Source organism: Macaca nemestrina, chromosome 13, assembly GCF_043159975.1.
Source record: "Macaca nemestrina isolate mMacNem1 chromosome 13, mMacNem.hap1, whole genome shotgun sequence".
Lineage (NCBI taxonomy): Eukaryota > Metazoa > Chordata > Mammalia > Primates > Cercopithecidae > Macaca > Macaca nemestrina.
The window spans coordinates 71,197,722-71,338,036 of record NC_092137.1 but is presented as its reverse complement, the minus strand read 5'-3'; the positions used below and the strand labels follow the sequence as shown (position 1 = coordinate 71,338,036).

Here is a 140,315-nt window from a genome sequence, read left to right as displayed (position 1 = left end):
TGAACAAGCAAGTGACGGAGGTGGGGGTGGGGGACAGAGCAGGAGTCACGGGGAGGGAGCAAGGAGGGGGTCATGCTAACATCTGTTGATCTGGGATGAGGAAGTAGAGAGAGGCTGGAGTTCACTTTCCCACAATGAAAGAGGCAGAGGTGAGGGGCTTCCTTACCGAGGGTGGAGGTGGGACTCTGGGGCTGGCATCTGCAAAGCAAGGGAAAGACAGCCTACGGGACTGCAAGGGACAAGGGGTGCATGGGGTCCCCAGAGCACAGAGGCAGCCATACACAGCTGGTGTAAATGTTCTGTTCTTCAAGTCTCTTCAGCCATGTAAGGGAACTGAAAAAAAAGAGGGATCTTATCTGCCTTGATCTTAAATTGTTCTGAGGGATGTGGGGCCTCAGGCCAGGGCAGCAACTGGAGCAAATCTGGTTAGTTTACTCCTTCTTCTTTTCTGAGCATGTGGGTGTCTATGTGTGAGTTTATATGCATGTCCTGGCTTGTGTCAATCTATGCGTAGGTGTGTATTTTTTTTTTATATTCGAACTTCTCTTTGTATATGTTTCTAAGTGACTGAATGTGTCTACAGATGCATGTAGTTGAGATGACGTCCTCATGTATTTTTCTATATTAATGTGTCTACAGATTTCAAGTTAACGTTTCAGTTCTCAAAGAAACCTAAGCAAGCCTGCATATTTAGGCACCTTTAGGCAGATGCGTAAACGTGCACCTGTAACTTACGCTGGAGCCAGCTCACACAGCTCACAAAAACCCAGTTTCATGTACAACTCTCCATCTTTCATGAGGTATAATTATGTTGGTAGCTTGAAATCACCATGGTGGGAGTATTTACACCACAGAAATCAGTAACTGCTACAACTCAGGTTGTTATTATTTCCAGAAAGCTGACTGTTAACACTTACCAGCACACCACTGGGTATATGCCTGTGAGAAAGCTCATGGTCTGTGTATATCAGTGTATAAGCACACACTGTATATGAAAGTGTGTACCTGTGTAGCGGCTCCAATGTTTTACAGACTGCAAACTCAGGGGTACAAAAAGATAACTTTTTCTACAACTAAACTTGATTTCTGACTCAATCCTCCCCTCTCCCTAAAAGCAGAAAGCGTAATCCAGTTAATCATTTACAGGTAAACTCAAGTCATTTCAGGTTTCAACTGAGGTCCAACACTTGTCCTCCTCCCCTTGGCTCACTGGGGTGACATGTGACAGCCAGGGTTAAACAGCACTGCAGCAGTGCCGAGGAGAGGCATCCACTAGCCTCTGCTGAGATGCGCAGTTTTCCCCCTGGGGCATTTGGTCTCCTGACATCTCCTAAGATTCCCAAGGCACCATGAGCCCTCCAGTTGCCCAGTCTATACTGCCATTTTGGGAATGTGTCTCCTTGTCAGGTGTCAGGGATGTTTATATCTCTTTCGCAGTGCCTAACTATACAACACTCTGTAAGATAAAGTGTATGTCCATTTTATAGTGGCAGAAATGCTCAGAGGTTAGGGACCAGATTGCCACAACGCCCTGTGAATTATGGACACTAGTACATGCTTTTGGTCATGATGGATTAGACATTGGTGCTTGAATAATCAGAATCCCCCATTCCATCACTGGACCCTGCACCAACTGTGACATCTCCTATGCTACGGTATAGCAGGAAACCCAAAAATAAGTGTACATGGAGAGACGGCTGGGAGGTGGAACCAATATGAATTCTGTGGCATGTAAAACCAGTGGAATAAGTTTCACAGACCTCCCCTCCCGAGCCTGTCTGGTTCCTTTATCAGGATTTAGTTATCTGGCTTCTAGATGGAGCCCTGGCACTGAGCTACCAACATTGTGTGTCCCAGAAGAGAGAGGCAAAGAACTCACAGCAGTGGGGTGGATTTTTCCAGAACAGACCTCCTCTGGAAGAGGTCTTGTGAAGTTGCTGCAAGGAAACGGTGGGCAAGGTTTAGAGGGAGGGGGATCTCTTCCAGGCGCCTGCCTTGCCCATTAGCAAATGTGCAGAACTCATAGTTCCCCCTTTTATAAAATTGTATTTTTTTTAAGAGATAGGGTCTCATTCTGTCTCCCAGGCTGGAGTGCTGTGGTGTAATCATAGCTCACTATAGCCTCCAGCTCCTGGGCTCAAGTGATACTCTTGCCTCGGCCTCCAAAAGAGCTAGGACTAGAAGCACGCACCACCATGTGAGGCTAATTTTTAAATTTTTTTTTGTAGAGATGAGGTCTCGCTTTGTTACCCAGGTTGGTCTTGAATTTCTAGCTTCAAGTGATCCTCCTACCTCAGCCTCCCAAAGTGCTAGGATTACAGGGGTGAGCCACTGCACCTGGCTATATTTATTTTTAGAAAAAAATCAATAACTATAATTTTTTGAGCTAACTTTAGATTCACATACAGTTGAAAGAAATACTACAAAGAGATCTCAGTTTCCCCCAGTGGTAACATCTTTCACAACTACAATATCACTACTCAGATATTAACATAGATACAGTCCATCAATCTTTCAGTTTTCTCCTTTTTTTTTTTTTCTGAGATGGAGTTTCACTCTTTCGTCCAGGCTGGAGTGCAATGGCACGATCTCGGCTCACCGCAACCTCCGCCTCCCAGGTTCAAGCGATTCTCCTGCCTCAGCCTCCCTAGTAGCTGGGATTACAGGCATGTGCCACCACGCCCGGCTGATTTTGTATTTTTAGTAGAGACGAGGTTTCTCCATGTTGGTCAGGCTGGTCTCAAACTCCCGACCTCAGGTAATCCGCCTGCCTCGGCCTCCCAAAGTGCTGGGATTATAGGTGTGAGCCACTGCGCCTGGCCCAAATGGTGGGTGAATTGAGCCATTGCAAGGCATATAGGTAGCTGTCAGAATGCTTTTTCTTTTTTCTTTCTTTTTATTATTTTATTTTATTTTGTTTTGAGACAGAGTCTCGCTCTGTTGCCGAGGCTGGAGTACAGTGGCGCGATCTCGGCTCACTGCAAGCTACGCCTACTGGGTTCACACCATTCTCCTGCCTCAGCCTCCCAAGTGGCTGGGACTACAGGCACCTGCCACCACGCCCAGCTAATTTTTTGTATTTTTAGTAGAGACAGGGTTTCACCGTGTTAGCCAGGCTGTTCTCGATCTCCTGATCTCATGATCCACCCGCCTCGGCCTCCCAAAGTGCTGGGATTACAGGCGTGAGCTACCGTGCCCAGCCCCAGATTTCTCCATTTTTTTTTTTTTATTATACCCATTTTTTTGTTTTTGTTTTTGTTTGTTGAGATGGAGTTTCATTCTTGTCGCCCAGGCTGGAGTACAGTGGCACCATCTTGGCTCACTGCAACCTCCACCTCCTGGGTTCAAGCGCTTCTCCTGCCTCAGCCCCCCGAGTAGGTGGGATTACAGGCACGCACCACCACGCCTGGCTAATTGTTGTAGTTTTAGCAGAGATGGGGTTTCACCATGTTGGCCGGGCTGGTCTTGAACTCCTGACCTCAGGTGATCTGCCCACCTCGGCCTCCCAAAGTGCTGGGATTACAGGTATGAGCCATCATGCCCAGCCTGTTGTACCCATTTTTATAAATACATGTGTGTGTTTAGTTCTAGTTTTATCACATGTGTAGGTTCACGTATCCACCACCACAGTTGAGATACTGAACTGGAATCCATCTCTAGCAGTATTCCTCCAGTTCTCCTTGTATACACACTCCCTTTCTGCCTTGAACCCTGGCAGCTAATTTGCTCTCCATTTCCAAACTTTTGTCATTGCAGGAATGTTATATAAATAGAATTGGGTTGGGCACAGTGGCTCATGCCTGCAATCCCAGCACTTTGGGAGGCTGAGGTAGGATGATCACTTGAGGCCAGGAGTTCAAGATCAGCCTAGGCAACATAGCGATCTCCCCATCTCCCCGTATAATTTTAAAATAAAAATGAAAATAATTTTAAAATAGAAATAAATAAAAAGTGCTGTTTTAGTGACACAGTCACACATATAAATCTCTCTATACTCTACATAAAGGTTATAAAGTCATGGCTCCTTATCTGAATCCTTGAACCTCAAGGAAGAATGCAAGACAGAGCCACCTCTGGGGCTTTCTTCTCAGCTCCTGGAGCGGAGCCTGGCTGGAATCCACCTTCCCCATCTGCCTTTGGGCATCTGGGAAGCAGCCCAAGCCTGGGGCTGAGTGTGGGCTTCTGGGAGAGCGCCTGCTGAGACAAGGGACAGTCCCTGGGGGATGGAGGAAAGGTTTGCTGGGGGAAGGAAGAAAGCAGAGGCTGTGAGACTTGCTCCAGGCAACTGTCTCGACTGGCTTTGCCACTCCCTACCAGGTTCCCAGAAGACTCTCCTTCCAGCCAGAGTGCCTTCTCCCAGAATCCTGAGGGTTTTCAACCCCTCTTCAACTTAGCAGTTCCATCCTTCACAGTTACATGTGTACATGAGCGAAAGCCTGCTCCCATCTAACCTGATTCTCTCAGGACGCTTCTAAGGATGCCCCCTCCCCTGTTGCCCAGGCTAGAGTGCAGTGGTGTGATCATGGCTCACTGCAGATTCGAACTTCTGGGCTCAAGTGATCCTCCCACCTCAGCCTCCCCAGTAGCTAGGACTCCAGGAGCACACCATCACATCTGGCTAATTTTTTATAGAGACAAAGTCTCCCTATGTCGCCCAGGCTGGTCTTGAACTCTTGCCTCAAGCAATCTGCCTGCCTCAGCCTCCCAAAATCCTGGGATTACAGGCATGAGTCCCTCTCTGACACTCTCTGAAGCTAGAAAGCGAGAAAGAGGGGCTGTGAGAGTCAACCAGCTGGGAGCATTGGGAGGCTAGAAAAGAAACGGGTTAGAATGGACTGGAGCAGTCAGGTTGGGTTCCTGGAGGCAGTAGTCTTAAAAGACTGGTGAGACATGAATGCATAGAGAGAAGGGGCAGGAAGGGCACTTGGAGTGAAGCAAGGGTGGGGCGGAGGAGGGGTTTGTGCGGGAGATGGGGTCAGAGCTGGAACTCAGAGCGTCATGCTTGGGTGCTTGTGGCTGGTGGGCAGGGCTAGGCAGCTTTTCTTCCCTTCACCTGCCCAGGAGATCTGGACAGTGACCTGCAGGCAAGAGACTGGACAGAAGAAAGAGGACGGGCCAGCCAGTAGCTTAATCAGTGATACCGGTCCCCTTGCATCATGACCTGTAGGTCTCAGAGAGTTCCTGGGGCTGACTGCAGCCAGTCCTGGCTCTTCCAGTACCTGCTAGAGGAGAGTGAGCCCAATAGTCTGGTTTGCTCAGAACTGAGGAGGGCTCCTGGGACATAGGACTTTTCCATTTTTAAAATGGGAGGAGTTGGTCACTCTGAAGAAATCTCTTCCAGAGAGGGGGCCAAGAGCAAGGCTGAGGGAGCGACCCCGGTGATCCATGCTATCGGTAATACGACTTGAGTGTTTTTAGGAGGGGAAATGTTTGGTTTTCAGTTTTATAAAATTGTCTTCCAATAACTTAGGGCAGGATTTATATGTTACTGCAAATAATAAAATGAGGTATTCATAAAATGGATTAAACTGATCCATAGATCGGTTCGGCAGTGTTTCCCAATATTTCCTCAAGATATGTTAATGGGTACCTCCAGAACACAGGATTCTTATGGTCCTTGGGAACACTACGTCTTCCCAAATCCACCTGTCCCACCCTCACCCTGCAGAGACACAATGTACTGCCCATCAGTAGATTGAGGCTCAGAAAGCCCCAAAGGAGAGAAACTTGTTTCATCCTGTTTAATGGCTAAAGAAGCAAGGCTATTTGCACAGATGTAGTCTGGTTTCTCAAGTGGTATTGAGTCCCTAATACATTTTCCCTGCTACACACACCACAGGTTTTCTCTTCCATCGAGTTTGGAAAACTCTGGAAGTGAACATAGATCACAGGGTGCCACCCACCTTATGACCCTGGAATCCCTGTATCAACTCAATAATCCCACAGCCAGGTTTTAAGGATAAATCAGCTAAAAGTGTAATTTCTATTCTTGTTCAATTTTTTTTCTTTAATAATCCACTGGCTGGATTATTACTGGATTAATACTGGATGCTATTCAAAGGCTACAAAACTTCAACTCCCCACATGCCTCATACCAAAGCCCTAGGCCTGGGCTTTGTTTCCCTCAGGTTGGGACAAACAGCAGCTGGGGGTCCATGCCCTGGAGCCAGCTCATCACTTCTGAAGGCCTCAGGAAGATGCAGCAAGCCGAGGCCTGGCAGCATGGGAGAGTGGGGCTGGCCCTCCACTCTTTCTTTCCCTTACCTTCTTTTCTGAGGCAGCCCTGAATATCCCCCAGACACTGTTTCCGAAAGACTTCGGCTGCTCCAGCCTTTTCTGGCCTGTGTGGAGAACAAGTCAGGTGGCTTTCAGTTCTCCAGACCGAGGCCAGGGCCAGATCAGGGCCAGGAGGTGTCACCCAGGACCTCTCATGGGCCCTCCCTAGCATCCTGCCTCTGTCTGCATGATGGACTATATCAAGGGAGGCCATTGGAGTTGTTGACACAATGGATTTTTCTGCAGTCATGAACCCCCAGCTGGAGCATTAGGAGAAGAAAGGCAGGAGAGGTAGGCCTTACCCAAGACCTGCCCTCAGCTCTGCAGTCCCCTGACGGGGCAGATGGAGCAAGGATTAGTCAGAGTGTGCAGGAGCAGGCAAGAGAGGCAGTAGAAAAGGCAGGATTGGAGGATGGCTTGGAGAGTGAGAGGTGTTCTAGGAGGCGATTTGGGCCCCGGTAAAACTGTGAAGTAGTACAAGTTGGGCTCTGGAGGCCTGAGAAGTGGGAGTGGAGTGGGCACCCTTCCACAGGAAGCCAGGTCTTGTGCTTTCTCGTGGCCCAGGCACTGTCCCCTCTCCACCCTCAAACCCCACTGGGAGGAAAGTCAGGTAAACCAGCACCCACTGAGGATCCCAGCCTAGGCTGAGGAAAAGCCACCTCACCTTCCCCAGAGTACCGAGATCCCAGACATGAGCATGACGGCCGGTAAGCTGGGGCTGCCACTTCCACCCCAAAAGCCGTCCACCGAAAAGCCCCGGAAGCGGTGTCAAGGGACATAACAGCATCAAGCTCAGAGACCTGATGGTGGATATGTGCAAGGATCGATTGTGTGTTCCAGTGAGCGGGCCTTCCTCTCCCCACCTTTCAGGACCCCTCCCCAGTTAGGGCTGTGCACTTTAAGAGAAGCCCTGAGGGAGAGCAAGGATTGGCCTGGATGGGTGTTTCTTCTGATGGCACGGGCACTGTGACAGGTTATGCACAGATGCTGGGCTTGGGCCCTTCGTTATACCCTCTTTATTACACTACATCGTGGGCAACCACCCAGCCCAGGGCCAGTCTTATTGCTGAACTGTCTCTGCTCTTTCTCAAGAACAAGCAGGACTGGAGCCACCATCAGAAAGGCTGGCTGGCCCAGTTGGTCCCATGTGGCCAGGCATGTGCGGTTCAGTGGCCTGCTGAGGACTAAGCAGAGGGGACAGCAGCGCCTTTCCTGAGACAAGTGGGAAGAAGGTATCAGCCATGGCTGACCGAGCGGTGACCCATGGCCCAACACAGAGCCAATTAGCAACCACCACAATGGTGGTGGGCTCGCTGCAGCTTCCACAGGAGGTCCCATGTGCAACCGGCGCGTCAGGCCGAGTTAGCACCAGGAGGGCTGAGCGGAGTCCGACTGGAGGCTACCTGAGTGGGAGAGCGTGGGTGATAGCACTTCCCTCGGGCTCTCGGGAGCTGAGCCAAGTGAGACATTCAAATGCCTCTGCTCACAAGTGCGTGCGGGGGTGCGTGCATGTGTGTTGTGTGTCTGCGTTGTGCACATGTTTGTCGTGTGTCAGTTGCATGTGCATGCTTGCTCATGTTCATGGAACGTATTTAGTGCATGCCTGCTTTGTTTGCGCTGGGAATTCTGGGACTAGACAGGCCAAAGTCCCTGCCTTCATGGAGTTTACATTCCTGTGGGAGAGACAGAAGATAAATGCACATCGACTGTATTGTCTTGTAGTGATAAGTGCTATGAGGAAAGTCAAAGTAGGGAATGGGCTGGGGGCTGCTGTTCAGCTAGTGTGATCAGGGAGGCCCCCCTGAGGAGGTGATCTTGGACCGAATAATGAGGAGGCAGCCTGTTGAATATCTGAAAGAGGAGGGCTATAGACAGAGGGCAGAGAGCAGGGCCAGAGTGAGAGAAGCTGCAATTCTACTATGCTGTGTGTAGTGTGGACAGGAGAAGAAGGGAGATACCATATCTGGGGTGGCATCTGGCAGCCCAGATGGGGGCAGCCCTCAGTAAGAACCTACTTGCCCAGCTCAACCCTGAGGGTTGAGCTCCGACTCCCTCCCTAGGCCCAGCTCCCCTGCCTGGCGCACACGGCCCTCCCCTGCTTGTGTAGTCAGTGCCTGGGACTGCCCCTGTGGGTACCCCTGGCTCTGCAGATCCCGCTGTGTCCACATGGTGTCCAGCTCCAAGGGATGTCCAGGAAGAGTGATCAGGGCTCATACAGCCAGGCTTGACCCTGGGACCAGAGCCTGAAGCTGCTCTCGAAGCTGCATTCTGGTGGCCAGAGGCACAGCTGCCCATGGATATTCTGGTATGTAGGACCCGCTGGCAGATGATGGGATGGGCCTGCCCAGAGGCCTGAGGGGACACTGGAGACTCCATACCAGGCTCTCCCAGTCCCCGCTCCCAGACTTTCCCTTGGGGTTCAGAGGCCTGACGCAGTACGCAATTCCAGCAAGTGAAGCAACCAGGGCTGGGCCCTGGGAAAGCTGTGGGGCCTTGCCTGCCCTCACTGCCCCAACCACCTCCCCTCCATGGAAAGGGCAGGCTCCAGTCCCCAGCAGAGGGGTGGAAAGCCAGTTTCCAACTTTGACCTCCATCTCCCAAACCCCACAGCCCTGGGATAGAGAACCTCTTAGGTCCAGGGCAGGGGAAGCTCAGCTGGCCCCGCTTTAGGTGACCTAAAAAAAAATTGGGTAGATGCAAAGAAAGGGAGGTGAGATGGGTATGACAAACTGTTGTCACTGCACCAAACTAGCCAGAGGCTGCCTTTGACTGAGGAAGACTGATTTGGGTGTCTCGGGAGGATGTCAGGTGTGAAGCTGTGTCTGTGGGCCTGCTACCTATGTGGATTTGGTGTCTGGGTTAGTCTGGTACCTTCCTGCTTGCTTGGGTGTCTGTGAGTGAGTCCTCATGTGCCCACAAGTCTACCTGTGCACTCCCTGGGAGCCCTGCACTGCCAGCTGTGGGGGGCCTCTCTTGTGTGTGCCTTTCTGTGTGTGAGATGTTCCGAGGTTTGTGCCTGTCAGCCGCTGAGTCTATAACACTCTGTTCCCCAGCCTTGCCCTGAGGCTCTCTGGGGAGAAGCTGCCTGCTCAGCTCTCACCAACACTGCATATGGGGATGGCAAGGAGGCTCAAGAAGCTCTCGGGAGATGCAGTTCTGCTGCTGTTGGCTGGCAGAGGTTTGCACTTAGCTTTGTCTTCACTGTCATTACACACACCCCCCCACCCACCCACCCACACACACACACACACACACACACACACACACACTGCATACAGCCAGCTAAGCCAGCAGCCCTAAAATTAGTCACGCATTGATTTTGGTCTCTTACTGGTCTCTGGACGTGGTTTCAGACTCACATCACTGCCACTGCCCACTCCCAGCCCTCTCCCCCTGAAGGTGAATGGAGAGTGGTGGTGAGTAAAGACAGGCAGCTTGGGTGGGACAGGCAGTGTGGCTGCCACAGGAAGCTGGTGTGCTGGGCTCAGAGATTTCAGGTTTGGGATGGAATTAAGAGGTAATCTAGCCTCCCCCATCCCTCTACCATCGACCGGTGCTATCAGCCACAGTTGTGTGTCTGTGTGTGTGTGTGTGTGTGAGAGAGAGAGGGCTCCTGCTCCCATCCAACCTGATTCTCCAAGGACCCTTCTAAGTATGGGCCCCTCACTGACACTGTCTGGAGTGGGGAAGTGGGAAAGTGGGGTGGGAGCATCCACCAGTGCATGGACTTCTGAGCATCTCCCTCATGCCCGGCTCAATGTTTGGCCAGGGTGTGGTGAGTAGACAAGGGTCTCACAGACTGGTCAGTGAGGCAAGGTGTTAAAGGCCTGGAAAGTCAGATAAGAAACAGCAGAAGTCACAGGGAATCAGTGAGTATGTCTGATGAGGACCGTGAATGCTGGTTGCAAACAGGAAGCTAGAGAAGAAAGGGTTAGAATGGACTGGAGCAGTCGGGAAGGCTTCCTGGAGGCAGGGATGTTACCTAGGTCTTGAAAGACTGATAGCTGGATAGGCAGAGAGAAGGGGCAGGAAGGGCTCGTGGAGTGATCACGGGTGGGGTGGAGGAGGGGTATGCACAGGAGGCAGGGACACAGGATGGATAGGACTCTTCAGAGTTTCAGAGCTGTGACTCAGAGTGTCATGGCTGACTCTGACCCTGTGCAAGACATGGGGGGAGCTACACCGGGAGGGATGGACATGCTGCCCAGGAAACGCTGGTGAAAAAGGGAGGAGGCTGGCAAAGGGACTGGCACTTGTCTCATATGAAGAATGGCTGTGAAAAGACGTGGTCTGGAAGAAGACTTGGGGGCTGTGTGTGTACCTGCGTGTGTGTGCATGTGAGAAACGTGAAGAGTGGACGTTCCGAGGCAGTGTATTTCAGTGGGTAAGCATGTGGATGCTATTGCCAGGAAGACTGGCGACTGGAGTGACCAACTTGTCCCAGTATGCCAGTGGCTTTCCTGGCTTTAGCACTGAAAGTTCAGTGGCATGAGTATACCAGTATGGTTGGTTGCCCTACCTGGGACTTGCTAGCTGTTACCTAACTTCTCTGTGCCTCAGATTCCTCCTCTGTAAAATGGATCTAATGGATACCTATTTTGGCTGGGTGTGGTGGCTTATGCCTATAATTCAGTGTGTCATGCATGTGAGTGGTGGGTGGGACCAGGACAGCTCCAGGGCTCACCCTTGTTGGGTTGGGTTAGGAGGTAGAGGAGGAAGAGCAGGCTGGGCAGGGCTGGCCTCACTTGCAGGCCCCTCCACTGCTGTCATCTCTACAGCTCTGCATGGGAAAAGGCGGGTGTTGGTGCTCAGGACTCCAGTGGCCGGTGCTCTCCTGTGCTCCTCCTTCCCTAGGGCTGTGTTCCATCCTGGCTGCCCTGTGGAAGCCCTGAGGAAATGGGATGTGGCCCTGTGAAAGCAGGTTGACTTGAAGAGCTGCTGGAGACCGTCCTAGAGAGTCTGATTCAACCTGTCTTAGGTAACTACAATGTACAGCCCCAGCTGAGAGCTACCAGACTGGGAGTTGGGGGACAATGACGGGACATTGGTACGGCTGGCTGTGGGACAGGTAGGGCCCAAACTCTGGGTCAGCATCTGTTGAGCCCTGGGAACCTCCTCCCCTGGAGCAGTTAGGACTCTTTTTTTATTGAGACCGCGTCTCACTCTGTCACCCAGGCTGGAGTGCAGTGGCGTGATCTCGACTCACTGCAAGCTCTGCCTCCCGGGTTCATGCCATTCTTCTGCCTCAGCCTCCCGAGTAGCTGGGACTACAGGCGCCTGCCACCATGCCTGGCTAATTTTTTGTATTTTTAGTAGAGACGGGGTTTCACCGTGTTAGCCAGGATGGTCTCGATCTCCTGACCTCATGATCCGCCCGTCTCAGCCTCCCAAAGTGGTGGGATTACAGGCGTGAGCCACTGCGCCCGGCTAGGACTCTTGAGTTGCAAGAAATAGAAACTCAGGGCTGGGCGCAGTGGCTCAAGCCTGTAATCCCAGCACTTTGGGAGGCCGAGACGGGCGGATCATGAGGTCAGGAGATCGAGACCATCCTGGCTAACACGGTGAAACCCCGTCTCTACTAAAAAAAATAGCAAAAACTAGCCGGGCGAGGTGGTGGGCACCTATAGTCCCAGTTACTCGGGAGGCTGAGGCAGGAGAATGGTGTAAACCCGGGAGGCGGAGCTTGCAGTGAGCTGAGATCCGGCCACTGCACTCCAGCCTGGGTGACAGAGTGAGACTCCGTCTCAAAAAAAAAAAAAAGAAAAAAGAAAAAAAGAAACACAGTAGTGCCTCAAGAACCCAAGCCGGAACAGGAAGGGTCTGTAAGGCCGAGGCCACACCCCACTGACCGTTCCCTCTGTCAGGCCTTCCACAGAAGTGAAAATAGCCTTAACTGATGACATTCCACCATTGTGATTTGTTTCTGTCCCACCCTAACTGATCAATGTACTTTGCAATCTCCCCCAGCCTTAAGAAGGTTCTTTGTAATTCTCCCCACCCTTGAGAATGTACTTTGTGAGATCCACCCCCTGCCCCCAAAACATTGCTCCTAACTCCACCGCCTACCCCAAAATCTATAAGAACTAATGATAATCCCAACACCCTTTGCTGACTCTCTTTTTGGACTCAGCCCGCCTGCACCCAGGTGAAATAAACAGCCTTGTTGCTCACACAAAGCCTGTTTGGTGGTCTCTTCACACGGACACGTGAGACACCCTCCTCGCAAGCATCAGCTAGGGCCTTCTCACCATAGACTGACTTCCTCCGTCATTTCCACATGGCATAAATGGCCACCACAGGGCTCACAAGCTGCCATTGAGATGGTTCAGTGCCACACACTGCACACAGGCCAATCTGGCCTCGCTCAGTTCTGCTCTCCAGTTGTGGGAAAGAGCCCATTTAGCCAGCTTGGGTCAAGGATCTCCACCTCTAATGGAGGGAGGGTGACCTGGCAGAAATATGGCTTCAGGGGCCATCCCCATAGGCAGGATAACTCCTGCCCACCTCACGCCCCTCTTCATGCCAGGCCCTGTGCTGGCTACTGTGGACACAGACATGAGGACACTCCATGGCCTGCTCAGGAACTATTTGAGCTGGGCTTTGAGAAATGAGTGGGCGTTTTTCAGGTGGGCAGGTGGTAATGGGTGAAGGGGGATTCTGTGTCTGAGGCAAGAACTCCCCAGGAAGAGAAGACAGCAACCAGCTCTCTCCCCTCTGTCTGGGTGGAGTGGAGAATGCCAAGGCGTGGAAGGACCCCCAAGGGAGACCATCCTAACATGTTGTTTGGATTTGAGATTCACTGTGCATTTTCCTCCTCCCGCCACCGCCCACTGCCCCAGAATCAGACGTCCTTCCTCCAGTGGTTGGGCTGAGGGTGATATGGACAGTTGTTCTATTTTATGTTTGTCTTTTTAAAAGCAGGGCACACTGCTGCTCTAAACAAAATAGAGGCTCTGCTGGGAAGGAAAAAAGGAAAAGAGGACATTGGACACAAACCCTCAACCTATGAACATGGTCCCCTTGATTGTCAGCATCTGACTCTGCACAAGACGTGGGGGAACTGCACCGGGAGGGATGGACATGCTGCCCAGGAAACACTGGAGAGAGAGGGAGGAGGCTGGCAAAGGGACTGGCACTAGTATCAAATGAAGAATGGCTGTGAAAAGGTGAGACGTGGTCTGGAAGAAGATGGGGGCCGTGTGTGCGTGCCTGCATGCGTGTGCGTGTGAGAAATGTGAAGAGTGGACGTTCCGAGGCAGTGTATTTCAGTGGGTAAGCATGTGGATGCTATTGCCAGGAAGACTGGCGACTGGAGTGTCCAACTTGTCCCAGTATGCCAGTGGTTTTCCTGGCTTTAGCACTAAAAGTCCCGTCGTGTCATGAGTATAGTAGTATGGATTGCCCTACCTGGGACTTGCTAGCTGTTACCTAACTTCTCTGTGCCTCAGATTCCTCCTCTGTAAAATGGATCTAATGGATACCTATTTTGGCTGGGTGGGTGGCTCATGCCTGTAATTCCAGCACTTGGGGAGGCCAATGTAGGCAGATTGCTTGAGCCCCAGGAGTTCAAGACCAGCCTGGGAAACATGGCAAATTCTTGTCTCTACAAAAAAATACAAAAACCAGGCCGGGCGCGGTGGCTCAAGCCTGTAATCCCAGCACTTTGGGAGGCCGAGACGGGCGGATCACGAGGTCAGGAGATCGAGACCATCCTGGTTAACATAGGTGAAACCCCGTCTCTACTAAAAATACAAAAAACTAGCCGGGCGAAGTGGCGGGTGCCTGTAGTCCCAGCTACTCGGGAGGCTGAGGCAGGAGAATGGCGTGAACCCGAGAGGAGGAGCTTGCAGTGAGCTGAGATCCGGCCACTGCACTCCAGCCTGGGTGACAGAGCAAGACTCCGTCTCAAAAAAAAAAAAAAAAAAAAAAAAAAAAAAAAAAAACCAGCCAGGCATGGTGGCATACTCTTGTAGTCCCAGCGTCTCGGGAGGCGGAGGTAGGAGAATCACCTGAACCTGGGAATGTCAACGCTGCAGTGAGCCGTGATCATGCTACTGCACTCCAGCCTGGGCGACAGAGCGAGACTCTGTCTCAATACCACTACTACTACCACTAATAATATCTACTTTATAGAAGTATTGTGGTTTAAACAAGAGAGTGTATAAAGGACCTAACCCAGTGCCTGGCAAAAGACATGTCCAACAAATATCATTTATTTATAATACATTATATTAGATATATAGGCTTTTTCTGGGCAGTCCCAAGTGGGGAAACTGGACCAATCTGTTTAGTGTAAGGAAACATTTCCTCACAGATCATGGGATAGTGAATTGCCATGGTGTTCAAATACAGGCTGATGTAGGGTCTGGTTGTGAAGTGGAATGTAGAGCTAGCATCCACCTGATCCAGAAATTTCTTTTTTCGTTTGTTTGTTTGTTTGAGACATGGTCTTGCTCTGTCGCCCCAGCTGGAGAAGTTGCTCAGGCTGGCAGCATTTCTTAGTTCTCTGATACATTCAATGTCATCTCTTCTCTTTCTTTCTTTCTTTTTTTCTGAGGAGGGGAGCTAGCTTGTCAGAAAGAGCTGCACCTTTTCTTCTCATCAGGAATTCCTGTCATGGGAGGACCCCCTGGAGCTGCTTGGATAAAGACAGAGAGACACTGCAGCGGAGATTCCAGTGATCCGCGTTATGCTAATGACAGGAGTGACCGTGAATGGCTCTCTGCTGTCCTGGCTAATGGGGCTGCCTCAGGATAGGAGCTGCTAGCCCAGGGCGGCTGGACTTCCATCAGCCAGCTGCTCACCTCCCTGCACCCCAGGCTGTGGGACTAGAACAGCCCTGCTCAGGGGCTCTGCTGCATGCGTGTGCATGCATGTGTGTGTGCGTGTGTGTGCGCATGTATGCGTGTGCATGCATATGTGCGGGTGCTTCCCTCCCCACCCTTTCCTTCTTGTCATTCCCCAGCCCCACCCCTTCACCCCCGCCCCACCCCCTGCCCTTTGTCCTCTAGCAGTTTAGCTGAAGACAAAGTTGAGACAATTAACAGTGCCCTTTGAGGACTTGTCACTAGAAAGCTCTTTAACCCAGCCACCTAAGGTCGGGCCCCAGGCACATGACAGGGATGGAGGAGGGGTGCCAGGACCCTGCGGCAGCTGCCAGGGTAAGGCGCCGGCACCGTGTAGAAACCAGGTCGGGAGGCCTAGGTTCCTTGGACATATGGATTATCTGGACATAGCAGGGGTCATTGTTTTTCGTTGTAGTTTTTCTCTCACTAGAATTTTGGTCTTGCTAACCGGCTGCAGAACCAAGATCTTAGAGGTGGGGTGCCAAGCAACACACCTGCCAACTACAGGGGCCATCACAGAAAAAATTTCCCCCGGCATGTGGCACCTTAAAGAGGGGACATCGTGTGGTGGATGGCATGTGTTAGGGTGCAGTGGGGCAGGTGGTAACCTCTCTCCTCAGCTTTTCCTACCCCAACGCTGCGCTCCTGGGAGGCCTGGGGAGTTGGTGGGGAAGGAGTTCAGCTCGACGTAAGAGCTACACAGTGGGAGGAGAGGACTAGGCAGAGGGCGGGCCCTGGGCCTCCAGGCCTGTCTCTGCCATGTCTCACAACCATCGTCTATAGCCAGACCATGCCGGGGCAGCAGGAGCCCCGATGCCGAGGTGGACCCTCTCTACAATTGTGTGTACTGTGTGTGTGTGGCGGGTGGGTGTCTGCTATGTGTACTCTCGAGGCCTGCCCACCTGGCCTTCATGAGCCGGATAGTGGGGTCCCCATTGTCTCTCAAAACTCCTTTCCATAAGCGATGAACCGGTCTTTGGTCCTCGCCAGCTTCTCTGGTCGCCACTAGAGGGCAGCAGCCCACACAGTCCGGCAAGGGGAACTTTGGCGGCCGACTCCTGGCCCTACTGCCTCCTACTTCCACCTGTCTGCACCTTCCCAGCCCCTGGGGATGTGCAGGTCCCCACCGTGTGGGTGGACCACTGGGACCACAGATCCTACTAAGGATATCCTTGGCCTCAGGCATAGTGAATATGTAAGTCTGTTAGAATGAGAAGGGGAGTGGGTGAAGACAGTGGAGGGGACCAAAAGTGACCAGGGGTGGTCAGAGCCAGAACCCTAAGGTGTGTTCATTTGTTCCTGCAAGGATAAAGGCACGGGGAGAAGAGGAAAAGCCCAGGGGACCAGGCAGCCTGCAGGGAGATGAGGCAGGACCCAGCCCACTGGCGAAATGGCACCTGATGACAAGGCAGCCAGAATCACCGTAACTGCAAAGGCAGGTGACTCAACTCAGAAAGACCAGAGAAAACATGTGGACTCCGGAGCCAGCCTGCCCGGGTTTGAGCCCTGGCTGCTTAAAATATTAGTGGTGTGACTTTGGACAAGATATTGAACCTCTAAGTGCCTTGGTTTCTTATCTGTGATGGAGACAGTAATAGTATCGCCTGTGCTAGATGTGTGTATTAAATAGGTTAGTACATACAAATCAGTTAGAACAGGTCTGACACAGAGAAAGAACACTATAAATGCTAGCAATCATTGCTTTCTGCACTTCATCTTAGCCAAAAAGCTGAAAAGCAATTTGGTCTTTGTTTTCCTAAGTAGAGATGCCGATTATGTTGAAATAACTAGTTTCCCCTAGAACCCTCTCATGAAATATATGGAATTGGTCCCCCGCCCTACAAACATTTAATGGTAACATTTGTTTTTTTTTCTTTTCTTTTTTTTTTTTTCTTGAGACGGAGTTTCGCTCTTGTTGCTCCGGCTGTAGTGCAATGGCGCGATCTTGGCTCACTGCAACGTCTGCTTCCTGGGTTCAAGTGATTCTCTTGCCTCAGCCTCCTGAGTACCTGGGATTACAGGCTACCAAGCTCGGCTAATTTTTTGTATTTTTAGTACAGACGGGGGTTTCTCCATGTTGTTCAAGCTGGTCTCGAACTCCTAACCTCAGGTGATCCGCCGGCCTCAGCTTCTCAAAGTGCTGGAATTACAGGCATGAGCCACTGCGCCTGGCCCTCGTGGAGTTTTTTTTGGAGACAAGGTCTCACTCTGTCACTCAGGCTGGAGGGCAGTGGTGCAAACATGGCTCACTGCAGGCTTGACCCCCTGGGTTCAAAGGATCCTCCCAACTGAGCCTCTCAAGTAGCTAGGACCACAAGTGTGTGCCACCATGCCCAGCTAATTTTTTTTTTATTTCTTGTAGAGATGGGGTCCCACTATGTTGCCCAGGCTAGTCTTGAATTCCTGGGCTCAAGCAATCCTCCTGCCTCGGTGCCCAAATTGCTGGAATTACAGATGTGAGCCACCATGCCCAGCCACCTGTCAGTATATAAATCAACAAACTGATCAGTCACCTTTGAACTTCCAAACCCTTTGACTCTTGAAATGAGTCCCTTGAATTGGGTGTGGTGGCCCTGCTATCCTTTCTTCCCTCCTTCAGGAAAGGCCTGGGTTTGCTCCCCTGGTAACTCCTTCCCTAAACACAGCCTGAGGACCCTCCCTGAGCCCCGCCCTGTCCTGTTGGGTCAGGTGGAGCTGACTTCTCACCACTTTCAGGAAATGGTGGCTTCTCTCTTCCTGCTGTTGGAGGAAATTCGAATCCTCAGCCTTACCTCTCTCAGGCTACTTTTGGCTTTAAAACTGTGGGGAAGTGAAAGTGCCCAGCCCTGGAAAAACAAGACTGGTGCGAAGGTAAAAGCACTTAACATTTTGGGGACTCCAGTTTCCCTTATCTACAATTCTGGAGAGGGATGGGGGATATTTTTATAGTTTCCTCCTTCCCTGGGAAGATGTTTAGGGAAAAAAAAAAAAAAAAAAAGACCAATTGAGACTTTACTGGTTGGGTGTGGTGGCTCATGCTTGTAATCCCAGCACTTTGGGAGGCTGAGGCAGGTGGATCACTTGAGGCCAGCCTGGCCATCATGGTGAAACTCCATCTCTACTAAAAATACAAAAATTATCTGGGCGTGGTGGCGAATGCCTGTAATCCCAGCTGCTTGGGAGGCTGAGGCAGGAGAATCGCTTGAACCTAGGAAGCGGAGGTTGCAGTGAGCTGAGATCGTGCCACTGCACTCCAGCCTGGGCAACAGAGCAAGACTCTGTCAAATAAGTAAATAAATAAGAGAGGGGGGGAGAGAGAGAGAGAGAGAGAGAGAGAGAGAGAGACTTTACTGTGCCTCTACTCACTGATGCTTCTGTGTCTCCAATACAAACTCCTCAGTAGAAAAGATCTGGACATGAAGCCCCACTATTGGAACAATTAGGGATGACCAAGTCCCATGACCCAAGGTTAGCAAACTTACCAGTAAGGCACCACTCAGTGGTTTTTCCTCACATAGGCACTGGGTAACAACAGGAAATTGGAGACATCCTAGCAGGTGCATCATATTATGAACATTTTAATTTTAAACTTCATTTATGAATAGGTAACACCTTTCCATATCTTTACATAGTTCAATGTTTTAAGGATATAAAAAGACATACAGTGGGAATGCCGTTTCCTACTCTCAAACCCCACCCCTTCTCTTCCTAGGAAGCAAGCAATATTACTGTTTTCTAATGTATCCTTCCAGAGATATTTTATAGAAAGAAATGTGTAGCCTGGGTGATGTGGCTCATGCCTGTGTTCCCAAAGTACTACTTTGGGAGGCTGTGGCAGGAGCATTGCTTGAGCCCAGGAGTTCAAGACCAGCCTGGACAGCATAGTGAGACCTCATCTGTACAAAAAATAAAAATAAAAACATCAGCCAGGTGTTATGGCATGCACTTGTAGTACCAGCTACTTGAGAGGCTGAGGTGGGAGGATCTCTTGAACCCTGGGGGTTGAGGGTGCAGTGAACTATGATCTTGTCACTGTGCTCCAGCCTGGGTGACAGAGTGAGACCCTGTCCCTCCCTGTAAAAAATGTGTATATAGATTATTTCTCCCCATTCTTTTGCTTTTTTAAAAAAATAGTCCTATATAGGTACATAAAGAACACCCTCATTGGCTTTTAGGGCTTGGTTTTATGATGTACCAAAATATACTTAACCAGTTTCTTGTCAATGAACACTTAGGTTGTTCTCAGTCTCCTACAGTGCTGCAGTGAAAAGCCTTGTAAATAAGCATATGGTGAGGCTGGGTGCAGTGGCTCATACTTGTAATCCCAGCACTTTGGGAGGCCAAGGTGGGTGGATTACTTGAGGTCAGGAGTTCGAGACCAGCCTGGCCAACATGGCGAAATCCCATCTCTACAAAAATACAAAAATTAGCTGGGTGTGGTGGCAAGCACCTGTAATCCCAACTGCTCGGGAGACTGGGGCAGGAGAATCTATTGAACCCAGGAGGCAGAGGTTGCAGTGAGCTGAAATCGTGCCACTGCACTCCAGCCTGGGCAACAGAACAAGACTCCATCTCAAAAAAGAAAAAAAAAAAAAAAAAAGCATATAGCCTTTAAGGTCTCACTCTGTCACCCAGGCTGGAGTGCAGTGGTGTGATCCTGGCTCACTGCAACCTTGAACTCCCAGGCTCAAGCAATCTCCCACCTCAGACTCCCGAGTAGCCAAGACTACAGGCACCATTGCACTTGCATAATTTCTAAATTTTTTGTAGATATGGGGTCTCACTTTGTTGTCTAGGTCAATCTCGAACTCCTAGGCTCAAGTAATCCTCCTGCCTAGGCCTCCCAAAGTGCTAGGATTATAGGTGTGAGCCACCCCACCATACCCCATACACATATCTCTCAGGCATTCTTAACTGGGGGTCCAGGGACCCCTTAGAAGTCAGCAGGTATAGAATTTAGGGAGACAAATTCAAGAAGCCTGAAAACTTGGAAGGAGAGAAGTTTCTATTTTTATCTATAACTCTCTCATATGATTAATGATATCTTGAAATATCATTTATACTAACTCCTACTTTGTCATTGTGATAGGTAGTTATTAGATTTTGTAATAGGTCTGCTTATGTCATATATTAATAAAGAAGCACATAAATTACAGAATACATTTGGTTTTCTAAAAATATTTTAATACTTGCATTTCAATATAATTGGTTTGCTTTGTAATCTTTCTTTTGTTTTGTTTTTGTTTTTTGGTTTTTTTTTTGTTGTTGTTTTTGAGACAGAGTCTCGCTCTGTCTCCCAGGCTGGAGTGCAGTGGCACCATCTCGGCTCACTGCAAGCTCCGCCTCCCGGGTTCACGCCATTCTCCTGCCTCAGCCTCCCGAGTAGCTGGTACTACGGGCGCCCGCCACCATGCCCGGCTAATTTTTTTTTTTTTTTTTTTGTATTTTTTAGTGGAGACAGGGTTTCACCGGGTTAGCCAGGATGGTCTCGATCTCCTGACCTTGTGATCCGCCCACCTCGGCCTCCCAAAGTGCTGGGATTACAGGCGTGAGCCACCACGCCCGGCAACTGTAATTTTTTTTTTTTTTTTTTTTGAGACAGGTTTTCATTCTGTCATCCCAGCTGCAATGCAGTGGCCCAATCATAGCTCACTGCCGTCGCCATCTCCTGGACTCAAGTAATCCTCCTGCCTCAGCCCAGAGTAACTGGGACTACAGGTACACACCACCATGCCTGGCCATTTTAAAATTTTCTGTTGCCCAGGCTGGTCTTGAACTCCTGGCCTCAAGTGATTCTCCGACCTCAGCCTCCCAAAGTGCTAGGATTACAGGCATGAGCCACTGTGCCCAGCCTGCTTTGTAATCTTTTTTTTTTTTTTTTGTCTTGAGACGGAGTCTCGCTCTGTAGCCCAGGCTGGAGTGCAGTGATGCAATCTCGGCTCACTGCAAGCTCCGCCTCCCGGGTTCACGCTATTCTCCTGCCTCAGCTTCCTGAGTAGCTGGGACTACAGGCGCCCCCCCACCACGCCTGACAAATTTTTTGTATTTTTAGTAGAGACGGGGTTTCACCGTGTTAGCCAGGGTGGGCTTTGTAATCTTATGTATTTTTTTTTTTTTTGGAGGCGGGGAGTTATGCATAACATAAAATTTACCATTTTAACCATTTTTTACGTATACAATTCAGTGACATTAAGCACATTCACACTGTTGTGATGCCATCAGCACCAACCATCTCCAGAACTTTTTCATCTTCCCAAACTGAAACCCTGTATCCATTAAAAAGTAACTCCCCGTTCTTTGTCCCCCAGACCCTGGCAAGCACCATTTAACTTTCTGCCTATGATTTTGACTACTCTGGGTACCTCATGAGTGGAATCATACAATGTGTGTCCTTTCCTATTTGGCTTATTTCACTTAGCTTATTTCACTCATGCCTTCAGAGTTCATTGATGTTGTAGCATGTGTCAGAATTTCACTTCATTTTAAGGCTAGATAATATTCCATTGTATGTTTACAGCACTTTTATGTCTATCTTTTTGTTAGCCGATGGACATTTGGGTTGCCTCCCTCTTCTGACCATTGTGAATAATGCTACGAATACTGGTGTACAAATGTCTCTGCTTTCTCAGTTCTTTTGGGTATATACTCAGAAGTAGAATTGCTAAATCATATGGTAATCGTTTTTTTAGAAATATGTATTTTTTTGCATGAAAAATATGATTCTGAAATAAGCCTACTAGACTCTTGCTCTACATACTTTATTTTGCATGCCTGTCTCGGCCACTACAGGGGAGACTTGTTCACAAGAACTAACCGGTTCCAGGTGCCCCTCAGGAACCCTCCCAAAGGTGTAGTAAATGCATCCAGCTCCTAGCGGACGCCCTGCGTGCCCGGCACGGGGTGAGGTGCAGGAGATACAAAGGTGCAGAACGTACCCCAAAAGAACAGCCTAGAGGGGAATTAGGCCTGAGGATGACCGATTAAAATCACTCCAACTCCTGATTGTGCCGCTTCCTAGGTGCATGACCCAGGGCAACTTCCTTTGGTCTTCCCCATCCATAAAATGATTTACGTCATCTGCTCAGATTTCCAACAAGAACACACCTCGCCTTTATCACAGAGCGTGGCATATATTAGGAATTTCAATAATTTTGTCCCTGCCACCTGCGATAGCAAGAGACAGATCTGTCCGCAACCTGCCCAGAGGCAGGTTCTGGGGAGGTTACTGGTGCGCGGTCGGGCTGCCCTGTCCGGCCCAGGACCACCTCCAGGGTGGTGCGGGAGTGCACAAGGAGCGACTGGAGGCTGCACTCCGATCCCCAGTATGGGCGCTTGGTCTCCGCCCCTGGGGACCGTCCCGCCTCCCCTCGGCTGCAGCCGTCTGCATTCGTTCCCGTCAGTGGAGCGGGGGATCCTGGTGGTCGGAGAACGCGGAGAAGCGGCGGTTGGCCCTCCTCTCCGGAGGGCGGCGCTAGCGCGGGCCTGGCCCCGGGCTGCACTCGAGCCGAGCTCCTCTCGGCGGCGGCGCACCGTCGTCCTGCGGTCCGCGGGGCGGGGACGCGGCGGCAGTGGCGGTGGCGGCTCTGTGTCGCCGGAGGCGAAGCGCGCAGGCCCGTCCCGGCGGCCGGGGAGCGGGCGGGTGGGGCGCCATGTGGTTTATGTACCTGCTGAGCTGGCTGTCGCTCTTCATCCAGGTGGCCTTCATCACGCTAGCCGTCGGTGAGACTGCACGACCCCGCCCCGCGCGGGCTCGCGCCCCGGCATCGGTGCTCGTTGGGGGTCGCATCGAGGGGGTTTCGGAGCCACTCGTGGGGCCATTGCCCGGCGCTCCTGGCCTTCGCCGCCCCAATCCCATCCCGCCTGATCCTGCCCCTCCTGTCGAGCCTGGCAGCCCGGCCTGACCGCGGCTCCTTCCAGGTGTCACAAAGTCCGCTCCGGCAGTGCCCGGGAAAGGGTGGCTCGAATGCCCCGCCCGCGCCTGCGGACCACTAACCGCTGCGGCTCCCACTCTTCGCTGGCCTGCGGCGCGGAACTTTTCCCCAACGCCTACCGCCTCCTTTGCGCCTCTGGCCCTTCATACTTGCTGCTCTCTCCACCTTTGACACTTCCCCTCTGACTAGTTCCCATTCGGCCTCAGTTGAGATGTCATCTTCTCCGGGAAGTCCACAGGGGTTGATGGTCCAGCAGTGCGCTGTCCTTTCCCTAAAGTAGTATTTCTCACACTGAACTCGTCTGTCTGTCTCCCCCTACTGTTCCCTTTCCCTTTCCTAAGCTGGGTCGGGGAGGACCTTGTCTGTCTTGTTCAGCTGTATCCTCAGCCCAAGGACCTGGCTCATGCCAAGTGCCCAGCAGGTGTTTATTGTATACGCGAAATTCTGTTTTCTGAACCAGAGGTTAGCATTGTACTGAGGCATCAAATGCAGACTTTCATTGATTTTTATGAGATTTCTCCTTAGTTGCCCTTAGAAAGTTTTACTTCTGCAGACTTGGAAGGGCAACACATGGGATGTTTGGTTTGTTCTTGACCTTCTGGGGTCCATAAAGGGTGGATGGGGACTGGGCTGCAGGGAGAGGGGTGACCAGGATGGTGGGAATGACCCTGACTGATAGTGTCCCTGCCTCCCACCCTGCAGCGGCTGGACTCTATTACCTGGCAGAACTGATAGAAGAATACACAGTGGCCACCAGCAGGATCATAAAATACATGATCTGGGTAAGTGGCATCTTTCTCCAGGAGTCCTCCTCACTTTTTACCCTGCCTCAAAAGCAGGAAGTGGGGAGAATTTGGCATGAATGATGAGGCCTGTGTCTCTGCTGTTTCCTGAGCATACACTCTTACCTCCTTGCCCTGAACGCTGTCTTTTGGGTCTGCACTCCTGGGCCCAGATCTTCCCTGGGCTCCTTCCCCAAGTGGCATTGTTTCACTGCAGGCCTTGTCCTCTGGTCCTTAAGGTGACAGCCAAGTGTACATTCTCTGTTGACAAGACCATGGATTAGACTTTGCTTAGCTGTCTCCTATTGTCTTTAGCCCTTTGCTCTGCTCACAGCATTTAAAACTTAGAGGAGCCATAAGACAGTTTTGAGTATATGTTCATTGCCATCTTTCTAATCGGATCAAGTGATTTGTCCTAAGAGCGGCACAGCTTCGCTGGTCTTGCTCTCCCCTGGTCTCATGGGAGACTTCTCTTACTGAAGACACCGTCGTTGCCACTGATGTCAAAGCCATAGGGGTGACTGCTCGTGGACAGACTTCCTTCAGCTGCAGGAAAGGCTGGGGGTAGGGTGCTGCTGGCGGGAAAGTGTCCACAGCCCCTCAAGTTGCCTGGTGTCAGCAGCCACTTGCACTCTGGGCATGGCCTGAGGTTGGGAGTTCACAGTGGAGACAAGACTATAGCCCTCAGCTCTGGTCCAGAGGCCCAGCTTGTGGGTGTTGGCACAGGAATTAGCCCTTCATGCAGCCAACTGTCATTTGCTAAGCACTGACAACTGTAGGTCCTTATGAGTAGTGTTTTTCATACTGTAGGCGTGATTCATTATTTGGCTGTATAGTTAATTCAGTAGTTCACAATCAGCATTTTTTAAAAAAAGGAACATAAATAGAATTGAAATTTGAGCTTTGATCATATATATGTATATATGTGTTGGGGTCACAGTGTAAAATGTTTTTCTTTTTTTTTTTTTTTTTTGAGAGACGGAGTTTCGCTCTTATTGCCCACGCTGGAGTGCAGTGGCACAATCTTGGCTCACCACAACCTCCGCCTCCTGGGTTCAAGTGATTCTTCTGCCTCAGCCTCCCGAGTACCTGGGATTATAGGCATGTGCCACCACGCCTGACTAATTTTATATTTTTAGTAGAGACGGGGTTTCTCCATGTTGGTCAGGCTGGTCTTGAACTCCCAACTTCAGGTGATCTGCCTGTGCCTTGGCCTCCCAAAGTGCTGGGATTATAGGTGTGAGCCACCGCCCCTGGCAAATGTTTTTCTTACTGTGGGTTGCTGTCAAAAAGTTTGAGAAATGGGCTGAGTGCGGTGGCTCACACCTGTAATCCCAGCACTTTGGGAGGCTGTCAGAAGTTTGAGACCAACCTGGCCAACATGGCGAAACCCAGTCTATACTAAAGACACAAAAATTAGCTGGGCGTGGTGGTGCATGCCTGTAGTCCCAACTACTCAGGAGGCTGAGGCAGGATAATTGCTTGAATCCAGGAGAACGCACCACTGCACTCCAGCCTGGGTGACAGAGTAAGACTCTGTCTCAAAAAAAAAAAAAAGTTGCCTTTTGGGAGCAGAGAATCTAGTTGGGGAGGCCAGACCTGTGAAATGAGGAGATTGAAGCATGAACCTAGTGCTGCCCAGAGCGGGCTGGGGGTTGGTGAGTCCAGGAAAGTTGCCTGGAAGAAGTGCCCTGCATTGTCTGCCTCTGGTTGTTTCAGTTCTCCACTGCTGTACTGATCGGCCTCTACATCTTTGAGCGCTTCCCCACCGGCATGATTGGAGTGGGCCTATTCACCAACCTCGTCTACTTTGGCCTCCTCCAGACCTTCCCCTTCATCATGCTGACCTCGCCTAACTTCATCCTGTCGTGTGGTGAGAGGGGACAGAGTTGGGGAGGCCCCTGAAGGGGTTGGGTGTGCCCATCTCCGTCCTGGGCACTAAAGGGGATACAGAAAAAGGAATCCAATTGTTGAAGTCCTCCAGGAATCCAGGCTAATTGGGAAGATGCAATTCTTACTGCTGAGGACTCTAGAGCCCACCTTGGCTCTAGTGAATAGAATTTGTTGGGGCTGGAGGCTCAGACAGGAGGGCTTTCCCAGAGAGGTAAGTTTGAAGGAGAGTTTGGGAAAAAAGAGGTTGTGGATTGGCTGAGGCAGGGCCCCCAACTAAGCAATTCCAGCCTCAAAAAAACCACTTGGCCAGAAAAAGCTGAAAGCCCTTCCGGTAGGCAAGCAGGCAGCTCTCCGTCCAGTCCTCTGACCCAAAGTCATGGTTAGAACTGGAGCCTCGTGGGGCTGTGAGCGCCCGGCAGACTCTGGCCTGGTGTGAATGCCTCCTGGCGGCTGCAGCTTCTCATCTCATTCTCACTGGTTGCCGCTGCCTCGGGCTTGAGCCTGGATGTGGAGGACCCAGTCTTCTTGGCGTTGCCCTGCCACTGCTTTCTGACCCTGGGGAATCGTTGGCCCTCTCTGGGCCTTAGCTTCTCCATCTGTTCAGAGAGGATGTTTCTGAAAGAACTGTTGGGAGACTCAGTGGACATATAGTAGGTGCATATAGATATTTACAGATATTCCTGGAAAAGGCTCCGGAAAGTATTTTGGTTGCCAAGATTACCATTGCTCCTGTTCATCATTACTGGCTACCCCAGCTTTCAGTCAGGGTATCAGGTGGAGTTAGGGGATTTCTTAGAGTGACTTTTCTATTTCTATGAGAGAGCCTGGAGAGTGAATATTATCCACACAAAGGGCATATTGTTAAAGCCAAAACTGGTTTCTTCCTTGGATGTTGGTGTGATTTCACCAAAGAATTTGTTCAGCAGAGGTTTGTTTAGGGAGCCCGTCCATGGAGACCAGGTGCCTCTGTCCTAGGGAAGAAGTCCTGCCCCCAGCCCCTCAGCAGCAGGCTCCCCTGACTTCATTCCCTTGATCTGCCTTTTGATGTCTAAAAGAGTTTTTCCAAAAGATCTTGTGGGCACCAGGCACTATCCTACCTCCCATTATCTCTTAGCCCTAGAGTGTGGCTAGGCATAGCAGAACTGTAGTCTTTGCCTTAGAATGGGAGAGGCAGGAGAGAAGAAAGGAGACATGGGAATTGCTGTGAGGTGTGTTTGAGGGGACAGTCAGTTTCAGGCGACATGTTCTTTCTGGTGCCTGTCCTTCACCTCACCATGGGAACAGGCAGGGATGACTGTCTCTTGAGCAGCCTGTGTCTAGGATATGCACACGTGCCCTCTTTTATAAACTCAGTTGCACAGCAAGGAGGGGTGGCTGTGTGTGCGTGTGTGTGTGTGTGTGTCTAGAACGTATCAGTTCACGCCGGTATGCCTTACCTGGGGACAGGATGGGGAAAGACCTGCTCCCGCAGAATGCTGAGGAACCTGAAGACTGTACCTCAAAGCATCTAGCAAGTCTTGCCCTTTTATTCCTGAGGAGCGAGAGCCTTTTTATTTGAGCAGGACTTCTCCCTGCTGCCCAGTTTGGAGTAGAGCCTCTTAGGGGCATCTAATCTGCACACCCGTGATTTCTCCCCACCTGTCACTGTGGGAGAGCTTTCTTTAGCACTCACATCCACTAAAAACGAGGTTCATTATCATGATGCTTTGGATTATGTAACATAGAAGTCTCATTTTTATAACATGCAAAGAGCTTTGTTACCTTCTAATTTTACTTGGAATGCCCCGTGCAGTGGGGCAGGTTGAGGCTTATTCTCCCATTGTAGCAGATGGGAAACAGTTCTAGGCAGTAGCCTACTCTGAGTTGAGTGTAAAGTCAGGCCTAAAACTCCGTGGAGGCTCCCAACTTCTGAGGGCCTTGTGAAGTTAAAAGTACAGTTTTCTATTATTCCCCTTAAACTGACTGACTCTTCATTCCCTCAACAGGACTAGTGGTGGTGAATCATTACCTAGCATTTCAGTTTTTTGCAGAAGAATATTATCCCTTCTCAGAGGTAAGAGGTGTCCAGCACATTCAGCTGTTAACAGGGACAGGGCAGTAAAAGGGAACTTGCATGGTTTACTTTGTGAACTTAGCTATGATTTGAAACTGAATCTGTTCAAGGATTACATGTTTGAAAAAAAACAAAACATAGATAGTTTGAGAAAGCAGTGTGGATGGAGACAGAATGTGCCCCTTTGTCTGAGGCGGGGAGGACACTGCTCTTCCTCAGTGAGTCCTTTGGGTCCCCCTGGAGGGGTCATCCTGAGGTCAGGAAGGGGCACTAGGGTGACCTTCTCTGACACAGTCCTTACAGGGCTGGGATGGACTGAGCCCCAGCTTTTCCCAGTGGCTGCCAAAGTTTTCTTCTCTCATGATTTCTCCACACCCTCCTGCTCCAGTTTGAACCTCTGGGAAGAGCAAGGTCACTTCTTTGGGGAGTGTGGGTCAGTCATTCATGGCTTAGGACTTCGTCTGCCTCCTTCAGTCCAGGGGAGTTGCTTGTCCTAGTGACCAAGATGTGGGGCTTGTGGCCACATTCAGTCATCTTCAGCCTCCACCTTTCCCCACAGAAGGATTTCCATGTCTGAGGGTGGCGTTCCCTGCTTCCCAGGCCTGGGCCCCCTTTGGAGATCAGGTGTGGCCCCCTGTGCACTCTTGACCGACACAGTGACCACACCTAGCCTACTCTTGGCACCTCCGGGACACCCTCTTCTCAGTCTCTCTTGTTGCCAGGTCCTGGCCTATTTCACTTTCTGCCTGTGGATAATTCCGTTTGCGTTTTTTGTGTCACTTTCGGCTGGGGAGAATGTCCTGCCCTCTACCATGCAGCCAGGAGGTGAGAAGGGATTTGTAAGGGGCCGAGGTGGGAGCAAGCCAGCAAGCCCTGGGTTGGCAGGGATCCACTGAGGGAACCGGAGTCCAGCCCTGTGTTGGAGACACCTGGGCTCGGGGTTGGGAGAGCCGTATTCACACACACACTCACACACACTTTCTCTCTCTCTGTCTCTCTCTCTCTCTCTCTCTCTCTCTCTCTCTCTCTCTCTCTCTCTCTCATATTCTTGCCTGTGTCTCCACAGATGATGTCGTCTCCAATTATTTCACCAAAGGCAAGCGGGGCAAACGCTTAGGGATCCTGGTTGTCTTCTCCTTCATCAAAGAGGCCATTCTACCCAGTCGTCAGAAGATATACTGACCCCGATGCGGGCAGGATGTGGGGGCAAGATCAGGAGAGTCAGGCCCCTGGGCCTCTATGCCAGGTGGGGACCGGAAGTCGGGAAGGCACCTACCACCTGCCCTGGCTTTTCTCCCCTCAACTCTGAAGCCCCATCCCCACCCTCCTTGGGGGGCTCAGCTTGGCTCAGATCTGATGCTGCAAGAGGCTGTAACCTCAAAGGGCACCAAGGAGGGTGGCAGAGCCTACTTAGCCAGGAGGCTGAGATCCCTCAGCCCTCCCCTGTCCCTTCCAAGGTGGGTCAGGAGGTTCTGGCCCAGCTGGGGCAGGCAGGGCAGGGTCTGTGAAGCTGAAGAGCAGATGGTGACAAGTTCTCTGGGCAGGTGGCCATGGGGAGGGGCCATGGCTTGGCATGTCCAACAGAAATAGTTTTTGCTGTTGAACTGTGATTTCTCTCCAAGTACGGATTTCCGTTTGAATAAAGCTTCTAGGTGGCACTGTTTGCCTTAATACCCTGACAGTTCATCTTCCTTTCTTCCTGCTAACCTTCTGCCCTGGACTGGACTCACTTTTCTGCTCCAGGGATTCCTTTTCTGGGTCTGGGTCTTGCCCTTCCCAAGGGACTGTTCTTGTAGCCCTTAATGGGAAGGGGGCAGGGGTGAGGAACTGAGCCTGCTCAAGGAGTGGGAAGTGGGGCTATAGGCAGCCTCTCTGATGCACTCTCTTCCATCTCTTTCCCCAAGGCTCCGTGACTGTCAAACTGGGAGTAGGAGAGGGGACAATTTAGGACTGGGTTAGATTTTCAGAAGAACATCTACAATATCCTATTTATAGATCTTCCTCTGGGAAAAGGAGTGGTTTCTGGCTGAATACTATCTTAGGCTCAAGGAGAAACGAAATAAAAATTAGCTTCCAGGCAGCCTGTTTTTAAAGAAATGGGACTAATGGGAGAAGCTGTTTGTCACTCTAAGAGCATCCAAGGCCTGGCCCTCTTCTGTGCACTCTTGGCTCCTGGGGAGATATATCTGCCTTCTAAGAAGGCAGGCCAGGTCTTGGGCACAGACCTGCATTTGTTGACCTTATACTCCAACTACAGTGCCTTGCAAGTGCTCAACAGTACATATTGGAATGAAGTCCCCCGTGAGAGCCATTTCTGGCCATGTTCTATACCTCAAAGTGAGGCCGGCAGGTACAGAGACAAACTGTACACATGTGATACCTTTAAGCCACTGGAAAAACCCCCGTGCTTGAAAATATTTCCTCTATATCATGCCTGAAGTTCCATCATAGCCCTTCATTTCCTTGGCTTTAGCATTTACCTTCTCTTAAGAATACCAGCTTTCCCCTTTCCCTGAGAGGAAGAGCACATGTTGGTCTTCTCTCAGTGTGAACGAGATTGCCAGGCCCTTTTCTCCTATGCAGACCAGAATAGACAAGGCAGGGGACACTGGCGGCCTGCGTTATCCTCCCATTGGACTGATAGCTGGCCCTACTCTCCTCCCTCTGCTGCTTGGTTCTTCACCTTGATGATGTGGCTTCGCCCCCTCCGCTCTACTGCCAGTGTTCTCCCAGAGGTTGCTAAATCCAGCAGACCCCTTTCCTATCTTACTAGATCTAGGCAGCATTTGACATGGCTGATCACCCCTTGCTTCTTGGATGACACTTCCCTGGCACCTCTGTGGCTAGTTGTCCTCCTACCTCTCTGGCTGTTCCTTTCAGGCTCCTGTGCAGGCTTCTCCACTTGCCCATGCACAGTAGGGTCTTTCAGGGTTCTGCTGTGGGCTCCCTAGGGAAGCCCATCCATCTGGATGGTTTCAAGGACTGTGAGGAATTTAGTGTTGACCTCCAGCCCCAACATCCTTCCTGATCACCTGAATCACAGTTTTGCTGCCTTCTGTGTGCACAGACAATTCAGGTCCACAGCCCGGATGGTACTTGCTGTCTTCTGTGAACCTGCCCCTTCTGGGTACTTCCCTTGGCCCCGAGATCACTCAGGAGCCAGACAGGAAACTTCTATTCCTGTTTTCTCTTTCTGCCCACCACATCCAGTCTCTCAAAACGGTCAGGTCTACCTGAACATCTTGATTCGAGCCACTCCCACTGTCATCATCTTTCACCTGGATTATCGTGACAGCCTCCTATTGCTTCTCTATTCCGTAGCCAGAGCTGTCTTCCTAAAATGCATTGCATAGTTGATCAAGTCACTCTCTGGCCTAAAACCTTCCATGGCTCCCTGCTGCCCTCAGGATAAAGTCTGGACCCCTCAGCATGGCTTGTGAGACTCATGGTGTCCTGGTCCCTGCTCACCTCTCTAGTTTCATCACTTGTCTTCTTGCATTCTGGGTCCCAGCCTCCTGTATCCAGAGATGCAGTGGCTCTCCGTTGCCACTCTGATTCCTCCTTTCTTTTGGCCACAGAGAAAGGGTACTTTCTCTGTCAAATCTCAACTTAGACTTGACTTCCTCCGAGGAGCTTTGACTATACCCTCTCCTCCTGACCCCCACCCTGGCATACTACACAGATCACTCTGGGCTTACTTGCCTGCCTAATGGTCATCTCCCCACTAGACTGTAAGCTCCTTGAGGGCAAGGATTGTGCTGGAATTTTTGTATTAACAGTGCCTGGCTTGGTGCCTGGCACCTAGAAAGCACTCAATAAATGTTTGTTTAATGAATGAATTGTAGTGATGTGTACAAAGAGATACATGGGAGCCAGTTAACTTCCTGGAGGAAGTACAAGTGCTTTCATAGACTGGGATGGAAACCACACATCCCTCCCCTCCCTGGATGTGCTGCCCATGCCTCCCTGAACTGCTGGGAATAAGAACCTCAGTGGCTGCTGGGAATAAGGATGGCAGCCCATAGTAGCAGGGAAGCCCGTGCCAGGGGGACATATTAGCTGTCCTCTACCCCATTCTGGGTCTCAGCTTAGAGCCTGCAGCAGGAAGGGCTTAATCTGAACAAGAAACAGAATTTCCCAGTGGGTCCTTCCATCCTGGAAGCCTGGGCCCTTTGGGGTGGGAGGGCGGTGGGTGCCAAAATATGACAACTTTTACAATGCCAAGGTGAAGGATAGCGACTCACCCCCTACTCTGAACCTAACTTGGATTTCCTGGGGGTGTGCCAAGAGATTTCTTTGCAGAGAGAAAGGAGGCCTGGGGTCTGGGCTCTTGATTGGGAAGGGGGACTCCTGTTCTCGAACTTGGGAGTGGGAAGCCCATAGGCACCCCTCCCCCTTTCCTGGCCACCCACAATGAAAATCGCCACACGTCAGCCTTCACTGGGCTGCCTCAGGGGGAGAGGTAGCAATGATAACTTTATGGGTTGATTTGTGGGGAGGGCAGGGCAGGGAGTCCTTGATGGGATCGCACAGCTGCCAGGAAGGCTTCATCAAATGTGTCACGCAGGTTCATGGCCAGAGTGTCGGTCCAGAAGGTGTCGTCACCCAGGTGCCGCTTCCTGGGCACTTCCCTCATGCTGATGGGGTAAAAGCCCTGGGGCACCTTCATTCTGTACGGCCGCACATGTGGATACAGCATGCGAAGCAGCACCTCAAAAGGCAGCCGCGGCACTGGCGCCACCCAGTGGCCGTCCACTGTGTGCAGCCACGCACCGCCGTGCCGGTCTGGTCTCACCTCCAGGAAGCTGCTGAAGTCGTGCTCCGGGCTGGGGTCTGGATGCACGCCCAGGCGGATGCCTTGCGAGTGGCTGATCTTGGTGGTGGGGGGTCTGGCAGGGTTGTTGCTAACATTCCACATCGTGGGCCGCTTGATCGTGGACTTCCTGTAGATGGGCTTGGGCATCTCCATGGGCTGTGGAATGCATTGCAGGCGCGCCTCCACAGAGGGGTGGAAGCTGCTGGAACACTGCGATCCCCGTTGCTCTGGGGTCTTGGAGAGGGCGGTGGCCCGGGCTTGCTTGGTATTAGAGACCAGAGAGTGGCCTGGGTGCAGCTTGCCGTGTAGCCACTTTCTGATAGCAGCTTCCCTGAGAATTTTGTGCTCTTTCTGCAACAACAGAGGGTACAAGAGAGTCATGGAGGCCTGCTGCCCTCTGCTTCTGTGCAAGGAGGCCCTGTGGCTGTAGCTTTTGGAAACCACGGTCTGACGGATGAGGGAAACTCTGACTCTGATGGGAGTAACACCTACCTTACGGAAGCCAGCGTTCCGATGGGGGAGACAACTTTTTCCATAAGGGTGCCCCCGGGCTGAGTGGGGAGACAAAGCATCTCTCCCAAAGGGGAGATCTCCAATCTGATGGGAGAGAGATAGCCTCTGCCCTAGGTGAGGCTCCAACTTGACATGGGAGACACAGTCCCTGCCCTAGGGAAAACCTCAAGTCTTACAGAAAGACAAGTCCCCACTTCTCTAAAGGAATCTGCAGTCTGATAGTAGAGACATGTCCTGTCATAAGAGAGTCTCTGGTGTGAAGGGGGAAAAGGCAAATGGGAAGTGCACACTGCATCCTTGACCCTGGAAGGAGAAAGCAGAAAGGACCAGATGGCCTGATGTGGACACACTTCTTGGAAGTGAGAAGTCATGCAGGGAGGATACAATTGGCTGGCTCTCTAGGCCCGGTGGCAGCAGCTCAATCTAGCTCTCTCCTTGCCTCCACTGCAGCCTTCCATATGTTGTCATAGAACCTCCCCCACCGCCATTGTCTCACTATCTCACTCCCAGACTGTTGCTAAGCAGTCAGAGGCTTTGGAGATTGACCCAGCTCCAGACACAGGCTCTGATTAAGCTAAGCCAATCATAATAATTCCATCAGACCTTGCCCCAGACCTAAGTCAGTCAGCATATGGCTTTCCTTTAGTTGTAGCTATAGAAACGAGAATGGACCCTTGATCGAATTGAGGCCATAAGAGATGAGGGGAGATGCAAGGAGCTTCTGGAAAAGGTTAGAGCTACAGAAAACAGATGGGCCTTGCCTCCTCTGGACAGTGTGTGACTCTGAGGACTAGTGACCCCGGCATTAGAGGAGGATAGGGCTGAGAACTGGAGAGAAATGGAGCTGGAACAGACCTGATGTGCTGGAGTCAGCAGCCTCAAAGCCCTCCCCACTTCAGGATTCACTTAAGATTCCCAGTATCTTCTGAGTTTTCTGGGTTTTGCACCCTATGTAATTACACCTGCTTAAAATCCCCTTTCTTACCCAGCCAAGGTCCTTCACTGATGTGGGCCCCTGCCAAATCTTGGCAGCCTCCAACTTACATCTGATCCCCAGCTGCTCTGAGTTTTCAGTTCTCTGCATACATCATGTTCCCAGGTGCCTCTATGCCTTCCCATGCGCTGCTCCTTATGCCTCGTCAGCCCTTCCCTCCTTCTTCATATAGCTAACTGCTGCGCATCCTTCAAGACTCCTCTTAAGCATCATGCCTCCTGACACCCTCCTGGACCCTCTTCTCCTTGATGGGGCTGTAACCTGCCTCCTCTGCTAGACTCTAAGCTCCTTGAGCATGGGGACCACATATTGTTCATCTTTGGACCTGAGGGTCTAGTAGGTTTCTAGCACAGAGTGAATGCCCAGTGCCTGCTGGAAGGAAGGGTGGATTTTTTTAACCAGAATGTGAGCTCCAGTTACCTGCAGGGCCTTGGTCTCATTGAAGGTTCTCATCCTGAAAGAGGCAGTGCACTAAGAGGGGCCCGGAAATACTTGTGAATTTAAGCTTGCTTAAATTGGCTTTCTAACACAGGATAAGACTTTTGACCAAAAGACTGGCTTATTTAAAAGTGGAATTTCAGTCAGAGTACAGGGTGGGAGTACAGGCAAAAGGGTGACTCTTTCAGGGTGGGAGTGCTTCTAGCCACTCTTCCACAGTATGTGGGTCACTGCCCCTCTGCTCACATGCCTGGATAGCAGCTGGCACCCGGCCCCCCGCCCCCCCGCTTCCCCACTTACTTGATACTCAATCAGGTAGTTGTACTCCATGAGGGCCAGCTGGCTCTTGAGTGTCTTCATCTTTCTCATCTCACAGGCAAAGTCCTTCTTGTCCTTTTTCCACATGGCATCCTTCAAGAACCTGGTGCCAAGGTCGGGACAGGGGTGTCATCCCACAGTGACAGAGCTTCCACCTGGGCTGGGAAGACTGGCTGCTGCTGAGGGCTTGGATGGGGATGAGGGGAGTGGCCAGAGGGAGATGAGCAAGATGAGCCATCCCCATTGCCTGGGGCCCTCTGGCTCCCTACTTCTTTAGGTGAAAGAGGAAAGTCCTTGATGACATGGTCACCGCCCTCCTGCTGAGGCTGGTCACCTTTCCTGCCTCAGGGCAGGAAAGGAGGGCAGTGATCAACCCAGAGGGCAGGGGACCTGGGCAGACTTACCCCCCAGCCTAGGTGATGAGGTGATTGCCTCATTCAAAATATCCTGGGCAGTAGACGCTTCCTCCAGCTGTCTGGCATCCCAACCCTCCCCTTAAAGGCTCAGCTATGGTGAGGGCTCTAGGGAAAAGGCTGGGGGAGGGGAAGGGGTGGGCAGGCTCTAGGTGGTTCTCACACTCTCACCGGGCACAGGCACGGTGGTTCCATATTTTGCAGAAGTCAATGGGTTTGTAGCCCATGGCATCTTGGGCGTGGACGTTGGCGCCACTCTGTACCAGGACCTTCACACAGTCCAGCAGGCCCTCACGGACTGCCAGGTGCAGGGGCGTGCAGCCGTTGCATGTCTGACTGTGGAAGGCCCCGCCAATGGGGATGACAGCAGAAACGAAAGACAAAGGGCATCTGCCCATCAGATAGATGGACACACCAGTTTCCAAGCCCTGCTCTACCATCTGTCCACTGGGTGACCCTAGCTATGTCTCTCCCTTTCAGCACCTCAATTTCCTTTACTGTAGAGGGAGGAATTGGACTAAGTGAACAGTAAAAATCTGATTTTAGGAGGTATGTGACAGTTAAGAACTGCTGGAAGGAGGGCTGGCTTGGTTCAGAGACCACTAACCTCATCTACTCTTAAACCAACCAGCCCCCTGCCCTTTCCCCATGTCTCATCAGATTCCCTATGCCCACAAGATCTACATGACCTGGGCCTAACCTCCTTGATTTATCCTTTGACCTTGCCCACTCTTTCCCAACACATGATGTTACCTCTACCTGGAACACTTCCCTGGCTCTTTGCATGTCTGGCTCACTCTGTCTTCAGGTTGCAATTTAATGTCACCTCCTTAGAGGTGATTGCTTCATCCAAAATAGATCCTCCCCCTACCTGCTTTACCACCTACCCCATCACCTTGTTTATTTTTTTCATAACCACTTCCCATGCTCTGTCAAGATTTTCTTCATTTATTTGTTTGCTAATTTACTCTCTGCTCCTGCACTAGAATGTCAGCTTTGTGAGGAGAGGGAGCATTTCTGTGACTCTAGCGTAGTGCTTGGCACATAGTGCATGCTTGATACTTTGAATGAATGCAGTCTCCTGTATGCCATGCACTTTTCAGTGATCACAGTAGTCCCATGTGATAGGCACTGCCATTCTCCCAAGTTTCAGTTGAAGACACTGAGACAGAGGTTCCCAAACTTAGCTGCAAGTTAGAAGCACCTGGGGATCTTTTCTGACTTCCAAAGCCCAGGTCACACCACAGACCCATTAAATTATAACCTTTGGATTGCAACACTGGTGTTTATATTTTTTAATTTTAATTTTTTTTTTTTTTTTTTTTTTTTGAGACTGAGTCTCACTCTGTCGCCTAGGTTGGTGTGCAGCGGCGCAATCTCAGCTCACTGCAAGCTCCGCCTCCCGGGTTCACGCCATTCTCCCGCCTCAGCCTCCCGAGTAGCTGGGACAACAGGCGCTCACCACCACACCTGGCTAACTTTTTTGTATTTTTAGTAGAGACGGGGTTTCACTGTGTTAGCCAGGATGGTCTTGATCTTCTGACCTTGTGATCCACCCGCCTTAGCCTCCAAAAGTGCTGGGATTACAGCCGTGAGCCACCGCGCCCGGCCTAATTTTTTTTATTTTTTATTTTTTGAGACGGGAGTCTTTCTCTATGGCCAGGCTGGAGTGCATTGGTGCAATCTCAGCTCACTGCAACCTCCGCCTCCCGAATTCAAGCGATTCTCCTGCCTCAGCCTCCTGAGTAGCTGGGACTACGCCACCACACCACCCGGCCAGGTGTTCATATTTTTTGAGCTCCCTAGGTAATTCTAATGTACACCTAAGTTTGGGAGCCAAAGCACTGGGGCTTAGAGGTTGAGTGACTTGCCTAAGGTCCCGCTGTCTGCTAGCAAGTTGCAGAGCTGGGATGTAGACTAGGTCTGTTAAAGGCCAATCTCTCTCTCTTTTTTTTTTTTTTTTGAGACAGAGTCTCACTCTTGTTGCCCAGGCTGGAGTGCAATGGTGTGATCTCGGCTCACCGCAACCTCCACCTCCCGGGTTCAAGCAATTACCTGCCTCAGCCTCCCGAGTAGCTGGGATTACAGGCATGTACCTCCATGCCCGGCTAATTTTGTATTTTAGTAGAGACAGGGTTTCTCCATGTTGGTCAGGCTGGTGTCCAACTCCCGACCTCAGGTGATCCGCCCGCTTCAGCCTTCCAAAGTGCTGGGATTACAGGCATGAGCCACCACGCCCGGCTAAAGCCCAGTCTCTTTACTACACCATGTGGATTCCTGACTGCTTTATGTGGGACCCAATCCTTGTCACCTCCAGCAGCCCCTCTGCTTGTCCTGCATGGATTTGCCTGCCTGGAGGTGGGGCTGTGCCTGTGCCTGAAGTATCCCTCCTGAAGCAGGCTGGACTCACGCATTGAGGGCTGCGCCTTTCTCCAGCAGGTAGTAGATGCAGGGGACGGCCACGGTGGTGTTGTCCTTGTGGATGACGAGGTGCAGGGGGGTCTGGCTATTGTTGGTCAGCAGGTTCACGGGAAACTTGTACTCCTCTACCAGGACCTGCAGGCATGCAAGCTTGCCCCGTTGGGCTGCGAAGTGGATGGCAGTGAAGCCCTGTGAGGTCCAGAGCAGGCAGGATGAGGCTGAGTGGGGTTGAGGTCCCAGGGTCCACAATTTATATAAATTTATTGGGGTTACCTTCACTGTCTTTCCTGTGTCCCCAGGAATGCTCACATCCTTTTGTTAATTAACCAGTGTGTGTTCATCAGCCCACCCAACCTCCCTGCCCCCAAAATGGTCCTTCCACAGCCAGAAGATGAGTTAAATTAGGAGGCTTTACCCAGAAAAGGACATCTTCTCCAGGTGACCACTCTGAGCAGGGTAGCGGGAGAGGGACCTCAGTCTTTGCCCCCACACTCAAGACCTCACCTTGTAGTCGGTGGGGATTTCCCTGAGGCTCTGGTTCAGACAGAACCGCAGCCATTCCACGTTGCCCACGGCCGCCGCGAACAGCTGGTAGTAGCTCCGGATCGCCGTCTGGTCGATCGTGGTCTGGTCGGACTCCTCGCTGGGGCTGGGATCAACGTGGGGTGCGGTGAGCGAGGCAGGGCGGTGTGGCAAGGCGAGGGCAGTCGCCTGCGCACGGAGGTGGTCGGCGAGGTAGGGCAGGGGCTGGCTGGTGGGCGGGGCAGTGGGGAAGCGACTCTGGGCCAGGGCCCGGGCACCTCTCGGGAGGCGATCCTTGGCCCCCGCCTGGCTCTCCGGGCTTCTCTGGCCGCAGCCTCCGCCCCCGCCCGCTCCAGGCCCTGCCCACCAGGGAGGCACTGGGCCGGGTTCTCGCGCCTGGCAGCCTGGACACCTTCTCCCGCTACCCACCTGGGCTGCTTGGACTCCGCATCAGTCCAGGTGGCCTTCAAGGAGACTTTGTTCGCCCGCTGCATGGAGCCATGTGGAGTTGGCTGCGGCCGAGCACCTCTCCCTTCTCCCCTTTCTGAGTGCCAGCTTCCCGAGCCTGCCCGCCGAGCGGTGCTGCCCGCGGAGGCCATCGCGGGGCTGGAACTTGAACCCGGGCCAGGCGGGCTGCTCACCCACCCGCTGGCGCCCCGTCCCCGGGGGGCGGCTCCTCGCCCGCTGGCCGCAGTTTCCCTTCCAGGCCGCTAGGGTTCTGCCGCCTCTCTAGCTAGAGGGGCAGAGCCCGGGCGCCTCCGGGGACCCTGCCCGCCTGCCGCTCCCAACCCGCCGCTCTGCTCCCGGACTGAGCCAAAACCCCCACCCAACCTCCCAGTCCTGCTGTCCAGGAAACTCAGCATCAAACACACAAACAACAAAGACACTTAGCTTTTGTTTCCGATTATCAAACTAATAAGTAGAAAACAGAAATGTTCAATGTGGAAATTAAAAATTACCATCCCACCACCCACAGAAATCATGGTTTATTGCAATATATATGCATATCATGACTATTTTTTGTATCTCTTTTCGTTTATTAATAGCATTATATTATGAGCTAGCGCCGATTGTCACTCCACATACTAAATGTACATTATGATGCAACCACAGCCCAGCATCATAATGGATGTGCCATTGTTTCACATGAGCTGCGGGGAACGAAATGGCTCAACTCTGGTTGTTTTCTTAGAATGGATTCCTGGGGGCTGGGCGCGGTGGCTCAAGCCTGTAATCCCAGCACTTTGGGAGGCCGAGACGGGCGGATCACAAAGTCAGGAGATCGAGACCATCCTGGCTAACCCGGTGAAACCCCCTCTCTACTAAAAAATACAAAAAAACTAGCCGGGCCTGGTGGCGGTCGCCTGTAGTCCCAGCTACTCGGGAGGCTGAGGCAGGAGAATGGCGTGAATCCGAAAGGCGGAGCTTGCAGTGAGCTGAGATCAGGCTACTGCACTCCAACCTGGGCGACAGAGAGAGACTCCGTCTCAAAACAGAACAAAACAAAACAAAACAAAAAAAAGAATGGATTCCTGGGAGTCGAATCACTAGGTGAAAGGGAATGAATATTTTTCAGCTGTCAATATGGGATTGCAGACTGCCTCCAGGAAGGTTATATATTCACTTCCACTTTCACCTGCAGTGAAGCCGGTGCGCGTCACATCAGCAGTGTGGCTTTGGGCAAGTTACCTGACTTAGTTTCTACAGCAGCAAAATGGGGATAATAGCACCTAGTTTACAAGGAATGAAGGAATGCAAACAATGAGAACGGTGCTAGCAGAGAAGCACTACCTGTAAATCTGCTATTACCCAAAGAGGAACTATTCAAACCATTGCTAGCATCAGATATTAGGATTTTAAGTAAATGTTCACTAATTTGGTAGTGGCAAATGATGTTCTAATGTGGCTCTTTGATTACCAACAAGGGTTAAACATTTAATTATCAGTGGTTTTGTCTTCTAGGAATTCTTTTACTTACATGGTTCTTTGAGGGCCTTAATGTGTTTCTTATTGATCTGTAAAACTTATTAGCATAGTGACCCTTTATGTATATTTGTTGTCAATATTTTCCTTAGTTTGCCTTTTGACTTTTTAGAATACATAGTAGCCAAGCAATAACTGTTACTTGAATCAGTGTTGTCTTACTGAGCCATCCACATTCTCATCGCTTCTCAACAGGAATGACCCCAAGTTTATCAGAAGGCTCCTGTGGCTCCAGGGTCAACTCTGGGCATATCTGACTATATCACTCCATCCCTACCACAGTCTCTCCTCTGTACCCCAACATTCCATGTATTTCCCCTAAGAAAAGGACAGAAGGTCCCCTAAGACCACGGTGACCTGCAGAGAGGGACAAGAATACAGATTATCCACCCAGAAGCACCTTTCTCCCTTTCCAGGGAACCGTCTTCTGAGAGCCCACTTGTCCCCCAACCCCAGTAGCCAGGACTCAGCACACCTGCCAAACACCTTCAAAACTAGCAAATCATGCTGGCTATCTGTCCCAGGTAGGGCCTTAGCAACTGGCTTCAAGTTGAGATAAAGTGACAATGCTTTTCAGGGATAAAGTTTGAGGATTTCCTGGGCTATTGTTGCTTCTGGGGTGTTAGGATTCTAATAATGACGACAGGACCCTGTATATGTAGTGGGGTTGGAGAGAGCATCTCAGTACCTCTCCAAGTTCATCCTCACTATCTTGACCTGTGGTATCTTACATCTCTGTACCAGTGTTTTGCAACCCTGGCTGTACAAACACCAATGCAGGGGACTTACCCCTAAAGAATTCCGATAAATTCATCTGGTTTGGGGCCTGGGTGATGGTATTTGTAAAGTTCTCCAGGTGATTCTCATGTGTAACCAGGGTTGAGAAGCACTTTGAGGCCTTTCTGCCTCTGTCCTCTTTCTAGGGAAGCAAGAGACTGCAAGTGATTTTGAGGAAGAAGGGACAATAGAGTAAGGGAGGAAGATATAGGAAACTAGGAGAGTCTCTGGGAGGAGAGAATGTGTCATCCTAAAAACCCCTTGGCCACAGCCATGCAGCTGGGCAAACATAACGCCTGGTGGAACAACAGAAGCTGGACCATGAGAAGGGCAGACAGCAGAAAATGCCCAGAGAAAGGTTGGATTTCTTCTTTGGAAGGTGATAGTAAGGGTGTGGCTCCAGAGTAACTGGTTCTACAGCTCCAGGCAAGGGAGATGGAAGACTGAGGGGAGTAGGCCCATCAGGGAGAAGTAGGGGGAACATCTAGAGAGGCGCTGTCTGCACACTTCAGGGCCAGTGCCCAAGGCCAGATGCTTCCCATCTATTCTCTAAACCACCCCAGGATCCTCTTGAAGCTTAAGCTAGTTTTGATTGAGCTTCTGTCACTTTCAACTGAAGCCTGACTAGTAAAACCTCCTGAGGTTAAAGCCTCTATTGGGTAAAAGAATTAGGACCTGTGGGATAGTCCCAGAAAAGAGCTGTGTGGACTAGGGCACTGTGAAGACCCAGGGGACATTGGAACCTGGCCCTGTGCTGTGTTCCAGGAGGAGGAGTGGTATACCCCAGAGAAATGGCCAGGTACATGAAACTAACTAATTATGCTTGGAGTGCTGAGATCCATTTATTTGAGCAGGGACACACCCTAAGACAGGCCTAGGCTGTGGAAGCTGACACTTTTCACTGTGGCCAGTCAGCGTGCTCGCCCATGGATGGGAGTAGAGTGGGGGAACATGGCTGTGAGAATTGGGAGTCCTCCAGTGGTGAGTCTGGGTTCTGGCTGTGGTGGTAATGGGGTAGGAAACAGGACTTTCAGGACAGCACCCTGGAGTATCTATTTGGAAGGAAGTGGATAATGCTTTTGGGGGAGAAAGAAAAATTTGAAAGACAGGTTCTAACAGGTGGGAGAGGGATTCTCTGCCTCTTGGGACCAGATTTGGAGGAAGGCAGGTATCTGGGTGCCCCCTACATTGTAGGGGTGGGGAGGTCTGCTCAGGACAGGAATCCTAAAGAACAAGTCATACCCCTTAAATCAGATTTACATTGAAGGGGAAAAGGACTTCACTACGAAAGCCTATCCAAGTCCCTAAACAAATAAACAAGCAAACAACAAAAAACAAGCCTGAGAGGGGGGAAGGGAAATCAGAATTCAGAGTTACTACAACATATTTCCTAAAAAGTTTAATTTTCAACAAAAAACCATGAGATATACAAATAAACAGAAAAGTATGACCCATACATAGGGAAAAAAAGCAGACAACAGAAACTGCCTATGAAAGAGGCCAGATATCAGATTTAACAGACCAAGACTTCAAAGCAGCCATTATAACTATGTTTAAAGAACTAAAGGAAACTATGTTAAAAAAAAAAAAAAAGTAGAAGAAGTTATGGTGGCAATTTCTGAACAAATAGAGACTATCGATAAGATAAACCATTAAAAATAATCCAATGAATTATGGAATTGCGGAGTATAATAATTGAAATGAAAAATTCACTAGAGAGGAACAATAGTGGATTTGAACTTGCAGAAGAAAGGATCAGCAAACTTGAATATAGGGAGTAGAGATCATGCAATCCAAAGAGCAAAGAGAACAAAGAATGAAGGAAAACAGAGCTTCAGAAAAAGCCGGGGGGCACCATTAGGCATACCAATGTACTCATAATGGGAATTCCAGAAGGAGAGGTGAGAGAAAAGAGCAGAGAAAGTAACTGAAGAAGCAATGACTGAAAATTAGCCAAGTTTGATGAAAAAGATTAATCTACAGATTTAAGAAGCTCAGCAAGCTCCAAGTAAGTTAAACACAAATATACCCACACGTAAGCTCATCATACTAAAAATGCTGAGAGACAAAGTTTTGAAAGCAGCAAGAGAAAAAGAACTAATCACATTCAAGGGAACCTCAATAAGATTAATAGCTGAATTCTCATCAGAAACAATGGAGGCCAAAAGGCAATGGGTAACATATTCAAAATGCTGAACACAAAACAACTCTCAAGAATTTTATATCCAGAAAAGCTATCTTTGAAAATAAACGCAAAATAAAGACATTGCCTGACAAACAAAAACTCAGAAAATTTGTTGCTAGCATCCCTGCCTTACAAGAATTACTAATGGAAGTTCTTCAGACTAGAAGTAAGTGACCCCACACCACAATCTGAATCCTCACAAAATAAACACAAAACAAACAAATCCAAAGAGCACTGGTAAAGATGACTATGTAATTATAAAAACAATATAAATGTGTATTTCTTCTCTTCTTAACTGACTTAAAAATAAGTTGTATAAAACAACATGTATATGATTGTTTTGTTGGGCCTATAATGTATAGAAATGTAATCTATTTGACAATAACAACACAAATGAGGTGGGCGAGAGCAAAGCTGTATTGGAGTAAAGACGTAACAGCAGTTGGTAACTCATATCCATGAGAACAAATAACAAGAACCAGAAATAGTAAGTTAGAAGATTAATATAATACAGTCTATAAATATGTATTTACTATACTTCTCCCTGTCTTTAAATGACATAAAACTATACAAAGCAATAATTATAACAATGTATTATTTGCATATTATATATGCACTATGTATAACAATAGCACAAAAAGTTAGAAAAGGGAATTGAGTAATAGAAGAATAATGTTTCAGTGTCTCACCAGAATTAATTTAGTATAAATCTGAAATAGACTCTGATAAGCTAAAATGAATATAGTAAGCCCTAGAGCAACCACTAAGAAAACAACTGAAAAAAAACAGAATGAAAAATGATTGAAGGAATTAAAATGTTACATTATGAAATATTCACTTAATGCAAAAGAAAGATTAAAGGAGTAACAGGAATGAAAAAGACATGACATATACAGAAAATGAAAAGTAATGGAGTCAGAAATAAATAAAACAAAAGGAAAAGAAAAGAAAAGTAAAATGACAGCTGTATATCCTACCATATCAGTAATAACAGTCAGACTGGATAAAAATCAATATTCAACTATATACTGTCTACAGGAGACACTTTATTTTTTATTTATTTATATTTTTTGTAGCAATAGGGTCTTACTATGTTGCCCAGGCTGGTCTCAAACTGTTAGCTTCAAGTGATTCTCCCACCTTGGCCTCCAAAAGAGTTGAGATTACAGGCGTGAGCCACTGCCCCCAGCCCAGAAGACACTTTAGAATCAAAGATACAAGTAGGTTGAAAAGGAAATAGATATATTATGCAAACAGTAAACATAAGAAAGATAGAGTGGCTACACTAATGTCGGACAAAATAGACTTGAACAGCAAAACAAAACAAAACAAAACCCGCAATCAAACCATGTTACTAGAAACAAAGGAGGACATTTTATAATGAAAACAGGGTCAATCTGTCAGAAAGATATAACAATTATAAACATATATGCACCTAACACCAGAGGCCAAAAATATAGGAAGTAAAAACTGACAGAATTGAAGAAAAAATAGATAATTCAACAATAATAGTTGAAGACATCAATATCCCACTTTTGATAATGGATAGAACAAGTACCCAGAAGTACAATAAGGAAATAGAAGTCTTGAACAATACTATCAACCAACTAAATCTGAAAGACGTCTGTTGTACTCTTCATCCAACAACGGCAGAGTACACATTCCTCTCAAGTGCACATGAAACATCTGTAGAATAGACAATATGCTGGACCATAAAGCAAGACTCAGTAAATTTAAAATAATTGAAATGTTTTCTGACCGCATCGGAATGAAATTAGAAATGAATAAGAAATTAACTTGAGAAATTCACAAATATGTGGAAATTAATTCACTCCTAAATAACAAATGGGTCAAAGAAGAAACCACAAGGAAAATTAGAGACTGCTTTGGGATTGATTAAAACAATAGGGAAAATTAACTAAACTCAAAGTCAGTTTTTATTTTTTATTTATTTATTTTTTTGAGACAGGATCTCACTCTGTCACCCAGGCTGGAGTATAATGGCACAGTCTTGGTTCACTGCAACCTCAACCTCCCAGGCTCAAGTGATCCTCCCACCTCAGCCTCCTGACTAGCTAGGACTACAGGAACGTGCCACCATGCTCAGCTAATTTTGTTTAATTTTTTGTAGAAATGAGGTCTCACTATGTTGCCCAGGCTAGTCTCGAACTCCTGGGCTCAAGTGATCCTCCCACCTTGTCCTCCCAAAGTGATGGGATTACAGACATGAGCCACCATGCCTGGCCTCAAAGTTGGTTTTTAGAAAGGGACACCAAATTTGGCAAACTTGAAGAAATAAGACCTAGTGTTTGATAGATCAGTAGGGTGACTATGGTTTACAACAATCTATTGTACATTTCAAAATAGCCAGGAGAGAATAATTTGAGTGTTTCTAGCATAAAGACAAGACAAGTATTTAAGGTGATGAATGTCCCAAGTACACTGATTTGATCTTTAAAAATTATATGAATGTATTAAATTATCAAATGTACTCTGAAATTATGTACATCTACTATGTATCAGTAAAATAATTGTTTTTTAAAAATTGGTAAATCTTTAGCTAGACTGACCAAAAAAAAAAAAAAAGAGAGAGAAGACTAAATATATTAAAATAAGAGATGAAGGGGGATATTACTATGTACTTTACAGAAATAAAAAGGAGTACAAGGGAATATTATGAACAATTACTTGCCAACAATTTGATGACTTAGATAACAAGGGAAAAAATCCTGTAATAACACAGCCACCAAAATGGATTCAGGAAGAAATGGAAAATCTGAATAGACATATAGTAATTAAAGATAATCAGTTAGTAGTAGTAGAAGTTAGTAGCAAAAACTGCCGAAAAGTCCAAGTCCAGATGTTTGGTGAATTTTACCAAACATTTAAAAAAGAATTAATACCAGTTATTCACAAAGTCTTCCCAAAATATAAATGAAAAATGAACAATTTCAACTCATTTTGTTAGGCTAGTATTACCCTGCTACTAAAATCAGATAAAGACATCACAAGAAAAAAAATTTACAGACCAATATCTCTTGTGAATATAGATGCAAAAATCCTCCATAAAACTCTAGCAAATCATATCCAGTAACATATTAAAAAAGATTGTGCACCATGATGAAGAAAATTTATCCCAAGAATATAGGTTTGGTTTGATATCTGAAAATCAATATAATGCACTATATCAAGGGAATAAAGGATAAAAAACCATGAGCATCTCAATAGCCACAAAAAGAGCATTTGACAAAATTCTACATCTCTTATTACAAAACAATCAACAAACTTGGAATAGATTGAACTTCCTCAACTTGGTAAAGGAAATCTATGAAAATCCACAGTTAACATCATACTTAATGGTGAACAGCTGAATGATTTCCCTTTAAGATCAGGAACAAGACAATGGTGTCCACTCTTACCACCTCTATTCAATACTGTGCTACAAACAAAACTTATTCCCTGAAAATTATAAAACTTAGTTGAAAGAAATTAAAGAAGACTGGAATAAATAGAAAGATATTCCATGTCCATGGATCAAAAGATTTAATATTGCTAAGATGGCAATACTCCCCAAATCAATCTACAGATTTAATGCAGTCCTCCTTGTAATTCAGGCTGGCTTCCTTTTAGAAAATGACAGGTTGATCCTAAAATTCATGTGGAAATTCAAGGGATCCAGAATAGCCAAAACCATCTTGGAAAAGTGGGAGCACATCCACTTCCCAATCAAAACTTATTACAAATCTACAGTAACTAAGAAGGTGTAGTAATAGCATAATAGTAGACATATAGATCAATGGAATAAATTTGGAGTCCAGAAATAACCTGTCACATTAATCGTCAACTGATTTTTGCTAAGACAATTCAATGGGAGAAAGAATAGTCTCTCCAAAACATGGGACACTGGAACATCCATATGCAAAAGAATGAAATTGGAACCCTGGCTCACATCATATAAAATATCACAATGGATGAAATACTTAAATATAACAGTTAAAACTGTAAAACTCGGCCGGGCGCGGTGGCTCACTCCTGTAATCCCAGCACTTTGGGAGGCTGAGGCGGGCGGATCACGAGATCAGGTGATCGAGACCATCCTGGCTAACAAGGTGAAACCCTGTCTCTACTAAAAATACAAAAAATTAGCCAGGCATGGTGGTGGGTGCCTGTAGTCCCAGCTGCTGGGGAGGCTGAGGCAGGAGAATGGTGTGAACCTGGGAGGCGGAGCTTGCAGTGAGCAGAGATCGAGCCACTGCACTCCAGCCTGGGCGACAGAGCAAGACTTCATCTCAAAAAAACAAAACAAAACAAAACAAAAAACCTGTAAAACTCGGCTGGGTGCGGTGGCTCACACCTGTAATCCAGCACTGTGGGAGGCCGAGGAGGGAGGATCACTTGAGGTCAGGAGTTTGAGACCAGCCTGGCCAACATGGCAAAACCCAGTGTCTACTAAAAGTGCAAAAATTAGCCCGGTGTGGTGGTGCTTGCCTGTAGTCCCAGCTACTTGGGTAGCTGAGACAGGAGAATCACTTGAACCCGGGAGCAGTGAGCTGAGATCGTGCCACTGCACTCCAGCCTGGGTGACAAGAGTGAGACTCCATCTCAAAACAAAAACAAAAACAAAAAACTATAAAACTCTTAGAAGAAAACATAGGTGTAAATCATTGTGACTTTGGATTAGGCAATAGGGTCTTAGATATGACATCAAAAGAAAAAATAAACAAGACATCATCAACATTAAATTTTTTTGTGTGTGTGCTTTAAAAGACATCATCAAGAAAGTGAGCAGACAACACACATACAGAATGAGAGAAAATATTTGCAAATCATTGGTAAAGGACTAGAACTGGTATGTCAAATATATGAACAAATCTTACAACTCAATAATAGAATGACAACCCAATTTTAAAATGGGCAAAGGATGTGAATAGATATTTCTCCCAAGAAGATATACAAATGATCAATAATCATTCATTGTTAGGAAAATGAAAATCAAAACCACAATGAGATACCACTTTGTACCCACTAATATGGCTGTAAAAAAAGGACAGATACTAAGGGTTACTGAGGATGTGGACAAATTGGAACCCTCATCCACTGCTGGGGGAAATGGAAAATGGTGCACCCACTTTGGAAAGCAGCTGGCGGTTCTTCAAAACGTTAAACTGAGTTACCATCCGACCCAGCGATTCCACTGCTAGTTGTCTGCCTAAGAGAAATGAAAACATGTCCTCATAACAACTTCCACAGGAATGTTCATAGTAGCATTATGCATAATAGCAAAAAAGTGAAAACATCTCACATGTCCATAAACTGCTGGATAAACAGAAGGTGGTATATCCATTCTGTGAAATGTTATTTGGCAATAAAAAGAAATGAAGTACTGATGCATGCATGGATGAACCCTGAAAATATTTTGCTAAGAAGCCAGACACAAAAGACCACATATTGTATGTTTCCATTTATATGACATAAAACAGACAAATCCATAGAGAGAAAATTGGTTAGTAGTTGCCTGGGGCTGAGGAGTGAATGGATTGTGGGGAGGTGTTGAGAGGTGAAAGCTAAGGGTGTAAGGTTTCTTTTTGTGGTAATGACGACGTTCTAAAATTGTTTGTAGCCATGGATGCACAGCTCTGTGACTATACCAAAAACTTAACTCTTACAATTATAAATTGTATAGTATGGGAATTATATTTCAATAAAGCTGTTATTAAATAAAAACAACTCTTTGCCCAGTGGACACTCAAACCTTTCCCCAAGATGGCTGTAAATTATCTTGGGATGGGAATGGGGAGGGCCTCCTTTGGTGCTACCTCTTGATCCAATAATTCTGACGTCATCTACAAAACGTTTACCTAGAAATGAAACTCAGCTCTTTGCTGAAGTTCTATCCTTCCAAACCACCCTTCTTTCCCTTCCTAGGTAGCATTCATGAATTCACTGTAGATGGGGCAGGGGAGACAGAGGGATTGATATTACAGAAAAGTTGGCAGCTTTGAAAGTAACTTGGGGCAGCCTGATTTATAGAATACTCTTCATCCATTTCTTAACTGGGGATCTTCAGTCTTCTGCACTCATGCCCCCCATGTCCTTCAGGGCCTCTGCCTAGCAACTCTCCTCCCTTCCTGTCTGGAGCAAACCAAATTCTACCTAGCATCTCTCAGCCAGAGCTGTTTAGAGTTACGCACATCTTTTGTGGCCTCCTGAGCTCACGTTCCACATTAAATTTATTAAGATATATGTGTGTTTGTTTGTTATTGAGACAGGGGGCCACCCTGTCTCTCTCTGCCGCCCAGGCTGGAGTGCAGTGGCGCCATCACGGCTCACTGTGGCCTTGACCTCCCAGACTCAAGTAATCCTTCCGCCTCAGCCTCCTGGGTAGCTGGGACTACAAGTGTGTGCCATCAGGCCTAGGTGATTTTTAAAAATTATTTTTCTAGGCACAGGGATCTCACTATGATGCCCAGGCTGGTCTTGAACTCCTGGGCTCAAGCAATCCTGTCTTAGCCTCCCAAAGTGCTGGGATTACAGGCTTGAACTATCACACCCAGCCTATCAAGCTCTCTTTCTTTCTTTCTTTCTTTCTTTCTTTCTTTCTTTCTTTCTTTCTTTCTTTCTTTCTTTCTTTCCTTCTTTCTTTCTCCTTCCTTCCTTCCTTCCTTCCTTCCTTCCTTCCTTCCTTCCTTCCTTCCTTCCTTCCTTCCTTCTTTCTTTCTTTCTTTCTTTCTTTCTTTCTTTCTTTCTTTCTTTCTTTCTTTCTTCTTTCTTTCTTTCTTTCTTTCTTTCTTTCTTTCTTTCTTTCTTTCTTTTTCTTTCTTTCTTTCCTTTTTTTTTCTTTTGAGATGGAGTCTCACTCTTATTGCCCAGGCTGGAGTGCAATGGCACGATCTTGGCACACCACAACCTCTGCCTCCCGGTTTCAAGCGATTCTCCTGCCTCAGCCTCCCATGCAGCTGGGATTACAGGCATGTGCCACCACACCCGGCTCCTTTATTTTTTATTTTTTATTTTTTTTATTTTTAGTAGAGACGCGGTTTCTCTATGTTGGTCAGGCTGGTCTTGAACTCCCGACCTCAGGTGATCCACCCACCTTGGCCTCCCAAAGTGCTGGGATTACAGGTGTGAGCCACCGCTCCCAGCCCAAGCTATTTCTTAAGGAAGATAATTATCTCCCTAAGAAAAATTTTATTGTCAACTGTTAAGACATTAATGTAGCTTTTAAAAATTTTATTTATTTATTTATTTGAGATGGAGTCTCACTCTGTTGCCCAGGCTGGAGTGCAGTGCCGTGATCTCGGCTCGCTGCAACCTCTGCCCCCTCCCACCCCGGGTTCAAGTGATTCTCCTGCCTCAGCCTCCCTAGTAGCTGGGATTACAGGCATGCGATAATATCACACCCAACTAATGTTTTTTCGTATTAGTAGAGACGGGGGTTTCGCCATGTTGGCCACGCTGGTCTCGAACTCCTGACCTCAAGTGACCCCCGCCTTGGCCTCCCAAAGTGCTTGGATTACAGGCATGAGTCTCGCTATGTTGCCCAGGCTGGAGTGCAGTGGCTATTCCCAGGCACGATTCCGCTATTGATCAGCACTGGAGTTATGACCTGTTTGGTTTCAGACCTGGACTTGTTCACCTCTCCTTAGGGAACCTGCTGGCCCCCGTCTCCGGGAGGTCACCATATTGATGCCGAACTTAGTGTGGACACCACATCAGCATAGCTCACAACAGACCAGAACTCCTGAGCTCAAGCGATCCTCCCGTCTCAGCCTCCAGAGTAGCTGGGACAACATCCTCAGGCTCCGCGCTGGGCTTTTTTAATTTTAATTTTAATTTTTATTTTTTAGAGGGAGAATAGTTTAATGAACTCCTTGTACTCATCACCCCAGCCCCCAGCTTCAACAATTATCTTTTCCTTTCATTTTTATCTTTCTTTTGCCAATCTTGTTTTCGACGAAGATAAATTCATCTCAGTTACTTTTTATTTTTATTTTGTGGGCTTTTAACATAAAAATACAGATACTCCCGTCAGAGCAAGGCATCGCAACCTTCTGTTCTTCCACAGCGCCGGGAATCGAGGGGGAGGCATGGAGCGCGGGAAAGCAACCGAGAGAGGCAAAGGGATGGAGCGCGCGGCCCCCCCCCCCCCCGCCAACCTCGGAGCCAGCGGAGAGCGGAGGGCGGAGGGCGGCGCAGAAGCCGCTGGTTGGGGTGGCGAGGGAGGGGAGACCCGGGACCGAGGGCAGGGTCCCTGCCGGTGTTGGGGCGCCACGGCGCGCGGGGTTAGAGCGCAGTGTCGGGCGCGAGGTCCTGCAGCGCCCCCTCGCGGGAGTAGAACTCGTCGATCACGGCCTGCGGAATGCGCTTCAGCATCTCCTTGGGGAAGATGCGCAGCAGCTTCCAGCCCAGGTCTAGCGACTCGAACACCGAGCGGTTCTCGTAGGGGCCTAGGGACAGAGCGGGATTCCCGGGAGTGGTAGAAATGTGTGTGGGGCGGGAGGAGGGTGAAGAGTTTACTGGCTCCACGCCAGCGACGCGCCTTACCCTGGTTGATGAAGTTCTTCTCAAACTTCTGCAGGAATTCCAGGTAGAGCAGGTCCTCAGAGGTGAGCGCCTCCTCCCCAACCACTGCCTTCATGGCCTGCACGTCCTTCCCGATGGCATAGCAGGCGTACTGCGGGAGGGGCAAGGCGTCGGTGTCCGCTGCGAGCTTACCACGGGAGTCCAGTAGCCCCCAACCTGGCTCTGCTGGGACCCCGTTCGGAAAGGAATTTTGACAGGAGAAAAGCTCGTCCTTCAGATGGGGCTCAGACCTTCAGCTTCTGAAACTAGAGGACCCACCAGCCCCGGACCCTCTCCTCCTTACCAGCTGGTTGGAGACATCTCCATGGTCTTTTCTTGTCATGCCCTCCCCAATGGCTGACTTCATCAGCCGCGACAGGGAAGGGAGCACGTTGATGGGGGGGTAGATCTGAGGGAGAAGAAAAAGGAAGTGGTGGAGAGCAGGACTCAAGCTTTGCTCCCCCCGTCCCCAAATTGTTCTCAGGAGAAGCTCCTCATTTATTCTACATTCTGAGGGGTCAACAGGCACACCCACCCTCTCTTATCTCCCACAAAGTCTAGGGCTTGGGCATGCAGCTGTCATATGTGGCCCTAGACAGAACAGTGGAGGGAGTAGATGACATGGCATTAGTTAATAAAAGGCTCAGTATTTCAAAACTTTTGATAATGTGGACAAAAACCTCTTTGAAGCTTAATGGTTAATAGCTGAAAAAAACAAAAACAAAAACCTGCCAAGCAAAGAGAAAAACGTCATAGGGGTCGCCTTTAACCTACACACAGGACAGATGTGTGTCAGCCGTTGTTTTCTCTCCACCAAAGCAAATAACTGGAAAGGGAAGGGAAATAGTATTTACTATCTGCCAGATGCTGTCTATATGCCAACTTATTTTTATCCTCCACAATGCGTCTGGATGATATATTTGATTATTCTCATTTTATGGATGAGGAAACCTAGGATCCAAGAGATGAAATTATCTTCTCAAGATCCCAGAGCCAGGTAAGCCAGATTCTGCTCAGGCCTGTCTTCTGTCTGTGAACCATGCAATCTTCCCTGTGGCTGTCTCCTGTTTGGGGTTCACTTTGACTGGCCCCTCCTAATTCATGCCCGGGGGCAGTGGAACATCTGTTCCTCAGTGTTTCTCTGGGCTGAGAGCAGGAAGTGGGCAGGGACAGGGCAGTACCTGCCTGTTGTGAAGCTGTCTGTCCACGTAGATCTGTCCCTCGGTGATGAAGCCCGTCAAGTCTGGGATGGGGTGGGTGATATCTACAAGAAAACACAGTGGTCTCAGTGTGGGTGGGGCCCAGGTCTCCAACCACTCAGGGCCACCTGGGTTCTGTTTCCCTCATGGGAGTGATAGCGGTGTGTGGGGGACATGGATGGTGGAGGAAAGGGCTGTGTCTATCTCAATGGAGGAAAAGCGGTGGTGCACATCTGTGCAAAGCAATGTTTGGCTTTTTAAGTGTGTGGTCAGAAAAGGGAGGGCAGGGGAGCTCTGGAGGGTAGTGGGCTGTGAGGAGGCTACCGTCATTGGGCATGGTGAGGATGGGGATCTGCGTGATGGATCCGCCCCGACCCTCCACGCGGCCTGCCCGCTCATAGATGGTGGCCAGGTCTGTGTACATATATCCAGGAAAGCCTCGGCGCCCAGGCACCTCCTCTCTAGCAGCAGAGACCTGCAATATCCATGGGCATTGAGGTAAGAAAGGGAGTGAGAGGCTGAAGCTAGGAAGGGTGGGTGGGAGTTCAGTGACCCTGTGAGAAATGGAGTGGGGGGCAGGGGAGGAATGGCCAGGCTGAGACCAAGCCCTGGAACTCATGGGAGTGGGGCAGGCTTGGGTGGGCCAGCTCCCCTCTGTTTGCAGGGTGACCCTCTGGGGTGTCAGGCTTAGGGAGGGGTAGGGAGGAACCTGACACCCCTTGCTAGCCAGCTCACCTCCCGCAAGGCCTCTGCGTAAGAGCTCATGTCCGTCAGTATGACCAGCACATGCTTCTCACACTGGTAGGCAAGGAATTCAGCAGTAGTCAGCGCCAGGCGTGGGGTGATGATCCGCTCGATCCTGGAGGTGTGGCCAGGTGTTGAGAGAGCCTGGAGCCTGGGCTAATGCTCCACATAGCCCGGGGGTTGAGTGCAAGGTGAACTGGGAAGGTGGTGTTGTGCATAGTGGCAGAGGAATGGATAAGATGAGCCCTTGGCCCCATCCCCTAGGCCAGGACCACGGTTCCCGGGAGTAGGCAGACTCCAACACACACCTCGCCTACTGTCCGAGGTAGGAAAGGGGACAGAGGCTGAGGCCAGGAGGCAAGTTGGGTGGGAAAATCCAGGCAGGGCCAGGACTTTGTCTGGTGACGAAGAGAGTGGCTTTTGTCCCCTGTGGGCTGAAGGGGAAGGACTCTGGCATATCACCCTGTAGATGAGTTGGGGGCACCTGCTTTACCTCTGTCTTACCCTAGGGCACCCACACTTGGGTCAGCTGGAGCACTCTCACCCCACATTCTCTGGATGGTTTCGTCCCTCTCACTGCTCCTCTCAATGTCCCTTTCAGTGCTCCAAGCACACCTAATGTCCCTGTCTCTATGCTTGCCAGCCCTACAAACCCTTCCCACGTGGAGCGCTCCTGAGCACCGTACCTTGGCTTCAGACACTCTCAGTTCCCAGCTTTGAGGCTGTGGCTCTTCCCCTTGGGGATGTCACCAACACCTCCAGGATTCTATTATCTGCTTTCTGGAGTACCCTCCAGAAACACCCGGGACAGTTTATTAGAATTGTTTTATCCACCTGGCTGCCAGATTTAAACTCCCATTTTCTACACTTTTAAAATAGCAGTTTTTCTAAACAAATGTTTAGGGAAATGATCTCCTTGGGGTGACTTTGTGGATGTGACACGGAGATAAGGAGCCCTGAGTTGGGATGGTGGCTGGACATGGGTTGTGGGAAGAGCAGAGGGCACAGGCAGCAGGCAGAGTCATGGTCTGGCTCCCTCTGTCTGCGGGTTTTTCCTAGCCCTTCCTAGGAGGCTAGCCTTTCCTAGCCCTTCCCAGGCCTCAGTTTCCCCATCTACACAATGAGGGTTGTTCTCCCAGCTATGGCCCGTGGCTGTAGTTCTGGGATGCCCTGGAGCCCCGGCACTCTAGGTCTTGGAAGGGGACAGGGTCTGCCCACCTGAGGGCAGTTTGGGCCTCAGGGGAGAGCTCACGTGGGGTCGTTGGCCAAGTTCAGGAAGAGGCAGACGTTCCCCATGGTTCCATTCTGCTCAAAGTCAGACTTGAAGAATCTGGCTGTCTCCATGTTCACCTGGATACACAGCAGGGTCGGCTGGAGGTAGGGCCCTGTGGCCTGAGGGCAAGGCCCGGCCCCTCCCAGCTGTCCTCAGGAAAGCCTGTGGACTGACCAGCTACCAGTCGCTAGGCACCATGGCCATGGGGTGGTGACCCTGGGGCTGGAAAGGGCAGGCTCTGGGTTTGCTGCCCCAGTCCTCACAGGGCCTCGTCAGATGCCCCTGGAGAAGCTGAGACTTCTTTAAGTCCAGCTCTGCTCAGTGCCATCCCTGCCCCTCCTGTCACCAGCTGCTGCTCTGCCCACCTCCCTGGGCTCCCAGGCCTCCCCTTCCTGAAGCTATCTTTTCTCCCCAAATCCCCTGGCTTCCCCTCCTTCAGGCCACCCAGGGCCCATCTTACCACTGTGATTGCCTTTGGGACACCCTGAGGGCCACATGGCCCTGGTCACTGCTCCCATCCTCACCCCTCCTGGCTGGCCGGGACACTGATGGCTTCCCCATCAGATCAGGTCATGCCAGGGGCTGAGGGAGACAGGCTGCCTGCTCCCAGCCTCCAGAACGTGCCAGTCTGCTAAGTCCCTCACCCCCATGGCTGCAAAGACGATGGCGAAGTTGTCGTCGTGGTAATCCAGCACAGCCTTGGACTTCTTCACCAGCCCCGCCTGGCGGCAGATCTGAGCGGCAATCTAGGGCAGAGTGGATTGGGCGGGAGTACGTCACAGTCGGAGCCGACGCCCACCCCATTGAGCACCACTGGCTCATGGCCTTTGGTGGGAGGGATCCAAGCCCAGAGAGGTGAAGGGGCTGCCCCAGGTGTACAGTCTTTCTTGGGGTGGAGGGTGGGGGCTATTGTGCAGCTGCTAGTGGGCTGGGGGTGCCTGATACGAGAGGCAGGACAGAGTAACAGTCCCAAAGAGCAGCTGCCTCCGTATGGGTCTGGGCACCTTGGCATAGGGCAGGGCCATACCCTTCCACAGCCTGCTGGGGGGCTATCTGGGCACAGAGTTGCCCTGGGCCTGCAGTATGTGGGCCTCCAAGACACCATGCCCAGAGTCAGGAAGGAAGGGTCACAGTAGGGTGGGGGCACTTATGCCCTCTGATCACTCAGGCCATTTTGAGTGGTCAGGGTGCTGGGTGTCTGGAGGGGCATCTCGAGACCTTGTCACACCAGCTGCTCTGAGAGGAAGCGGCTGTTCACTGTGGTGGTTGAGAGAAGCAGGAACGGGTAGTAAAGATGAGTGCAGGGACAGTGGTGGGGCTGTGAGCTCCCCTGAGCAGGACTTTCTACTCTGGGAGCTCCCCATGGGCTCCCTCGCTTGGGGCAGCCTGAAGATTGGACCTGGAGGAAATCTTGTACAGTCCTGAGTCCCTGAGCTGCCTGGGGACAGCTGCCAGTCTTGATACTGGCGACCCCAGCCCCGACAGCCCCTGCCTGCTTGGCACAGGAGCCATCCTCACTGGCCCAGCAGCCCAGCCACTGCTCTGTCCCTCCCCCAGCTGTGCCTGCTGGCCATGCAGGCCTCACCTCATTGTGGGGGAGCCCGGCTGCTGAGAAGATGGGGATCTTCTGGCCACGGGCAATGCTGTTCATGACGTCAATGGGAGAAATGCCCGTCTGAATCATCTCTTCCGGGTAGATGCGGGAGTGCGGGTTGATGGGCTGGCCTGGGAGAGGGCGATCACAGAGCCATGCTCAGGGGTTCAAACCCTTCCCTGACCTCCTCAACGCTGACCCCAGACTCCAGAGCAGCGCTGTTTGACGGGCCTTCTGGCGATGATAGAAACGCGCTCTGGCCGTGCTGCCTGGTGTAGCCCTAGATACAAATGGCTACAGAGCACATGACATGTGGCTCTGAAATGGGACTTTCTTTCTATTTGAATTAGTTCAAATTTAAATAGCCACAGGCCCAGTGCTACCTTGGACAGCGCTGCCCTCGTGCTTTGGAAGTGGCAGGCAGGAGGAAACTCAGGCTGAGGCTCTAGGGCCCAAGGGGGCAGAGCCCTCATCACCACCTCCAGGTACTAGTGCAGGGTTCAGAGGGCCTGCGGGTGACTCAACCTCCTGTCTGAGCAGATGAGTCTTCTGTGCTTGGCCACTGACTTTCTGTGTGGCCTAGGGCAAGCCATGGGTCCCCACAGGCCTCCAGCATGTCCTCAGTAAACAGATGGGATAGGGTTTGAGGCCTGGGGAAGGTGCCCACTTGAATGGATGAGAGCTGGCAGAGCACCACAGCCCACTCTCAGGATTGTGGACAGGAAGCCAAAGGCAGGGACATGATGGCCTTGGGGCAGGCGTGGAGCACTGCCCAACGATGATGGCATTTTACAGAGGATGGACATGGAGTGCTGATGGCAGTGTTGGGGTTCAGTGGAAGATTTGGGGATAGAGACGCACGCCTTTGCTGCTCTCCCATCACATCTGATCTGCTCGTGAGTCTGGGCAGAACTTCCAAGAGTGGGGAAGGTGGTAGGGCTTGGTCCTGAAGCCATCCAAAGCCTCCAGTCACTCACCGTTGATATCCAGAAAGTCCTCCGCCATGACCACTGGCCCCTTGTCAATGGGCTTGCCGGAGCCATTGAACACCCGACCTGAGTGTGGGCGAGGAGTGTTGGAGGGTGCTCAGGCTAGCCCTGTGTCCATCACTGCTGCCTACCCTCCACACCACCACCAGCTCCCTCCCACTCCCCAAAGGAGTGTCCCGTGTCCCCCTCCCCTGCAGCCCACAGGTAGCCCAGAGAGCCAGCTACAGTGACTGTTGCTGTGAGAGTCTTCCTTCCTCTCCTGGAAACCTTTACAGGCAAGGCCTTGGCCCAGGACAATGACTCTAATGGGGGATTCCAGGACTAGAGAGAGGAGAGGGCCAGGCCAGGTCTTGGGAGAGAATTAGGGGATATTCAAGGTTTAGCAGTCCCTTTCAGCCTGGCTCCAAATAGGTGGCTACCTACTGTGTCTCTAGTCTATTGAACCCACCTTCCTCATTTATTGAACACCTGTATGTCAGACCCTGCGCTGGGGTCAGGAATCAGAGAGAAGACACACCCCAGACCTCAAAGAGCCCACCAGGGAGACAGGCATATAAACAGGGAGCGACAGTGTAGTGTGCTGAGGGCTTGGTCAGAGAAGCTGGGCTGGGAGGGCAGAGGAGCACCTCCATCCCTTCTCCTTCCTGTCCCTCACCCAGCATGTCCTCTGACACCGGAGTCCGTAGGATGTCCCCTGTAAATTCGCAAGTGGTCTTCCTGGCATCGATCCCTGATGTCCCTTCAAACACCTGTGGGAACAAGAGGGAGTTTCTCCACTAAGGGGCCTGCTGGAGGGAACAGGGCTACCCATTCTGGACATGTTTTGTACTCTCAGGGAAATAGACCATTTCCTCCTGCCTTCAGAGTTTGTAAGATAGTGTGGGAACTTTATGGGTTAATTCATTGATTTAACTAGCCAATGTCCCATTGACCCCACTCACCTGAACAATCGCCTTGGTGCCAGCCACCTCAAGCACCTGCCCGCTCCTCTGAGTCCCATCTGGGAGGGTGAAGTGGACGATCTCCGCATACTGGGCAAACTGGCAGGAGGGGAGAGCAGCCATGTGAGACAGTGAGACCAGAGGCAAAGTCCCTTCTCCTCAAAGACTTCTCCGGCCACCCCTGACCCAGTCCCAAGCAGTTCTCTCCCCTCTTGTGCCCAGACACTTGTGGAAATGAACTCGAGGGGCTGGAAAGTGAAAGTCTGAATTCTGTTTGGGAGGCAGTTGCACCCACTTCCGAGTTGCAAGACCAGGTTAGAATTGAAACTCTGAAGCTTAGTAGCTGCCTGACCTTGTGGAAGTTACTTTACAATTTCAGTAACTCATTAAATACGTAAGTCATAAGTAATGAGCTTTAGTTTCCTCATCTTTAAAATGAGGATAATAATAATACTACTTCCCACAGCTGCTATAGGGAAGAAATGAGATAATATATGCAGATCCATTAGCATGGTGCCTGGCACTTTGTAAAAGCTCAATAAAGATGTAGTAATGATGCCGGGCGCAGTGGCTCAAGCCTGTAATCCCAGCACTTTGGGAGGCCGAGACGGGTGGATCACGAGGTCAGGAGATCGAGACCATCCTGGCTAACACGGTGAAACCCCGTCTCTACTAAAAAATACAAAAAACTAGCCGGGCGAGATGGCGGGCGCCTGTAGTCCCAGCTACTCGGGAGGCTGAGGCAGGAGAATGGCGTAAACCCGGGAGGCGGAGCTTGCAGTAAGCTGAGATCTGGTCACTGCACTCCAACCTAGGCGACAGAGTGAGACTCCATCTCAAAAAAAAAAAAAAAAAAAAAAAAAAGATGTAGTAATGATTGGGCTGCCTCGGGTTCTGGACAGCGTATCTGTTTCTGCCCCTGTGGACTAGGGGTCAACACACTGGCAAAGTGCTTGCCTCTGCTGAGGCACCAGGAGAAAGACTCTCTGCTCACAGGCGTCTTTCAGTACCAGTGGCATGGGACTAGAATTGACTTATGTAGTCCTTCCAGGGATCAGGAATTTTAAAAATCAGGCTAATATTCAGAATATGTACAGAACTCTTAGGCTGGGTGTGGTGGCTCATGTCTGTAATCCCAGCACTTTGGGAGGCTGAGGCGGGCAGATCACTTGAGGTCAGGGGTTTGAGACCAGCCTGGGCAACATGGTGAAACCCCATCTCTACTGAAAAAAGAAAAAAAAAAAAATATATATATATATATACGCATATATTGCCAGCTGTGGTGGTGCACACCTTTGGTCCCAGCTACTCGGAAGGATGAGGCTGGAGAATCGCTTGAACCCAGGAGGCAGAGGTTGCAGTGAGCTTACATCGCACCACTGCACTTCAGCCTGGGTGATACAGTGAGACTCCATCAAAAAAAAAAAAAAGAACTTTTAAAATGCAATAATCAAAAGGATTTGATCAAAGGATTTGAAAAAACATTTCTCGGCCGGGCGCGGTGGCTCAAGCCTGTAATCCCAGCACTTTGGGAGGCCGAGACGGGTGGATCACGAGGTCAGGAGATCGAGACCATCCTGGCTAACGCGGTGAAACCCCGTCTCTACTAAAAAATACAAAAAACTAGCCAGGCGATGTGGCGGACGCCTGTAGTCCCAGCTACTCGGGAGGCTGAGGCAGGAGAATGGCGTGAACCTGGGAGGCGGAGCTTGCAGTGAGCTGAGATTCGGCCACTGCACTCCAGCCTGGGCGACAGAGCGAGACTCCATCTCAAAAAAAAAAAAAAAAAAAAAACATTTCTCCAAAGACAACATACAAATGGCCAATAGCCACAAGATAAAATACTCAACATCAGTAGTTATTAGGGAAATGAAAATCAAAACCACAATGAGATAGATGTCACTTCACACACCCTAGGATGGCTATAATAAAAAAGATAGGCAAGGTGAGGTGGTTCATGCCTGTAATCCCAGCACTTTGGGAGGCTGAGGCACATGGATCATATGAGGAGTTTGAGATCAGCTTGGGGAACATGGGGAAACTCTTGTCTCTACAAAAATACAAAAATTAGCCAGGCATGGTGGCAGGCATCTGTAGTCCCAGCTCCTTGGGAGGCTGAAGCAGGAGAATCCCTTGAGCTGGGGGTGGGCAGAGGTTGCAGTGAGCTAAGATCACACAACTGTACTCCAGCCTGGGCAACAGAGCAAGACTCCGTCTCAATACAATACAATACAATACAATACAATACAATAAAAAGATAGATAATAACAAGTGTTGTTGAGGATGTGAAGAAATTTGAATGCTCGTACAGTGCTGGGAGGAATAGAAAACAGTGCAGCCACTTTGGAAAGCAGTCTGGCAATATTCATAATAGCCAAAAGTGAAAATAACTCAATGTCCATCAACTGATGAATGGATAAACAAAATATGGTGTATTCATACAGTAGAATATTATTCAGCATTAAAAAGGAAGAGACTGCCCTGGAACCCATGGGGGCAGGCAGCCAGCTCAAGGGGCGGCCCTGGAATGGGGCTATGGTGGTACATGTGGACCCAGCTATGGTGGCTGTGGGGCTAGTGAAAAACTTCTCAAGATCCTTGGGAAGCAAAGGAGGATTTCATAAGAAAAAAATGGATGGAGGGGAGAAAACCCATGGTGGCTGCGAAGGCCCTGATGCCATGTATGTCAAATCGATATCATCTGATGGTCATGAATGTACTGTAAAAAGAGAACATACATCAGCACCAGGCACTATAAAATCTATGTTGAGTGGCCCAGATCAGTTTGCTGAGAACAAAACCAATGAGGTCAATTTTAGAGAGATCCGTTCACATGTGCTATTAAAAGTATGTTTGTATTTTGCGAACAAGTTTCACTACACTACCAGCTCCGCCAAGATTCCCGAATTCCCGATAGCACCCGTAATTGTGTTAGAACTGCTGCTGGCTGCCACCTTCCTAGACTGTTAAAAAAAACAAATTATAATCAACTGTTAACTCTTTTCAGTAGTTAATACCCAAGCTTCAGTTAGTAATTTTTTCATACATAGTGTGTTGCCTGTATGCAGTTGAATTATATAAAGTTCATTGCAAAGCAGATTTGTTTTTTGCATAGCAATCAGAGTTGAAATTTGTTTGTTACATCAACAAATTAAGGACATTTTCACAAACTGAGAAATAAATATGCCAATTCATTAAAAAAAGGAAGTACTGATAGATGACGCAACATGAATGAACCTTGAAAATATTATGCTAAGTGAAAAAAGCCAGGCACAACAGGCCACATATTACACAGTTCTGTTAATAGAAAATGTCCAGAAAAGGCAACTCCATAAAGACAGAAAGTAGATTAGCTCAGGGCTGGGAGAGGGAGGACTGGAGTGAGAACTAATGGACATGGGGTTTCTTTTTGAGGTGATGACAATGCTTTGGAATTTGATCATGATGATGTTTGCATAACTCTGTGAGTATACTAAAAGCCACCGAATTCACAGTACGCAAATTATATTTCAATTTTTGTAACACATCAGGGTCCCAGATAGTCAGGTGGCTGAGACAGGAGGATCACTTGAGCCCAGGAGGTCAAAGTTGCAATGAGCCATGATTATGCCACTGCATGATCATGTCCCACTTCAGCCTGGGTGACAGAGTGAGACCCTGTCTCAGAAAACCAAACCAAACCAATCCAAACCAACAAACCATCAGGCTGTCCCTCCAGGATCACAGGCAGCACATGGGCAGGTAGAGCTTTGTCCCGGGGAATCCCTAAGCTCTGCTGTCTGTGCCTGCTCTGGGAGCCACCCAGTCCCAGTCTTTACCCACAGCTAGAGGAGACCACAAACTTGGCCAGGGAAGCTGGGCTAGCAGAACACACCATCCCCATTGACACTCATCATCAGCTGTCATAAGCACCAAGAGATCTAAGCCCCGTACCTGCACCTTCTTCCTGGAAAAAGTCCTGGAGCAAACGCATTGCATCCCCTAGGCTCCCTCACCTCACTTCCCAGGTGGCTGATTTACTCCAGGGAGTAAGCTATAATCTTAATCCAACTAAAATTAATGGTTCCAGGCACAGTGGCTCACGCCTGTAATCCCAGCACTTTGGGAGGCTGAGGTGAGAGGATTACTTGAACCTAGGAGGTTGAGATCAGCCCGGGCAACACAGTGAGACTCATCTCTACAAAAAACCAAACCAAACCAAACAAAAACCCAAAACAACAAACAAACAATTGATGGTAAAAAGATAACACTTTCCTCCCAAATTCCTAATATTCTGGGAAATTAAAGCACTCTTCTGAATTACCTTTTGTCATTAGAGACAATCAAGACTGAAATAACAGATTATCTGGAAAAGAATGAGGAGGTCATCCTTTTGTGCCACGATCTATAAAAGATATAAAGCTGTACCATGTTCTCTGACCATAAGAGTAAGTTAGAAATCAATAACGACAGAAAAAAAAAAAAGTAAGAAAAACCTCTTACATTTGGAAGAAAAGCATTCTAAGTATAGAAGCATTTATATCAGAATTAGAAAACATTTAGCTCCCGTAATAGTGAAAAGCTGTATATCAACATATGTGTGAAGCATTTAAAGCTTTAAATGATTATATTAGATAAGAAAAATAGTTGAAGAAGCTAAAAGTATGCAATGTGAGAAGTCAGAAAAAAGAACAGCATTAAAACCCCAAAGAAAGTAGAGGAAATAAGAGTAGAAATTATTAAAACAGAAAACAAATATATAATAGAGAAGACCAACAAAGCCAACTGGTTTTTTGAAAAGCTGACTAAAACAGACAAATTGCTGGCAACACAGATTAAGAAATAAGAAAGGCATCAATAAATAATTGTTGGAATAAAAAAAGTCACAACTAGATAAACTGATAATATTTAAAAGATAATGAAAGGAACTATGAACAATTTTATGCAACACATTTGAGAAATTAGATGAAATGGATAAACATAACTCAAACCAAAGCCAACTGAAAATGAAATTGAAAGCCAGAATAATCCTGAAATCTTGAAGATATTAAATAAGCAAAGAAAACACCAGTCCCAGAGAGTTTTAGCAGTGAGTTCTAACAGTCAAGGAATAAACACTTTGAAACTTAAGCTCTTCAAAGCTGGGAAGAGAAGGTACCGTATTTAACTCATTTTATGAGGCAATTATAGCCTTGATACCAAAATAAAATAATTATGGGAAACTGGTAGGCAATCTCACTCATGAACATGGATGCACAAATCCTAACAAAATATTAACAAATCCAATCTAGCAATGCATAAAAAAGACCAAGTTGTAAGCCAAAATAGTAAAGAAAAGAAATAAAGATAAACATATACACACAAACAGAAATTTAAAAAGACCAAGTTGGGATTATTTTAGGAATGTTAGTCTGGTTTAGTATGAGAATATCTATTCACATAATTCACCTTATTAACAAATTAGAAGATTAAAAACTATGAACATCTAAAAACATTTTGAAAAAAGTTTTTTTAAAAAAGCCATCCGGCCGGGCGCGGTGGCTCACGCCTGTAATCTCAGCACTTTGGGAGGCCGAGGCGGGCGGATCACAAGGTCAGGAGATGGAGACCGTCCTGGCTAACACGGTGAAACCCCGTCTCTACTAAAAATACAAAAAAATTAGCCGGGCGCGGTGGCGGGCGCCTGTAGTCCCAGCTACTCAGAAGGCTGAGGCAGGAGGATGGCATGATCCCGGGAGGCGGAGCTTGCAGTGAGCCGAGATCGCACCACTGCACTCCAGCCAGGGGGACAGAGCGAGACTCCGTCTCAAAAACAAACAAACAAACAAAAAAAAAACCCATCCATGATTAAAACCAAAACCAAAAATAACAAAAGTACTCTTTGAAAACAGGAAATAAAAGGGAAATTTCTTAACCCCAAAAAGAATATCCTCAAAAAACCCTAAATAGGCTGGGTGCATTGGCTCATGCCTGCAATCCCAGCAGTTTGGGAGACTGAGGTGGGCGAATCATTTGAGGTCAGGAGTTTGAGACCAGCCTGGCCAACGTGGTGAAACCTCATCTCTACTAAAAATACAAAATTAGCCAGGTGTGGTAGCGCATGCCTGTAATCCCAGCTATTGGGAAAGCTTAGGCAGGAGAATCGCTTGAACCTGGGAGGCGGAGGTTGCAGTGAGCTGAGATCGCACCACTGCACTGGGTGACACAGCAAGACCCTGTCTCGACAAAAAACAAACAAACCTTACAGAAAATATGATATTCAATGATATGATGCATAAAGCATTCCCTTTAAAATTAGGAGCAAAGCGAGAATCTCTGCTATTTTCATTCTATTCAGCCTTGTACTGGAGGAGCTAGTTAAACTAATAAAATAAAATGAGTAACAATTAGAAGGAAACAACTACCAAATAGAAAGCCCCCCTAACTCCCAAATACATTAAAGATAGTACCAAAAGGAAAACTATAGATCGATTTCTCTTATTAACATAGATGCAGAAATAAATTATTAGTCTAATCAAGCAGTGTATTAAATAAACATGTATGACCAAGTAGGATTTAATCCAAGAATGCAAGACTAGAGCAATCAACATTACGGAATTTGTCAACATTTGATAACAAAAATTATAATAATAGAGAGTTCGTCAACATAGATTAAAAACAAATCCTACAAGATTATGTAAATAGAAGCCAAAAGGCTTTTGATAAAATTCAGCATCTGTTTCACTTGTTTGTTGGTTTTGAGACAGAATCTTACTCTGTCCCCCAGGGTGGAGTGCAATGGTGAGATCTCGGCTCACTGCAACCTCTGCCTCCCGGGTTCAAGCAATTCTCCTTCCTCAGCCTCTCAGGTAGCTAGGATTACAGGCGCGTGCCACCACGCCTGGCTGATTTTTTGTATTTTCGGTAGAGACGGGGTTTCACCATCTTGGCCAGGCTGGTCTCGAACTCCTGACCTCAGGTGATCTGCCAGCCTTGGTCTCCAAAGTGCTGGGATTATAGGGGTGAGCTACTGTGCCTGGCCAAGCATCTGTTTCTAATACAATTCTATATAAAACAGGAATGGAAAGCAACTACTTGAACACTAAACTATTGACCAAAACCAACATCAGCATCCTTGTACATGGTAAAATGTGAAAGTTACTTTCATTTCCAATAAAAATCAGTAACAGACACAGATACCTATATTACAATTGTTACCTAACATTGTTTTGGAAGTTTTTGTTTATACAGTAAGACCAGAAAAAGAAAAGAGAAAATTAAACATAAACAGAAAATGTCCTTTTTTTTTTTTTTTTTTGAAACAGAGTTTCGCTGTTGTTGCCCAGGCTGGAGTGCAATGGCGCGATCTCGGCTCGCTGCAACCTCTGCCTCCTGGGTTCAAATGATTCTCCTACCTCAGCCTCCCGAGTAGCTGCGATTACAGGCATGCGCCACCATGCCCAGCAAATTTTTTGTATTTTTAGTAGAGACGGGGTTTCTCCATGTTGGTCAGGCTGGTCTCGAACCCCTAACCACAGGTGATCTGCCTGCCTCGGCCTCCTAAAGTGCTGGGATTACAGGCGTGAGCCACCACAACTGGCCGAATGTTCTACTTTTTTAAAGATGGTGGTGGGAGGTGACTGTATTCTTCAAAATGTCAAACAAAGGCTGTGGGAGAATGTTCCAGATGATAGGAAGCTAGACAGACATGACAAATGCAATACCTGACCTTAGACTAGATCCTATACTGGAGTGAAGAAAAAAAATGCTATATTCCAATTTATCAGCTTACCTGGGAATTGGAATATGGATGGTAGATTAAAGTATTGTATCAAAATTTCAGAAGTTGATAGCTCTACTGTGGGTATATAAAAGAATATCTTAATTCTTAGGAAATACACACTGAAGTACTTGAGCTTAACATACTCTCAAAAGATTCAGGAAGTCCAGGTGTGGTGGCTCATGCCTGTAATCCCTGCACTCTGGGAGGCTGAGGCGGGTGAATCACCTGAGGTCAGAAGCTCAAGACCAGTCTGGTCAAAATGGTTAAACCCTGTTTCTACTAAAAATACAAAACTTAGCCGGGCGTGGTAGAGGGCACCTGTAATCTCAGCTACTTGGGAGGCTGAGGCAGGAGAATCGCTTGAACGGCCGGTGGAGGTTGCAGTGAGCCAAGATTGTGCCACTGTACTCTAGCCTTGGCAACAAGAGTGAAACTCTGTGTCAAAAAAAAAAAAAAAAAGTGTCAGGAAAAAATGATGCACACACAGCCACACATGGAGAGCAAATGATAGAGCAAGTGAGATAATATGTTAACAGTTGGTGACATGGATGTTCCTACTACTATTTTTATTTTTGAAAATTTTTATAAAATTGAAATTGTCTCAAAATAAAAAGTAAAGTAAAAGTATGCTGATGGAAAAAGAGACATAATTCCCTTTATTTGCAGATTATACTATACTTTAGAAAAACTCAAGAGGCTCTGGTTTAGAAAAAAGTTTTAGAATGAATAAGATAATTTGGCTGTTTATAAGACAAATATATAAAAATCATCCCCCCCTTTTTTTTTTCTACTTTAGTAGTAACCAGTTAGAAGAAGCAATGGAGAAGACTATCCCATCCGCAATAGGGCCAAAACTCATAAAATAGCTATAAATAAACAAGAAAGATACAAGAAAAAAATATTATGGAATAACATTAAACAAGTCCTAAACAATGAAGAACATTATTGTCTTCCAAGACAGAATGACTTACTAGCATAAAAACATGAATCCTTTTAAAAAGTATATAAATGTAATCCAACCCTAATGGATTATCATTTATTTTAAAATTTAATAAAATGATTTTAAAGTTCACATAAATGTCTGAGAATAGCCAAAGTAGTTATGAAAAAGATCAGAGATAGAGGACTTGCCTTATCAGCACAGTGCTGGTGATTATCATCATCATTACTATCGTTTTATCATCTCCTGGCCACAAACTAGTGACCTTAAGGGCTTGAGGGGGAGGAGCGAAGGGCCCAGTTCCCCAGCAAGGTGTGACCAGGGTAGGGGCCACTACGCCAGGAACCCCTGCTGGTCGAACTTGAGACTAGAAGGTTTGCAGCTCTGACAGTCACACGGAAGGAAGCTCTAGCTTAGGTCCCTCCTTGTCCTGTGAAGAGGATGTCAGGAAGGTGATCAGTGGTTCCCCAAACCACCCCTCAGCCTTGCGGAGTGGGGCCTTAGCAGGAGGCCGGCCCAGGAGGAAGGCTCCGAGGTGGGAGGAGGTGCTAAAACCCCGGCGTCTTGGGTTCTCAACCACAAGAGGGAGCCCAGGAGCACGGACAGCGAGTGCCTGGGAAACGCGTGGAACACACGTCCAGGCTCGTTTTCGTCTCCCACTCTGATAACCTGTGTTTCGATACCAAACAGGCCTTGCCTCATTGTTTATCACCTCCCTGGAGGTGACGGAGGGCTGTTTTAACCTCAGGGGAAAAGTTGCTGTACAGAGCACAGGCCAGAGTGTGCCCCAAAGAAATCAGGCGGAGTGATTAAAAGTGATCATTTTCTGTAATCCCAGCTACTCGGGAGGCTGAGGCAGGAAAATCGCTTGAACCCGGGAGGCGAAGGTTGCAGTGAGCCGAGGTCGTGCCACAGCACTCCAGCCTGGCGACAGAGCAAGACTCCGTCTCAATAAATAGATAAATAAATAAATAGTGATGATTTTCATGTGGGCTTATGTGGGTGAGGGAGGGAGGGAGGGTGGAGAGGAGAGGGGTGTGTTCTGTGTCCCTGAAGGATAAAATCAGAGAAAATGAACTTTAAATAGCAAAAATTATGGTCAGATCTGGGGAAGGGCCATCAGGTTTTCACACCCAGGCATGGAGGGTGTAGTGTCTGGAAACTTTAGGAAGAGCCCCAGGCTCTGTGTGCTGGCTCTTCGTCGTTGTTATTGTTGGTGGTGACATCTCATGACCAGTTAGGGCAGTGGGTGCCAGGGAGAATTCCATTGGGGGATAGCGAGTCCATGAGCTTGTATCTTAAGGGGCCCTATTTCCCAACCGCATACTGAGCAGGCCTGATCCCATCGACTCTCACTGTGGGTTACTAAGAGGGCTGCAGGAAGAGGGCATGATGCAGTGCAATGGAACCCTGTGCTGGAGATTCACCTGAGCTCTCAACCAGCAAGTGGCCAGGCACCGGGGAGCTGCTGCGTACACACAGAGGACTGGAAGTTCTTAGCAAGCCTGTCGGGATTTGTGCACAGGAATGCTGCCTCTAAGGTCCCTCCTGCTTACAATGGCCAGGGCAGTGCGGGAGCTCCTCTTTGGAAATTGTCTTCAGAGCTGATGCAGACTCTTTTGAAAGCAGCCAAAGACATTGGGGGTCGAGTCTGGTGGTTAAGGTGAGTACTTACTCCAATTCTCAAACAGGGAGCAATTTGAATCACAGAATACAGGAGTCAGAAAATTCTCTAGAACAGAGGTTCTCCGTGTGGTCCCCATACCAGCAGCATCACCTAGGAATTTGATAGAAATGTACATTCTTGGGCCTCCTACGCCAGACATGCTGCATCAGAGCTCTATGGTGGGGCCCAGCAATCTGCCCGTTAACAAGCCCCCTGCACCCCCGATATTCTGATGCTTGTTCAACTTCTGCAAATCAGTTAGCCTTTTCTGGGTCACAAACATCTGGAAAATCAGATGAAACTGTAGAAACTCCTCCCAGAAAAATGCACAGGCACATTCATGCATACCGTCAGAGGTTTACACACAATTTCAAGGGCCTAATTCCCTAAACTAAGAACCTCTGATCTACACAAAATTCTTCTCTCAAATGTTCTTACATTTGAGGACGGAAGCAGGAAGAGTAATTGCCTGTGTGATTCAATGTGGGCAGAAGGTGGCGCTGTAGAAACGCTGTAGCATTTGCTAAATCCTGGAAGAGGGAAACGGGTAGGGGCAGAGGAGAGGAATGCGGAGAGGTGCCTCCACCACCCAATTATTTTCTCTGCCAAAGCTACAGATGCAAACGATAGTCACAGAACCACAGATCTGGGGACCTAGTTCTGGTTTCCTAGGTCGGCCTCATTTTACAGTGGAGAAGGTGGACACCTGTATAGGTTCCGACTCCATGCCACCCTGGGTCCCATGAATGGCAGGTGTGGTGGAGAGTGTGGTGGAGGTGGAGAGGGGCAGGAGGTGGCACCAACTGTTTAATCAGGCTTATTAGCATTTCTGCATTCCAGGCAGAAATACTGCTGGCTATTCTCAAGGGAGAATAATGCTACATTTGTCTGATGTGACCCTCACAATAACCCTATTATTATTTAATAGATGAGGAAACTGGGACTTGCAATCCTAGATCGATGGTTCTCTAAGCATCAGTTCATCTGGAAGGCTTGTGAGGACAGACTTCTGGGCCCTGCCCCCAGAGTTTCTGATTCTGCCGGTCTGAGGTGGAGCCCAAGAATTTGTGTTTCTGACAAGTTCCTGGGTGGTACTGATGCTGTTGATCTGGGGTTGGCAGGTAGCTAGTAGAAAAGAGTGGGATGGAGCTGGGATTAAAATCCAAACCCAGTGTGCTACACTTAACTACTCAGCCACACTTCCTCCTGGGGCGTCCCTTACACTGGGGGGTCAAACGGTAATGTCCCTATGAACTCAGAATCTGTTTGCTAGCAACGAATGGGTCTGATTTCTGTAATATTGCTGGCTCAGGTTTTGACAGGTCCATAGCTAGTCATGCTAACATTTATTCATTCATTTATCTCATTAATGTACTCACCTTTCCTTTGAGCAAACATACTGAGCACCTACTATAGCCTACGTGTTCAGTAAAAATGCTGTGTTGGGCTTCTGGAGCTAAAGACGAACAAAACACAGTTCATGGCCAATAGCAGGGCACGGTGTGTGTGGGGAAGGGCAGGGAGGAGATATGTGGCCAGATCTTGACCAAATGCCTCAATGGATGCCACTAATAAAACCACAAAAAGTAGAAAAGAGGGAGAGGCATCCAGGAGAAGGTGACCTCTCAACCCTGGGGATGAGTCAGAGGGAGGGAACAGGGGGAAGGGTAGTATAGGAGGCAGAGGGAAAAATCCGTGCACAAAATTACAGCTAGCCAGGAGCAATAAGTTCTAGTGTTCTATACCACAATAGGATGACTGTCCATGACTGTAGTTAACAAATATATATACATATGTCTTCAAATAGCCAGAAAGAGGATACTAATATTCCCAACACAAAGAAAGAATGCTGGAGATGATGGATATGCTAATTGCCCTGACCTGATTACTATGCATTATATAAATCAAAACATCACTGTGTACCCCAGGAATATGTACAATTATTGTGTGTCTATAATAAAATACCCAGACACAAGCCTGCAATCTTTGTCGTTCCTTTCCACATACTCTGTCCTCTTGTCCAACTAATTGTGAGAAGAGTTCTTTGCCTGGAACCTGTCTCAGAGTCTACAGAGAGAACTCAGGGGTTCTGTGATCTTGGATGGGAAAGTTATATTTTTACATTCATTAATGTTTACAGAAATTTAGTGTTTCCTCTAGTTCTGAATGTAAGCAACAAACCACAGTAGAATTAGCAGTTCCACAGTACCTGTGACTTTGTCACCATCAGAAATCACAGATATTTTCATACCAGTTACAGTTGTTGCAGAGATCTCAAAATACTATTTGTGCTCATCACTACTTTAAAATTATAGCAGTGAAACTGGTGGCGAGATCTCATTATTTAATTTGTTAATAAACATACATTACTGATCACATTTTTAAAAAATGATATGCAAGTGCCCAGAGATCTCAAATGGCAGCCCCATGCAGACACTATTTCAGGTGTTAGTTTTTACACAGGGAAGGGAGAGTGATGAGCGTGAGCGGAAAGGCTTGCAGCCACCTTCATAGAAAAGACCTGTAAGTGGCTGGGCGCGGTGGCTCACACCTGTAATCCCAGCACTTTGGGAGGCTGAGGCGGGCGGATCACAAGGTCAGGAGATAGAGACCATCCTGGCTAACACGGTGAAACCCCGTCTCTACTAAAAATCTAAAAAATTAGCCGGGCGTGGTGGTGGGTGCCTGTAGTCCCAGCTACTGGGGAGGCTGAGGCAGGAGAATGGCGTGAACCCGGGAGGCGAAGCTTGCAGTAAGCCGAGATTGCGCCACTGCACTCCAGCCTGGGCGACAGAGTGAGACTCTGTCTCACAAAAAAAAAAAAAAAAAAAAAGAAAAAGAAAAGAAAAGACCTGTAAGCTGAGGGCACTGGGGAGCCCTAGGCGAATTTGATGCAAGGATCAGGTCTGAAAGGCTGGAGGATGGAAAGAGGATAGGAGGGTGCCAGGCTGGGAGCCCAAGGCCATTGCCATAAAAAGGTAGCAGTGGGATGGGAGGGAGCTACAGACATGGGTGCTGGCAGGTGTGGGGGCTGGGACAAGAGGGTTCAAAGGGGCACTGAGACTTCCAGTTTGCTCAGCTAGGTCGTGGGGTAGGAGGCTGAGGGATTGGGGCTGGTTGGTGGAGGAAGGATAAGAGAGTGATCTTGTACCTTTGCAGGGCTCTTTATGGCTCAAGAATTCCCAACCCCAGGACTCAAGATACTGTGAGTGTCTGCCAGTTTCCCAGGGGCTACAAAATAGCCCACAGCCCACTTACCTTTGGTGGGGCCACTTCACTTCCCACCCATGTTGCTGAGACTGAGATATTCCAAAGGCCTTTGGAAGTCATCAAGATCCCTAGAAATTTTAGTTGGCATTGACTCGCCACCTCCTCCTCTTTCCCCTTAAAAGAAGATCCTGTGAGAGCTGCGGGTGGGAGAGTCTAGCCCTCGAGGAGGTTAGGTGCAACCGTGCTACGGTCCAGCCTTCCTCTGAGGTTAGGTACGCCCATGCCACTGATGGGGAAACGGAGGCAGGACAACTCGTTAGGGGTAGAAGCAAGTTTCCCAAGGCCCAGGGCTGGGCCTCCATGGGTTTTTATGGTTTTTACTGAAAAGGCAGGGAGGAGAAAGCTTGGATGGCTGCGGTTACAGCTAGGGTAGGAGAGTGGGAGTGGGTGCCTGGACGGAGAGAATAGAGCAGGCCCTGGGGGCCATGGAGGGAAAGGGTAATTTAAAAGAAATCCTGCAGGGCAAGGGAGAGGCGCCCTGGGATTTGGCCTTAGTGCCAGGGAGGCGGCGGAAGAGTCTTACCTTGACCCGGTCCAGCACCACCAGAGGCCCGTTCACGCTGCACACAGTCCTGTAGGCTGGGGGAGGGGCAGGGGTGAGGAGGGGTCTCACCCCAAACACCTGCTCACACACACAGAGGCATCCTCCGCCTTCCCTTCCTCTCCACACCCCACCTCCTTCCCAGCCTGGGCCGTCAGGGTCATTAGCTGTGACAGGGCCAGCCACCATTGCTGTAAGGGTCATGCCCCTGCCCGCAGGGCCCCCGCTGCTCGGACACCTGCAGGAGGCTGGGGGAGGGCCGGGCAGAGGGCAGAGGCCTCCTCAGAGTCCGCCCCCATCACACAGTGGCCTCTCATCCCTGGGGCTGCTTCCCCTCTGGCTTCCACCCCCACCTCACCCACTCCATCCTCTCTCACTCCAAACATTTTCCAAAAGTTCCCGGCCTCCGGCTGTGGCCGAAAAGTGCCCTCCTCTGCCCTCACCAGGACTGTGTGTGTGTGGTGTGTAGGGGGTGCAGGTGTCAGTGAGAAAAACCAAATGGGGCTTCTGCTCTCATCACAAGGTTTCTGGACTCCCCAGGCTCACTGGGTGCTCAGCATGGGAGGGGAGGGAGTGCAAAGGCAGGGGAAGGAGGGAAATGCCTGCAGATGTGGCAGCTGCAGAGACCCACACATGGGAAATGAGCTCAGCTTGCACAGGGAATTGGGTTAGATGTCAAGAAACACTTCCAAACTCCCATAGAAGAAGCTGTGGACTGGCAGGAGGCAAGCGTAGTTTTGGTTCTGCTAGAGGCTGGCTGAGAGACCTGGGACAATCCCTTGCCCATAGTCCTGGGATACCAGTGCCCTTCTCTGGGGTTCTTGTGATGCACCAATGAGATAAGACACCTGAAATGAAGGCACTTGGCAAGGTGGGCATGGGGCCTGTGAGGCCACTGGGTCAGTCACAGGCTGGCAGGATGCAGAGGGGAGTGGCCCAACCCCTCTTTCACAGGCAAGGAAAATGGGGCCCAGAAGTGTGAGAAGCCTTGGCCAGGGCCACACAGCACATCTGTGGCAGAGCTGGAGCTGGGACCCCGCCTTGTGCTTCTTGCTGGACCACACTGGTTCTCGGCTCACTTACCCTCCTGCTTTGGACAAGCCTGGCCCCAAGCCACCACATGCCAAAGAAAAACCAGAAGTCCCTCCCCTTCCCAATCTGGATATCTGTGGTCAAACTTCTTATTTTTGTTTGATCTAAGCTCTTTTCACCAGGACTTAAACTAGGAAGACCGACTGGGCACAGTGATTCTTGCACAGATCTTTACAAGGATCCTCCAAGTGTAAGAACCATTTGGAAAACTCTGGGCCTCGAGGACAGCCAGAGATGACAAGTTCAACTTGCACTTTGCCATAGCAGGGGAACTCCCTCAGTTCCCTGCCTTCAAACCTACCTTACAGACCTGACTGGCCTGCATCTGAGCCACCCTCTTTTTCCTTCCTATTCCCACCAAGGAGGTGTCCCTGCTTCCTTCATAGCGGGTCCTTCCTCTGCACTGGGAAACAGGCTCTAGAGATGACTCCATGGGGTGAAGGACCAGAGCCTCCTTGCCTCTCTCTCTCTCTTTCCTCTCTTCCCATGAAGCTCTGATGTTTCCAGTCCTAAAGAAACCTCGCTCAGTCCCAGTCCTTCTCCAGCTCCTCCCCTCACAAGCATGGCCCCCACTACTGGCTTTCCTTCCCCACCTTTCACCCTCTCCTTGGCCCTGTCAACTCTGGCTTCAGTGGTCTCTGATGCTATACTCAGAGCCCGGGCACGCTGCCCTCTGGAAGATCTCCTCTGGGGCTGCCCATCAGCCTCCTCTGAAGACTCACACTCACACTCCTCACTGTCAGACCTTTGGGTGCCAGAGGACTTCAAGGCTCGGCCTGGCTCTCCACTTCTCCCTCTCCTTTCCTCTGAGATCTGCTTTCTTCCTTCCCTCCCCGCTTCCTTTCTTCAAGCATATCTACTGCATGGATGCCTTCTATGTACTAAGCGAGGCAAATGAAAGTGACAAATGAAAATATGAAGTGCCTACAGGCTAAAAGGATACAGAGCAAATAACATAATTACAAACTGCAGTGGGTGCTCCTAAGGGAAAGATCAGGATGGGTGAACGAGAGTGGGAGGGAAGACCAGACTGGGTGCGCTTGGAGGAAGCATCTTATGGGAAGAGCTGTTTGAGTTGAGCCTTCAGGGTCAATGGGTCGAGCCTCCCAGGGAGCTAGGGAAAGGGCACTTCTGGCAGAGGTGAGGAAGAACTCATTCAGGGCCTTCGGGGAACAGAAAGAGGGCAGTGGGCTGGCATGCACAGGCTCACTTCAGGTGCAGTAAGACCTGTCACCTCCAAGAGGGCAAGACATCATCTGTGGTGCTCATCGCGGTGTCCCACTTCGTGGAGTAGTGCCGGGAATATGGTACACACTAAAGAAATATTTGGACAGGTACAGTGGCTCACACCTGTAGTCCCAGTGCTTTGGGAGGCTGAGGTGTATGGATTGCTTGAGCCCAGGAGTTTGAGACCAGCAATATGGTGAAGTCCCGTCTCTACAGAAAATTAAAAAATTAGCCGGGCACGGAGGAACATGCCTGTGGTCCTAGCTCTCAGGAGGCTGAGGTGGGAGGATCACCTGAGCCCAGGGAGGTTGAGGCTGCAGTGAGCTCCGATCATGCTATTACTGCACTCCAGCTTGGGTGACAGAGTAAGATCCTGTCAAGAAAGAAAAGAAAGAAAGAAAGAAGGAAAGAAAGAAAGAGAGAAAGAAAGAAAGAAAGAGAGAGAGAGAAAAAGGAAGGAAGGAAGGAAGGAAGGAAGGAAGGAAGGAAGGAAGGAAGGAAGGAAGGAAGGAAGGGAGGGAAGGAAAGAAAGAAAAAGAAATCTTTGCGGCTGGATTATGTTAACTGACCCCATCTGCTCCTTCCCATGCTTCCCACATCAGAACCGTTGTGTGTCCCCTCCTGACCTTCCCAAGCCTCCAAACCAAATGAGAGTTCTATCGTCCAGCCTAAAGGGTTGCACCCGTAGCACCAGTCATACGTCCTGAAAAGGCAGAGAGTAGAAGAGAAAGAGGATGCACTGGGCTAAGGGGTTGTTGGGCGTAGGAAGACTCCTCAATGAGAAAGGGTAGGAAACAGAGGCTTGGACATTACCCTTCCCACCAATAAAAAAAAACCTCTAAACAGCCACAGCACTCCCACACCCACATGGTGTTTGGATCAGACTGTCTGGATCGCTAGTGGATTGTGCAAGCAGGGGAATGCAGGGCAGGCAGGAGAGACCCTCATTTTTATAAGCCCCAGGGAGAGCTGGCATCTGGCATGCCACACTTGCCAAAGGGCTGCGCTGGGGGAAGAAAGCAGTGATGAAAAGATGCAGGGTGGGTGGGCTGGATAGGGAGGTGGGGGTGTGGGAGGGGATGGGGCCCAAGGACCAGAAAAGTCCAGGGAATCATTTCTAATTCCACCGCCTCCGGAGACAAGTCTTTCAACTTCCTCCCTTCCTTCACAGCTGCTCCCCCACTTCACAACCCCTGTCATGTAGAATCCCCATTAACCCTGACATCCAGCAGCTCCACCTGGGAGTGGGGGCAGCAGCAGAGTGGTGATGGGGGACAGAGGATTAGGGGATCCACACAGCCCTTCCCTCTGGAGGAGGGGCTGGGCTGGAAGAGGCCTAGAGGCGGCTGCAAAGTACTTGCCGCAGACCCTCTGGGAGTCAGATGCCTTCCCCGGCCAGGCCACTAGGGTGATCAGGGTGAGATATCAAAGCTCAACATCTTAGCACATCAGCCTCAGCTGTGAGTTGCCTTCCTGGGCTTCTCGCAGCTTCCAGGCCTGGCTCTGCGTGAACACATCGCTTCATAGCCTGGACCCTTCATTGCAGATAATCCACTTACGCGGCTGTTTCTGTTCAGCACTGGACTATGTACATCCTTCAAGGCCTTGCCCCTGACTGACTACTGCAGCCCACTGGGTCCTCTCCCGACTGCTGTCCCACAGTACTATAGACAGGGACCCTAGAGGGATGATGTCTCTCCCCTCAGATGTCTTAGAGCTCTGCCCCTCCGCTGTTAGGCCAGCCTGATCTTTTCTTCTAGGCTGTTCGGTTTGGACACAGCCAAAATGGGGGCTGAGCAACAGAGGTGTCCTTGACTGCAAGCCGGTCCTTTTGTTTGTATACTGCAGCCTCCACCTCCATATGTCCCTTGCATGGAGTGGCAAAACGAGGCCCAGAAAGTGGGCTAGTTTCTCGTAGGACGCGCCACAGTTCAGGACGGTATCCTGCAGCGCTCAGCGATTATGGCCACTCTGCAACCCTGGGATGTTCGCCTGGACCCTGGAGAAGGAAGCGGGTGCATTGCCACAGGCAGAGGGGCGCTCCTTCCATGGGCCTTCCAGAGACTTTGCCGACACTCCCTCCAGCTGCCCGGCCCACCCCCTCTCCATTGTCCTAGCTGACACTTTGGGTTGTGCTCCGGCCTTCTGGCTGGTGGAGCGCCTCCCTGCCCCCACCTCCCTACCGCCTTTTCTGTCAAAGGCTCAGCGGGGCTCCCGCGCGGCCCACTAATTAGCGCTGGCCCAGCCACACCTGCAGCGTCCTGGGAGAGGGCTGAGACAGGCGCCCATGCGTGAGGCCAGGGTGGGGGCAAGCCCAGGGCAGCAGGTCCCGCACCTCCTCCCCGATCCCGCTGAAGGGATTAGGGGAGGGAGGGCAGGGGCTGGAAGCTGAGGGCTCTTCAGCCCAAGACCCTGTTTGTTGGGACTCTCTCCGTGTAACTCCTTCCCCTTCCAGTTGAGGAAATCGAGGCGGGGAAGCAAAGCCAGTGGTTTGACACTCAAGCTCCTGGGGGATCTGCGGGGATCTGACCTGGCTTCATCCCTCCAACCAGGCTGCCAGCTTGTCCTTCCTGACCTTTGCTCCTGCTGGGCACCTCCACCTGCCAAGCCCAACATCTTCTGCCCAAACAGATGAAGCTCCAGGATACCTCCTCCCCGGCTGGGAGCCAAGGCCCTTGGGGAACAATTCTAGCTCCTCCACCCTTTCTGGTGTCTCCCCCTTTCTGGCCAGTCCTCTCTCAGCCACTGCAGTGAAATCACCCTTAAAGTCTCAGGCCTCTTTAGCCCACCTGCCCAGGGAAGGCAATGCCTCTTAAGTCGCCTGGACTCATCTCCACCCATGGCTGAGCGAGCCCTGGGGCCTCCTTGCCCTTAGCTCCCCCCTCCCCAGCTTTTCTGCCAGAGTTCTCCTGTCTGGGAGTGCTTACAGACCCAGGGTAGGAGGCCAGGCTGGGGGGGAGACAGGCGGAGAGGGACAGAACAACCCTGCCTCCAGTGTACTGAGGGTGCAGCCCTAAATTTTCAAACCCTTGCCAGCCCTGCGCCTGTCCACAGGCCCCAGGGAGAACCCCCCCACCCCTCCCACCCTCAGAGCCTGAGGAGGAAGCAAGTGGAGTGGGGAGGGGATTGGGAGACACTGCAGATGAAGGGACACACTGAGGAATCTGAGCATGCCCCTGGGGCTGGGAGGGCATCTGGGCTGAGCTGAGGCTGGTCCCGTGCATCCTGTGAAGACACTCGATAGGCAGCAAAAGTAAAGGTGCTGGCAGCGAGCAGAGCCTAGAGGGGCTCCCCTGCACGGACCTTTGCTCTGGGTCCCTGTTGGGTTGTTGGGTGTGAACACATTTTCCTGGGTGGAGGCCATATACAGCCAGCATCGAGGGAGGCATGCAAACATGGGGTCGCGGGGGGGACACTGCCACCCCTGGGTTCCAGCCTGGGTCAGAATCTCCAGGGAATGTTGACTATAAATAAGGGGCTGGGTGGGAAGGAGCTGACAGGAGGTGGCTCCAGGCTTGGGCCATCCTGCCCAGAGGAGTGTGGGGTTAGATGTTATCTATAGGGTCCCTGGGCATCAGGAGGTGGGAGCACATTCCAGGAAGAAGGAAAGCAGAGCATGAAGGTGCAGATCACACACCACGCTCGGCACCCAGCAGCTCCCCAGTGCCCACAGGGAGGAGGGACGGCCTGCGGGGAGTGGGGCTCATCACAACAGACTGGCAAGAGTCACACATCCTAGCTTAGGGCTCCAGGCCTGGGCTCTGGACCCAAGGGGGCCCAGTCACTGCATATTTTTGGGCCTAGGCGACCCTAACTTTGGTCTAGGGAGAATCTGGACCTCCTATCCTCCCCCAACCTCCATGGGGCAGGGCCTACAGGCCTTCCTTGAGAAATCTGACCCACCCCATTCTCACCATTTCTTCTTCGATGGAATGTGCTCCACCCTCAGCACCTGCCTCAGGCCTCAGGAGGTGCCCCACACCCCAGGGCTCTCCTCCCATGCGCCCCTGGGCCCCTTTGCTCTGATTTCACCCCTCAGCTACCCTCTGAGTTCACGCCACCTCCTCTCCTGGCCTGGATAGTAACAGAGGAACGGAGGGAGGTGGGGTGGCTGTGTCAGGCTCACTTCCCCTCACATCACACTCCCTGTTAGGAGCCTCTGGCTCTGCATAGCTGTGGCGGCCACGCTGGTTTACTCCAGTGAGCCTCTGGCTCTGCATAGCTGTGGCGGGCCACGCTGGTTTACTCCAGTGAGCAGGGCGGCCTGAGAATTCACCAGGCCAGGGAGAGTGACCTTGGACAAGGAGATGCAGGGGTTCCTTTTGGTCCTCTGGACCTTGCCCCAGACATCTGGGCCACCCTTGCAGGACAGGCACAGGAGCCACACGTAGGGCCTCCCCTCTGAAATTGACAAGGGTACATCCCAGCGCCTGTGGACACTTCCATGCCTCAAACCTGGATACTCGTTCTTATCCCAGCTGTACACACTCTCACCTTACTCAGATATATGACCCTGCCGGAACACATACACACGTGCTCTCTCCATAAGCGCACATGCACACACATACATCACACCTAAGTGCACACACACACACCTTTGCCCTGAGTGCCTAAGCATGCTGTCACACATTTCCTCACCCCAAGTGAAGGTGGGAGCACCCCCTAGACACATGCTCCTACCTGCTTATGCACACAGGCACCTCCCCAGTCGGGAGCAGAACATGACATGCGCCCATTGATGTGACGCACACAAGGCACCTATTTCCTCAGGCTGAGAGTGCTGACACTCTACACTGCCACACACGCCACTCCAAGTACACTTAATCACACCCCGCCTCACGCTGAGTGCTTGGGTGCACACTCCTCACACAGGCACGTTTACACAAGAGCAGGTGCACAGCACACCCCACTCTCAAGGGCAACTGGAAGCTGTCTCTGGACTTGGGGTGTTACGGCAGGATTGGGCTGATGACAGCTATTCCCCAGCCCCTCTTCTGGGGTAGGCTGGGCTGGGGATCTGCAACCCCTCACCTGCAGAGGTGGCCCCTGGTCCAGGTGGCCCCACGGTGTCACTCTGCTGGACAGAGAGCCCTCCAAGTCTCCCCAGGTCTTGGGTCCTCCTCCTTTTCTGAGGCCAGAAGCAGAGCCAGGGAATCTGGCAGCCCACCCCAGCTCCCCACCCTGACCTCACCCACCATGGTGGAGGGGCTACTCACTGACACGGGGGTGGGTGATGTAGTTTCGGGTGACCGCCTGCATGTGCTCTCGGACTGCGCCTAGGTTGCAGCCACTGCTGGGGAGCCCCCCAGGCCTGCTGTCTATCTCCATGGCCATGGTGCAGTGCCCGGCTGGGAGCCCAGTGCCTGAGCCTGCTGCTGGTGGCAGCTCTGAGACCTCAGGTCCAGCTGGAGCTGGAGAGAGCCGCTCAGCCTTCCCCTGCGGCCACCCCTCCCCTCTCCCCTCCCTTCCCTCTCCTCCTCCTCTAGGTTGACAGTAAACAAGGAAGCCTCGGGCTCTGGCTCCCAAGCTTTCCTCACACTGAGTTGTGCAGGTCTGGGAGGGGCCCCGGTCACCTGGGAGCTGCAGGATGTGGAGGGAGAAGGGCAGAGGGGAGGGCTGGCTTTTTCCTGCTTCTGTGCTAGGCGGTCCCTCCCCGCCAACCCTAAACTGTGTGAATTCAGTTCCTCCCCCTGGACCTTCAGGTGCTGTCAACATTCCCACACTCGTCCCTCAGCACAGCTCTTTCTGGTCTCTCCACACCCAACTTCTGGCAGGCTGTCCTCTCTTCACTGTTCTCGCAACCTGACCTCACCCTGCACTCCTTGCCCTGACTATACCTGGATACTTCTTCCCCGCACAATTCCATCGTCATCTTTTTGAACATCTGTAGAGAATTATTTCCTGGTCAGCCTCAGTTCTGCCTCCTACATGAAGCCTTCTCTGGATTCTCTAGCAGCCAAGATTTACTAAACATCTAGCCTCTTTCCTAAGTCATGCCCTTTAGGAGAGGCCTCTCTTGTCCCTGCCACTGGGCTGTGAGCCCCCAAAAGCTGAGCCTGTGTCTCCACCCACAGACCTGGGTCTCCTGAAGCCTGTCTGTCTCATTTTATTGAGAGATCTTGAGAACGAGGGCTGGTCTCTCTCCATCTGATCGTAGAACCAGGTCTCATCTTCTCACATTCACCTCCAGAGTTCTGTACAGCAGGCCTGCCCTGACCTTTCCAGTCCAGGTCAGAAAGTAAAATAGAGGTCCCTGTATCGTATAACTAAATACCTGGAGTTATAAATCAAGCTATGTGCACAGCCTGGCCTGGGTTCCACCCAAGACCTCACCACTCCTTCCCAAGATCTCTCTTTGTGTCATGAAACTAAGAGTTGTGGTTTCTCCTGGTGAGTGGAGTGTGGTACAGGTCCACTGGGCAAGGCAGGGTGGACCCTGGGTGGTAGCTGGACCTGCCCAACCCAAGGTCTTCCGGTCACCCCCATGCCTCATTCTAGACTCAGGATTTCTGCATTTCTAAGCTCCTCCCCAAACCATACCACTGAGCAGAGGGTAGGGCAGAAGTATGTTTGTCTAGGGATCACTGTCCCCAAGCACCCACTCCAGGTGACTCAGGACAGCCAATTTGAAACCAAAGCAGTGGCTACTATGTTTTTCAGAGCAGACTGGAGGAGACTGTGCTTGTTATTTCTGTTCACAGAGTCAAAATCTGACCCCGCATCCTCCCGCCTGAGGACCCATTTCAGGTCTCTGCTTCCTGTCTCGTAATGCCCATCCTTTCAAAGAACTCTCCTGTGGAGGGCGGGGGTGGGTGTGACCCCCAAGGAGCAGCACGAGGAAGATCTTTGTGGTGATGGAACAGGTCTGCATCTGGATTGCAGTGGTGAGTCCACGAATCTATAAAATGACATGGCACTATGCACACACATGGTACCAATGTCAATTTCCTGGTTTTGATATTGTACGATAGGGAAGATGAAGCTTATCTGTCTCATACGATTGAGTTCCTGCCAATGGAGGGAACTTCTCTGTCCTATCTCTGCAGCTTCCTGTAAATCTACAATTACTACAAAATAAAAAGTTAAATAAAAGGGTCTTGAGCAAGACTCTTATTTAACTTTTAAAAATTTTATATTGTTTGAGCAATATAAAATATATACATTATATATATATATTTTGAGACAGAGTCTCCCTCTGTTGTCAGGCTGGAGTGCAGAGGCATGATTTCAGCTCACTGCAGCCTCCACCTCCTGCGTTCAAGTGATTCTCCTGCCTCAGCCTCTTGAGTGGCTGAGATTGTAGGTGCCTGCCACCACGCCCAGCTAGATTTGTATTTTTTGTGGAGATGGGGTTTCACTGTGTTGGCCAGGCTGTGTGTATATATATTCTAAAGGGTTTCATGTTGCAGTCTGTGATGGGTAGGCCCACTCTGAACACCTGGACTCTTGCTTGCGTTTACCTTTGATGCCCTCTCTCCCTCTCCCTCGACCTGGTCTCACCTTTCATCATTCATCCTCTTCAACGTGACAATGTTTCCCTCTCTCAAGTATTTTTTATGTTTGAAAGAGAGTTTGTAAAGGGCAACATTTAACCAAAGAATTCGTGTTGGTGCCATGGGCCTCTATTGAGTGGGAGTCAGGTGCCTGCTGACCCACACATGTGAGTGCCCTGACCCCCAGAATCCCAGTTTCTGCCCCCTCCCATCTGAGGTCCCTCTGACTCTAAGCCCATTTTCCCTTCCAGTGACAAGAGGGATAAAAGGGATTGAGGGGTAAGTAGTTGTGCTGTGGGCGCTGTTTCCCTTCTTGTCATTGTTTTCCTTTTATTTCAGTGAGAGACACACACACGCACACCACTCACGCACACAAGCTGCGGGACCAAGGCCGTTTGGTCTTGAGTCTCTGAGCTGGGGGGCAGGTGGGGAGGAGTGCGAGGCTGCTGCCCCTCCTCTCCGGGGCCTGCTCAGTGCAGTCCGCTGGGGCACAGGAGGCTGGGAAGGTGCTGTGCTCAGGACTCAGTGTCACAGGGTAGGAGTCTTAAGTGTTAGCTTTCTTGCCGCTGCCGGCGCTGCCCACTTTCCGTTCTAGCCAGCTGTATGGCTCGAAGGCCGAGGAACCCAGTTCGTAGCCAGCAGGCAGGTCCAGCAGTGGGGCTGAGGAAAAGCAGACAGCTGGCAGAGGGGGCGGCAGCGGGGGGGAAGCCGAGGCCGAGGGCAGCGGGTTGAGGCGTGGAGAGGAGTTCCTGGGGTCACCTAAGGAGGTGCCCCTGTGGCTGGCAGGTAGGCCTGGCAGGCTAGGGGTCAGCGCCAGGAGGCTGGGGGCCCTGGGCACAGAGAGCAGCCGGCCCTGCTCCAGCAGCCGCAGAATGTTGGAGGTAGCAAAGGCCTCGGAGGCTGAGGAGGACGCCCGCTTCTCCAGGTCTCTGCTCTGGTCTTTCTTCTGCTTGGTGCGGCGGTTCTGGAACCAGACCTTCACCTTGGGGTGGGGGAGGGGTTGTCAAGGAGGGAGATGGGACAGGCAAAGCAAAGTGGGGGCAGGCGGGAGGAGGAGAGGAGAGGAAGGGCATGGGTAGGGCAGGTGGTGGATGGGGTGGGGCAGGGTGTGAGGGTGGAGCGAAGAAGGGCATGGATGGGGCAGGTGGTGGATGGGGTGGGGCAGGGTGTGAGGGTGGAGAGAGGAAGGGCATGGGTGGGGCAGATGGTGGATGGGGTGGGGCAGGGTGTGGGGGTGGGGCAGGGTGTGAGGGTGGAGCAGGAGGGAAAGAAGAGCAGATTGTTGTTAGGGTCTCCCCACAACCAGCCTGCTCTAGACCAACTGATTAGGGACTCTGGTCCCCCAAATTATGGAGGCCCCTCTACTGCTAAACTGACTCTGGCCTAGGATGGAGGAATGGATTGACAGACAGAGTTTGGGGGTACAACTGATGTTCTCCTCTTGGCCCATATGCCCTTGGCTCAAAGTCAAGTTCATGGCCTCAGCCACCATTTATGTGCTGGTAATTCCAACTCTACCTCAGGCCCAGGAGTCTGAACTGAGATCCAGGCCACGTATCCACCTGCCTGCTAGACATCTCCCCATGGATATCTCAAAAAACACCCCAAACCCCACATGTGCAGCTCTGTCCTCCAAACAGAGGCTTCGCATGTTCCCTCTTCCATCATGGCCGCCTCCACTCACCTATGCAGGAGCCCCTCTCCCCGCTCCCTAGAGCAGACCCTCCTCTCTTCCTTTGTTCTCTCTGACCTGGACCATGGCACTGTCTCTACAGAAGCACCTCTCGACCCTGGCTGCCCATGAGAACCTGGGGAGCTTTAAGACCCTAGTTCACTTCTCACCTTGGACCAATAAACTCAGAACAGGGGAGCCTGGGACCCAGACTCTACTAGTTTTTAAAGCTCACCAGGTGGTTCCAAGGTGAAGAAACTGGTGTTTTAAAGGTGTCTCTGCCCCAGGTCTAAACTGTAACATTTAGAGGGCTTGGGGCAAGAGAAAAAATGGAAGCCTCTGGCTCATGGCCCACCCTGGCTCTGACCCACACGTGTGTGGCTGCCCCAGCCTGTTCACACTCTGCAAATAACCCCGCATTGGCTGCTTCTTGGGCCTGGGGTGCTGAATAATGTCTGTGGTCTGCCCTTGGGAGGACTGACCCTGGAGAGGCCCAGACAGGTGCTGGATGTGGGCTCAGGGCCATTTGGCAGGGAATTCTGAAACTGGACACTTTGGTGGCAGGGATGGGTGGTCTCGAAGGTGGGCACAGGCTTCTGGCAGGCTAGACCCCTTGGCTTTGCAGAGTCCTTATCACGTAGTGGGGGGGCACGGCCAGAGGAGGGGCCAGATTCCTGTCTGAGGACGGTGAGGCCTCTGCCTCCATGCTGGCTGCTGCTGCCTTTGGAGGGAGCTCTTTCTAACCTGATCTGACCGTTGCCCGGTTTGAAGTTTTTAGCAGCACCCTCCCGCCCCATCACCTATAAAGGCCAAGTTTCTCAACGTGACACCAAGTGTGACTGGATGTGGCAGGTTGTTGAGGGGGACTTCTGTTGGCCACATAAAGCTGAGGACACTGTGGTGCCACAGTCTGAAGAGAGTCACCAGCATCATGGAAGAGGTCTTTTTCAGGGCCTCTGAGAGGAGGCAGAACTGGCCCTGCCCCTACCACTCAGCACCCAGTGCTCCAACCCCCTTCCTAGTCTACGTGAGGAAAGGGAACTGGGCAGGAAGCTCAGGCTCAGTCCCCTGGGGGCCACAGAACCTCATGGGAGGAAGGGTGTGCTGCCCCACAGACACAAGTTGGGGGAGGGCCCAAAAGAATCACTTGTAGGCACTAGGAGAGACTGGCATTCATGCCCCAGTCCAGAAACTCATCAGGCCACAGCACCTACAGGCCCATGTCATGGGGGCCACCATGGGAGGACCCAGAGTTGTTTCCCTGGGAACACAGAGGCCAACCCTGCTCCTCACCTGGAGCTGGGGCAGGTGTACCAGGAGGGAGGTTGAGAACCGTGGAGGGGAGGGCCCAATAAGAAAAGGTCAGGAAGACCTTGCTGGTCCCTTCCTGTAAGGAAGGTTTTGAGAAGGTGCCAAGAAATGGGTGGAGGAGGAGGCTGGAGCCAGAGGGTTGCCCAGGTTAAGAAGACAGGCAGAACCAAGGCAGACTAGGCCACCTTGGCCATGCCAGACATCACCACCTCCTAGGAGTGACTGGCCCTCCAGCAAAGGCCTTCAGAAAGTGAGGCCTGGGTGCCTCCCCTCCTCACACCAGATGTCCAGTCTTTTAAAAATATCTCCGCCTCCTTAAAGCCACCCTCTACCCTCTGATCCTGGAGGAGGTGGCTGTTGGGGGAAGAGGGAGCAAGTGACTGAGACAGATCACAATCCCCTCCAGAGGCTGCACTGGGAGGAGGCAGAGTGGGCAGCGGTCCTTTCATAGTTCTTCAGCAGGATGATTGCGTGTTCATGCTCCTATGTGAGATGTGCTTTCCTCAGACCTCAAACCTTGCTGGCAAGCAGTGAGTCAAGGCTGTTCTGAGTGGGGAAGCAGTGTGGGGCTTCAGGAGAAGATGAGATTTAAACTAGATGTGAGCTTGGTGTTTTGAAGGACATTGGATTGAGTTTCTTTCTTTATTTTTGTTTTTAGAGACAAAGTGTTGGTTTTCTGCCCAGGCTGGAGAGCACTGGTGTGATGAGAGCTCACTGCAGCCTCAAAATCCTGGCCTCAAGCGATCCTCTTGCCTCAGCCTCCCAAGTTCTGGGACTATAGGTGCACACCACCGCACCTGGCGGACACAGATTCAATAACCAAAAATGACCAGAAAGTTATGGGATCTACTTGAGGTTGATTGCTTCCTTTATGTGTTCATTCACTCATCAGTTATACGCTGAGGCCCAGGGAATCAGCAGTGAACAAAGCCAAGTGAATCCTTGCCATGTGGAGTGGGCAGTGGAGTTGGGGAGGCAGAGGATGAACAACAAACACAAACAAGCCTATCTGTCAATTGGCAACAAGGACTTTGAGCCGTGTTTCTCAAATTATTTGAGGTGAGGACCATTTATTAAGTGTCCAATTTTGTTGAGGACCAATACTTTAAAAAAATACAATTAAAATGAATTACTGGAAAGATTACTATATACATTTTTTTTTTTTTTTGAGATGGAGTCTCACTCTGTAGCCCAGGCTGGAGTGCAGTGGCACGATCTCGGCTCACTGCAACCTCCACCTCTGGGGTTCAAGTGATTCTCCTGCCTCAGCCTCCTGAGTAGCTGGGATTATAGGCGTGTGCCATCACACCCAGCTAATTTTTGTATTTTTAGTAGAGACAGGGTTTCACCATGTTGGCCAGGCTGGTCTTGAACTCCTGACCTCATGATCTGCCCACCTCAGCCTCCTAAAGTGCTGGTATTACAGGCATGAGCCACTGCACCAGGCCTTTTCTAAATACCTATTGTCTATTTCTGTACTTACCGTGTCATAGACAGGTAACAGTTTATGGGCTGGCAGTGGCCCAAGGGTCATACTCTGGGGGGCACTGCTTTAAAGAAAGGTGGCAGGATAGCGGACAGGAAGGAGCGGGGGTGACTATTTTGTTAATGGAATGACACATGCAGCCTCCCTGAAGAGGGGACATTTGAAGAAGATACCAGTAAGGGATGGTCAAGGGAGATTCAGCCAAACCTAGCTAAAGGCAGTGACTGGAAAGAAGAAAATCCTTTCCTATTTGTCACCTCTGGAATCTGACTGCTGAGGGAAGCAGTCCCACCAGATCCTCAAGGACCATAGTGCTGCACACTGCTGCATTCCCTGTCCCTGCTGGGAAGCTTCCTGACCTCTTAGCCAAGCCAGCACCTCCCCATCCTAGGACATGAAGCCAGGCACCACCTCCAGGAACCCCTGAGCCTCAGTGTCTCATCTTTAACATGGGGACAATAATACTTGGCTATTGCAGAGATGAAAGAAGAAAACCCATTGAGGGGGCTTAGCATCATGCCTGGCCCACGGGAAATGTGGGTAGTTATTTATCGCTTGCTTTCTTTGTTTCTAGCTCTGTTTCTGAACTAGAGGGAGAGGAGACACAGATGTCATGATTCTGGTCCTTGGGAAGCTGAAGGTCTAGTGGGGGAGTGGCACTAACTCATTACCGACAAACAGAGGGCAATTCGTACTCAGGGAGTGGCAGTAACGGGGTGTGACAGATGAATGACCAGGCATTTGCAAGGTGCTATCCCACATATCCCATCTTCCTGCAGCTCTGAGTGTAGCAAGGAGAGGTGGGTGTGAGCTGGTGATGGGTTTGGGCATCTCCTGAGAAGGTGAGCCTGGACTCTAGGAGAGGAGAAGTCAGAGGCAGATGGAGCAGGGGCTGGGAGCAGGGGCTGGGACCAGGGGTGCTTGTTTCTTGGCCACATATGGGCTAGGTCAGGAATTCTCAAACTTGGCCGCACATTGGAATTTTCTGGGACAATGTCCAGGCCTCATTCCACACCCATATTAAATCAGAATCTCTAGGGAATGGGGCTGAGGCCTGAGTATTCTTCTAAAGCTCTGTGGGTGATTCTAATGTGCTTCCCAGCATTGCAAACTTCAAGAGCAGGAGTAAGAAGGCTCAACTCTCTACTTCCCACCATCAATCCCATCAGGCCCATCAGGCCGTAACAGGTAGGTTCATAAGGTCCTGCAAATGTTGTCTCTCTGTCTCTCTGAAGAACAGACAGGCTCAGAACCCTCTGAATGTGTCCCTCCTCCCCCAGGAGGCCTTCATTTCCACCTCCGGGTCATCCTCTTCTCAAGGTTAAATCCAAAGTGATCCGTCCTTTTCCGCTTCTGGGAAACCATTCCTAGCCAACTTCACAGGGCGGCGAGGCCAGCACGCCTCTCCCCTCACCTGCTCAGTGCACCTTCTGGGCTGTCTCCCTCCTCTGTCTTCTCAGGGCCCTGTGTGACCTCCTGGAGGCTGTCATCTTGACTCCCTGGGACTCAGTGAGTGCTTGGTGCCTGCCCTGCCCGCCTCCCGATCTCTTGCTGGGCCACACTGTGACCCATGGCCCCGCCCCGCTCCCTGATGTCTTGCTAGGCCACACTGTGACCCACAGCTGCGCACCAGGGGATGGGCATGGTTTCCACTTGGCTGCCAGGACTACAGAGGAATTTTCCAGGAGATTACCCACCAGCTTCTTTGGGATCATGGTCAGTATTAAATTCCAAGATTCATTGTTGATCTGGAAATGGCATTCTTCTTTTAAAGACTGTTTCCTGTGACCATGGGCCCATACTTAATCTGAGGTGAGCGGTATCTGTGTATCTAGGATGGCCTGGTTTTTGTAATCTGCACTGGAAAGGTACAATCTATTCTGCTGTTCTGGAAGAAGCCATCTGGGGCACAGGCATCAAGCATGAGGCTGAGGACAATGCTGAAGGGCTGGACCAGCTCTTATCCAAGCTAAGTGGGCATCCCGGGGGCATACTGGGACTTGGCAGTTTGTTCTCCGCCTGACTCCTGGGCTCCTGGCCCTAAGAACGTCCTCCAGGCCAGCTGCAGGAGGGGAGTCCTGAGCCAGCCTCTCACCTTCCCTTCCTCTGCAGCCACATCCTCTTATGTCCTGCTCGGACCCTGGTACTCCGGTCATTCATTCAGCAACACAGAAATATCAAGCATTTGATGCAAGCCAGGCATTGCCAGGTGCTGAAAAAACAAAGATAAATAAAACTCCATTTTGACCCTCTTGGCTGTCAGGCACTAGCAGGGTGGGTCATGGGCAAGCAGTAAGTGTTATGGTATGGTAAGTGTTTTGGTTGAAGTAGCAGACAATATAGTGGAGAATCAGAGGTCAGACAGCCCCTAATTCAACTCTGGTTCCCTTACTAGCTAGATGACTTAGGACAAGTTACTTAACTTCTTGGTGCCTCAGTTTCCCCATCAGTAAAACAGGGTTCATAACTCTTCCTCATAGTTTTGTTGTAATGACTCCGTAGGCTAATAATCATGGACTTAGTAAAGTGCCTGGCAGATGATGAAATCTTTTTTTTTTTTTGAGATGGGGTTTACTCTGTCGCCCAGGCTGGAGTGCAGCGGCACAATCTCGGCTCACTGCAAGCTCCGCCTCCCGGGTTCACGCCATTCTCCTGCCTCAGCCTCTCAAGTAGCTGGGACTACAGGCGCCTGCCACCACGCCTGGCTAATTTTTTGTAATTTTAGTAGGATGGGGTTTCACCGTATTAGCCAGGATGGTCTCAGTCTCCTGACCTTGTGATCCGCCTGCCTCGGCCTCGCAAAGTGCTGGGATTGTAGGCGTGAGCCACCGTGCCCAGCCGATGATAAAGTCTTTTAAGCAACATGGTGATCACATCTGGTCAAATTTGCTCACTTTTTCGTAAGCCAGTGATTCTCAGACATCACTGTGCACCTGGAATGAAAAGTATATAGGTTGTGGGGTCTTCCCTAGAAATCTGACTGGGAACCTCTGGGCTGAGGGTGGCACAGGCATCTGTATTTTACCCCAGGGGAGCTGTACGTACAGCTGGTCTCCAGAGCATACCTTGAGAAATGCTGCTTTAATCAAACACCAAACTTTCTTTTTTAAACAAAGCATGGTGACAAGGTGTATCAGAATGTTTCTAAAATTAAGGAGAACTGGACTAAATGGGGCTGTCCCTGTTCTCCAACATGAGAAGAGCTTTGAGTGCATGCTACTGTTGGGCTGATAAAGGTGGGCAGAGGGTTCTTTTGTAGTCTCAAGAGAGAGATTCCTCTGAGGCTGCCCCTGCTCTCCAGGGCAGCCATGCACAGCCTCTATTTCACAGCCATGGAGTCTGGGCAAGGCTGGGACGGAGGTCAGCTGCACTGTGTCTTGCTCACTGTTCCTACTGTGGTGGACTCTTTATCCTGCAGAGCCCTGTGGGTGGTGGGGAGCCAAGGAAAGGGCTTCCCCATTCTGCCTGCCCAATCCTGTAAGTGGGCTTCTGATTTAAATCTGCAGACAACTCAACTGAATTGGGCATGCTAGATTATAAAAAGAGACTAGCCATGGAAATGGGCCCTGAGCAAGCTCTGTGTTTTCTCTGCCTGAATTGGAACCATGCCTGGGTCCTCTGAGTATCCAGGGAAGAAGGTAGAGATGCTGTTTGGCAGAAGGAAGAGAAGAGAAAAAAGAGAGAAGAGAAGAGAGAAGAAGAGAGAAGAGAGGAGAGGAGGAGAGGAGAAACAGAGAGAGAAGCAGGTATTTTGGAGAGCAGTTGGAGCGCATATTCAGCAGAGCACTGGGAGGAAGGTCTGTGAGTAGCTGGTGCTGAATCTGTTGGGCCCAAAAGAACCTTTGGCTTTCAGTCTCTTCCAATTCCTGGCTACACCGTGGTTCCTGTTATTGAATTTCCACAAGGCTATGGCTTCTGTTTTTATCCCTGGGGAGACCACCCATTATCTGAGGGCACCTGAAGGAATTTCTTATCTTTTCCCCCAAAAGAGCTCTGACAGAGACTCTCAGATAACTTAACTTAAATCAGAGAAAAACCAGTCCTCCCCCAAAATCTGACATGCCTTCCTGACATCTCTGCTGGGATCTCAAACTTAACTAATCCAAAACAATATTCTTGATTACGCTCCCACCATCTTGCTTCTCCCCTACTTTCTCAACTCGTTAAATGGTGTCACCATTCTCCCAATTGTTTTACCCAAACCACTTCCTTTCCCTCACCCTGTGCGTGTAATCCATGAGCAAGTCCTAACAGGTTCCAGCGCTAAATTAGAGTACCTCTCACGTCAGTGCGCTTCTCTTCTCCACCACCGCTCTGTTCAAGGTCCATGTCAGTAGTCCCTACTGACCCCTGTGGTCCCTTCCCTGGGTGGCAGCCAGAGCAACTTCTGTAAAATGCCAATCATCTCCTGTCACTTTCTCTTCAATGTGTTATCATGATCTCTAAGCCCCGCATGATCCTCCCCTACCTACTTACTCAATTACCCTGTAGCTCCAGCCACTCTGGCCTTCTGACACTTCTAGAGCATTCTATGCCAGTTCCTGCCCCTCAGGTCTTCATAGTTACCCTCTGCCTTGACATGTCCTGGCTCCTCATCTGGCTGTCTCTTCCTTCTCACTCAGGCCTAAGCTCAATGTCATCTTCTCAAAGAGGCCTTCCCTGAACACCTCAATAAAACACTTCCTTCTAGTCTCTCTCCTATGACCCCATTTGAGCTCCCTCATAACACTTATCACTCTTGGAAATCCAGTTTGTCTTTGTCTCCATGGATCTTAACTGCACAAGGGCAGGTGCCTGGTCTGTTTTGTTCTAAGCTATAGCCCTAGTGCCTAGAAGAGTACCCGCTATATAGTAGATATTCAATAATATTTTTGAACAAAAGTATGGGTGAACATACTGAGAATGCCACAGAATCCTAGCTACAAGTCAGTTAACCTCTCTGAGGCTTAGTTTGCTTAAATGGGGATAATAGGACCCATAAAGCCATCTTCTTCTAAAGGTTAAATGAGCTCATGAATGCGCCTGCTGCAAATCTTGAGCAAGTTATTTATTTAACTTTTCTATGCCTCAGTTTCCTTTTTTTTAAAGTGGAAACCATATACTCTTATTGGCTGGGCATGGTGGCTCACACCTATAATCCCAGCACTTTGGAAGGCGGAGGAGGAAGGATTACTTGAGACCAGGAGTTCCAGGTCAGCCTAGGAAACAAAGCAAGACCCTGTCTCTACAGTAAATAAATGAATGAATGAATAAATAAATAAATAAATAAGACTTACTGTCGTATGCTAATGAGGTGATTCAGGGTGGATCTCTAGGTAGTTTCAGGACTGGGGCTGGTTCTAGAAAGACCATACTTGTGATTAGAGGGTGGAAACTTTCAGCCGACCCCATTTTTTCCTTCTAGGCAGGGGAGGGAAATGGAGATTGGATTATAGTCTTTTTTTGTTTGTTTTTGAGATAGAGTCTTGCTCTGTCACCCAGGCTGGAGTGCAGTGGAGCTAACATGACTCACTGTAGCCTTGACCTCCTGGGCTCAAACAATCCTCTCGCCTCAGCCTCCCAAGTAGCTGGTACTACAGGTGTGTGCCACCACACCCTGCAGTTTACTGTTTAAACTGTAAAAAATGTTTCAAAAAACTGTTTTAGAGATGAGGTCTCCCTGTGCTGCCCAGGTTGGTCTTGAACTCCTGGGATCCTGAGCGATCCTCCCTCCTTGGCCTCCCAAAGTGCTGGGATTACAGGCATGAGCCACTGTGCCAGGCCAGCCTGGATTTAGTCTTGAACAAGGAGACCAGGAGAACTTCTGGTTGGTGAACACGTGGAAGCGGTGGGAACAGGGACACTGGAAACGGTATGGGAGCTCCACGCACCTCCCCCTTACCTTGCCCTTTGCCTCTTCCATCTGGCTGTTCCTCACTTGTGTCATTTATAACAAACCAGCAAGTGTAGGGGAGGTGTTTCCTGAGTTCTGTGCGTCATTCTAGTGAATTGTCAAACCTGAAGAGGGTGATGTGGGAGCCCCCAGTTTTAGGCCAGTCCATTCAGAAGCACAGGTGGCTCCTGGAACTTGAGTCTGCTGTGGCACTGTCTTGTGGGACTGAGCCCTTAACTTGTAGGGTCTGAGCTAGCTCTGGGAATTGCTGTCAGTATTGAACTGTTGAATATACTCAGTGACGCTGGAGAATTGGAGCACTGCCTGCTGGTGGTTGGAACATACCATACGCTTGGTGTTGGAAGAAAAATCTCACATGTATCCCACAAGGTTGTGGTGAGGACTAAACTAGTTAGACTATGTCACACCCTTGGAACAGGACCTGGTGCATGGGAAGTGCTCAATAAGCATCAGCTGTCCATGACTTTTACTATCTGTCAACCCTAGGACTGGGGACAGAGAAAGGAGGGTCATCAGTGGGAACAGTGCGGAGGACTCGCTGAGGGCCTGCTGTGTGAGCAGCTGTGTTCTGGTTTCCTTGCGGAGCGCGACGAGGGGCCGTGGCCTATAAACACATTCTTGCCCTTGGGAAGCAAATACTGGTGGAGATCCAACACCACACACATGTACACATACGCGCACACTCACACACACACGTACACATGCGCGCACACACACACACTCTCTCTCTCTCTGTGTGTCTCTCTCTCCAGGTCAAGCCATGTGGAAAGGTCTCTTGGGAAGAGGGCAAGGCACCTGCAGAAGGCTTCCTGGAAGAGGAGGGGCTTGGGCTTGACCTCCAAGGGCAGCTCCGTGTAGGGAATACGGGCCTCGGTGACTTCCCCAGGAGCTCTGGCCTGGCCCTGCCACTGCAGCCTCCTCTCTGAACACAGGACAGGCTTCCCAGCCCCCTGTTGAGCCCAGCTGGAGAGAGGCCCTGAAGGGTTGTTTGGGAGCTCTGCAGTGGCAGCTGGGGGAAAACAAGTGCAGGTGGAGATGACCCAGCCCTGCAGGACAGCAGCTGCTGTCCTTCCCCAGCCTGCCCCTCCTCCCGGTCTGCCCCTCCTCTGCCTCTCGCCCCTTCTTGCCTCTTCCTCTGTCTTACACTCAGTGTACCCCAGGAGGAGCCTGCTCACCCCTCAAGGGGACCAGGACTTCCACGGGCATCTGACTATCCCCTCCCCAGGGGTGGGCTACACAGCACTCTGTTGGTGGGATTTGAGGGGCTGGAGGAATTACACTGAGGGAAGCAGGGAGAGCTGACCTCACTGAGGCAGGGACACAGGGGAGGACAGCAGCCACACAGCACAGAGGGGAAGCCCTCACTCCAGCACAGCCTCCTGCCTCACTCCAGGAAGGAAACCAGCACACTGCTCCAGACCAGCGCTTCCTCACTCCCCTCCTCCCTTCCTCTCCACTTTCTCAATCCTATTTTAGCCATTGTTTGCAATGCATGTATTGATTGATCTCCCTCAAATATGAAAGCAAACTACTAGAGCTCTGGCTGAAAGAAGGGTCTCTGAGTTATTCTTTGACAAGCTCAAGGAAGGTTGCCCGTTTATAGGCAGCATGAAGACGAGAGACTGCTTGTCCAAAGCCCAGCTCTGGAACGAATTAGTTCTCTGACCTTGGGCATAACTTCCTGTCACCTGTAACATGGGAATGACATCATCTGCTTCTTGGCAGGGATTAGTTACTTAACATAGGCAAAGCACTTAGTGCCTGACACATGTTAAGTACTAAGTATTATTATTATCATTAGTAGTAGTATTCTGTAGCTCTAGTACCAGCTTGAAGGGTCTCCATTCATACAGGGTAGGTGCTTAATTTACAAAAGTTTTTTTCTTTCGAGTTAAGCATACTTCTGTTAAAATGCCAGTCCTACCCAGGTGAAGGGGGTGTGCAGACCCCTCCTTTCCAACAAGAGACTGAGGCACCCTGAGATGAAGGGAAGGTGATGGAGAGTGGGAAAGGGCCAGAAATGGAGAAGCAAGAGGTCCCCAGCCCAATTTTATAATGTTTCATCTTCCCCAGAATCTTTATTTCCAACCAGCCAAGCCCTCACCATCCCTTCTCGTCACTCCTCTTACATGCCAACACCCCCTCAAGCCATTCCCTGCGCCCTGAGGGCTGCTCTCCCCGTTTCTCTGAACCTTTTCCATATTCCATCCAAAAGTGCCTGATGTATCCAGAAGGCCCTCGCTGGCATTTCCTGACTGTCTATGGTCACGGTGTGTTTATTTGCTCTTTCGCTCTCATTTACCTGTAGCTGAAAGTCTTTCCCTCGTGTTTGTCTGAACTCCTCCGAAGTTGGGTCTCCCTGTAGCAGTTCACAGGGCCTCATATCCCCAGGAGTTCCCAGGCTGCCAGGACAAGAGTGGAGTGGCCTGGCCCTGGTCTCTTACCTGGGTCTCGGAGAGGTTTAGCTGGCGGGCCAGCTCAGTGCGCTCACGGCCCACCACGTACTGGCAGCGCTGGAACTCCATCTCCAGGCGGTACAGCTGCTCGGCAGTGAAGGATGTACGTGTCCGCTTGGGCCGGTCCAGGTCCAGGCCCTTAGGCAGGACAATTTCCCGAATTGTCCCCTTGGCATCTGCAGAGACCATGAAAGGAGCCAGGTTAGTTCATTAGCTAGGGAGTTAGATCACCAGAAAGCATCTTAATAAAAGGTGGTGTGATCTATCGCGGAGCTCCTCCGGCCTGGATCTGGTTGCATGACCTGTAACAAGTTGCTCACCCTCTCTGGGCCCAGATTCCTTAACCACCCAATGCAGGATATTGTATCGAATGAGTGGCTAAATGTATGTGAATAGGCCTCAGTACAAATACCATCGTGGTCTGGGGAAGAAAGGACTCACTCTGACCCAGCCAGGATTCTGGGCCTTTGCAGAGTAAGGAACAGATGGGAAAAATATGCTGGATCCTCAAGTACATAGGGAATGATGGGTTAGAATTGAGTGTGATCAATCAGGTAAGGCTTACTGGAGAGGTCAGAGCCGGGTCCTAAGCTGTGTGTGTGTGTATGCGTTGTGTGTGTGTGCATGCATGAAGGAGTGTTATCCACAGACCTGGGGTCCATGAGGAGGCGGCTAGCTGATGAGGGGCAGAGGACAGTCTGGGGAGCTGAGGTCCCCAGGAGGAGCCCAAGGACAACTGCTGTCATATCAGGCTGCTGGGATGCTTTCCAGATGGGGGCTTCTGCCACTCCCCATATACCTAGTCCTGAACAGTAGGGCCACTCCTGGACTCTGACCAATGCCCTCCACGCACAGGGCCTCCAATATTTTGGAGCCCACTGAAGAGAGATTGAAAACCCAGCAGCCCATGTTCCCCATGCACTCCTGATAAAGAACTTAGTAACATTTAACTACAGGGGTGGAGATGATCCATGTTTGACCCACACATACTGATGGCTTGAAATCTAGTTATTAGAACATTTTCTGTTACAAATTAGATTGTGGAAATATGCAGCATCACACCTGTAGGATTTACAAAATCACTACCAACAAATGATGTCCATGATAACGAAGCTAAACTAACAGGAATTTCCATTACTTAACATTGGCAATGGGAAGCTTACCAACTCAAGGACGCCGTGAAGAAACCCAGGGAAGAAAGCAACCCTCCACAGGTGCAGGAATTCCAATACCCTCCAGGGGGCGCACGCAGTCGGAGTTTGCAACGCGACCAGACTGGGCAGTGGCTGTTGACGTTGCAGCCATAACAAAGGGTGACACGTCTGCAGTACTTGCTCTGGGCCAGACACTTAATTTAATTTAATTTTGTTTTGTTTATTTATTTTTTGAGACAGGGTCTCACTCTCTCGCCCAGGCTGGAGTGCAGTGGCGCATCTCAGCTTACTGCGGTCTCGACTTCCTGGGTTCAATCGATCCTCCTACTTCAGCCTCCTGAGTCGCTGGGACTACAGGAGCGCACCACAACGCCCAGCTAATTTTTGTATTTTTTGTAGAGACGGGGGCATAGGGGATTTCACCGTGTTGCCCAGGCTGGTCTGTAACTTCTGGGCTCAAGTGATCCGCCCTCCTCAGCCTCCCAAAGTGGTGGGATTACAGGCGTGAGTCACTGCACCCAGCCTTATGTTATTTTTATTTTTTTCTTTGTTTTTAAAAAATGAGATGGGGTCTCACCCAGGGTGGTTTTGAACTCCTGGGCTCAAGTGATCCTCTTGTCTCAGCCTTCCAAAGTGCTGGGATTGCAGCTGTGAGCCACCACACCCCGCTGTTTTAAGCAATTTAACCTTCCCAATGTCTCCATGAATTTGGAATTATTATGATCCCCGTTTTACAGATGAGGAAATGGAGTAACAAATTTTAAGTAATTTACTCAAGGTCATACTGGCAGTGTCCAAGAAACTCTTGAAACACCGTCAATTTTTTTTTTTTTTTTTTTTTTTTGTGAACACACTCTGTTGCTTAGGCTGGAGTGCAGTGGCACCATCTCAGCTCACGACAACCTCCTCCTCCCAGGTTCAAGTGATTCTCCTGCCTCAGCCTCCCGAGTAACTGGGACTACAAATGCGTGCCACCATGCCCAGCTAATTTTTGTATTTTTAGTAGAGACGGGGTTTCACTATGTTGGCCAGGCTGGTCTCGAACTCCTGGCCTCATTCATGATCCATCCACCTCGACCTCCCAAAGTGCTGGGATTACAGGCATGAGCCACTGCGCCTGGCTCCATCATTTTACTTTATGCCTTCCCTCGGTTCTTTCTTTCTTTCTTTCTTTCTTTCTTTCTTTCTTTCTTTCTTTCTTTCTTTCTTTCTTTCTTTCTTTCTTTCTTTCTTTCTTTTTCTTTCCTTCTTTTTCTTTCCTTTTCCTTCCTTCCTTCTTTCTTTCCTTCCTTCCTTCCTTCTTTTCTTTCTTTCTTTCTTTCTTTCTTTCTTTCTTTCTTTCTTTCTTTCTTTCTTTCTCTCTCTCTCTCTCTCTCTCTCTCTCTCTCTCTCTCTTTTCTTTTCTTTTCTTTCTTTTTGAGATGGAGTCTCACTCTGTTGCCGAGGCTGGAGTGCAGTGGTGCAATCTCAGCTCACTGCAAACTCCATCTCCCGGTCTCACACCATTCTCCTGCCTCAGCCTCCCGAGTAGCTGGGACTACAGGCACCCGCCACCATGCCTGGCTAATTTTTTGTATTTTTAGTGGAGACGAGGTTTCACCATATTAGCCAGGATAGTCTCGATCTCCTGACCTCGCAATCCGCCTGCCTCGGCCACCCAAAGTGCTGGGATTACAGGTGTGAGCCATCATGCCCGGCCCTCAGTTGGTAATTCTTAATAATTCAATTAATAGGTTGAAATGAAGTGGACTTGGTCATGAGTAAAAGATGGAATCTTCTGGATGAGTTCATCACTCCCCTGGAGAACATAATGGAAAGAGCTGTATTTGGGACATGCTATCTACCAGGAGGCTCCTTGTGATCCACAGGGACTGAGGAACCTACCTTGAGAATCCCTGCTCTAGATGGTTACCCTGAGTCCCTCCCTCCAAGTGTGGCACCCCAGGAGACTGACTCTTTCTGGGTCCTGCCAGTGCCAGTTGACGCTCCCTCTCCAGGGTATGATCTGGCTCCTGGCTCAAGAGTCCTGGCTCTGATCTCACAGGTTCTCAAGCACCATCCTGTTCACAGTCAGCCTCAGGGAGAAGGTGAGCCAGGGTGGAGGATGTGTCACTGCTCACTCAGAGGTGGCCTCCCTCCCCATCCCAGGCCAGGTCCTACCAGGCTGCTGGGCAGAGCCTATCAAAATCTGTGTCGTAGAAACTATAGACCTCTTAGGACAACTCAAGCTTCCCAGCTCCAATTCTGTTCACATTCTAAAATGATAGGGTAATATTTGTGACCCCACTGTGACTGGATCAGTCTCCTTTGCTCAGGTTCCATAATTTCCAATTGTGAGAGCAGACTCAGAACTTTGTCACAACACTCCCAAGTGAATCCATCTCAAATGGCACTGATTTTATCAAACATGTTTTGTGGGGTACGAATAGGAGGAACGGTGCTGTTACAGCTGGTGTCATACTCTCCCCTTAATCAGCCTCCTCAAGCCCACCCTGGAGCATCTGAACCTGAGCCCCTAACCATAAGATCAAACCACCCCTCCCTCTTTATACAAGACCTAAAAGGAGGATTGCCACCTCAGGGAGCAGCCAAGTGCAGCTGTCTCCCTCAGGGTCAGGGAGGCACGAACCAGACGAGAAAGGCAACCTCAAACTTGCCACCAAATATCAAAACATGCCATGCGAATAAGTGCATGAAAAATGTTCAACATTGCTGGCCGTCAGTGAAAGGCAATTAAGGTCACAATAAGAAACACCTATCAGAACAGCGAAAAGAAAAAATACCAAGAGTGGAAAAGCTGGTGAGGATACAGAGAAGCTGGATCTCTCCTACATTGCTGATGGGAATGGAAAATGATACAACTAGCTTGGCAGTTTCCTAAAGAGTTAAAAATATACTTATCCTACAACTCAGTGACTGAACTCCTGGGCATTTATTCTAGGGAAATGAAATATTTGTTTTGTTTTATTTATTTATTTAGAGACAGAGTCTCGCTGTATCCCCCAGGCTGGAGTACAGTAGTGTGATCTCAGCTCACTGCAACCTCCACCTCCCAGGTTCAAACGATTCTTATGCCTCAGCCTCCTGAGTAGCTGGGGTTACAGGCACCTGCCAGCATGTACGGCTTTTTTTTTTTTTTTTTTTCTTTGAGATGGAGTTTCACTTTTGTTGCCCAGGCTGGAGTGCAGTGGCGCGATCTCAGCTCACTGCAACCTCCACCTTCCAGTTTCAAGTGATTTTCCTGCCTCAGCCTCCCAATAATACCAAGTAGCTGGGATTACAGGTGCCTGCCACCACACCCAGCTAATTGTATTTTTAGTAGAGATGGAGTTTCACCACATTGGCCAGGCTGGTCTCGAACTCCTGACCTCAGGTGATCCGCCTGCCTCAGCCTCCCAAAATGTTGGGATTACAGGCGCGAGCCACTATGCCCAGCTGAAATCTTATGTTCACACAAGAACCTGTATACAAATGACCATAGCAGCTTTATTTGTAATAGCCCCCTAATGGAAACAAATCAGACGTCCCTCAGTGGGTGAATGGTTAAACAAACTGTGGCATAACTGTACTCTGGGATAACACTCAGGAAAAGAAGGAATAACGATTGATACACACAACAATTTACTCAGGAAATTATACTGAGGGGAAAAAACAGTCCCCAAAAGTTATACACTATATGACTCCATTCATTTAATATAAAAGTAACAAAATTATAGAGGTGGAGACCAGATCAGTGGTTGCCAGGGTTTGGGGATGGAGGAAGGACCTGGCCATCAATGAGTAGTAAGAGGAAGTTCCTTTGTGGTGACACCATAGTACCGTATCATGGCTGTGGGGGTGGTGACATGGATCTATAAATGTAATAAAATGTCATAGAACTATATACAAAACCCCAAAAAACAGTGCAAGGAAAAACAGGTGAAATCTGAGGAGGTCTGTAGTCTAGTTAATTATATTGTACTAGTGTCAATTTTCTGATTTTGATAATGTACTATAGGTTTGTAAAATGCCACCTACAGAGAAGCTAGGTGATGGATACACAGGACCTCTCTGTACTATTTTTGTAACACCTTGTGAGTGTATAATTATTTCAAGATAAAAAGTTGACAACAAAAGCATGCCATAAAGCTAGAGTGATGTGTTGTCACAGAAACTGACTAATCCATTAGTAGAAAGAACACAATAGTGTCCCTGTATTCCATCTGTAAGATGATTTAAAATGGTACACAAATAAACATATGTCATGTCAAAAGTTAGGCATTTATTTTAATGTTTACTATAAAAAATTTAAACCTATAATTTTATAAGCTTAGGGTGAGGCTAAAGTGGAAATTTAATCTTAAAATGCATTAAGCTAAAATATTAAGAAAATAAATGGAATATGAATATAACAAATGAAGATGGGACTCAAATGGCTGCATATGGGGAAACAATAGCATGGAAAGTACAAGATAAGGGGATATTAGCCACATGTATCTATAGTCATAGAGTTTATCATAAAGGGGCATTCGAGATGGGAAAAGAGTGATTTAGTCAATTAGGCAGATTGGTGATCATAAATTGTACGTTTGGAATAAAATTAAGTTAAATTTCTGTCTTGCTCCATAAATAACAACACATTTAAAGTGGATTAAACAGCAAGTCATAGATGATAAAATGATAAGCGCATTACAAGAAAATACAGGAGGATGTTTTTAGAATCCTAGGCTTGGGATGAGATTTCTCAGCAAGCTACAAAACTGGAGGCTGTAGGCCAGGCATGGCGGCTCACGCTTATAATCCCAGCCCTTTGGGAGGCAGAGTCAGGTGGATCACCTGAGGTCAGGAGTTCGAGGCCAGCCTGGCCAACGTGGAGAAACCCCGTCTCTACTAAAAAATACAAAAATTATCTGGGCGTGGCGGCAGGTACCTGTAATCCCAGCTACTTGAGAGGCTGAGGCAGGAGAATCACTTGAACCTGGGAGGGGGAGGTTGCAGTGAGCTGAGATTGTGCCATTGCACTTCAGCCTGAGAGAGAGAGCAAGACTCGGTCTCAGAAAAACAAATAACAAACAAACAAAAAAATACTGGAGGCTGTAAAGGAAACATAAAGGATATATTTGACTACATTAAAGCTAAAAACTTGGGTGACAAAAGCACCAAAATCAAGGTAAAGTAAAAGAAACAGATTTGAAAAAAAAATACATTTAATAGTCAAAGAGGCTGGTTGTGGTAACTCACGCCGGTAATCCCAGCACTTAGGGAGGCCAAGGTGGGCAGATCACTTGAGGTCTGGAGTTGGAGACCAGCCTGGGCAACATGGTGAAACCCCTTCTTTACTAAAACTACAAAAGTTAGCTGGGCATGGTGGCATGCACCCGTAATCGCAGCTACCCGGGAGGCCAAGGCATGAGAATCACTTGAACCTGGGAGGTAGAGGTTGCAGTGAGCCGAGATCACACCATTGCACTCCAGCCCGGTGACACTGTGAGACTTTGTCTCAAAAAAAAAAAAAAAAAAAAAATTAAAGTAAATAGCCTAGTAAAATAAATGGTCAAGTAATTTATCTGGGTCATTCACAGAAAAAGACAGCTAAATGGCCAATAAACCTATGAAAGGGTAAGCATAGCTTTATGGTAATCAATATAATACAACAATGTTTCCAGCAACAATGGAAAGCCCTTTATATCCCATAAGATTGAAAGGACATTAACAGGTGATTAAAAACAATGATGACAATTAATAACAATGATGCACTGTAGGGAAATCTACATTCCTATACGCTATTAGTAGAACCATAAATGAGTCCATCTTTTAAGGCTGCATTTATCAAGATTAAAGATGCACATAACTTTTGCTTCCATTATTTTATTTTATTTTTTTATTTTTTTGAGATAGAGTCTTGCTCTGTCGCCCAGACTGGAGTGCAGTGGTGCGATATCAGCTCACTGCAGCCTCCGCCTCCTACGTTCAAGTGATTCTCCTGTCTCAACTCCCGAGCAGCTGGGATTACAGGTGCCCATCACCACGCCCCCTAATTTTTGTAATTTTTTAGTAGAGACAAGGTTTCACCATGTTGGCCAGGCTGGTCTCAAACTCTTGACAAGTGATCCGCCCACCTCGGCCTCCCAAAATGCTGGGATTACAGGCATAAGCCACCACACCTGGCCTGATTTTTTTTTCGTTGGCATTTGTGCTAGAGAAACACAGGCTCAGGTGCTCCAAAGTATATACAACAATGATGTGTATTGCTGCACTGCTCAAAACACCAAAAATTTGAAAGCATCTTCAATATTTTCCACAAGAGAAATGGCTGAACAAATACTGGTACATTCATATTATAAAACACCATGTAGTAATTGAAAAGAATGAGGCAATAAGCTATATGAACAGACATTAGTGTATGAAAGTAAGTTACAGAATAACATGTATAGTTTAATCTCATTTATGTAGATTAAAACAACTGAATATTTTCAACCATTCAATATGTATTTAATAAGCACTTATGTGTCAAATACTATTCTAGGGCCTGGGGATACAGAAATGGGCAAAAGAGAAAAGTACTTGTTTCCATAAACCTTGTACTAGGGAGGGAGACAGATAATAAATGTAAAGTTATTTATTTATTTATTTATTTATTTATTTATTTATTTTGAGACAGAGTCCCCCTCTGTCACCCAGGCTGGAGTGCAGTGGTGTGATCTCGGCTCACGGCAACCTCTGCCTCTTGAGTTCGAATGAGTCTCCTGCCTCCACCTTCTGAGTAGCTGAGATTACAGGCGCCCACCACCATGCCCACTAATTTTTGTATTTTTATTAGAGGCAGGGTTTCACCATGTTAGTCAAACTGGTCTCAAAATGCTCAAGTGATCTGCCCGCCTCAGCCTCCCAAAGTTTTGAGATTACAGGCGTGAGCCACTGCACCCGGCCTTCAAACAACCTATTTTTAATAAAAAATAAATTTTAAAAATATGTAAGGCAATGATGAGTGCTGGGAAGGCAATAAAACAAGATAAGGGGATACTACTGTCCCTGCCCTAAATAACAAAACCCAATAACCAGAGAGAGTATGTGTGCTGCCACACCCTTTCTACTTTGATGGTCTTGGAAGCAGGAGTGAAGAAGCTTTACCAGCCTGGGTTTCTGAGTACCAAGATGAGCCCCTGTCCACTTGTGATGGACTTATGTGAGTGATAAATGCATTTGTGTTTTGTTGGGCCTCTAAAATTTGGGATTGTCTCTGCAGCAAAATATAGCCTATCTTACTAAAGTAGCCCTCTTTTTTTGAATTGCTCCTTTTCTGGGAGGAGTTTGGGAGGAGCATCAGGAAAGAGGAACAGCTTTCATTCCAGGGCTTCCTTGCAGGTAGGCACTTATTAGGGTGAAATGTACTCATTCCGAGTCCTACATTTTGCTGCCCCTCAAGTTTCCTCAAAGAGGGGTGAGCTCTGGGGGTATGTGGGAGGATGAATTCTGCCCAGAAAGCCTTTGCTTGGGAGAGGTGGTGACCCCTGGCCTAACAGTAGTTAGCTTATGCTTCTGACCTCAGGTGCCCTGCTGGCACCTCTCCAGTAGACACCCCCCGTGATGCCCCGTCCCACCTCCAAAGCCCTATCTCACTTCTTTTCCTACCTAGAACCAGGTAGTCTCTGTGCACAATAAGCTGATAATATGCTGACTTTTTTTTTTTTTTTTTGAAACGGAGTCTCGCTCTGTCAACCAGGCTGGAGTGCAACGGCGTGATCTTGGCTCACTGCAACCTCCGCCTCCCGGGTTCAAGCGATTCTCCTCCCTCGGCCTCCTGAGTAGCTGAGATTACAGGCGCCCACTGCCGCGCCCGGCTAATTTTTGTATTTTTAGTAGAGACGGGGTTTCGCCATGTTGCCCAGGCTGGTTTTGAGTTCCTGACCTCGGGTGATCTGCCCACCTCGGCCTCCCAAAGTGCTGGGATTACAGGCATGAGCCACCATGTCTGGCCGATAATATGCTGACTTTTAAGTGTGCAAGGCCCTTCCTGCCCCTACCTACAAACATAATGTGATTACTATAAAAATTCCTTATGGAAAATTCATTCTCAAGTTTATTGGGAACATTGAAAATGCTAGAATAGTCAACAAGAAAAGTTAAACAATAGGAGTGAATACATGTATTACCACACAGCAAGTATGTTACAAATCTACAGCAACTAAAATGGTATAATGCTGCACAAGGGTTATGAAGCAAATCCATGTGTCTGTGTGGATCTGGTATGTTATGAAGACAGTATTTCGAATTAGTTGGAGGAAAGACAGGGTTATCAGAGATATGACTTTTGGACAATTAGTTCATTATTTGGAATAAAGTTATTTATCTCACACTGTGTGCAAAAATAAACACAAATTTAAATGTAAATAAAGCTCTAAAATTTGAAGAACAAATATAAAATAACTTTCTAAAAAGGAAAATAAATGACATATTTGAGTACCAAAAATAAATGCTTCTGCCGGGTAAGAGACAGTTAAAACACAAATGAAGATTGGGAGAAAATATTCATAATGAATGCTTAAGAGAGTCCTAATGTCTGGTGTACACACAGCCTCTGTAAACCAGTGAGTAAAGTCAAGTAGTCCAGGGAGAAACCAAACAAATTATTCAGAGAAGGAGAAATGCATGTGGTTAATAAATATGAAAAACGACTTGGGCTAGAGGAATCAGAAAAATGAAAGTTTTAACAGCAATGAGATACCTCCTTTTTTTTTTTTTTTTTGAGATGCCATATTTTATCTATCAGACTTGGAAAGTTGTGCTGGCAAGGCTGAGCAGAATTAGGTTCTCTCAAGCTGTGTTAATAAGAACATAAATTGATATAATATATGGTTTTTGAAGAGAAATAATGCCTAACTAAACTTAAAATGCACAGTGCCTTTGTCTCAGAATTTTTATAGAGCTTTCTATCACACAGAAACATTGGCATACTTGATAAATACAGACCCATTGTTTGTAGCATAGTTTGCAAGAGGGAACAAAAGGGAAAAAACTGAATGTTTATCAATAGGAAAATTGTCAATAAAATCATAGTCTAGTAATAACTTTCGCTATATGTAGACATTAACAAGAATGAGACACATAACCTGGATGGATGTTTATTGTATACTACTAAGTGAAATGGCAAGTGTGCATAAACCCATTTTTATATTTTAAAAAAGCAGTAAAAGTAAATCCTCTGTGTGCATGTGTCTGTGTTTTTATAACCACACAGGAACAAATCTGGCAAAATAAGCACCTCACTCTTCTCTTGCCTCTGAGGAGTGGAAACTGATCAGGGAGAAAAGATTCTACGCATTTTTTGTCTTTCTTTATTATTTCTTTTGCTGAAAAAACTAGGTAATAAAATTTTTTTGGTAACAAAAATTTTTAATATGTTTGTGTATGTATATATAATGTTTTAAATGCTGGATGACGATTTTTCTAACTAAGAGCTAGAATCTAGAAGCCCAAAAAGGAATGACCATTAAATGTGATTAGGGTTTAAATGTCAGTTTAGGAAAAAAAAAAAAAAATCCCACGAAGAAAGTTTTTTGTTGTTGTTGTTTTGTCTTTTTTGTTTTTTTAGAAAGTGACCTGGGAGTTGTTTGCAATACATGTCACAGCAAAAGGGCTCCTTTCCTTACTATATAAGTAGCACTGCCAAAGATGAGAAAACGATTAGTGATTCGATGGAGAAATGACTAAATATATGAATAATTCACAGAAGAGAATATTAAATGAAAAATAACTACATAAAAACATGCTTAACCTCACTAGCAATTTAAACTACTAATAAAATGGGATTATTTTGTCACTTGAAAAGATTTCACTCTAAAAAATTAAGTATATCCTGAGTTGGGAGGACGTAGAGAAATGGCACTTTTATACAAGATGGCTAAGAGCATAAATCAGTATTTTTGATATAAAATTTGGAAATACTATCATAACTTTAAATTTATATCCTTGGATTTTAAAAGTTTGCTTCCAGGAATTTATCCTGTAATTATATTCATACCGTGTATATGTAAAATGATTGTTGTTACTTTAAATATTTTATTATGACAAATTTCAAACATTTACAAAATTAGGGGGAGCAGTATAATGAGCTCCAATATACCTGTCACCCAATTTCAACTATTAGAAACTCAGGAATAATCTTATTTCTTCTATTCTGCTGTAATTGTTAGCAAATTCTAGAAGTCATAACATTTCGCTTACGAGTATTTGAACATGTATCTCTAAAAAAGGGGGACTCTTAAGAAAGTCACCTACAATACTATTATCACAATAAAAATTGACAGTTATTCCTTAACATAATAAAATATCCCACCTGGTTTTACATTTTCCAAATTGTCTCATAAATAAGATTAAACAAAACCATTTGTTCAAAGGAGCACTCATTCTATGGTAAAAATGAGATGTTGCCTGATAAAAAGATAGGAATAATTAAATATAAAACAAACCATTTGTTCAAATTAGGATACAAAGATGTTCACTACAGCCTTGTTTGTAATAATGAAAAATTACAACCAACCTAAATATCCATCAATAGAGAACCAGTTAAATAAGTTATATTATATCTACATAATGGAATCCTATGTGGTGGTTAAAAAAAATGAGGGAGTTCTAGAAAGAAAGATTTCCACAAATATTCTTTTACCATACTTGAAGCTAAGACAATTTTTTTAAATTAAAAAAAGCCATTGCCAAAAATCCCATTTTTGTAATATATAACTTACATATTTGTATTTTTCAATTACTAGGTAAAGTTTGGAAGGTAAATCTTAGGAGTGGAAGTGTATTATGTAAGAGAAATGAGAAACTTTTAAATTTTATATGACATAGCAAAATAGTATGGATTGCTTTTGTAATTAAAAAGATATTTTATGAGAGGCCCAGGCAGGAGGGTTGCTTGAGGCCAAGAGTTTTAGACTGGCCTCCTCAATATGGTGAAACCCTCTCTACTAAAAAAAAAAAAAAAAAAAAAAAAAATTAAAGCCAGGTCAGCATTGTGGGGATTGCCTGTAGTCCCAGCTACTCCAGAGGCTGAGGCGAGAGGACTGCTTGAGGCTAGGAGTTCAAGATTATAGTGGGCTATTGTTGGGCCACTGCACTCCAGCCTGGGTGACAGAGTGAGCCCTTGTCTCTAAAAAATAAAATATAATGACATAACAAAAATAAAAAGATACTTTATACTTTTGAAAACAAAAGACCATCCTAAACCGAATCAAAGGATAAATTGTAAACTAAAATGTTGCAACACATATTGAAAGCAATACATAGAGTTTCTGCAAATCAGTGAGGAAACAGTATATTTGCAAATTAAACTGGTCAAAGGAAATGAATCAATAGATAGAGGAAATACAGCTGGCTAATGAATATGAAGATTGACAAAGATGAAATGATACAAAATGTCCAATGTGGGAACAGGGCAAAGGGGTGGGCATAAATTACTAAACTTCTCCTGCAGAATAACTTGGCTATATTTATCAAGATGTAAAATGTGAACTGTGCTGGCAAATTTGGGGAAACAATCACTTTCAGACATCCCTGGTGGCAGTGTAAATTGTTACTATCTTACCGAGGACAATTTGGGATTATCTTGCAAATTTCAAACACAGATACTATTTGACCCAGTAACTTACTTTTAGGAACTTCTCTGACAGATATACTCACACATGTGGAAATGACCAAGAACAAGTTTTTTTATTTCAGGATTACATATAATAGAAACAGATAAGAAAATAACCAAATGTCCACACATAGGGCACTGGTTATATGATATTCATTATGATCCACCTAGTCCATTTAAATTGAATATTATGCATCTATAAAAAAACAAACAAATAGCTATTTACACCCCAAGATATATTGGGAGAAAAAAATTATATAACTGCACTGATTTCCATAGGCATAAACATTATCTGGAAGGACATATTAGAAAGTCCTTGAGCCAGGTGGGAAGTGGGTGATGGGGACAGGGATGGGAGAGGTTTTTCACGGGATACTTTTTAAAAAGTGCTGTGGCTCCCACCTGTAATCCCAGCTATGTGGGCGTTTGAGTCCAGCTTAAACCCAAAATAGTGAGACCCCCATCTCCTGATGTCTGAAAAAAAAAAAAAGATGTTTTGATGAATTATCTATTTTACAATTACCCATTACAGAAAATGAAACATATTTAAATTGCGTGTGTAAACCTTTTGAAGCAGCAATCACACTGCTAGAAACTTATCCCACAGAAACAAAGGTCGAGAAGACCGCTGCCTTCGAAGCTTACTTCAGTGTTTATACTAAGGAAAAACAACCCGGACGCCCCTCCTGTCTTTAGGGAAATTAGGCTCTCCCCAACCACAGGAATACTTAATTCTACAGTCAAGGGACAGCAAGAACTAGTTCAGCAGAAAAGATGATCACTGCAGATTAAATTTTTTGAAATGGTAAATTGCAAATCAGCCTATGAAATATGATCCTGCTTTTATTTATTTGTTCGTATAAGAGCATGGAAAAATCGCCTGGAAGGACTCGCCCAGAATTGAAAACAATGGCTGTTCCTGGGATCCTTCTCTGCCTTTGGTTTTTTAAAAAAATCGAGCTCGTATTACTTTTTGAATTTAAATCCTCTATTTACCTGTCTACATTGTAAGTGTGGCCCTGCCGGAGGCTGTGCTTTGCAGTGTCCTTTGCCCGGCCCTGGCTCCCGCAGCTCCGCGGGAGGACGCCGTGGGCTGCCAAGCAGTGGGGAATAGAAGGCGGGATAGGGGCTCTGAAAGTCAGTGTCTCCAGCAAGACGCTAAGGAAACCGTGGCATCAACTGCGCGGTTATTTTTGGCTCCAGTCGTGGGCTGCAGCCTTGTGAGCTGGCAGGGGAAGGGGCAGGGGCACAGATTTATCTAGTTATTTCTGTCAACCCTCTGGCTGGCTTTGCCCGTGGAACCTCACACCCAGCAGCCGCCAAAAGCCGGGACACTCACCATTGACTTTATGAGCGGCCCAGCGCTTCCCAAGACCTCCGCTCCAGCCTGGGCCGGCCTCTAAGCGGCCGCATATGTGAGGGTTTTCAGTTTTTGTAATTTTGTAGTTTTGTAATTTTGTAGTTTCAGGTTTTGGAATTCAGTGCTTCCCAAAGCTGCGGATTGCACAAACAAAATTCCAAAGCTATGGCGTTGCCAACTTCATGTTTTAACAATTATTCTATGTCCTGCCATGATCACTGTTTCATATAAGAAGGACATTGCAACGTCAAAAAATAAGATAATCTTAGAACACACGTTCTTCCAGGAGAAGGCGTTGGCCGCCTAGTACCTACAGAAATACGCGATGTTGATGAATTCTGTCTCGTTTAAATTATTTGAGAAGTATTTATTGAGTGTCTACTGTACGCTAAAAGCATCCGGGAAGATCGCCTGGATTTGGTGGGCACAGTGACCACCTTCTACGCGGTCTTTGCCTGGCGTCGAGGGAACAGGGCTCGGGGAGCCTGCCCCCTAGACTTCAGCGCGGAAGTCCCTACCCAACTATTCATGGCCTGGCTGTGGGAGCTGGGCAGAAATAGCTCACATCCCTGGGACACTGCATGCCGGCAGCTTCAGCCAGGATCAGTCTGGCACACAGTAGGTACGCATTAATGTTTGTGGAATAAGTTAAAGAACAAGAAATGCGCGGTAGCTCAGTCCTGTAATCCAGCAATTTGGGAGGTCGAGGAGGAAGGATCGCTTGAGCCCAGGGGTTCAAGGTTACAGTGAACTATGATTGCACCCTTGCACTCCAGTCTGGGCGACAGAGCAACCAGTGTATCTAAAAAAAGTAAAAGAAAAAAGGGGAAAAAAAAAAAGAAAGAAAGAATAAAGTATGTTAAGGCTACCGGGGAGACGTTCAAGGAGGGCCCTGAGCCCTTACAAGCCCAAGCCCCTATCAAGACCTTACAGCACACTCCTCCAGTCTGGCACTCACCCTGACTCTCCGGGTGCATTCACCCTGGCTCTGTAGGTCACATCCAAGCCTGGGGCTGCTACCTCTTTCTGCAGTGCTGGATGTCCCCAGTCAGCATCCACCAACAGTGGGAGAACCTAGGGCACTGAAACCCCCAACCACCTTCTGGGATAAGCGCGGTTGGGGGTGTGAGGAGTGAACTAGGCTCCTAGATCTGTCTGGCCCCAGGGATTGGTGGGCAGGCTCATGCAGCCTTGGTGTCCTCTATCAGAGTATCTTGAACTGGGGTACAGAATCTGCAGATGCACAGCCAGGTAACTGGCTGCTGGCTCTCCAAGGGTAGTCAGCATTATTTGTGATTTTATATTAAGCAAAGAGCAAATAGGCAAAATTCACATGCTCCACCTCCCACCATTAAAATAGAAATCAAAGAAATGTAGCCAACAAGAAAGTAGCATGCGGCCAAGAGGTTTAATTGGGGAAATGGCACCCAGGCCAACATGATGTATAGACACCCTGTCTCCTTACAGATGGTGCACAAAAGAGGAGGACTTGAGCCCGGTGGCTTTGACTGACTGCGGGTGCATGCCACTGCCATCTCTTCCCTTTTCTGTAGCCCCAGGTACCCACTCACTGTCTGGACTTCCAAAGAATTTGGCTTCCTTGCCCCTCGGACTCCCCAGAAGCTACCTGGGGGACCGTTCCTGAAGAGGCGGGTGTGTGGGGCGGTGGATGCGGTGGCGGTTCCATGGGTTCCTGGGTCTACCAGACCAGAAGGGGAACAGAAATCGCCTGAGGAGGGAAGGAGCTGTCTAATCTTCCTGAACGGTTCCCTGAAAATGAAAACTGGGCACACAAGACACAACTACAAGATGATTTTTCGGGTTGCTGGTCTGCTTCAGTGTGTGTTTGTGGGGGTGAGGGTTATGGAAGGGGGAAAACAAAAGAAGACCCAAATGAGAGGGCCTGCTGGCATAGACCCACTAAGGGAATGTGGGCCTCCTGCCGAAAACAAGTAAAAGGGAAAAATAACGTAAAGCAACTCCAAGAAAACAAAACAAAAAAAGAAACCCTCTACAAAAGCTAAAACCAAAAAATAAAAACAAGTACAAAAATCTCAAAGTGTAGTTCCTTGCACGAGCCATTTACACTTTTCCACGTCTGCCTGGGGTGCTGGTCCTGGGTTATCAGGTCTATTAACAGACTCAGATATTGAGACGAAAGTCCCATGGTCCTTGCTAAACGCCTGCGCAGCAGGGCTAGGCCTGCGGCCAGGGCCGATCTCCCCAAGCCCAGTGGCTGCTGGAAATCCAAGCAGAAAGCGAGCAGAGGCCGGCCGGCCATGAGCCTGGACCCGGCTGCTGGAGGCGAGGCGTCTGTCCCTGCAGTAACCTGCCAGCCGGAGCCCCGAAGCTGCACCCCCTTGCACGGCTTCTTCAAACGCGCCACTGGGAGATAGGGCCCCAGCGGCTGCACGCCATTGTGCTGTGTGTACGAGTTTGGACTTGCGTGTTTCTGGAGCGTGGGTCCCGGCTGCCCGCAGATTCTCCGAGGGGCTGGACTCCACTAAGGTCAATCCCACCCGTCCCACGGTGGGCATCGCCCAGCCCAAGCAAGAGGCCTGGGCTTCACGAGTCCCCTCACGGCCCCCAGTCATCCGCGCATCCATTCAGCTCCCGGGTGAAAGCGTTTTTGCTGCTGGTGGTGGGGTTGCAGCGAGTGGCTTCTTCAAGGGATCCTGCAGTCATCACGCCCTACCGCTCCCAGACAGAGGGGTTCGGAGGGTTTCGAGTGGGGTTTGAGGACCCACAGTGGTGGCTCTCAGCCCAGAGAGGCCGCTTTGGGTGAGCAGGAACGGACACTACGCATTGTCTGTAAAAGTGGCTGTGTTGGTGGACAGAATTTCCCGGATCTATCAAAATCGGTCGTTAAATTCGCGTCCGGATTAATTTGGGAAACAGGTGCGTTTGAGTGTGCAGGTGCGAGCGTTGATCGTGGGGTCGTAGGGAGTCTGGGGTCAGAGTTGTCCTCCTCTTCTGCCTGCTGGGATCCCAGCTCCACCGAAAAGGCTGGTGCTCGGCCACTGCCCTGTGCTGTTTGAGCCACGACTCAGGCGGCCTGTTCCTTTGGTTGCTTCCTGCCTGCCTTTGGTGTGCGGTTTCCAATATAAAACAAAAGGATTCCTCAGTCCCCGCCCTCACTGGTCTAGGGACTGTGCACGCGGAGGTGTGGAGCGGCCTTCTCGGGCCTTAGGGTCCGAATGGGAGGCTCGCTGTGTCCGCGGTGCGATGTGCGGGGTGCCTGTTGTGCGCCCGGCCTATCATCTCAGCAGCTCCGGTCCGTGCCCTTGTGTGACGGGAAAGAGCCTTCATTTTGATGCACGGGAGGCATCACATTTGGCCTCCCTGGCTCCCTACCCTGCATTGGCAGAGGCTTGAGTCACTGGTCCCAAAAGGTTCCCACCAAGGAGATTGGGGAGGGCCGCACTGTGTGGTCTGCAAGATGGTGCTGATTTTCCTTTACCATCAGTGTGTTCTTGACCCCTAGGTGCTCACCTCCCAGTACAGCCCAGACCCTGGGCCAGAGCCAGAAGGAGGGGGAAAGGGGTGACTTGGGAGAGGCCTCAAACAACAAAGGTCCACTGCCCCACCCATCAAAAGTGGTTAACCTCAGAGCTACACCCTTCCTTCTGTCAACAAATATTTATGGAGATCCTACCGGGTGTTTGCAGTTTTAGACATCACCTCTGATTCTTGGCAAGTCCTTTAAGGTAAGGGCTATGGGTCCCTTTGTAAGATGAGGAGGCAAGCAAAGAGAAACAAAGAAATTGGTTCAGGTTTAAAGGGCTATAAGGTCAGTAATCTAAACCAACTTTGCTTAACTCTGGCGCCCAAGCTCTCCTCCTACTCCCTGTGCCAAAGGACTCCCTCAACAAACCTGCTCCCCTGTGGTAGGCTCTTAGGTGGAGGAGTGCAGAATGAAAGGAGGCAGAAAGGACCCAGAAGGCCTCCCCAAGAAAGGGGAGGTCCTGAGGAGGCCCCAACCCAACATTGACACAGGACAGCAAGTGCAAATGCCTCCCTTTTACCTTTTAGTGGTTTCCTTCCAAAGATTCTTTGGGAGGATGTGTTCTCAGAGGTCAAGGGAAAAGTGTATTGAAGGCCTATGGAAGGGATGTTCATTTAGGGGCCAAGGCAGTTCAGACTTTCCTTCACCAGTCCAGGCCTGTCTCATTGATCAGAGCCCTGAGCCATGGCAGGACTGCCAGTGACTCAGGTGACCCTGGCTAGGAGAGATTAGTGGTAAATCACATCCTGAGCGTTTCAGGCCCATAATAACCTCCCCATCATTAAATGGGGAAGGGCAGAGGGATTTATAAAAGCCACACTTGCCTTTCATTTCTGTTACGTGTGTAAATATATCCTCTATGCTTTATATCTAATATTTTGATTATATTTTACAAACGCAATGGCACCTCTGTGTGTGCACATACATTTATAAAAAGTACACCCCCTGAAGACTCACACAGGCTGTCTTACATCCAGTGCAAGCCCATCTCTGCCTGACTGTGGATTGCTCCAGCTTGGGTGGCCCCACCTCACAGGCTGGAGGGTCACTTTTGAATTCCACTTCCTATTAGTTTACCCCTGAAGGCTATTTAATTGACATCTGTACACAAAACTTATTTGCTCTACATAAAGGGTTAGTAGGGCAGAGAGGGTGTTAGGTGGGCACAGAACTCACAATTGTCCTGGGGGGGAAGAAAATGCCCACCCATAGGTGGGGTTCAAAGTGATGAGTGTCACAGGCAGGGACTTTAGATCTTCCCCTGGGAATGTGTGGGATTGGGGGACTGAGTTCTCTGGCAGTCCTACAGATTTTTTTAAAGGAACCAAAAGGGCTGCTTATGCCTTCACTCAGGACACCCCACAGTCTAAAGAACAAAACCGGATTTAATCCCTGGTGCCCAACAGGTCCATACACCTGCTAGAATTCCTGATGGTATAACTGCCTTGACTTAAGCAGTCAACTATGAGTGGCAGTGAGCACCCACTGTCCCAGTGACATCTGGCACCAGCAATGTTTCCCAGAGCTAGGGCCCCTACCTCTGTATTCAAGGCAGTCATCAGTCACCCTCACACTGGGCTGCCTTCATGCTCTGCACTCCAGTCCTCAGAGCCACCCACACCCAGCAGTCGCAGAGAGGTCGTACCCAACTGGCCCAGGGTGTCCCAGTCAGCTTGAGGGTAGCCGAGCTCAGACCAAACAGAATCCCTTCGCTGGAACGACCCAGGGCCAGCTTCCAGCCTGTTCCCTTTCCCCAGGCGGAGGCCAAAGAAATCAGCTCGGGACAGTGGCCTCCAGAGGCCCAGAGGCTCTCCCGAGCGGCGCGTGTGAAGAGGCTGGAAAGAGGCAGCGGGAGGAAGCCGGGAGGAGGGAGCCCAGGAAGGAGCCTGGGGGAGCCATTACCGCCAGTGGCCTCTTCTGGCGCTGGGTCTCCCGGTCGCAGGGCTTGGGGTGGAGGAGGCAACGGACTTCAGTCTCTGGCCGCGACCTGGGGTCGGGCTGAGGGCAAGACCCTGGAGTCCCCTTTCTCCTCCCATCTCGCCGGGCAAGGCCCAGATCCTGGGAAAGCGGAGCCCTCGGCACTGCGAAAGGCTGGCGCTGGGGGCCTGGGGAGCCTCGGCCTCGCGGCGAGGAGGCCAGGAAGAGCTGGGTAATCGGTCGCAGTCCAGATCGAGGCGCTTGCAGGAAGAAGGTGCCGGGAAGACGCGTTCGGCTGAGAGGAATGGCCGGGAAAGAAGAGAGGAGGACGAAGCCAAGGGAGAAAGGGAAGGACGTGAAGGCCAGGCCGCGGGAAGGCGGCGCCGAGAGCCGGCTGGGCCCAGGCGCCGCGAGGAAGTGGGAAGCGAGAGAGTGAAGCACAGCTGGCGAGCGCCGCGCACGCCACTCTCCGCGTCCCGCGCCATCTCCCCCGGGCAATCCGTGCGGGTCCGGATTGCCGGGGATGGGAAACGCGGCTGAGCAGGACGGGAGGAAGCACCCCGGCCGCCCTGCAGAGCCAGGGCCTTTTCCTCCCGCGGTTGCCGACGCTGCTCTCTCCACGTCCTGTCCCCGCGGAGCGCGCGTGACGCTTTTCTCCGCACTTGCTTGAGGGTCACGGGACAGAGACCAGGCTCTCAGCATCCGGCACTCCATTTCTGCCCCCGCCACAGTAGAGGTCCCGGGTGGGCCTACGACTAGGGGACTGGACCGAGAGGCGGAGAAACGGGGACCGCTTCGGTCCCATTCGCTGCTTTGTCCCCTCACTCAGCTCAATGTCCAGCACACAATAGACGCTCAAAATATTTGCTGAATGAATGACTGGATGACGAATAAATGAATATATGAATTGGGAGATGTCACCTGCAAGAAGGTCGGGGGCCCCAGTATGGGTAGGGTGAGGGTCCAGTGGAGCAGGGCCACGGGCTGTCCCCTTACCTCGCACCAGGATGCGGCGGCAGTGGTCTGCTTCGCCGGGCCCGGGCTGCCCGTCGCTGTCGGCTCCGCTCTCCCTGGAGCCTGCGGGACTGGAGGCTGAGGTCCCGGCCACCTCCGTTGGGCTGTGGCCACCGCCATCAGCTCGCAAGTCCTCCGCTCCGCCGCGGTCCCCGCCGCGCCCACCGCTGCCAGCAGACTCCGCCTGGCGCGCGGGGCCCCGGTCGCGCTCGGCGCCCCCATCGCCCATGCCGACCGCCACTGCCAACCCCACTATCGAGGAGCCAGCCTAGGCTGGTCGTGAGCGCCGCTCCCCGCCCCTCACGCCCCCGCCCGACTCCTCCTCCTCTGGCCCCGCCCCTGGCCGCTGCTCCTCCCCTCGCCGCTGATTGGGCGGGAGTCAGGGTTCCTAGACTCCCAGCTGCGCCGGGGCTCCTCGCCAGGGGGAGAGATGGAGGGGGAGGGGAGCGGTGGTCCCACTCCACCCGTAGTCTAGCCCTGCTCCAAACCGGGCAGAGGGAGAATGGGGCGGCCTTGAGGAATGCCCTACAACCCCTCCTAAAGTTGATCAATCTCTCCTCCCCTCCACCGTTCCCCTAGCTTACTCACCTCCCCACTCCCTTGTTCCCACAGAAGCGCAGCCGCTGCGCTCCGGCCGATTCAGCGGGATCAATAACCAAAGTGCGCAAAGAAGGCGACCTCGGCGAGACCTAGCAGAGAAGAGGAGGTTGGCCTTGCTCGGGGGCTTGGCAGGGTGGGGTCGGTGGGGGTGCTGGAGGCGGGGGCGCAGGCCTGGGCTCAGTGCGCCAACCCCTAGATTTATACCCACACCCACACTCATGAACACAGACCGGAGGACCCCCTCCCCCGGCCCTCATGGAAGATCAAGGGCGTGAGTGGGCGAATGAGGCTGGGAAAGTGAGGCAAGGAGATCGACTCACCCGCGTCCCCGGGGGACACTGAACAGGCGCACAGGCAGACAGCCGGGTGCAGGCGCCCAGAGACTCGAGAGCGAGGCTGACCGTGGTAGGCGGCAAAGTCCTGGTTTCCCCGCAGGTCTGAGGCCGTCACAGGGGACCGCACCACGAGACAGGGATAGAAGGTGGGGATTTCCTTGTTTCCCTCCGCGGAGCTTTCCCCGTGCTCTGTCGCTGTGTCGCTGTCCCGGGTCCCGCCTTCTCCGAGTCTGCGGAGAGGTAAAGGGCGGAGGTGAGCAAGGCTGGAAGTGTAGCAGGGTCAGGCTGTGAGGAGTTGAGCAGCTGGGATCCTGGGGCTCAGTACCCCTCCCCGAGGCGTGCGGATCCCCAGCATTTACTGGAGAGGCCGGCGCTCGCCCGAGCCTAGTGTCTCTCTCAACGCACTGGGAGGGGACTTTCTTTGACTCAGAAGGGGACCTGGACGAAAGATTGAGAACGAAGGTGTGTGTGCAAATGTGTGCATGCGCAACAAGGCCTGTGACCCTTCCCCTAAAGCACTACAATCTCAGACTTTCCTTCGTTTTTTTGACCTGCTGGCGTGAGCAGGGTGCTTCGGTCTGTCCAATAATCTGGTTAAGGGGGTCTATGAGAGCGGGTGTGGATATGACCGTGAAAGTGGCTGTAGCGTGGCTGTAGCATGGCTGCATGTGTCCCTGGTGCAGCCTCCATTATCCCTGTGAGTGGGAAAGCAGTTATATGAGTGTGTGCGTGTGTCAGTACCATAGTGCGTGTACAGTGTTCATGTGAATGGTTGCCTGTTTCTGATGCCAGATATTCCTGGCAGAAGGTGATGTTGCGGGGGGGACACATACCAATTATTTAATTGAATAATTAACAACTACTCCACTTAGGATATGGAACCTAGGGAAAGGGGAGGGTAAAAAGGGCAGGTCGGGAGGTCTTGCTGGTAATAAACAAGGGAGGGAGAAAGGAAGAAAGGAAGAAAAGAAGGAAGGAAGGAAAGAAGGAAGGAAGGAAGGAAGGAAGGAAGGAAGGAAGGAAGGAAGGAAGGAAGGAAGGAAGGGAAATGCAGCCATAAAGTGATTTGGGTGGGTGGCAGGAAAGGTGGGATTGAGCCCAAGGCTTAAGTCAGGGTATTCAGAGGGAGAACAGCCTGGACTACCTGTAGGTGCTGAGAGTTTGTGGGCCTGGGGCACAGGACTGTGGGAATGTGTATGTATGTAGGAGGAAGGAGTGAGAAAGAGGTTTCAGGAGGGTCCTGGGGAAAGTGTGACCCAGTGGAACTGAGCTCGGCTGAAGGAATCCATGTTGCCGGTGGCCATGAGCTCTGCACTGTTCCTCCCGGCCTGGCCCTAGCAGTGGCAGTGAACTCCTTACTGACTGCCATGCAGGTCAGACCCTCTCTCTCTCTCCATCCGCCAAGCTTCCCAAAAGTCTTGCCTCTCACCCAGCCACCACCTCTACTCTGCACTTCAGTTTTTTGCCTCTCTGGCTCTCTCAAGTTTATTTTTATTACTTGAGTAAGATGCATGTAATATACAAAAATTATAAACAGAAATATAAGCAAACACTCGGCTTGCCTGGACACTGCATCCCTACCCCCAGCTCTAGCGGTTCTGCTTGCTGCAGATGAGGCCCCAGTTTCTCTGCAGACAAAAATGGAAAAGCAGCACTTGCTGGACCGTGCCAGGCTTCGTTTGTTGTCATCGTTTTAATTTTTCATTTCACAAATGGCATCTTTCCATGCCAGTAACTCGAGTCTCAGTCCTGGAGTCCTTTTCCAGTGCCCATGGATGAGGTCCTGGGTGTGAGCACACTCCTGGGAGAGGTCGGAGGCCTCTTATAGAGTCCTCCGGAGCCTAGACTCTGGACGTTCTGGCAGCTTTCCCTTCCCTGTCTGCTCCTGGGAACCTTGCAGGGAGCACCGCCCGGCTCCAAGCCAGCTAGGTATGGACTCTTGGGTGTTCCAGTCTTCTCCTTTCTCCTGCACCCTTTATTCTTCCTTTCTCACGTTCTCTCTTGGAGGTATAAGATTCGGCCTCCCTCTGGAATCCTGGGTGTCTCTTGTGGGCAGGCCTGGGCAGTGGGGCCCCAGCCCCAGTGCACGTGCATGTGGGGATGGAGTGAGGAAGTCAGGGCTTCTGTGGGCGGAGGCGCCCGGGTGTGTATGGAGGAGCAGTGGAGAGGAGGACTGGGTGTCCTCACTGAGCCCTTCCCTGACCCAGTCAGACCCCTTTCAGGCCGAGCTGGGAGCCTGGCCGCAGGAACAGAGGTTCTTGAACCCCAGGCCGCCTGGCCCCTAGTGCCTCCCTAATCTTGCTGCCTGGGCGGTCTAATTCCCCACCAAGGAGGCGCTTTGTGCGGGAGCCACTAGGCTCCCACCCGCGTCCTCCCCTTCCTAGAGACAGAGGACATCTTGCTTCGCTAAGTCCCCCGGGTCCTTGGTGAGGAAAGCTGGACCACCTGTGCCCGGGTACAGACACATGGCGAGGGTGTACTGGGGGATGTAGGGGTGCGGTACCGCCCCTTCAGAGTATGTGCGTGGGTTGGGGAACAAAGCGTGCCTACGCTGAGTCCCTGCCTGGCTCTAGAGGAAAGTTCCTGCCCAGTACAAGACCAACGCAGAGCTTGGAGGCGTGGTGAGTCCGCCTGGCGCGAATTCACTGGGATCAGGGATTCCCCATTCGCCACTAGGACCTGAGCGCCGGTGTCCCGGGCCTGCTGCTCTCCTCTTCACCTTCAGTCTCCCCCTGCGGCCTCACTGTGATCTCAACCCGCCAAGACCCCAGGGGCCCAAAGAATTTCTTCCGACTCTTCACTTCCTCTCTTTTTTGGTAAGGCGATTGAGAAACTGAACCTAAGGGAATTGGAAGGGGACTGCCAGACGGTGAGGGGAGGGCAGTAGTGGTTCAGGTCCTTCATTCTCAGTGGGAGAAATGGGAAGACCGTTGGCAGGGAGGGGCACTCCTGCTCCCAGCTCCCCTTAGAGACCCTTTAGAACTGGGATCCCCTGGGGCTTCTCCAAAGCCCGGCTGGAGTCGGGGAGAGAGGCCATCCTCTCTGGATTCAGCCTTGCTCAGCATCCTCTGCCACCCTCCAATTCCTGCCGCCTTTTCGGGGCGCGGGCCTGTTCCGGTCATTCCCTGTGGACCCTCCAGCCCTGCACCACACACCTTCTCGCTTTTTGGCCGCTCAGCAGGAGGGACGGACCTCCCGAGCCTTCGTGGCGCTAAGAACTGGATCCCCGGTGCCTGTGGATAAATACACTCTCCTGCCCCCTACCCCCAACACCACGACCCACAGCAGCCCTCTCTAGGGTCGGCAATGTGAGGCCTGTGCTGGCTGCTAGGGGAGCGAAGGGATGTATGTGGGCGCGTGGAATTCGTAGGCCAGGTTCCCCAGACACTACCCAGTACCTCTCTGCGAAGCCGTTCTGTCCTTTACTGCCAGCGCTCTGCAGTTCTGGAAGAGCCTTCAGTATCCGGCTCAGGTGCTCAGAACCTGTGTCCAGCATTCTGTCTACTTTCGTATCCTTCGGGATGCTCTGGCCAGTGCACCAGGCCGGCTCTCCAGGCCTGCACTCTGTCCTGCTCAGTCTGGCTACTTAGGGTGCGCTTCCCTCTAGCTGAGGCTGGGGCCTGGCCTCTCTCCCGCGGTGCGCAGTCATGCGGTGCCTTCGGGGGCTCCCCCTGTGTCTTTCCTGTCCTCCCCTTTGACCCTCTCTGCCTCTACCACCCCGTTGCCTCTCTCAGCTAGCGCATCCCCCCAGCCATTTCAGGCCCAGAGCCCCAGAGACTCAGGCAGCCTGGGTTCCTCAGCTCTGCTCTGACAACTTTCTTTTTGGGTCTCTTGCCCTCCTCTCTCTTCTCTAGTTTTGGGGCCCACCTTAAGGTCCCTGGGAAATCCTCCGCAGCACTTGCCCTCCTCCCAAAAAATCCAGTCTCCAGGCCTGCCATTCTGCTCAGCCATCATGCAGGAATGGGAGTTCTTTTGCAGCTAAAGAGAGCTGGGAGCTTGGGATGAGCAGAGAGGAATAACCCTCACAGAAACTACTCAGGGAGTAGTTTCTTTGTCTGAGTTGGCAGAAAGCCTCTGCACCCCACTTCCTTCTCCAGCCCCCTGTCTGTGCCCCAACTCTAGTGCCTGGGATCCTGACTTCTGCACCAGCCTGTTTGGGAGGGGCCCACTAACCCACCCACTGCTAGGGAAGGATTGACATTTTAAGATGTGATCGTATTGGATTTTGGTATTTTTACAATGAGCATTGTTATTTTTATAAAACAATAAAAATGTATTTATTTCTGAGAAAAGTAGCAGCGCTGAAAGTGAAGGAGGTAGCTCCAACAGTAAGACCATAGGCAGGTCCTTGGGGTGTCGAGAGAGGTGGGGGAGCTCCTCAAATTTCACTGTGTAGGCGCCTCCTGGATCACTGGCCCCTGCAGGCTCAGTCACTGCTCATTTCAGACAACACAAAATGACTGTGGCATGTCTGTGCTGGATGCCAGTGTTGCCCTCTGGGGTTTATGCAGGAGAAGGACCCTTGGGCTGTAGGGGCACTCTCTATGAGCACAGGTGAGAGGTTACCCCTGAGTGGGGAACAGGGAACCCAAATTTGCTGTGCTGAACCCGCCTGGTTCAGGGTGAGAAGCCAAAGACTCCAGCCACTGCACCACCTCTGGACCCACCACCTGTCCAACCTGGCATTTACCTTCGCTGGCCTAGGCCCACAGGGTCTTCAGTTGGCTTTGTGTGCTCTGGGTTGCAGGACAGTAGCTTTAACTGCTGCTGAATCCTTCCCTCTGCCACCTCAGTGTGGGTTTCTGGGCCTAGTCTCCCCTAAGACACCTCCAGGGCACAGCACAGAGCCTCCTAAGGCAGCACTTACCTGCTTTGCCTCTCTTTGCTCCATCTTCTCTGCCTCAGCAGGGATTCCAGCCAAGCTGTGGGAGCTCTAGAGCCCATCAAGATCTGCTGCCTGTGTGCCAGGCCTGAAGCAAGGTGCTGGCAACTTTCCTGATCTGCTGAGTCCCAGGGCCTAACCAGGAGGGCTTCCCCCAGGGAGGCTGTGGGTCTAGGCCGGGCTGTAAAGAAGGCCACGCTGGAGTGACCATTGCTAACATGTCAGACCTGAGGAGGTCCTCTAGGTACCTAACCAGGCAAATATACATTAGGCAGTACTGCCTTGGCTGTGGCCTTGGCCCAGGGCCAGGAAGGCTTAAAGAAGGAGGCAAACTGGAGTTCTCAACACTTGCCACATATTAAATCACCCAGACAACTTAAAATGGCTGGTGCTCAGCTGAAGACCAAATGGCTCCTTAGTGGTTCCTAGTGGCTATCCGTATATTTAAAAGGCTTCCAGGTGAAGCCTGGTTGGGAACCACCTGAATTTGGAAAAGGGCTGGGGAAGCTGGCACTTTGCTGGAGCAAAGGCCAGTGGTGATCAGCATACTCTGGTTCAGGAAATGAGAAATGGTCAGGACTCTGGGTGGGATCAGGGAGGGGGCAAGCCAGGGGTAGTGGGGTCTGGGAGGTGGGGGAAGTTTTGTGGGAGGAGGTTCATTCGGGGATGGTTGAACAGACCCGGGCAGAACATGACTGGACCCAACCTCCAGGTGTCCAACTTAATCTGAAAAGCCCTGTCCATCCACAGGACTCAGGATTCTCCAGGGCTGCCCAAGAGCAGGGAGAGGATGGCTGGGCCAGAACAGGGAGAGAGGTCCCAGTCGGCAGCCAATGGAGACCAGTGTCCCCAGGTTCTGGAAGGGGGGCTTTCGGACTCCTGACTTGGTAATCTTCTCCAGATTGATCCCAGACTAGTTGGCTTCTTCCTTCTTCTCCCCGGTAGTTCTCTGTGACTCTTCCTCCTCCTCCCCTTTCACCTGATGATTTGGTCACCTCCCCCTCCCTTTGCCTCCGTTTCTCCTTCTTTTCTTTAGCCTTCCTCTTTCCCTTCAGCCACCCCTTCCCTGGGCAGTTCTGTCCTTCCTGTCCCTTGAGTTTTCGAGGCAGTTTCCCTAGTATCCTCCTCACCAACACTCTCTCCTTCCTCCATCTCCCTTTTCCTTGCTTCCTTATTTCCCCTCTTCTCTTCTGCCCTCTCCCTGTAGGGGTAGGAGTGCCCTCTTTCACTTGTCCATTTTAGGCAAATACAATCCCACTAGGTGTGGAGTTGAAATGAACAAAAGAAATGCAAGAGACTTGAGACAATCTTCTAAAACTTTTTCTTCTTTCTTAACAAATTAAATCCCTTCACTCGCACCACTTTGATTTTATCTAGATCACTCCCCAAATTCGCTCGATCCTTCATCTGTTTTCTAACATGGAATATACTGGCTAGTGCTGGAAGTTGTGCTAGACTCATAATTTCATGAAATACTCACAAGACTATTTAGGGTAGGGACTCAGTTGTCTCAATTTGCAGAAGAGGATACTGAGACCAAGGTCACAGAGCTGGTTCATGTGGGACCCCAAGGGCCCTGCCAAGGCAAGCATTTCTTCCCCTCCTTCCAACTTCACTCTGTGAAGGGGGCTGTCTCCCAGTCTAAGAGGTTCTTGGTAGGCTGGATCCAGGCTCCTGGCACAGCACAGAAGGGGCCTTTTGAATTGAGGGGCAGTGTCATTCACTGCAGGGGAGCTGTGGCCTCTACAGAGACTGAAGGAAACTTGGACTGCAAGGACATGGACACTTGCAGGGCAGAGCCTGGATCTACCTTGGCTGGGTGGTGGGCTTATGTTCTCAAACTATGTGTGTATGCTGTATTGATTTTTGTGTTTTGGTAATAGCTTTATTGAGATGTAATTCACATGTCATATAATTCACCCATTTAAAGTGTATAATTCAATGGTTTTCTCGTGTATTTACAGATATGTGCAACCATCACCACTGTCAATTTTAGAACATTTTCATCACCTCAAAAAGAAATCTGGATCTCCCAGCCTTCTATCTCCTCAAACCCCCAGCCCTAAGCAAACACTAATCTACTCTCTGTCTTTATGGATTTCCCTATTCTGGATACTTCATATAAATGGAATCATCACCTGTGGCTTTTGTGCCTGGCGTCTTTTATTAGCATAAAGTTTCAAATTTCATCCATGTTGTAGCGTGTATCAGTACTTCATTTCTTTTTCTGACTGAAGAATATTTCATTGTATGATTAGCTCACTTTTTGTCTATCCATTCATTATTGATGGAAATTTGGATTATTTCTACCTTTTGTGTGAGCATGCCTGTGACTCCCAAACTGGTTTTCAGCCTGCAGGTCAGCAGCTTGACCACAAGAGCGGGGAGGTTTCCTGGGAGCAGCTAGACGAGCCCGGCAAGGCTTGGGAAAGGCCACTGATGGCTATGGGTCCCCAGCTAATCAGTCACCTTCTGGAAATATTCTTTCCGATTTTGTACAATGGGGAAGAGCCACCTGGGCTGCAGCATTGTAGGAATACAGTCTCTGAAGCAATGATTCAGAGTAGTGGCTCCTGGCTAGGTTGGGTTCAAATCCTGGCTCTACCACTTAACTAGTTGCTAACAGGCTGCTGAACCTCTCCATGCTTCAGTGTTCTCATCCATTAAGTGGGAGTAATATTAGTATCAACCTCTGGAACTGTTAAGAGGAGTAAATTAATATATTTAGAGCACTTTACACAGTGCACTTTACCTGGCACTCTGTGGGTGCCGAAGGAAAGATTTAAGCTTGTGTCATTTAAGGCTTAAAGCCAACAATACACTGTAGCCCTAATTGATCCCTCTCCTCCTCCTGCCAGGGTGCATGAAGAAATGAGGAGGTTAGCCATGCCCAACGGAGCAGCGGGAGACTGTCCAGCATGCGGGTTGTGAACCCAGATTCCAGGGCCCTCCACATTGACTACCTTAGTGCCTGTCCCAGATGGTGGGTCCAGGTGAAATGAAACTGGCTGCCAAGGCTGAGGATAGCAATTCTCCTCCCAGTTTGGCTCAACTTTCTGCTTCTCAAAAGTGGTCATTGGGTTCAGAGGACAGTGTGCTGTGAGGCCCGGGCTCGAACCCTGTCTTCCTTTATCCAACTCAGCTCTGGCACAGACACTGGGGAGCATTCTGAGTTTATCATTCCGCTCTCACACCCAAAGCCAGATCCTGCATTCTGCCCAACCTGAGAACCCCAGCCTATCCATCAGCCTTTCCTGAGGCTCAAGGAAGAACAATTCAGGGAAGAAACAACAACTCGAGCCCAAGAAAGATCTGAGTCCTCTGGCACAGAGACAAAGGGAGATTGTAAAGGCTCTGTGTGTGTGTGTGTGTGTGGCGGGGGGTAGGGGGGCACACGGGAGGGGGCAGGCATCATTTCCCAGGCATTTCTCATGAGGTGCTCCTGGAAAGCTCAGGGTGCAGCTGGGATCACTGGGACTGCTCCCTGGGCTGTCTTTGGGGAGGGGCCTGGAGGCCAGCATGGGTGGCCTTTGTTATATCCTTTCATACCTTTTGAATTTGTGGTGTGTTAAAAGTCAAATGAATCCAGTAAAACACAAGTTTAGAATAGGCTTGAAGCATTTTGTTCCTGTGTTTCCATCAAGGGCAGTGGCTCACCTTTCCTTCCTGACTGTGCCTCAGAGAGCTTGCCTACAGTGACTTACCACTTAGGCAGGCCTCCTTTTTGTCTTTGCCACTAGTCACTACAAAGTAGGCAGGTCTCCTTTTCATCTTTTTGTCATTTTTGTCTTTGCCATGCCTTCTGTGCAAGCCAGAACACTGTACATTCAAGGTCACTAACCACCTGTCTCCCATATCCCCAGTGCTGGGAAAACCTCAGATTTGGGGCCCTGTTGCCTCAAGCAATAATCATTTATGATCAGTGATCCATGTCACCTGCAAGCGGGTTCCAGACTGAGCTTGGCAAACAGAAGCCAGGCATCTCTGGCACCTCTTCCTAGGTCACCCTCTCTCTGAAGTTTCCCCTTCACCATGTGAGCCAGAGTCCCTGCTCTCAGGCGCAGGTGGGTCCCAACACAAGCACCCAAGGCCGGTCTGCTGAGTGGCCTATTGTCCATGGTGAATAGGAGAGGTTACCCAGGGACTGGGTCTCTAGGAGCCACCGGCCTGGTGGGAACAGGCTAGAGGAATTCTCTATCTCTTAGCCCTGGGAGAGGACTTTCAAAATGCAAGAGTGAGGAGCTGAATGACAGCCCGTGTTGGGTGACTGTCGGGCCTCTGTGGGAAGGCACTGGCCACTATCCAAGGCCTTCTAGAGGTGGCAGCCTAGGCGGCCTGTCCTCTTACTCCAAGATGCTGCTAGGAATTTATATCTACTGGAAACAGTTCTCCAGGAGCTGTTGCACATTCTTTGAAATATTTGTCATCTAACAAATGTTTATTGAGTTCCTACAATATGCCAAGCACCGGGGGACAGCTGTGAGCCAAACAGACTCGAATAGTCGGTCGTGCAGACTACATCACTGGAGATGGCCACCCTTCCTGGGACAGTCAGAGTGATACACGATCAAGGCTGGAACCCCGGAGTGTGATCTCTGGGGTTGGGAGGAGCATTCTACCTGGTTGTTTACATGTTGCGCATGCCAGGGGATAAGTTTAAGTATCCGATTTTTTTTTTTCCTGGCTAGAAAACAGCCTCTGAAAATAACTCCCCTTAAAGAAATGCTTTTTACGAAGCCTCCATGGTCCTGGAATAATGAAACACCAAGAAGGGAAGTACAGTGCCTTGGGTTGGTTTCAGTTCGCTTACAAAACAAAACAAAACAACCCCAAACAAACATGCAGACCCCCACCTTGGAAGTGTTTCTGTGTGTGTGTGTGTGTGTGTGTGTGTGTGTGAGACCTGTTTGTAAATGCGTGTGGTGTGAACTAATTTCATCAACTTTTAAAATAATGACTTTTACTTTTTTTTTTTTTTAAAGAGACAAGGTCTCACTCTATAGCCCATGCTGGTTGCAGTGACACGATCACGGCTCACTAAAACCTTCTACTCCTAAGCACAAGCTATCCTCCGGCCTCAGCCTCCTGAGTAGCTAGGACCACAGGTGGGAGCCACCACACTCGCCTAATTTTTTCTTTTTATTTTTTGCAGAGACAAGGGTCTCGTTAAGTTGCCCAGGCTGGTCTGGAACTTCTGGCCTCTACAGCTTCTCTCCCCTTGGCTTCCTAAAGTGTTGGGATTACAGGTGTGAGTCACTCCGCTCTGCCTTTTTTTTTTTTTTTTTTTTTTCTTTTAAAAGGAAAACTTGCATCTGAGAAAAAAATTCTAAGCAGCACAAAAGGTTAGGAAATGACTAGTAGGTGCCTCTCCAGAATCTCAGCCCCATCCCTAGAAGCTCAAGCTATCGTCCCATCTCACTCTCTGGCTGTAAAAATGAGATTAAGTCTCCCTGTCCGCGGTTCTTCCTGCCTGCCCGCCTCGCCCGCGCCTGGCGCTGGCTCCTGGCTGCGGGTGTCCTGCTTACCTTTCCTGCGCCCTCATTGCGCGCCAGCCACGTGGGAGAGTGCTTGCTTCCCCACAGCGTCGCCAGCTTAGCGTCTTACCGAAGATTTTGATCTTTGTGCGTCCGACGGGTCTCTTAAAGAAAGACATGAATTATGCTAGGGAAACAAGAGGAAGCAAGAGAACGGCAGAATGTTTGAGGCAAGAGACGGTTTGCTTGGGCCCTAGGGCGTGCGAGCGCAGGCTGGGGACAATGCGGGGCAGTCGTGGCCTGAGCTCCAGATCACACCTGCACTCAGAGGTGGGAAGCCCTCATGCCAGTCACAGCCGCGCGAGCCGAGGTGACGGGGCAGCGGGGTCAGCGGGAATTAGCGCGCCGGGGCCGGGGCGAGGGATTGCCGCGGGGCGAGAGTTCGGGACGGGATTAGCGGGTTCAAAAGCAGGTCAGGGAGAGCTAAGCAAGGCGACGAGGTCCGCGCGAGGTCAAGGTCCCCGAGAGAGGCGGGTTCCGGGCCGGGATCGGGAAAGGCAGCGGGCATTGGGATAGCTGGGAGGCTGCATCGGGAAGACCGAGTTCCGAGCGCGTGGAGGACTTGGCCAGCTTTCGAGCGTAGGCCGCGTCCTCTAACGGCCGCGGGGCGAGGACACCTCTGACCATGGGCCTTGGTCGGGAGGAATGAGCGAGCGGCGAGGTGAACCGGGTACGAGTGCGCGGCAACTTCAATGAATGTATCGGAGGTCGTGAGGCGCGCGCGCCGCATATCTGCAGAACCGGGTTTATCTATTCGTCTTTTACATCGTAATCCTGTTTCCTTTTATTTTTATAACACTTTTTCTTTCTGGCAAGGGAGATCATCTCTTAGGCAAACAAACAGTCAAAAAAAACTGCACTGAACAATGCAAAGAAATGTTCTTGCCAAGAGTCAGTCTCTTCCCCGTCCCCTGGCACCTGTGGCCTCCCTGCAGAACAGATCCCAAAGTGTGACACCTTCTGTGTAAAAATCATCGCAACTCACACTCCACCCTTCTGTGCGTCCTGCACATGCACCAAGGGAGAGCTGGAAGGACAGCCGAGGGACACACGCTCTTCCAAGAAAGAAATAGGTTTTAGGGGTGTGTGTGTGTGTGTCTGAGCCCCTGACTTGAAGTTACTGGAGAAGGTATTCGTATATTATTTGGGTTCTCTCTTAAGGAGCTTTTGGGTTCTCTCTTAAAGAGCTCATGGGGAACACACGTGGCGGTACTGTGGGATGCGAAGTGGGCGCCTCACTAGGAAACCCTGGCCTTGGTGGATGATCTAAGAAAAACAAACAAACAACAAACACCCAGACGGACGGATACATGGGCACTTTCGGAATCGCTGGGTGCAGGCCGCCCGGCCGCCGTCGCCATCTCCGCCGTTCACTACTCCAGGCACCTGCCTCTCTTCCCCAGCCACGGCCTTTAGGGCTCTCTTCCCGCAGATGTCGCCTGGAGAAATGGAGCCCGGATGCTCAGGCGCGCGGCGTGGTATCCCCAAGCCCGGGACTTCTGTTTTGGCTCTGGTTGATTTTCCACGGAGAACCGAAGAGTCCGCTCCGCAGGGCGAAGTTTGCAAGTCCTTGGGGGAGCTGGTGACGGGGGCTGGGGCGTGAGTGTGAAAGGGCAGGAAGGGAAGGAGAGGGGAGAGGAAAGCCGGCTGAGAAGTGGGGGAAAGCCGCGGAAGCCGCGGAAGCCAGGCGCGCGGGAGCTGAGCGCGGAAGCCGGGTCGGGGGAGGGGCGGGCTGGGACCAAGCCGAGGGGCGGGGCCGGAAACGGGCGGGCGCGCGCCCCAGACAAAGCGCGGCGGGGTCGGCGAGGGCTAGCTGCGCTCCCCGCAAGGTCTCCCGAACCTTCGCTTGGCCGTCGGGCTGGTTGTGGTGGGGACGCGCAGGTTGCTGGTGGGGAAGCCAGTCCAAAGGGATCGATCGCTGGAAAAACCCCACGCATTCAACCCAAACGGCCTTCTGCTCCGCGTAACCTCCGGGTGGCTGGAGCAGAGCCTAAGGGTCAAGGGCGAGGGGCCCCTTCCCTGCCCTTTCGTTCAGGTGGACTCCGTGGCCGTCGTTTTGTTCTGAGACCCCCCCCCCCGGGAATTCCACTGCCGGGCCCCAACCCCGACTGGCAGGTCAAGGTGCAGAACGTCCCTCCATTAGAAATGCATTCCCCTGGCTGAAAATGTCTTCTTTTTCTCAGTTTTACAATCATGTACACAATGTTAAGACTCTTCTTGATGCCACTTCCAACCTCTGCACTGTTCGCATGGCTAGAAGAGCAATCACAGAACTGAAAGCAGGGAAAATATTCCCGTGCTACCCCTAAAAGACTCAGTCTCTCTCTCTTTTTTTTTTTTTAATGTGCGTCCTTATTTTGCATAATGTTAGTCCTGGTGAACATGTAATTTTGTATTCAGTCTTTTCTACTTGAGGCCACACTTTAGTATTTGCTATGTGCTATGATCCTCATAAACATACTTTTCAATGGCCGAGTAATGCTGTATTATGTTACTGTGTAATTTACTTAAACGTTCAATTACTTGATATTCTGCCGTGTCTAGTTTTTCTGTATGAAAATAATACACAACCCAAAACCTTCTTGTATATAGTTTTCTCCTTTGGGGAGGATTATTTCTTCAAGATTCTTACTGTTTCAGCAGGAAGGGGACATTTTCACTACTCTTAATAAATTGCCCAACTGCTTCCCAAAGCAATTTACGCAGGCATTTATTTTCGGGTCATTATGGGCGTAGTGCTACCGGTCAGAAAAGTCCAGACTAAATCAGTCCCACCCTTACAGCACTTTCCCTGGACCCCAAGCCTCTGAGAGGCAGGCCCCCGGAGCAAAAATCACCGCTCAAAGTGGGGAGCACCGTGGGCGGAGGGAAGAAGAGGCAATAGGAGCCGGGGAGTGGGTAAGGGTTGTGAGGGTTCTTTCCCCAGCCTGGAGAAAGTCAGGAAAGGCTTTACCTGACTTAGAGAGGAAGTGAAGATGACTCCTGAGCACAGCCCCAGGCAGGGGTTTGTCAAGTAGAAATGGAGGGAGAAACATAGAAACCTTCGCCTGCGCAGGCTGCAAAGTTTGTTGGGTTTGGAGAGGTAAGTAGTGGTTATACGCTGCACAGGATCATAAATGTGGGTGGGAAAGTCCAGGAAAGTGGGACTCTCGCCAACCAGTCCAAGGAAATTGGAAACAGACAGCCTGGTTATTGTGCATTTGCATTATTTTAAACGGTTTTGCTGTATTAATAGAGGCATGATTACATAATCATAATTATGTTTTTCTGAAAAGTAGTTTACATTTCCTTATTTAAAAATACTAATTGTCTTGCCTTCTGACTCTTCAGGCTGAAGAAAGAAATACGAATTGTCCTTTAAGAAACAATTCCTTCTCTAAACCACAGTAATATGTGTTTTAAACCATAAAAGCAATACATATATTATTTGATTTTTTTCATAAGAATATATTCACATAAGATTAATTTAAAAATTATAAGTGAACACAAAATCATAAAATAATCAGACAACTGTATACAAGTCCTTCCTTGATCCTCTCTCCAGAAGTAGCATGGCTTATAGTTACTGTGTTGCATATGTGAACTATTTAGATGCTTTTTGCAACAATGATTCATATTCTCTGCCACTCTGTAATTGCCTTAAAAAAAAATAGCTCATAGTTTTGTTACATGTTAATGGACGTAGGTCTGCCTCATTCCTAACAGCTGGCTTGGTAACATTATATGGATGTTCCACCATTTTTTGTCTGTATTTAAAAATTACATATTTAATTATTGGTTGTATTTTATGTAATAAATGTTCAAACAATGCCAAAAGATAAAGATAAAACATGAAACATCCCTTCATGCTTTTCCCTACTTCTACCCTATCTAATTCCTCAGAAGTGTGAGGTGAGAAATTTGGGGGTTGTTTCGGCAGCTCCCCTCCCTAGTGTGTTTTAAAAATTGTGTATGCATGGTGGCTCACGCACTTTATGTAGGCATGGTGGCTCACGCTCTTTGGGAGGCCGAGGTGGGCCGAAGTGGGCGGATCACCTGAGGTCAGTACATCACCAACCTTGCCAACATGGTGAAACCCCATCTCTACAAAAAATAGAAAAATTAGCTGGGCGTAGTGGCGAGCGCCTGTAATCCCAGCTACTCCGGAGGCTGAGGCTGGAGAATGGCTTGAACCCGGGAGTCGGACGTTGCAGCCGAAATCGCACCATTGCACTCCAGCCTGGGCGACAAGAGGGAAGCTCCGTCTCAAAACAAAACAAAACAAAACAAAGCAAAACAAAAGTTGTGTGTTTAATCTCTTTAAACTGAGGACTCACTCACATTCGCCTCCTCCCTGAATTTCACAGCCCCCTTCTCCAAACCACTGGGTTGTATTTAAGCTTTATTTTTTGGTGTGTGTTTTTATTTTATGTACATGGTATTGAGTTTTATATTTCATTTTATTTTTAATATTATTTAAAAGTTTTAAAAACAATTTCAAATGTATGGGAAAGTTGCAAGAATATTACAAAACTCTAGTATAGCTGTCTTTTAGCTGCAATTGCATTATTCTCTTATAAAATTATTTTTATGGAAGCATTTGAGGATAAGTTGCAGACACCATGCCCTTTTACTATTAAATACTTTAGCATGCATTTCCTGAGGGCCATCACCTACATGCCACATTGCAATGATTAAAATTAGGAATCTTAACGTTGATATATAATCTTCAGATCTTTTTTTTTTTTTTTTTTTTGAGAGGGAGTCTCGCTCTACCCAGGCTGGGGTGCAGTGGCCGGATCTCAGCTCACTGCAAGCTCCGCCTCCTGGGTTCACGCCATTCTCCTGCCTCAGCCTCCCGAGTAGCTGGGACTACAGGCGCCTGCCACCTCGCCCAGCTAGTTTTTTGTATTTTTTTTAAATAGAGACGGGGTTTCACCGTGTTCCCCCAGGATGGTCTCGATCTCCTGACCTCATGATCCACCTGTCTCGGCCTCCCAAAGTGCTGGGATTACAGGCTTGAGCCACTGCGCCCGGCCATAATCTTCAGATCTTATTCAAATTTCATCAATTGTCCCAATAATGTCCTTTATATTATTTTTTTTTTCTGGTCCAAGATTTAATTCAATATTATCCATTGCATTTAGTTTTTAAGTTCTTGTTAGTCTCCTTTACCTGGAAACAGTTTATCAACCTTCTTTGTACATGTTTGTAACAGACATTTTGGAAGAATATGGACCAGTTAGTTAGATTGTATATATTAGAGTTCCTTGTTTTATTTCAAACAGTCTGAAACTTACAGAGAAATTGTCAAGAGCATTACAAAGAAACCACCTCCTCCACTTACCTGTTTGAACTCAAGTTGCTGACATAATGCTTTAGTTTGTATTTCTAACAAACAAGGACATTCTCCCTTGAAATCACAGTGCAATCGTCAAAATTAGAAAATTAATGCTATCACAGTTGACTCCTCAGACCCCATGAAACCTTGTTAGTGGTTCTGGAAATGTCCTTCATTATCAAAAGGATGCAGTAAAGATGTATTACAGTCAGTTGTCATGTCTCTTTAGTCCCCTTCCATCTGTGACAGTTAGTTCCAGTCTTTGTTTGACTTTCACGGCCAGTTATTGTGTAGAATGCCCCTCGGTGTGGGTTTATCTCATGTTTCCTCACAATTCAATTCAGACTATGCATCTTTGGCAGGAATATCACAGAGATGATATTGAATTCTTCTCATTGTGTCGTCCTAACAGATGGTACATGATTTTGATGTATCCTTCACTGCGATGTTAACTTTGATCATTTGAGTAAGGAGTAAGTCTCTCCCTGTAAGGTTATTATTTTTCCCTTTGCATTTAATAAGTATTTCGCAGGGAGGAACTTTTAGACTGTGTATATATCCTGCCCCTCATCAAACTCTTAGTGCATTGTTTAGATCAATATCAACAAATGGATTCCTATTGTGTTCAGTGGGCTATATTTTGTTACTATATTATTTATTTAATTTGCAAATTGTCCCAAATGTGAAAGTCTGTTCAAGCTAGCTTCTTTGTCCTTTTGTGGGGGTAATAGCTTTATTGAGATTTCATTCATATATCATACACTTCACCTATTTAAAATACACTGTGTAATGTTTTTTAATATGTATATTCACAGAGTTGTACAACCACTCCTATAGTCAATTTTAGAACATTTTCGTCATCCCCAAAAGAAATCCCATTCCCATTAGCTTTCACCTCCCAATTCTCCCATCCCTGCCAGCCCTAGGTAAATATCTACATTGTGTCTCTATAGATTTGCCTATTCTGAACATTTCATATAAATGGAATTGTTCAATATGTGGTCTTTTGTGACTGATTTCTTTCCCTTACCATAATATTTTCAAGGTTCATCCATATTGTAGCATAAATCAGTACTTCATTTTTATTTTATTTTATTATTTTATTATTATCACTATTATTATTGTTATTATTTTTGAGACAGAGTCTTGCTCTGCTGCCCAGGCTGGAGTGCAGTAGCGCGATCTCGGTTCACTGGAAGCTCTGCCTCCCGGGTTCACACCGTTCTCCTGCCTCAGCCTCCAGAGTAGCTGGGACTACAGAAGCCCATCTCCATGCCTGGCTAAATTTTTGTATTTTTAGTAGAGATGGAGTTTCACCGTATTAGCCAGGATGGTCTCGATCTCCTGACCTCATGATCCACCCGCCTTGGCCTCCCAAAGTGTTGGGATTACAGGCATGAGCCACCGTGCCTGGCCAGTACTTCATTTTTAATGGACGAATAATTCCATTGTATGGATATACCGCATTTTGTTTATCTATTCGTCGGTTGATGGACATTTGGGTTGTTTCCACTCTTTGGCTATTATGAATATATACTGCTGTGAATGTTCTTGGAGAAGTTTTTGGTGGACATATATTTTCATATCTCTTGGGTATACACCTAGGAGTGAAATTGCTAGGTCAAACAACTAATTCTATGTTTAGCTTTTTGAGGAACTACCACACTGTCTTCCAAAGTGGCTGTCCCATTTTACATTTCCCCCCAGCAACGAATAAGAATTCCAATTGTTCCACATCCTTGGCAACACTTGTTATTGTCTGTTTTGTTTTGTTTTGTTTAAATTATAGCCATCCTAGTGGATGTGACTTGGTATTTCATTGTGGTTCTTATTTGCATTTCCCTGATGACTAATGATGTTGACCATCTTTTCATGTGTTTATTGGCCATTTGTATATCTTCTGTGAAGAAATATCTATTCATATCCTTTGCTCATTTTCACATTGGGTTACTTGTTTTTGTATTATTGAGTTTTATTATTTATTATTTTTATTTTTAAGGTAGAGTTTTCTAGCTGCACAGGTTGGAGTGCAGTGGTGCAATCAGCTCTCTGCAGCCTTGAAATCCTGGGCTTAAGTGATCCTCTCACCTCAGCCTCCTGAGGAGCCAGGACTACTGGTGTGCACACCATGCCCAGTTAATTTTTCATTTTTTGTAGAGACAGAGTCCTCCTATATTGCCCCAGCCGGAAGGGCTTTTTCTAGTTTTCTTCTTTTCTGTATTTATAGCTACCTTCTCGACCAGTGAGAAATCTGTCTCCTGTTTTCCTATTTGATCAATTTCCTGGTGTGTAACCAGTTTCCTGTGGCTGAATTGCCTCTCTGTGCCCCACTCCTACTGAGGAGGCTCTGCTCACCCCAGTGTGGCTGAGGTGCCTGATGCTGACACTGTGTGGATGTCTCCCTGCTTGGATCCCAACACACCCATGTGGATTCACCGTGGTAGGCTTTCTCCCTTGTGGGGATGCTTAGCTTGCTTGGCCCTACCTAATGGCTTTTGGATGAAATTTTCAGGAAGGGAAGAGCAACTATATATACAAAATTGTGGGTTTTTTTTTTTTTTTGCCACATCAATTGACTCTTTATTTTATGAGAGATTTCTCTGTAGCATGAGATGCTGTTTGACAGCACTTTACCCACAGTAGAACTTCTTTCAGAATTGGAATCTGTTTTCTCAAACTGTGCTGCTGCTTTATCAACTAAGTGTATATAATATTCTAAACCCTTTATTGCCATTACAAATAATGTTCACAACATCTTCACTGGAAGTAGATTCCATCTCAACAAACCACTTTCTTTGCTCATCCATAAGAAGCAACTCCTCATTCATTCAAGTTTTATCATGAGATTACAGCAATTCAGTCACATCTTCGGCCTTCACTTCTTTTTTCTTTTTTATTATACTTGAAGTTCTAGGGTACATGTACACAACGTGCAGGTTAGATACATAGGTATACATGTGCCATGTTGGTTTGCTGCACACATCAACTCCTCATTTACATTAGGTATTTCTCCTAATGCTATCCCTCCCCTAGTCTCCCACCCCCTGAGAGGCCCTGGTGTGTGATGTTCCCCTTCCTGTGTCCAAGTGTTCTCATTGTTCCATTCCCACCTATGAGTGAGAACATGTGGTGTTTGGTTTTCTATCCTTGTGATAATTTGCCGAGAATGATGGTTTCCAGCTTCATCCATGTCCCTGCAAAGGACATGAACTCATCTTTTTTTTATGGCTGCATAGTATTCCATGATGTATATGTGCCACATTTGCTTAATTCAGTCTATCACTGATGGACATTTGGGTTGGTTCTAAGTCTTTGCTATTGTGAATAGTGCCACAATAAGCATACATGTGCATGTGTCTTTATAGTAGCATGATTTATAATCCTTTGGGTATACACCCAGTAATGGGATCACTGGGTCAAATGGTAATTCTAGTTCTACATCCTTGAGGAATCGCCACACTGTCTTCCATAATCGCTGAACTAATTTACACTCCTGCCAACAGTGTAAAAGCGTTCCTATTGCTCCACATCTTCTCCAGCATCTCTTGTTTCCTGACTTTTTAATGATTGCCAGTCTAACTGGCGTGAGATGGTATCTCATGTGGTTTTGATTTACATTTCTCTGATGACCAGTGATGATGAACATTTTTTCATGTGTCTGTTGGCTGCATAGATGTCTTCTTTTGAGAAGTGTATGTTCATATTCTTTGCCCACTTTTTGATAGGGTTGTTTGTTTTTTTCTTGTAAATTTGTTTGAGTTTTTGTAGATTCTGGATATTAGCCCTGTGTCAGGTGGGTAGATTGCAAAAGTTTTCTCCCATTCTGTAGGTTGCCTGTTCACTCTGATGGTAGTTTCTTTTGCCGTGCAAAAGCTTTTTAGTTTAATTAGATCCCATTTGTCAATTTTGGCTTCTGTTGCCATTGCTTTTGGTGTTTTAGTCATGAAGTCCTTGCTCATGCCTATGTCCTGAATGGTATTGCCTAGGTTTTCTTCTAGGGTTTTTATGATTTTAAGTCTAACATTTAAGCCTTTAATCCATCTTGAATTAATTTTTGTGTAAGGTGTAAGGAAGGGATCCAGTTTCAGCTTTCTACATATGGCTAACTTGTTTCCCAGCACCATTTATTAAATAGGGAATCCTTTCCCCATTGCTTGTTTTTGTCAGGTATGTCAAAGATCAGATGGCTATAGATGTGTGGTATTATTTCTGCAGCCTCTGTTCTGTTCCATTGGTCTATATATCTGTTTTGGTACCAGTACCATGCTGTTTTGATTACTGAAGGCTTGTAGTGTAGTTTGAAGTCACGTAGCATGATGCCTCCAGCTTTGTTCTTTTTGCTTAGGATTGTCTTGGCAATGCAGGCTCTTTTTTGGTTCCATATGAACTTCAAAATAGTTTTTTCCAATTCTGTGAAGAAAGTCATTGGTAGCTTGATGAGGATGGCATTGAGTATATAAATTACTTTGGGTAATATGGCCATTTTCGTGATATTGATTCTTCCTATCCATGAGCATGGAATATTCTTCCATTTGTTTGTGTCCTCTTTTATTTCGTTAAGCATAGTTCTCCTTGAAGAGGCCCTTCACATCCCTTGTAAGTTGGATTCCTAGGTATTTTATTCTCTTTGTAGCAATTGTGAATAGAAATTCACTCATGATTTGGTTCTCTGTTTGTCTATTAATGGTGTATAGGAATGCTTGTGATTTTTGCACATTGATTTTGTATCCTGAGACTTTGCTGAAGTTGTTCATCAGCTTAAGGAGATTTTGGGCTGAGACGATGGTGTTTTCTAAATATGCAATCATGTCATCTGCAAACAGGGACAATTTGAGTTCTTCTTCTCCTAATTGAATATTCTTTATTTCTTTCTCTTGCCTGATTGCCCTGGCCAGAACTTCCAACACTATGTTGAATAGGAGTGACGGGAGAGGGCATCCTTGTTTTGTGCCTGTTTTCAAAGGGAGTGCTTCCAGTTTTTGCCCATTCAGTATGATATTGGCTGTGGGTTTGTCATAAATAGCTCTTATTATTTTGAGATATGTTCCATCAATACCTACTTTATTGAGAGTTTTTAGCATGAAGGCTGTTGAATTTTGTCAAAGGCCTTTTCTGCACCTGTTGAGATAATCATGCTGGTTCTGTTTATGTGATGGATTACGTTTATTGATTTGTGTATGTTGAACCAGCCTTGCATCCCAGGGATGAAACCGACTTGATCGTGGTGAATAAGCTTTTTGATGTGCTGCTGGATTCGGTTTGCCAGTTATTTTATTGAGGATTTTCATACCGATGTTCATCTGGGATATTAGTCTAAAATTCTCTTTCTTTGTTGTGTCTCTGCCAGGCTTTGGTATCAGGATGATGTTGGCCTCATAACATGAGTTAGGGAGGATTCCCTGTTTTTCTATTGATTGCAATAGTTTTAGAAGGAATGGTACTGGCTCCTCTTTGTACCTCTGGCGGAATTCGGCTGTGAATCCATCTGGTCCTGGACTTTTTTTGGGTGGTAGGCTATTCATTATTGCCTCAATTTCAGAGCATGTTATTGGTCTATTCAGAGATTCAGAGATTCAACTTCTTCCTGGTTTAGTCTTGGGAGGGTGTCTGTGTCCAGGAATGTATCATCTCTTCTAGATTTTCTAGTTTATTTGCATAGAGGTGTTTATAATATTCTCTGACGGTAGTTTGTATTTCTGTGGGATTGGTGGTGATACCCCCTTTATCATTTTTTTATTGTATCTATTTGATTCTTTTCTCTTTTCTTGTTAGTCTTGCTAGCGGTCTATCAATTTTGTTGATCTTTAAAAAAAAACCAGCTGCTGGATTCATTGATTTTTTGAAGTGTTTTTTTGTGTCTCTCTCTCTTTCAATTCTCCTCTGATCTTAGTTACTTTTTGCCTTCTGCTAGGTTTCAAATTTGTTTGCTCTTGCTTCTCTAGTTCTTTTAATTGTGATGTTAGGGTGTTGATTTTAGATCTTTCCTGCTTTCTCTTGTGGGCATTTAGTGCTACAAATTTCCCTCTACACACTACTTTAAATGTGTCCCAGAGATTCTGGTACGTTGTGTCTTTGTTCTCATTGGTTTCAAAGAACATCTTTATTTCTGCTTTCATTTAGTTATTTACCCAGTAGTCATTCAGAAACAAGTTGTTCAGTTTCCATGTAGTTGTGCGGTTTTGAGTGAATTTCTGAATCCTGAGTTCCAATTTGATTGCACTGTGGTCTGCGAGACAGTTTGTTGTGATTTCTGTTCTTTTACATTTGCTGAGGAGTGCTTTACTTGCAATTACGTGGTCAATTTTAGAATAAGTGCGATGTGGTGCTAAGAAAAATGTATATTTTGTTGATTTGGGGTGGAGAGTTCTGTTGATGTCTATTAGGTCCATTTGGTGCAGAGCCGAGTTCAGGTCCTGGATATCCTTGTTAACTTTCTGTCTCATTGATCTGTCTAATATTGACAGTGGGGTGTAAAGTCACCCATTATTATCGTGTGGGAGTCTAAGTCTCTTTGTAGATCTCTAAGAACTTGCTTTATGAATCTGGGTGCTCATGTATTGGCTGCATATATATTTAGGATAGTTAGCTCTTCTTGTTGAATTGATCCCTTTAGCATTATGTAATGATCTTCTTTGTCTCTTTTGATCTTTGTTGGTTTAAAATCTGTTTTATCAGAGACTAGGATTGCAACCCCTGCTTTTTTTTTTTGCTTTCCATTTGATTGGTAGATCTTCCTCCATCCCTTTATTTTGAGCCTATGTGTGTCTCTGCACATGAGATGGGTCTCCTGAATACAGCACACTGATGGGTGTTGACCGTTTATCCAATTTGCCAAGCTGTGTCTTTTAATTGGGGCATTTAGCCCATTTACATTTAAGGTTAATATTGTTATATGTCAATTTGATCCTGTCATTATGATGTTAGCTGGTTATTTTGCTCATTAATTGATGCCGTTTCTTCATAGCATCAATGGTCTTTACAATTTGGCGTGTTTTTGTAGTGGCTGGTACTGGTTGTTCCTTTCCATGTTTAGTGCTTCCTTCAGGAGCTCTTGTAAGGCAGGCCTGGTGGTGACAAAATCTCTCAGCACTTGCTTGTCTGTAAAGGCTTTTATTTCTTCTCTCTTATGAAGCTTAGTTTGGCTGGCTATGATATTCTGGGTTGAAAATTCTTTTCTTCAAGAATGTTGAATATTGGCCCCCACTCTCTTCTGGCTTGTAGGGTTTCTGCTGAGAGACCCACTGTTAGTCTGATGGGCTTCCCTTTGTGGGTAACTCGACCTTTCTCTCTGGCTGTGCTTAACACTTTTGCCTTCATTTCAACCTTGGTGAATCCGATGATTATGTGTCTTGGGGTTGCTCTTCTCGAGGAGTATCTTTGTGGTGTTCTCTGTATTTCCTGAATTTGAATGTTGGCCTGCCTTGCTAAGTTGAGGAAGTTTTCCTGGATAATATCCTGAAGAGTGTTTTCCAACTTGGTTCCATTCTCCCCATCACTTTCAGGTACACCAATCAAACGTAGATTTGGTCTTTTCACATAGTCCCATATTTCTTGGAGGCTTTGTTTGTTTGTTTGGTTGGTTTTTTTTACTCTTTTTTCTCTAAACTTCTATTCTCGCTTTATTTCACTAATTTGATCTTCGATCACTGATACCCTTTCTTCCACTTGATCAAATCAGCTACTGAAGCTTGTGCATGCATCACGAAGTTCTCGTGCCATGGTTTTCAGCTCCATCAGGTCATTTAATGTCTTCTCTACACTGTTTATTCTAGTTAGCCATTCGTCTAACGTTTTTTCAAGGTTTTTAGCTTCCTTGCGATGGGTTCGAACATCCTCCCTTAAGTCAG

General features: G+C 48.9%; 4 protein-coding genes, 2 long non-coding RNA genes and 2 pseudogenes across 9 annotated transcripts; 5 read left to right on the top strand and 3 right to left on the bottom strand.

The window, feature by feature from the left end:
* Positions 1-22,638: 22,638 nt before the first annotated feature.
* Positions 22,639-31,595, top strand: LOC105465237 (testis expressed 261). The gene is made up of 6 exons (XM_011713522.2): positions 22,639-22,820; positions 23,735-23,814; positions 25,534-25,687; positions 27,693-27,760; positions 28,483-28,585; positions 28,827-31,595. The coding sequence occupies exons 1-6, from the start codon at positions 22,751-22,753 to the stop codon at positions 28,940-28,942; spliced, it is 591 nt and encodes a 196-aa protein (XP_011711824.1). The 5' UTR covers positions 22,639-22,750; the 3' UTR covers positions 28,943-31,595.
* A 601-nt stretch (positions 31,596-32,196) lies between these two features.
* On the bottom strand, positions 32,197-38,990 carry LOC105465238 (ankyrin repeat domain 53). 3 transcript variants are annotated; one of them, XM_011713524.2, is made up of 6 exons: positions 38,625-38,990; positions 38,178-38,322; positions 37,663-37,862; positions 35,424-35,588; positions 34,822-34,942; positions 32,197-32,927 (listed from the first exon to the last, which is right to left on the bottom strand). In XM_011713524.2, the coding sequence occupies exons 1-6, from the start codon at positions 38,792-38,794 to the stop codon at positions 32,238-32,240; spliced, it is 1,491 nt and encodes a 496-aa protein (XP_011711826.1). In that variant the 5' UTR covers positions 38,795-38,990; the 3' UTR covers positions 32,197-32,237. The 3 variants fall into 3 exon arrangements, with proteins under 3 accessions (XP_011711826.1, XP_070932988.1, XP_070932989.1); XM_071076887.1 differs by having other exon boundaries at positions 37,663-37,808; positions 38,625-38,794; XM_071076888.1 differs by lacking the exon at positions 35,424-35,588 and having other exon boundaries at positions 38,625-38,794.
* A 12,109-nt stretch (positions 38,991-51,099) lies between these two features.
* LOC105465235 (ATPase H+ transporting V1 subunit B1) lies at positions 51,100-80,313 on the bottom strand. 2 transcript variants are annotated; one of them, XR_977435.2, is made up of 15 exons: positions 80,136-80,313; positions 72,583-72,638; positions 58,443-58,541; positions 58,157-58,250; positions 57,490-57,567; positions 56,504-56,643; positions 55,563-55,664; positions 54,898-54,995; positions 53,637-53,760; positions 53,226-53,376; positions 52,884-52,966; positions 52,477-52,528; positions 52,007-52,111; positions 51,685-51,814; positions 51,450-51,587 (listed from the first exon to the last, which is right to left on the bottom strand). XR_977435.2 is itself a non-coding variant. In XM_011713521.2 (14 exons), the coding sequence occupies exons 1-14, from the start codon at positions 80,251-80,253 to the stop codon at positions 51,424-51,426; spliced, it is 1,542 nt and encodes a 513-aa protein (XP_011711823.2). In that variant the 5' UTR covers positions 80,254-80,313; the 3' UTR covers positions 51,100-51,423. The 2 variants fall into 2 exon arrangements, 1 of the variants encoding a protein (XP_011711823.2); XM_011713521.2 differs by lacking the exon at positions 52,477-52,528 and having other exon boundaries at positions 51,100-51,587.
* Positions 60,224-61,456, top strand: LOC105465233 (elongin-C pseudogene; annotated as a pseudogene).
* A 1,840-nt stretch (positions 80,314-82,153) lies between the features above and the next one.
* LOC105465231 (ventral anterior homeobox 2) lies at positions 82,154-116,072 on the bottom strand. Its single transcript, XM_011713520.2, has 3 exons — positions 115,780-116,072; positions 95,219-95,406; positions 82,154-83,394 (listed from the first exon to the last, which is right to left on the bottom strand). Exons 1-3 carry the CDS (start codon positions 116,024-116,026, stop codon positions 82,957-82,959), a joined length of 873 nt encoding a protein of 290 aa, XP_011711822.2. The 5' UTR covers positions 116,027-116,072; the 3' UTR covers positions 82,154-82,956.
* Positions 85,835-85,947, top strand: LOC112423751 (small nucleolar RNA U13; annotated as a pseudogene).
* On the top strand, positions 87,282-88,854 carry LOC139357890 (uncharacterized). Its single transcript, XR_011611893.1, has 4 exons — positions 87,282-87,417; positions 87,984-88,069; positions 88,485-88,597; positions 88,717-88,854. It is a non-coding gene; the product is annotated as an uncharacterized lncRNA (long non-coding RNA).
* On the top strand, positions 112,930-123,748 carry LOC105465232 (uncharacterized). Its single transcript, XR_977434.3, has 3 exons — positions 112,930-113,068; positions 116,410-116,503; positions 123,579-123,748. It is a non-coding gene; the product is annotated as an uncharacterized lncRNA (long non-coding RNA).
* The last annotated feature ends 16,567 nt before the right edge of the window (positions 123,749-140,315 follow it).

Bases quoted from the DNA above. Each gene is read 5' to 3' on its own strand.
- LOC105465237 (XM_011713522.2), top strand. From the start codon at position 22,751: ATGTGGTTTATGTACCTGCTGAGCTGGCTGTCGCTCTTCATCCAGGTG. The intron at 25,688-27,692 runs GTGAGAGGGGAC...TTCCCTCAACAG, and splicing joins TAACTTCATCCTGTCGTGTG to GACTAGTGGTGGTGAATCAT. The intron at 27,761-28,482 runs GTAAGAGGTGTC...TCTTGTTGCCAG, and splicing joins AATATTATCCCTTCTCAGAG to GTCCTGGCCTATTTCACTTT.
- LOC105465238 (XM_011713524.2), bottom strand. From the start codon at position 38,794: ATGGCCTCCGCGGGCAGCACCGCTCGGCGGGCAGGCTCGGGAAGCTGG. The intron at 37,863-38,177 runs GTGAGGTCTTGA...TGGACCTCACAG, and splicing joins AAATCCCCACCGACTACAAG to GGCTTCACTGCCATCCACTT. The intron at 32,928-34,821 runs GTAAGTGGGGAA...CTGTTGTTGCAG, and splicing joins ACTACCTGATTGAGTATCAA to AAAGAGCACAAAATTCTCAG.
- LOC105465235 (XM_011713521.2), bottom strand. From the start codon at position 80,253: ATGGCCATGGAGATAGACAGCAGGCCTGGGGGGCTCCCCAGCAGTGGC. The intron at 58,542-72,582 runs GTAAGACTCTTC...CCCTCCTGCCAG, and splicing joins TGGTGCTGGACCGGGTCAAG to TTTGCCCAGTATGCGGAGAT. The intron at 58,251-58,442 runs GTGAGTGGGGTC...TTGTTCCCACAG, and splicing joins GCACCAAGGCGATTGTTCAG to GTGTTTGAAGGGACATCAGG.
- LOC105465231 (XM_011713520.2), bottom strand. From the start codon at position 116,026: ATGGGCGATGGGGGCGCCGAGCGCGACCGGGGCCCCGCGCGCCAGGCG. The intron at 95,407-115,779 runs GTAAGGGGACAG...TGGTCTCTGCAG, and splicing joins CCGCCGCATCCTGGTGCGAG to ATGCCAAGGGGACAATTCGG. The intron at 83,395-95,218 runs GTAAGAGACCAG...CCCCACCCCAAG, and splicing joins TAAACCTCTCCGAGACCCAG to GTGAAGGTCTGGTTCCAGAA.